The sequence below is a fragment of the Chroicocephalus ridibundus genome, unplaced genomic scaffold (assembly GCF_963924245.1).
Source record: "Chroicocephalus ridibundus unplaced genomic scaffold, bChrRid1.1 SCAFFOLD_26, whole genome shotgun sequence".
NCBI lineage: Eukaryota > Metazoa > Chordata > Aves > Charadriiformes > Laridae > Chroicocephalus > Chroicocephalus ridibundus.
In genome coordinates, this window is record NW_026961775.1 from 2,783,853 (window position 1) to 2,925,641 (window position 141,789).

Genomic DNA, 141,789 nt, shown 5'->3' on the forward strand with positions numbered 1-141,789 from the left:
ACATCTCTAATTAGTTCATCTTTGTTGGTAAGCAACAGGTCCGGTAATGCTTCTGCTCTGATGGGACTGTCTGTCATCTAGATCAAGAAATTATCTTCAACTCTCTTCAAGACTGCTTATATCTTCTGTGCTGCTTTTCCAGCAGATGTCAGGATGAGTGGAGTCCCCCAGCAGGATCAGAGCCTGCAAGTGTGATGCTTCCTGTAGTTGAAGAATGCTTCATCTACAGGTTTCTCCTAGTCAGGGGACCTGTAGTAAACACCAACCACGAGGTTTCCTTTGTTATCTTGGTCCCTAGTTTTTACCCAGAAGCTCTCAACCTGTTCCTCGTTCTTTTCTCTGGCAGCTCTGGGCAGTCAATCCATTTTTTACAAAGAGGGTAATGCCCCCAACCCACCCTATCTTGACTGTCACTTCTGAATAATTTGCAATGCTCCAGTCGTGTGATTCATCCCACCATGTTTCACTGATTAGATTGTAGCTTTTTAGATGCACGGTGGCTTCCAGATTCTCCTGCTTGTTATCCGGGCTGTGTGCAGGGTGCCTACAGAGGCACTTCCGCTGGCCTATTGACGATGACACCTTTTTAGAGGAACACACCCTAATTCCTTTGAGGCATTTCACAGGCGTTTCCCTGTTGGTTCCAAATACACCAGCAGTTCCTGGCTCTTCTCTGTTGCTCAAAGCCCCAACCCCTTATCCTTCTTGATTTTTTCATTTTTCTTGACATTTTCAAAACATTTCTGTTATAGTCAGGACTGCATCATTAAAAAAAAGAGCATTTTGCTTCTTGCAGAGACCTGTGCCCTAAAAACGCTCCCGTCCCAGCAGTGTGCATTCCACAACTCACTAAAGAGTGAGTCAGCCAGCTGGGTTCTTCACAGTATCTTTTACCTGATACTGGGAAGCAGGGCGACCAACTTCAGTGAAACATCATTTTTGTGTGGCCAGATTTGCACACTCCCGTTGGCTTAATGATATGGGACTCCATTTTTGGTGAAGAAAGGGAGGAGACAGGTCTCCTCAAACACCAGATACCTCAGTGCAGATATCCATCTCTAATCAACTAGTCTAGACTTTGCTTTAATGGAGAGAAGGAAGTTGTCTCCAATGAGGTGTTTGGAAATACTTTAACTGGTGACCAGCTAATGCTTCAGAAGAGCTCCCATAGGTGCTGGGTCAGGTTTCCAAGCAGCATACTGATACTTCAGCTACCCCAGGGCATCTTGGATGCTAACAGCTGCTGGATGTAGGCAAAGGAATCAAACAAATGGTTTTGCTCCATCAGCTTCCAAGGGGCTGAGATAAGGCTGACCAGCCTGTCATTCCACAGCTGCTCCTTCTTGCCCTTTTTGAAAATGGGTGCAATGTCTTGAACAGGGTCTTGATTTGAGAAGTACCTGCAGTAGGATGAAGAGCCAAGTATCTGTCCAAGTAGGCTACTTGGATCTGGAACCTACTGGTCTCCAACTAAGCTCCAGACCCTGTTCAAGCCCCTACTCAGCTCTCGCCCCTGCTGGGGCTCCAGCTTGTCTCTGGCCCCTGTTTAGGCATCCACAGCACTACTGCACCTGCTCTAAATACAAGAGATAGAGCAGGTAATTGTCTCTGCATCTTCCTTGGGGAGCTATTACCTCCTTAGCTCCAGTTCCTGCTTTGATGGCCATTCAGAGCTGGCATCTGTTGTGGCATCTACTTGTCTCTGGACATTTCACCAGCTTTGCTCCAGCCCCTAAACTCTGGTAACAATCTTGAATGAGTACTGTCTGAGACAGATCAAAGACCAGTGGCTGACCAAATAGGGGCTGAAGGTTGTAGCAGCCAGAGCAGAGGCTGGCACAGAGTTGGAGCCCAAGGACTACAGAGCTGAGTGCACAGCAAGGAGTGGCAGCAGCTTGTGGGAGCCCAAGGAGGGACTTCAGTTGAGTGGCATCATGAACCAGTAGAGATGTCGAAGCCCAAGAAGGGGCCAGAGCATGGGCTGGAGCTGAGTAAGAGCTTGAGCAGGGGCTGCATTTGAGTTGAAGGTTGAGCAGGGCCGATAGCCGAGTTGGTGTCTGAGCATGGGCCAGAGGAGAGTAAGAGCTTGAGGAGGGGCTGGAATTGAATTGGAGCCTGTCATACTTTAACTCTGGTAAGCAGCTAAGCACCATGCAGCCACACACTCACTCCCTCCCCAGTGGGATGGGGGAGAGAACTGGAAGGGTGAAAGAGGCTCAGCTTTGGGCTCTGCTTGGATCCTAACAGTGCTCCACTGACCCAAAGATCAGAGCTCCTTTCTTGACCCCAGAAGCCCCCTCCCCGTCCTGCCCTTGCCTTCTCCTCTCCACTCCTGGGCCCTTTTGTCCTGTCACCCTCATGCTCCCAGGTAGCCACTCACCTCGACCCCAGGCCCATGGGTAAGGGGAGGACAGACCCTTCCCTGTGGCCAAAGGGGCTCCTGGCTCCCTCTGCCACTACTCACAGATGCATGCAGAGCACCCCAACATCCAGTGATGCCCCCATGTTGGGGGCTTGCTCAGTTTTCACCCTCCTCCTTGGCGTTGAGGGCTTTATCTTCATGGTGGGTGCAGCCACGGACAATGGTGAGCGCTCCCAAAACCCTGTTCATGAGCACGGGGGTATCTCCTCTGGGTGCTGCTCCATTGGCTCTGAGGGGGAGCAGAATGAAGTGAGTCTCCAGCATGGGACCCCAGTCCCAGGATGCGGGGGCCACCCCTCCCTCAGCGCAGAGCCACCGCTGCCCTCCTGCCCACTGTGACACCACGGGGACACAGCCACCACTGCCCTCCTGCCTGCTGTGACACCACGGGGACAGAGCCACCACTGCCCACCTGCCTGCTGTGACACCACAGGGACACAGCCACCACTGCCCACCTGCCTGCTGCGACACCACGGGGACGCAAACATTGCTGCCCTCCTGCCTGCTGTGACACCATGGAGATGCAGCCACCTCTGCCCTCCTGCCTGCTGTGACATGAACAGGACACAACCACCACTGCCTTCCTGCCTGCTGCGACACCACGGGGACACAAGCCACTGGTGCCCTCCTGCTCACTGTGACACCATGGGGACACAGGCACAACTGCCCTCCTGCTCACTGTGACATGGCCATCACAGCACCGAGGCTATAAAACAAACTCACAGCATTTAACTTATGTGTTTGATTTCTCCCCAGATCCCGGTAATCGCGCTGCAAATATTGAGCAATACTTTTACATATTGCCTGGCTGCAGGTTAAATTTGCCTGTTTGTACCCTGTTTATCTACCTATTTATCAATAACATGATGGCGAGCAAGCTCTCAATAAACATTACTGTTCTTCCTTCATCATTAAAAAGCTGTAGTTCAGCAGCTTGACTTGTCTGTTGCCTAGAAAAGAGCAAAAGTCCCCAAGCCCTCAAACAGTGTAAAATCAAGTCTCTGCAGCTTCCAGGCCGTTGGGCAGGAGAGTGCTACGGAGCTGCCTGGCTGAAGCCCCTGCAGCTCCTCGCAGTGCCGATGTCGTCCCTCTGTGGAAGATGCTGAGAGTGCTCTACAAAGGGAGAAACCTTCTAACAGTTTGGTTACAAGTATATCATTGCGGGCACATTAGCAAGGGATCAGTCCCCCATCACATAATCATTATAGACAAGTAACGAAGTAATCTCGGGAATGCTCACGGCTGGACCAGATCCTGCCAACTGTGAAACTGTTAAGGGATGTCAGGAGTGGCCGCCTCCTGCCTGGCCACTGTAGCCTGGTCGTCCCAGTGCCAAGGGACCCAGGGTCTCTGCCCAGGATGAGGGACAGGGCTGCTGCTTTCCCCTTTGCTGCTTCAACCAGCAGCGAAGCTGAGCACGTCTCCCAGAGACACACACGGACACAGGACACAGAGAGGACACAGACATGGCTGGTCACACAGCCTGACACAGACAAGACACTGCCGCCAGCAGCACCCGCACACAGGACCCCCATCACACACCAGCACCTGCAGCCATGTCCCCTCCTCCTCCGGGGCCAACACCGGCAGACGGTCACTCCTGCAGGCACACGGGCACGCTCGGGACCCTGAGCACCAGCACGGCGCCTCTGCCACCCAGGACCCCTGCCCGGACCCCAGCCCTCTAACCCACCCCATGGGTCCCTGACCTACCCCATGGGTCCAGCTCGGTGCTGCTGCTCCACACAGGCAGCATTCGCACCCCCGTCCCACGGGCACCCAACACCCACGGGTCCCCCCAGCTACCAGCACCGACTCCTGCCCACCTGAGACCCCAGCCCGGACCCGAGGCCCCCCTGCTCCTGAAGTTTGCTAGTGAATACACACACACACCCCCAGCACATGTGGTTGGGGGGATACAGACCATTGGAACTGATTTCCCCAAACCACTTCCCTTTTTGCACTTTTTTACTGCTTCCTTGACAGAAGAGTTTTTTCTTCCTTCTTTTTCTTTATTTTCTTTTTTGTTGGTCTGAGCTTATCCAGGGTTGGCCAGATGGCTGCATACGTCTCTCAAGAAATATTTATGTGCCAGGCAAGTGACAATTGCCCTGCTAGGTCTGTGGGTTCGGGGTATTTGCCTTAACCCTTCACCCTCTGGTGTTTTGAGACCCGCCCCACACTGATGACGCAGTTGAGGGCGTGCACAAGTGCTGCGGATCAGAGGTTGCAGTGGATGAAGGTGGCTGTCCATGTGCTGGAAGGGAGACATGGTAGCTCACCTGAGGCAGAAGGAAGAAGAAGGTGAGGAAGCAGGAGGTTACTGACAGCTTTTCTTTCTTTTTCTCTGCCTGCTCCCTGGAAAAAGCATGAAGCTCACTCCTCCTCAAAAGGCTGAGAGCAGATTTCAAGTCCTAGGGCAAGGGGAGAAGGAGAGGCGGCCAGTGCTCTCCTTGCTGGGGGGAAAGCTGCAGGGCCCCCCTCCTGCCAATGCCACCCTTGCCCATTTTGGGGACTGCTGCCACGATTGCTCTGGGGCTCTATGTGCCCTCTTGATGAGGTGGGGTGGGTTGTGGCCCACAGCTCAGGTAATTTGTTCTGCTCTGGGACGGAAGAATGTCCCCCTGTGGGACCTGGGGCTCCCCGGGAGGAGAGGGGGCTCCTTCCCAATGTCAAGGCAGGTTGATTTGCAGAGGACAGGGAACGTTCACAGTGCTCGTGTGGCACTACCAGTAGCAGAACTCTGCCTTATCTGCTAGGATTTTGGGCAGGCTCATGAGGGATCCGCTGCCACTGAGTGTTGTCTCTGGGACTCTGCCACACCGCTATGGTAATACTCATGTTCATTTTGCAGTTTCAGCTCCCAGTCCCGGAACATCAGCTGACGGTATGTGACATTTCAGCAGAAGCTACTATGCTACACGCAGCTATCTCAGCCAGGAGATAACGGTGCAGAGCCATCTGTGCACGTAGGGAATACAAGGGACACATCAGATCCTCCTTTTCTGTCAGAGTTTGAAGAAGAGAGGTGATTCAGTGGGTGTTCTCTAAGCAACCGACAGTATCACCCGCTTATTGCAGTGGAGGTTGGCTGGAGCTCTGCTCTCCGAGTCTGATTTGGGCCAGGGGACACACCATTAACCATGTGTCTTCCATTTGAGAAACGAAGGTGTAAGTCCTCTCCTGCTTTGGTAGAGAAGCCAGGGTGCTTTACGGAAAGAGGAGCATGCTTAGCAACTGTTTTCCAAGTAAATACTCACCAGTCTTTCCCACGAATGTGTTCTTCCTCCATTGGGTTCCTTCTGCCCTACTTTGTTAAACTTAATGGAGCCGTGTGAGGAGGAGCTGGTTCCCCCCACCTTCCCTAAATAAGAGGTAGATAGAATTGCTCAGGTGGTTACTCAGTGCAAGCCATTGTAAAGGTCTTTGGAAATCTAAAACCGTCGTGTAGAACAAGTGCTGCATACTGGGAATGTGTTGTGGGAATAATTTTGAGAGGCTAATGCGAAGTTTGCCTTTATTAGAAGGTGGTGCTCATGTTTCTCATTGGTGTAGATTACAGGCAGAAGTACAGAGACCATGCAGCAAGAGAGTTCTGTACTTCTAGAGAGGTGAACACTCGCCAGGCTGGGAACATGTCTCTAAGCAGCAGATATGCCAAGCTGATGAAGGTTGCAAAGACTCAGAACAGAACTGAACAAGAACACAAGGTCCTGTGTTCTTGACATGAGACATGAGGAGGCCAGTAGGGAAGGTGCTGACCCTACCATCACTGTGGAAACTCTTTTTCAGCCTGATAAAAGAGGGCAAATACCACAGATCTTTGTGCTAGTGGGAGCTGCAGGGATTGGAAAGACGGTGACATCAAGAAAGATCATGTTAGACTGGGCAAACAGAGCCCTTTATGCGCAGTTTGACTATGCTTTCTACATAAGCTGTAGAGATCAACCTTTCCTAGCAGGAGGACATGCTGAGTCTGGGTGACTTGATGTCAGATTGCTGTCCTGATTGACAGGCACCACTTAGAGACATCCTGGCTAATCCCCAGAAGCTTCTGTTCATCGTTGATGGCTTTGATGAAATGAGGTTTTCCTTGGAACAACCAAAATGTAATTCATGCTCAAGTGCTGAGGAAAAGAAGCCCATGGAAATTATTCTGAGCAGCGTATTGGAGAAGACTCTCCTTTCAGAGTCCTCCTTACTCATCACCACAAGACCAACAGCTCTTCAAAGCCTGGAGCAGTGTTTAAAGACAGAGTGTTTTGCAGAGATACTGGGGTTTTAGGAAGCTGAGAGGGAGGAATATTTCCACAAGTTCTTCATGGATGAAGACAAAGCAAAGAAAGCCATTAGCTTTGTCAAAAGAAATGACATTCTTTTTACCATGTGCCTTGTACCCGTTGCGTGTTGGACCATCTGTGCTGTTCTTGAACAAGAACTTGATGAAGGGAAAGATCTTTCACAGGCTCCTACAACAATCACAGAGCTGTAGGTGTCCTACCTTTCCAGATTACTCAAGTGTGGGAAAGAAGATCTGAAGCAGGATCTGAAGAAGTTCCTGGGCAGACTTTGCTGCCTGGCTGCTGATTGAATCTGGAAGCAGGAGAGGCTCTTTGAGGAAAAGGAGATTGAGGAACATGTCTTAAATCACCCAGTTCTCTCCTCCCTTTTTATGAATGAGAGTGTTCTGAGAAAAGATTGGGAGTGCGTGACTGTCTACAGCTTCATTCATCTGAGTTTTCAAGAGTTTTTTGCAGTGTTGTTCTATGCACTGGGGGATGATGGGGATGCAAGGGGACACTCAAGGACTCCTGAGAAGACAATAAAGGTAGTGCTTGAAAATGAGAGTGAATGTAAAACACGTTTGATAGTGGTGTGATTCCTGTTTGGCCTGTTCAACAAGGAACTAAAGAAGAAGCTGAAGGAAATAACTGGATGTGAAACTTCACCTCAAATTGAGGAAGATTTGCTGAGGTGGATTCAGATAAGCCAAGGAGTAGCTTCAGGTTCTGATAGAGTGATTTATGACTTGATTATATTTCACTGTTTGTTCGAGAGTCAAGACGAAACATTTGTGAGCCGTGCATTGGAGCCTTTCACGGGGATTGCTCTGAGAGACATCAGCCTGACCCTGATCAAAGGGTTTTCTCCTTCTGTGTCAAACACTGGAAGGGACTGGACTCCCTTCATCTTGAATGGTACTTCCTTACATGGGAAGACCATGAAAATGAGGTTATTCCAGGACCCCCAGAGAGACCTTGTTTGTAAGTATTGTATTGTTTGACCACCACAGTGACAAAGTTCCTTGAGCCACTAAGTTGGTCTTCTCTCCCTTTTTAATAACTAAAAATGCTAGAAAAATGGTAGTTTGCTTTCCCGTCAAACTAATGCTATTATAGCGAAGGGACTCTTCTCACGTTCCTATTAACAAAACTCTTCCCCTGACCCCTTCCTCATTTTATTCCGGATTGACTAAGGCTGTTGTGGAGACCATGCTGATGGAGTTGAGACCTGCTTATGTGAGCAGCTCCATAAAGGACCTGCGGAGCTGTGTAGCCATCCACTGTCTCTACAAAGCCTCTTCTAGGTCCAGGAAAGGACCAAGCCAGAGTGGTTTTTCCTCTGCAGGAAATACAGGTGCTTATCTCCACCACATTGCCCTAGTAGAGGGAGGCACTGCAAAGATATTTTTAAAAGCCTTTTCATTTGCACTTCCTGAAAATGCAAACCTGTTTTTTTTTTTCACTACCCCTTTCCCTGTAGCCCTTGGTCTGAAAGGCTGGAAGGTTTGACTTGGATTCAGAGAGGGACCTAGCAGAGAAGCAGAGCAAAAAGCTTGGACCACCCTGTTTGAGTCTGGAAGGGGTTAAGCTGCAGGCTTCTCCCTTGATGCACTTGACTCTGTTGGCGTCGTGCAGGCTGGCAGTCTGTGGTGGAGATCTGCTCACAAGAGTGCTATGCTTGATTGGGAAAAGGGCTCTCGTACCCAGCTAGGAGAGATCTGTTCACCTCTCAGCAGTATGGCAAGGCAAGTGCCCACGAGTCCTGAGTGAGCTGGAAGAGATGCTCAGCACAGCAGAAAACGAGCCCAGACTCCTGAGACGGGGCAAGAGATGTCTCATGTTGCAGAAGGCTTTTCAGGAGTTTGGTACTGGAAAAACCATAACCCCTGTAAAAGCATGTTTTTTGCCTCTATCCCCTCTCCTCTGTGGGGTGCAACCTCCTCATTGTGGTGAGGCTTTCTTGTGGCATTGGGCACTATCAAAGCACAGTCTTCTTTCACGGCACTGTAGGTGCACTTCCAAGGTCAGCAGTGGGACTGGCGAGGAGTTTGAGGAGGTGTGGTAGTATTGGGCACTACCCTGCACCTGTTTCCCCATCAGTGTCAGGAAGAGAGATCCCAGAGTTCCCTCCCCAACACCGAGGAAGTGTGGTGAAGAATGCCTCAACAGCACAAGCAAGTCAGATGCAAGCGCAGTGCGAGAAAACAGGTCTGTTGTCCTGCTCCACGTTGCAGTGATCGTGTGTGGGGCTGGTGAATGGGTACGCCCAAACAGCATGCCCACCTGGATTCTGGGCCAGCTGGGGCTCTGAGTGTCCACAGACCTGGTCAGATACAGCCCCTCATGGGCTGTATCCCATAGCCAGCCTTCCTGAGGTAGCTTCTTGCCCTTGTACTGGGGCTATTGCTCATGGCACCAGCTGTCAATACCAGGCTGGACTCGACCCCTGTGGTTTTTCCCTGTGAGAGGTGTGTCTGTTCCAGCAGCTCTGATAACCCCCGTCCCCTCTTTGGTGCGTCTCCCTGCAGCCTGTGGCAGTGCCAGCTCACCAGCCTCGCGTGCAGGGACCTGGATGCAGCACTGAGCACCAGCTGGAGCCTGAAGAAGCTGGACGTGCAAGACAGGCAGATGGGAGACACTGGGCTGCGGCTGCTGTGCGAGGGGCTGAAGCATCCCTCCTGCTGCCTGGAGACACTGTGGTGGGAGACCCGGAGCTCCTCAGGGTATTTCCCTGGGCAGCACTCTGTGGGGCTGGGGCTGGGCAGCTGCTTCTGCCAGCTGGGATGTGGAGATGGAAGCGGTGTCTCCCAAATGGTGCTCATCAGAGAGGTGCGCTGAGAGAGGATATAACACCTAAGAGGGAAGGCAGCTCTTCCGCGATGATGGGGTGGGTGAAAGTGCTGCTGAGCTTGAGGTCCCCACTGTTGTACTGGGACATGGGACATGGCTGAAGCTAGGGTGGTCGCATGGAGCTAATGTGGGAGGAAATGGATCCCAAAACACAGGCAGGTGGGCTGGACAACTAAAATGGTCTTGCTTGCCCTCTCTTCCATGCAGGAAAAGAACAGCTGGGCAGAAGAAGGATGTCCTGGAGAGGCCAGTGGAGGTCTTTACATCAGCCTTTGCATGGCGGGATTTTGCAACCCTGCCATGAATGAGCAAGCCCAGCAGTAAGGGTTGGGTTGGCAAAGGGGGAGTTAGTGTTGTCACGTTTTCGGTTGAAGGAGTGCATCCTTACGTGTATGTCCTGAAGGCAGGCAGGGTCTGAAGGATTGTAGGAATAGGCCTGTTTTCCAGACTCTCCACAGCTCCAGCCATTTGCAGAAGGGCAGTTAACCAGCAGGGTCTTGTCCAGATCCAGAATCATAAAGTACTTTAGGTAGGAGGGTCCTCCAGAGGTCATGTAGGACTTCTTCACATTCAAAGCTGGGCTGCCATAATGAGTTGTTCAGGGTCCTGTCCACTGGGTTAGGAACGTTTCCAAGGATGAGGATCCCACAGTCCCTCCGGGGTCTTGTTCCATTGTTTGACCACACTTATGGTGGAGGGACGGGGGGCAGAGAGATCTGAAGTCTAATGAGTTTCCTGTGTTGCGACTCGTGGCTGTTGCCTCTTATCCTTCCATTAGGCAGCACTGAGAAGAGCCCTTTGTTCCCTTCTGGAAAGAAATGGGTTCAGAGGAGGCCAAGGGCTGGGCTTGGAGCAGGCGGTGGCTCCAGCGCCGAGCCCTTGGCCAAGCACTGGATCCCATGAGTGTGGGCGGGGTTTCTGGCCGTGGTGTGTGGGCATAGGCCCTTTGAGAGGCACGTGGGTGGTTACATCTCTCCGGGTGGCTGTGATGGTCTTGTGGCTCCTTTTCCTGCATCTCCCTTGCAGCCTGCGACATTGCCAGCTGACCAGCGCCGGCTGCGGGGACCTGGCTGCCATGCTCAGCACCAGCCCACGTCTGCGGGAGCTGCACCTGGGTGATAATTATTTTGGAGATGCTGGGGTGCGGCTGCCGTGAGAGGGGCTGAAGCAACCCACCTGCCGGCTGGAGATCATGGGGTGAGGGACCCAGGGCCCCCTGGGGCATTTCCCGGGCATTTCCCTTGATGGGGTCTGGGATGGCACTGGAGCTGGGACGCAGGGATGGGGAGAGGCTGCCATGGAGGTGAGCCTGCAGCGCTGGCTCCCTGCTCATCCCATGCTCCCCACCTGCCTGCACAGGGAACGAGAGGAGTGTGTGAAAGTGGTGCCCTTCCAGGTGCCTGTTTCCCCAGACCTGGTGTCTGCTGAGCCCGGGGTGTTCAGTCCCACGTGAGCAGGCACCAGAGGAGGGCAGAGGACACATCCTTGTGAGAAGTCCCTCTTCTGCCATGGGCAAGTCATCCTGGGCTGGGCCACAAGGCTCCCTCCCCGTCCTTGCCTTTACTCCCATCTCTACATTGGCTGCTGTGTTGAGCGTTGGGGCTCTTGTGCAGGCCCTGTGCCATCTCTGCCACCTCTGCCTGGGTGTTTGAGCCATTTTGGGCATCTCCTGTGGCTCTAGAGTGCTCTGCCGAGCCATGGGAATGAGCGGCACAATTACTGCTTCCCTGGTGGGATCTTAGTGGGTGCCCACTGAGAGGACTTTGTGAACAAAACAAAGTGCCCAGAAATTCTAAATTTGTTTTGTCTGTAGCCTTGGGGAGAGCCCAGTGACTGGGGAAGCTCAGGGTCGCGGACTAGTGGGACTGAACTGGGAAGGCTGGTAGGTGGGTGGGTATGGCTTGTCTCCTGGTGGCTGTGACAGTCCCACAGCTCCTGTGTCCCTCCCCTGCAGACTGCAGTGGTGCCAGATCACCAGCTTGGCTGCCGTGCTCAGCGCCAGCCTGAGTCTGTGGGAGACACTGGGGGGCAGTTGCTGTGCGAGGGGCTGAAGCATCCCTCCTGCTGGCTGGAGAGGCTGTAGTGAGGGACTCAGGGCTCCCTAGGGATTTTCACATGCTGTTAACACTCCCTCTCCCATCAGTCCTTTTTCCTCACAGCCTTCTTGGCCCTGGGGCTGCCATCACAAATTTCAGGGCTCAAGTACAGGCCTTGTATCATGATGGGCCCAAAGTAGTGGGAAGGATGGTTGGGGATAAGAACCAGCAGGAATTATTGAGAAGATGGGTCTGATGAAAGGTTGCATCCAAATTTGCAAGAAGAGAAGAGCTGGGACATTGGATACATGGGGAGTGTCGTGGTTTAGCCTCAGATGGCAACAAAGAACCACGTGCCGCTCGCACGTGCCTTCCTAATACAGGAATGTATTAGTTTGGGGAGGAATAATGAGGAGAAATAACTGGACTCCAGACGATCCAATGTGAATCAACAGAAGCCGTTTATTAAGCACAGATCATCATCTTTTATACCCTGTGTTGTAGCTGTACATGCTACTTGCTTATTTCTGATTAGCTAGTTACACCGTCCACGCGCTGTCCATGAAGTTCATTCACAGATCAGATTGGTTACAAGAATTCACATAGTAAATTGCTTAGTCATTAGCACAAGATGTTTTCTACCTTCTCAGTTCTCATTTTTCCCATATACTAATTCCATCTTCTACCACCTGTTTTGCTCTTAATCTAATCTCTCATAGTAGGGAGGCTGGCTCACATGACCATTTTCTCTCAGACACATTCCTACAGAATAACCCCATGCATCATGTTAGGGGCTGACCTGCTGGAGAGCAGCTCTGTGGAAAGAGACCTGGGACTCCCGGTGGACAACAGGATGACCATGAGCCAGCAATGGGACCTTGTGGCCAAAAAGACCAATGGCATCCTGGGGTGCATCAAGAAGAGTGTGGCCAGCAGGTGGAGGGAGGTCATCCTCCCTCTCTACTCTGCCCTGGTGAGGCCGCACCTGGAGTGCTGTGTCCAGTTCTGGGCTCCCCGGTTCAAGAAGGACAGGGAACTGCTGGAGAGGGGACAGCAAAGGGCTACCAAGATGCTGAAGGGACTGGAACATCTCTATTATGAAGAAAGGCTGAGGAACTTCTGTCTTTTCAGTCTGGAAAAAAGATGGCTGAGAGGGGATCTTATCAACACTTACAAATACTTAAAGGATGGGTGTTAGGAGGATGGGGCCAGGCTCTTTTCAGTGGTGCCCAGCAACAGGACAGGAGGTAACAGGCACAAACTTGAGCATAGGAAGTTCCATCTCAACATGAGGAGGAACTTCTTTCCTGTGAGGGTGGCAGAGCCCTGGCACAGGCTGCCCAGAGAGGTGGTGGAGTGTCCGTCTCTGAAGACATTCCAAACCCGCCTGGACGCATTCCTGTGCAGCCTGCTCTGGGTGACCCTGCTCTGGCAGGGGGTTTGGACTAGATGATCTCCAGAGGTCCCTTCCACGCCCTATCATTCTGTGATTTTGTGAACAAAACTGCTGATGTAGAGGGCCTGATGTTCACTCTTGGGATGTTTTGGGTTGCTTTCCTTTCGGCTTACCTTTGGGCTTGTGCTATGGACTGGAAGCCTACAGACAGCCGGAGCGCATTAGTTGTGCTCCCAGAGTAGAACTTCTGGGGCCAGCTCATCACAGAGGCACCCAGTTCCCACCCTCTGAGGCTGCTCCACAGGGTGAAACGAAGCACAACAACTGGGCCAATCCACAGGTGTATCTCAAAAACATGCCACTGACAGGAGTGAAAAGACTCATGGAAATGCTCAAAGAGAAAGTGCCCCTGCCATTTCCTTCCACTACTACCACAGTCCTCTGTCGGCTGATCTGTGTGACTCCTGGCTACCTGGGCATGGCTACAGTTATCGATCTCCAAACACATGCCTCAGTGTTTCCAGGCAGTTCCTCTTGCTGGGCTGTGCGCTCTCAGCCATGCTTCTCTGTCACAGTCACTGCTGGTGGGGACACTCTCTTGGGATACCTTTGCCCAAGGAAGCTTTAAAACCCAACCCAGAAGAAAAGGTTCTCTGAACGAGGTGCCCACCTGCCCGTCTCTGTTCCCCATAGGCTCTGCTGTGGGCAGCACAGACCCCATCGGTGCAGTTGTACCTGCGAGCCAAGGCCTGGGCTGTCAGCCACTCCTCTACTTTTGTGTCACCTCCAAACTTGCTGAGGGTGCACTTGGTCCTTGTGTCTAATGAAGATGTTGAACAGTATCAGCCCCAGTGTTGATCGCTGGGGTATCCCACTGGTGACTGGCCTCCAGGTGGACCCAGTGCCACAAACCTTGAGTCAAGCCGTTCCGCCGGTTTAAAATGTTTTAAATCCATCTCATGTCTGCTTTCCTAGCCTTTCCTAGCCACTAGTGTGTCTAAGTGGGTGTTGCAGAAGACAGTGTCAAAATCCCTTCTGAAGTTCAGATAAATGACATCCAGTACTCTCTCCTCATCCACCAAGCCACTCATTTTAGCAAAGACAGCTGTCAGGTTGGTCAGACGTGGTTTGCCCTTTGCAAATCCATGCAGTCCTTCCAGTCACCTTCCCGTCCTTCCTGTGATCAGAATTGGTTCCCGGGATTATTTGCTCCATCACCTTTCCTGGGATGGAGGTGACTGACCAGCCTAGAGTATTGTCCCAAAGTGGGGTCATTTACCTGGTGTGCGACGCCAATATACGCACAGAGTAGCGGTATGAGCTATTTATTTAATGTCTGCAGAGATGAGTGCTGGGTGGTGATCCACAAAGCTAGCACACTGGCCTACAAACCCCTCCGAATATTTATATGGTCCAAAACACAGAAATACATGCCCTTAATTATAATAATTGGTTAGTACCTTATCATAACAATTTCTATTGGTTAGTACAGTCTCTCGCTTTCATTTGGAGTAACAAGGTCCTTTCATTGCTATGTGCATGCTCCAGCACCTTGGGGTCCAATCCAGTCTCCACTTGAGTTGGTGGTCGCGATCTCCCACTGCCACATTTACCTCTCCCCCCAGTTACTGCAAATTTTTGTTGACTTTATGCCTTATCCAGCAGCTGTCTGCTTTTCAGACGGTTTCGGCATCCCCTGTGATGGGATGTTCCTTATTATCAGCCTTCTGTTCTTCTTCAAAGGTATATACATTAGGAAGGCATTTATTGTTGATACCAAGCGTCTGGTTTCACAGGGCCTTTTTACAGCTCTTTATTCTTACTTACTTAATGAGAGATTCTACCTTCTAAAATATATTTTACCTTTTTAAAAGTACATTCTACCTTCTTAAAGTACATCAGTGGTTCCCTGGATCCTCTTTCTTGTCTCTCTTGAAGACAGGGGCAATATTTGCATTCTCCAGACCTCAGGAACCTGCCCTGACCATCATGACCTTCCAGACATTATCAAGAGTGACCTCGCAGTGACACCAGTCAGCTCCCATGGCCCTCGTGGCTGCATCCCACCAGGTCCACGGACTTACCTGTGTCCCATTTGTTTAAACACCAAGGATAAGCCTGCCTTACCGTGGACTCTCCCATTGCTCTCAGGGACCTGGAATTGCTGAAGGCCAGTCTTACCAGTGAAGACTGAGGTGAAGAAGGCATTCAGTACTTTGGCCTTCTGCATGTCCTTTGTGACCAGGCCCCTGCTCCCGTTCAGCAGCAGGCCCACATCTTCTGTATTATTCATTCTGCTGGGGATGTACCTAGAGAAGCCTTTCTTGTCGCCCTTCACATCCCTCACCACATTCAACTCCAGTTGGGCTTTGGCTTTCCTAACCTGATCCCTGCCCTCGGACAGCATCTCTGTATTCTTCCCAAGACACCTTCCTGTGCTTCTACCTCCTGTATGCTTCCTTTTCGTGTTTGATGGATGGTCTGGTTGTTGAGCCTGGAGGAGGTGATCCTTGATTGTCAACTAGCTCTCCTTGACCCTTCTTCCCTGGAGGACAGTCTCTCATCAGATTCTTCCATGCAGGTCTTTGAAGAGGCCAGGGTCGGCTCCCCTGAAGTCCAGGGCTGTGATCTGCTGCTCTCTCATGTAAAGGGCAAGTCCCCCACCCTTCTTTCCCAGCATGTCCATCCAAAAAAAGCCTGTATCCACTCGTTTTGAGCTACCCCAGTATGACTCTGTGACCCCGATGAGCTACTAAAGCCCTGAGACTGCACGCAGACCTCCAGTTCCTCTTGTTTCTTCCCTGTCCTGCGTGGATCTGTGTAACAGCACTTCACAGAGGTGCCCAGCTGGGCCGACTTCCCAGGAAGGGGGGGGAGCTCTCCTCATGGCTGTGTCCAATGGGCACTTCCTCTTGTATGTGGATATTCTTGGGCTGCGCTGGGAGCAGGGGTTGTCTCCAGCGCTGGTCCCTCACTGGCCAAGGGACGTGCATTTTGGGGTTATAGGTGGGATTTGTGGCCATTCCTTTTGGGCAACGGCCTAGTGAGGTGTGTGCACGTCTGTCATCCCACCTGTGACGAGACCCGTTGTATTCCCCCGGGGAATACAACCCCGGGGGGGGCTGACGGCACCCCTGGCTCCTCTTTGGGGCATCTCTCCGCAGGCTGCGGTGCTGCCAGATCACTGGCACCGGCTGCAGGAACCTGGCCGAGGCGCTGGGCACCAACCGGAGCCTGTGGGAGCTGGACATCGGTTTCGATGAGCTGGGAGATGCTGGGGCGCTGCTGCTGTGAGAGGGGCTGAAGGATTCCACCTGGCAGCAGCAGAGCGTGGGGTGAGGGACCTGGGGCTTCCCAGGGCATTTCCCTGGCTGCCCCACAGGCAGCGCTCGATGGGGCTGGGGCTGGGCCGCAGGGATGGGGAGAGGCTGCCATGGAGATGAGCCTGCAGCAATGGCTCCCTGCTCATCCCATGCTCCCCGCCTGCCTGCCCCGGGGACAAGAGGAGTGTGTGAAAGTCTTCCTCCAGGCATCTTCTTCCCTTGCCCTGGGTCCTACACCCTTGGGGTGGCTTCCAGGTGTACCTTGTGTGGAGGAGTGGATGGATTTTCACTTAATGCCCACTGGTAGCTCTAATTTTGCTATTGCTTTGGTCCAGCCGCATCCAGTCAGTTCCTGGCCATGTTAGCCTCCTACCTGGAGAGTCATATCCCATTTCTAGAATTGCCATTCAGATATTTACCTCTTTCTTAAGGTTGTTGAGAGGTTGAACTATATTGCTGTTTCATGGTGTAAGATCTGAGGTTGGATTTAGATGGTTGTCCTATCCCCAGCCAGCACGGAGCAAAGACTCCACGTCTCCAGCACTGGGAGATCTTTGCATTGCGAGCATGGGGAGGTTGTGTCTCTTCTCAGTCAAAGAAGGGTTCTGCTATGAAGGTCCTTATTCTGAAGGAAGGCCAGGGTCTGTTCAGAACAGGCTCATTCGTGGGGCTGCTGACGGAGTTTTTCCAAGACCACAAGGTCTTGTGCTGTGCTGTTTTGGCTGGAGGATCAATTAAGAGGGGCACCCTGCTGCACGAAAGGCGTGCTGATTGTGGTTTGCACGCTTTGAACAAAGAGGAATTGCCTTGGTGAAGGGTCTTCAGGGGAACAGAAATCCTCAGACCAGCTCAGCCTTTTAAGCTCCCCGCACCCCTCCCCATGACAGCTCCTGGGCAGGGGGAGCAGCAGTTGGGGAATGGGGATGACAGCAAGAGGGGGCTCTGGAAGGCACTTGGAGCAGGATGGGGTGAAGCAGAGGTCTTGCTGGTCCCTGCAGTGCACTGGGGTGTCAGGCAGTGGTCACTATTGGGCAGATTTAACAGTTGTTCTTCTCTGCTTCCCTCCAAAGGTTGATCAGATCTGGATTAAATGAAAGAACACAGCAGAATCTGGCTCCCTGAAAGAGGAAAAGCCCAGGTGGAATAAATGTCGCACTTCTTGAGCAGGCTGGTCCGCAGGCAAGGTCTCTGGCCTCATGATGCTCTCACAGAGACGGGCTAAAAGTTAAAAGTGATTTGGGAATGAGGGGATGTTCCCTGCATTTATGGATATTTCCTTTAAAGCCAAAAGGGGGTAACCAATGTGTATGGTTGGGATGTCGCTGCAGTCTTGGCTGGCCGTCATAAGGAGGGTGGGAGATGCTGGCCTCTGCTCAGGCATAACAGCAGCTTTTTGGGTCCTGCCTGGATCTCCGTTAGGTTGGGAGGGGAGCAGAGGGCAGAGGGAGTGAGGGTAGGGATGTAGAGAACAGCACTGAGGGATTGAGTAGGCCCTCCTTGAAGTCTCTGAGAGCTTTGCATGTGAGGATGGATGTTTAGCCTGTTCCCAGGAATTTTTGATTTTGATCGTTCTGATTTGACAGCTTCCAAGGAGGTTGCTACTCTCTCTTTTGTTTATGTATGCTTTTATCCAGGAGAATTTTTTCTGATTTTTGCATAAAGGGCCTGACTCGGGGATCTCCTCAGGTTGTGCCATTTTCCTCCCTTCCTGTAGTTGGTGGCAGTCTCTGGGCTCTCCTAGTTCCAGACAATCCCTAGGGATAGCACCCAGGAAATCTTTCCAGGGTCTGGTTTTCAGTCCACGACAAACAACATCGCAGTGGCAAAGTAGGAACTCCCTGAGCCGCAGAGACGTCCTCTTCTTTTCTCCAGTAAATCCCTGTAAATACGTGTCCAGGTACTTCCTCCTCCTGCCTTGCTGTTCTTCTGTGTGTGTAGTGACAGGATTAAGGATCGCTTGTGTCGCACGGGGACTTTGGCGTGAACAAGCAGCAGTTTGTACCTGTAACCATGTAGAGAAGCCAGGTGTGCCCGAAGGAGCCAGGGGGAGGATTCACAGAAGCACCAAATCACAGAACAGCTGCGCTGGGAAGGAACCAAACCCCTCGCGTCAGCTCGGGCAGGCTGCCTAGGTCACGTCCCATCAGGTTTTGAATACCTCCAAGTGCTACCTGAAATGAAAGCCCTCGAAACCAAAAGTAGTTCAGAGAGGAGATATTGCTTTATTCGCTGTCGGGTGCTAGGGGGAAAAACCCACAAACCTAGCACCCCTTACCGGGGATATTCACCCATTATTTATACACAAAATATTCTCATTATTCCGCCTACCTAATACATAACTCCACCTAAGCTTACATATTCATTAGGATGACTGAATAGTCTTTTTGTACACACATACCAAATTTTGCTACGTCAGCAAAACACTTCTGCGCAAGCATGAGTGTCTCGGTGGTCGTTTGGGTAAGGAGACCCTTCCTCACGTTATCCTTTTAAGGCATTGAGTCATCTCAGGACAGTAAAAGTTTGCTGTAAGTTTGCCAACTTCTTGAAGATAATAAGGATGTTCTTTCAAGTAGCTGTAACTCTATCCTAATTGGTACAGGCGTACATACTTGATGTACAGAAGAACCTTGAGGTGATTAACTACTTCTTGTGATCACACCCTTGGTGATGAGCTACTTCTGGCTGTCTCCTCATTATCGCTATCTGTAACATCAGCTCAGTGAATAACTGGTTTTTTGTATACAGTAAGAAGGTCAGTAATTAGCTACTTTCTCACACAATAAGAAGGTTAGTAAGAAACGATCATTTTAGAAACAAAGCAGAGGCCTGTCTTTGGTAACACAAGGACTGAGAATCCACAACTCCTCTGGGCAGCTAGCGTAGCTCACAGGAAAGAAAGTATTTTCTTATGTTTGCAAAGTCCCGAAGTGCAAAGTCCAGCACCTGGGGAGGTGTGACCCCCTGCACCAGCACATCCTGGGGGCAGGCCATTCGGAAAGCAGCATTAGATGGCTCCTGCGAGGCTGCAGGCTGGGATGGGGGAAGAGGGGGCTGTGTCTCAGCTGGGGACTGCTCCTGGCACAGGGCTGCACCACAGAGCGCAGCCCCTCCAGGCTCTCTGCCACCGCGGGGGGGGTCAATGCAGAGGAGCACATCCCTCCTCCTGCACCGCCTCTGCCACCCCCGTGTGTGTCACATCTGTCCCCGACGGCAGCAGCGGGAGCAGGGAAGGGGACAGGCAAGTGCCCTCCCTTGCGTGAGGGCTCCGATGGCCGGGGGAGCTGTGGCGGGGACACGGGATGGGAAAGAGGGGCTCCAGGTGAGTACAACCCCCCCCAGCACACACAGCTGGGGAGATACAGACCCTCACCTCCCCCAGGCACAGGGGCTGTGACCCACGGTTCCGCTCCAGGGGCCGGCGCGGAGCCCCTCACTCATTCCACACCCGCCCAGTGTCTGGTTTTGGGGACACAGACCCGCCCTGCTGCAGTGGCTGGAGATTAAAGACTCCCATTTGCCCCCGCAGCTGCGCTGGGAGCCCACTGCTCCAGTACCTGCGCTGGGAGCCCACTGGCTCCGGTAGCTGACACCACAGCTCAGGGACACTCCACCCTTGGTCTGCCACCAGCAGCTGGCACCAAATTCCACTCACACACACAGGGGTGTCACCAGCAGCCGGCACTTGGTCCTTGCAGCACAGAATCACAGAATCATACAATGTGTTGGGTTGGAAGGGACCTCTAAAGGCCATCTAGTCCAACCCCCTGCAGTCAGCAGGGACATGTTCAACTAGATCAAGTTGCTCAGAGCCTCATCAAGCCTGGCCTTGGATGTCTCCAGGGATGGGGCATCTACCACCTCTCTGGGCAACCTGGGCCGGTGTCTCACCACCCTCATTGTAAAGAACTTCTTCCTAATGTCTAATCTAATCTAAACCCACCCTGCTCTAGTTTAAAACTGTATGTCTTTTAACAATTAACTCCTCTATGTTTCACGCAGGTGAAATACAAACTTAGATGGTTTCCTAAGTCCTTGTTCCTTAACGCAGTTAGTCCTGAAAAGCCCTACACCAAACTTCATCATATTTTGGAAAAGGTCAGGACCTTTCCTCCAGGGGACGAGGCAGAAGCTTTGTTCTGAGCCTTGCTCTGACCGTCCTTGTCTTCACAAAGCCAGACAAGCCAACATTACTACCAGACGCAACCAAATGGTATGTCCAACCCTTCTTTTTCTTCATAGTTCATGTTAGATCGTCATAGAAATGTAACCCCGTACCTTCTTATGACATTAAAAAAAAAAATTCCATGTGTTTACATGCAGTAGTCAAATTAAAAGCCTCCAAGGCTAGGAGGAGATATGGATTTGTAATTAAAAATAAAAGACTGACAATGTGAAATGAAGTAATGTTTGTGATACTCAGGAATCGAACAAGCTAAAAACATACCTGAAAATATTTTAATTATATTTTAAAATGTTCTTTCATGGCAGTAGCTTCAGTAAATTGCACTACATCAGTCCCTGCATACCATTCAAATTGCGTTCCATTTCTAGAATAATGGTTCACTAGCAAATGACAGAATACAGTTTGTTCCTAATAATTTAAAAAAAAAACAACAACAACAAACAAACTGTAAAACATTTATAACTACTACTAAAAAAATAACACTTCAGCCTAGATTAGAATTGCTAGCTTTAAGGAATGAAATATATTTTGTGGTGTAATATTTTTACTATGTTTTCTTGCTAATTTATACATCTCAGCAACAAGCGTGAGGTATCCTGGTGGTTGGTATAAAAGAGGATTCCAGTCTAACAATGCACGGGACTGCGGAGGTTGTCATTTACACTGCAGTAAAAGTAAATGGCAGAGTAATAAGGAATATTAGAGTTCTTACAAAAGAGTTCAAGAAATAAAAAGGAAAGAGAGAGGCTGTTATTTCCTTCTTCTGTAAGAAAGGCTACAAACACTAGATGTGCCTAACAGAAACGTCTAGTGTCATTTCTTCACTAAACAACTCGGGAAGTCAAGGTTCGAGCGGTTCAGGCTCTGGCAGATATCCCTTTCTTCCCAAATACTTAGCAGCGTTGGGGATTTTTTTAATGTACCCCTTGAGGTGAGTTGAACATATCTGGGCTTAAATATATATTAAAAAAAAATAAAATAATGAGCAACGCTTGGGGCAGAGTCCTACCACCACAAGCAGTTCTGTGAGGGGTCTGCAGAGAGGGGGCAGGAGCCGATTCCTTGTGGGCCCTGGGACCCTGCACCCACCCTGTGAGCATGGGGCCGGGGGTCCATCCCCAGCCCAGCGCTGCTGCCCGCAGGTGGTCCCTGGGCTGCCTCGTGCTCCACGGTGGCTGCAAGACCAGGCTGCTCCTTCCCTCACCACCAAGGGAAACCTCACCCGGGCATTCCTGCCTCCAGCCAGTTCAACCCCTGCCGCGGCTGGACCTTCTCGCCCTCTGTACCCCAAATTAAAGGAGCTTCTTTACTTGCCAAAGGGTTATGGATCCCAAGCTTGAAGACGCTTAGAAATAACAGTTCCAATCCCGGCTGTATCTAAATCCCTTCCAGCAACTAGTAAAGGTCCTTAGCCTATGGCATTCTTATAGGTGTCCCTGCAGTGCTGCCTCCAGCTCTGGGGCCACCAACAGCAGAAGGACATGGAGCTGTTGGAGCAGGACCAGAGGAGGCCACGGAGATTCTGGGAGGGCTGGAGCCCCTCTGCTGCGAGGACAGGCTGAGAGAGCTGGGGGGGTTCACCCTGGAGAAGGCTCCGGGGAGACCTTCCAGACCCTTCCAGTCCCTAAAGGGGCTCCAGGAAAGCTGGGGAGGGACTCTGGATCAGAGAGGGGCGCCATGGGACTTGGGGGAAGGGTTTTACACTGAAAGAGGGGAGACTGAGATGAGATCTCAGGCAGAAATTCATTCTGAGGGCGGTGAGCCCCTGGCCCAGGTTGCCTGGAGAAGCTGTGGCTGCCCCATCCCTGGAGGGGTTCAAGGCCAGGTTGGACGGGGCTTGGAGCAACCCAGTCGGGTGGGAGGTGTCCCTGCCCAGGGCAGGGGGTGGCACTGGGTGATCTTTAAGGTCCCTTCCAACCCAAACCATTCTGTGATTTTGTGATACTGACCCGCCTACCTGTCTCTAGAATTGCGTTGTGGGTGGAATCCTCGTTAGCGTACTCACAGTAAAAGCTGCACTGCTCATTAAAAAAAAACCAAAACTGTTAAAACCTTTATTGGTAAAATGGGATGAATATATTTCTCTACATCACAGGGCTGTTGTGATGTTAAATGAACTGAGGAATACTGAGATATGAGGTATGCAACTATACAAATAAGAGATAAATAATACATGAATAAAAAGTGGTCTGCTCAGGAGTACCACACCATAGTCAGAAGAACGACCTATGGAGAACCACCATGTAAGATGCCACACAGAACGCAGGCTTGAGAGATGATATTTAAAAGCCCCAAAGCCACACAATTCCGTGTCCTTGAGACTCCATTTAAAGCTAGAAGAACACACAAAAATCTTCATGAAATATTTTAATAACAAAGTTACAAATCCCCTTTTACTCAACTGCTCTCAAAGTACAGGGAGAAAAAAAATCCACTGGTAATGGAGTGAAAAATCAGTACTTACTACAGTCAGTAAATGCCCGGAGTCACGTCAGTACAAAGCCTGTACGAGATTACCATCAGCTTCTTTTTAATCTCCTGATAAGTGTGCCAAAAAATAACTCTTACATGGCCAGCTTCCTCCTAACGCCTTTCTGCTGCGGTAGGTACAAAATCAACAGTTACAGCCGTCGGCAACAAACCCAGCAACCCAGAACCCAACACACCCAGGCAACAACGCAACTAAAAATACTTGGCACACCTTACCTGGAACCGTCATGCAAAATTAAAACGCTGCCCCAAAACCCAGCTTTCAGAGAAAGGGGCTTCACGTCTCAGTAATTCGGTTAAAAATCTCGTACCAAAGGAGGTTGCTCATAGAGAAATCAAATTTCTCTCCAAAGCGTATTTTAATAAAGCTTGAAGTAACACCGCTTTAATCCACTTAATTTTAATAATACAAAAAAAAAAAAAAAAAGGGCTGATAATTTGCAAGATTGATGATTTTGGGTGCAGCCGGAGCCGGGAGCGTTTTACAGCCCCGTCTCCCCCCCCCCGCACACCTCCCGGCGGTGCCTCAGACCGCCATGAAACCTCACGTTTTAAAACAAAAAAAAATAAAAATAAAGATGTTACCAGCGTCAGCGGCTGCGGGCGGGGAAATGGAGGGCGCAAAGGCCCCTCGGGCCCGCGGGGTCCGGACCCGCCCGGGCCGGGGCGGGCAGGCCCGGCCCCCCTCGGCCCCGCCTCCGCGGCCCGGCACTGCCGCGAGCCCTCCCCAAGATGTCCGCGTTTGCAGCCAGCCGGGTGAGCGGCCCGAGGGAGGGGGGAACGGGGAACGCTGGAGGGTGAAGAGCCGGGGGGGGAGCCGGGCGGGCGCTGCCAGCCCCCATCGGCCCCGCGGGCTCCCAGTCCGCCATCGGCCTCGCGGGCACCCTGCCTCCCCTCACGGCCTCCGAGGCGGACTCGGCTGCGCCGCCGGTGGCATGCTTTGATACGCCGTCCGTGAAAGCTGTTTGCTGAAGTACTAACCCTCCCCCTAGGAATTAAGAGCGTTCCTGCCGTAAGAAGTTGTGGGTGACCTCCCCGCCCCGGGCAGCAGGGCGGCTCACGGCTCGGGCAGCCCCCGCTGCGCGCCCGCCCGCCCCCGGCTCCCCGCCCGGCTCCTGAACTGGGGGAAGGGTGAAGGGCGCTGGGACGGGGCGGCTGGGCAGCCGTCCCTCCTTCCCCCAGACAGCCGCGTCTGTCTCTCCTTCCCCGGGGCAGCCGTTTGCTCCCCTCAGACAGCCATGTCCCTCCTTTCCCCGGGCAGCCGTTTGCTCCCCTCAGACAGCCGTGTCCGTCCCTCCTTCCCTCAGACAGCCATGTCCCTCCTTCCTTCCTTCAGGCAGCCATGTCCCTCCTTCCTTCCTTCAGGCAGCCGTGTCTGTCCCTCCGTCCCCCGGGTAGCCGTGTCCCTCCTTCCCTCTGGCAGATGCGTCCATCCTTCCCTCAGACAGCCATGTCCCTCCTTTCCCCGGGCAGCAGCTGTGTCCATCCTTCTCTCAAGCAGCCATTTTCTTCCCTCGGGCAGACATGTCCTTCCCTCAGGCAACCGTGTCCCTCCATCCCTCAGACAGCCATGTCCCTCCTTCCTTCAGACAGCCGTGTCCTTCCCTTGGGCAACCGTGTCCATCCTTCCCTCAGACAGCCATGTCCCTCCTTCCTTCTTTCAACATGGTCTCCCAAAGCATCCTCACAGGGAAGCTTAGAAAGTGTGGGTTAGGTGACTGGACACTGGGGTGGATTGAAAACTGGTTGAAAGACAGAGCTCAGAGGGTTGTGATTAGGGGCGCAGAGTCCAGTCGGAGGTCAGTGACGAGTGGTGTTCCCCAGGGGTCAGTTCAATACATTCATCAATGACCTGGATGAATGGACAGACTCAGCAAGTTTGCCAATGACACAAAGCTGGGAGGGGTGGCTGACACACCGGAAGGCTGTGCCGCCATCCAGAGAGACCTGGACAGGCTGGAGAGTTGGGCAGAGAGGAACCTTATGAAATTCAACCAGGGCAAGTGTAGGGTGCTGCACCTGGGGAGGAATAACCCCATGCACCAGGACAGGTTGGGGGCTGACCTGCTGGAGAGCAGCTTGGTGGAAAGAGACCTGGGAGTCCTGGTGGACAACAGGATGACCATGAGCCAGCAATGGGACCTTGTGGCCAAAAAGACCAATGGCATCCTGGGGTGCATCAAGAAGAGTGTGGCCAGCAGGTGGAGGGAGGTCATCCTCCCCCTCTACTCTGCCTTGGTGAGGCCGCACCTGGAGCACTGTGTCCAGTTCTGGGCTCCCCGGTTCAAGAAGGACAGGGAACTGCTGGAGAGGGGACAGCAAAGGGCTACCAAGATGCTGAGGGGACTGGAACACCTCTCTTATGAAGAAAGGCTGAGGGATTTGGGTCTCTTCGGTCTGGAAAAAAGACGGCTGAGGGGGGATCTTATCAACGCTTATAAATACTGAAAGGGTGGGTGTGAGGAGGATGGGGCCAGGCTCTTTTCAGTGGTGCCCAGGGACAGGCACAAACTTAAGCATAGGAAGTTCCACCTAAACATGAGGAGGAACTTCTTTACTTTGAGGGTGGCAGAGCCCTGGCACAGGCTGCCCAGGGAGGTGGTGGAGTGTCTGTCTCTGGAGGCATTCCAAACCCGCCTGGACGCATTCCTGTGCGACCTGCTCTAAGGTGACCCTACTCTAGCATGGGGGTTGGACTAGATGATCTCCAGAGGGCCCTTCCAGCCCCTACAATTCTGTGATTCTGTGATTCCCTCAGACAGCCGTGTCCCTCCTTCCCTCACGCAGCTGTGTCCTTCCCTTGGGAAACTGTGTCCATCCTTCCCCCGGGCAACCATGTCCATCCTTCCCTTGGGCAGTTGCGTCCTTCCCTTGGGCAGCCGTGTCCATCCTTCCCTCAGGCAGCCATGTCCTTCCCTTGGGCAGCAGCTGTGTCCTTCAACGCGGCCAAGCGCTGGGTCCTGCACTTGGGTCACATCGACCCCATGATTGCCTCAGGCCGGGGGCAGAGTGGCTGGAGAGCTGCCCGGCAGAAAAGGACCTGGGGGTGTTGGTCGACAGCTGGCTGAGTATGAGCCAGCAGCGTGGCCAGGTGGCCAAGGCGGCCAGCAGCATCCTGGCCTGTGTCAGCAATAGTGTGGCCAGCAGGACTGGGGCAGTGATGGTCCCCTTGTACTAGGCACTGGTGAGGCCCCACCTCGAGGGCTGTGTCCAGTTTTGGCCCCTCACGACTAGAGAGACATTGAGGTGCTGGAGCGTGTCCAGAGAAGGGCAACGGAGCTGGTGAGGGATCTGGAGCACAAGTCTGGTGAGGAGTGGCTGAGGGAGCTGGGGGTGTTCAGCCTGGAGAAAAGGAGGCTGAGGGGAGACATTCTCGCTCTCTACAGCTCCCTGAAAGGAGGGGGCAGCCAGGGGGGTCAGTCTCTTCTCCCAAGGAACAGGCCATGGGACAAGAGGAAACAGCCTCAAGTTGCACCAGGGGAGGTTTAGGATGGATATTGGGGAAAATTTCTCCACTGAAAGGATTATCAAGCATTGGAACAGGCTGCCCAGGGCAGTGGTGGAGTCGCCATCCCTGGAGGGATTTAAAAGCCGGGCAGACATGGTGGTGAGGGACATGGGTTAGTGGTGGTTTTGGCAGTGTTGGATTAATGGTTGGACTCAATGATCTTAAAGGTCCCTTCGAACGGAGACAATGCTATGATTCTAAGATTCCTTCCCTCGGGCAGCCTTGCCATGTCCCCCGGTGGGACGCAGATGCTTCCCAAAGCGTCACAGTGATGCTGGAGGTCAGAGAAGGCAGCTCCACCTGACGGCAGCCGGTCCCTCACAGACCAGGGGTGATGCTTTGGGCATCAGTGGTTGGAGTTCAGCCCCCACCAACCATCGTGCCGCGGCCGCATTTCCAAGGGTGGCAGAGCTGGTGTAATGCGCGAGGAGTTGGCTTTGAGCATGGCCCCCGGCGACATTGGCCACTGGGGACTTGTCGCTGAATCCACCCAACGACAGGGAGGTTGGCAGAGCGGGCAGGTCGTTGCCCAAATCCCTACATGTTGTGAACTGTGGTCCTTTGTCACCCCTTTGTGCCACCTCCAGGTATGAACCCCCCTCTCCAATCCGTATTTCTATTTGTTGGGGGCAGTGTTGGGTGTTTTCAGAGTAACCGTCAGTGTTGCCCACCACTCAGGTACGAAAACCATGATCGACTTGGGTTTTCTAGCATGAATTTGGCAGCTTCTTTCTTTTAGGGTGTCACCTTTAGCATTATATTGAATTTAGGACTTTTGCTAGTTTAGACAAAACTTTTTGGTGACAAAGTTATATGGGACTGGGTCATCCTTAATTAAAAAAAAAAGTCATTACAATTACCTGGCTTTTCCTCAACCTTATCTTCTTGTCTGTTTCCAGGTAAAATAAGGTATGAAAAGTTGGGAGGACTGAGGTCTCTCTAGGTGTTTGTGGGTATTGTTTGATTGGTTTGTTTTTTTCTATGTAGTGGTGGTAACAGTTAGCTAAGAAAGCTGAGGCAAGAAGGTAAAACTGAGGTGAGAAAGCAACGTACCGTTTTGTAATGGCTGTGGCTTGGGAAAACTCCAGATGAGTAATACATTGCCTACTGGAAAATACAATCCTGAACCATTAATACACTCACTTACCTCTTCAGTATTCAGAGCTTCTACGCCTAGCAGTGGTCTTCCTGCATTTCTTCACCTTTTAGCTTTATAGATGTTTTCGGTATTTTCTGAAAATACTTCTTTTTCGCTGTGTTGATACTTGTCATTGCCCGTGTTCTTCATGCTTCGTTCTGCAGTTGTGCTGCAGCCGGGCTAGTGGCTTTAGGAGACTTGAGCTGCAAAGATCTTACACCTCATCTTCTCTTTCTCTTTAGCAGATGCTCCGAACCATTGCAGGCCACGGATGGAGAGCACGTTCTAGTAAACCTGCTCAAAACGTACACATAAGCAAACCTGGAGCTGGCTTTAGCTTTGGTAAGTACTGCAGTTTTTACAAGAAGTACAATGCTTAAGGACAAATTGCAGTGTTAGGAAAAAACCAAACCAACTGTATTGCCGTTTGGCATGAATTTACAATGAAGGTGTTTATTCTGAATAGATTTCTATTCTTTTTTTTAAAAGTGTTCGCAAACCAAAATTATGTTTTTCTCCAGGTATGCGTGTGATATTTATGAGATTTTCTTCCTTTTTAAACTAACATCTGTCTTGAGCTTTTTTCATTGCCAAAGTTGCCTTAGCTTTGCATAATTATCTCATGCTGGCTTTTAAAACGTTAAAATAACTGTATGTAGCCTTAGTTGAACTTGATTGTAAAGAATTCATCCTCATCTTGGTGTATTATGTATGTAAAAGTGAATTTAGTGGGTCAGCAGGTAGATGTTTGGAACTGGGTAGCCAGAACTGTCAAAGAAGGAACATTTATCTGCCTCCGTCTCCTTCATTCAATTAGCACAGCCAGCTTCTCATTTCTGTTGGTACTGCATTTTATGGTACATGGTACGTCCTTCTGCATTTTCAGTATTTTGTGAATAATTGCGTCAGAAGTAATTAAGTGCACTGTACATGTTCGTTAGAGATGAGTGGAGGTTTTCTCCAGATGAAGGAGGAAGCTGAGCTTCTCTGGTTTCTGGAGAGGCCCAGGACGGTGGGTCCTCACAGTTTGAATTGTCCTGGAAGGACCTGAGACTTGTGGTTTTTTTTCTTTTCTCACAGTCTGACAACTGGCAGAGAGTACAGAATTTGTGACTTTATTTTTTACTTTTCTTTTTTTAATAGAACTTACTGATGAACAGAAAGAGTTCCAAGCTACTGCTCGTAAATTTGCTTTGGAGGAAATTATTCCTGTTGCTGCACAGTATGACAAAACTGGAGAGGTAAATTTACCATAGAATAGAGGAAAAATAGATTTTTATCTTAACCTGTGTAAAATTTAAAACATCAACTGTGATGAATCAGGCAGTGACATTCCCTCTCTATTTCAGTATCCTCTTCCGCTCATAAAACGGGCCTGGGAACTCGGTCTTATAAATTCACACATACCAGAAAGCTGTGGTAAGTAAACATTCTTTTTAATCTGTAAAATGAAACAAAGAAAAGGCCTTGGAGGATTTTTATATGTGTAATTATGCGTTCTGTATAAAATGAAGAGTTGCATGCTTGAGCACTGTAAATTTAATCAGTAGGCGGGTTGACACATACAAATGTTATTAGGGGAGGATGTAATCCGGCAACAAATTAGACAGATCACGATTTAGTAACTTACAACCAGTTTTTCTACCACAATTACAACTGACTGATGTTCCCCTGGTGCACCGCCTCAGCTGCGGAGGCAGAGAAATTGGAAAGTCGTATTTTGATCTAGTCTCTGACGCAGGCTGCAGCAATTTAAGAGTTTTTTCCAGAAGGACAGTTTTCCAGTTTCGGTGACATGAGGTACAGCTGTGCTTTGGCAGTGCTTGGGTATGTGACTGACCAGGGTAAAAAATGTTAAAATTTTTAGATTTTCTTTATTGCATCTGTATTGTGTGAAAAAGAATTTGTGGAAATGTCCATAGCAGACCCTATTTTTTTTTTTGAAGACTCATCAGAGTGTATAACTTGTATCAAAAATGTAATTAATGAGGCTAAGGCACAAAGAGACGAAAGGAGCAATTGTGATGATGACATTTACTCCATCACAAATTCTAGGGAAACTCACGGCTGAAATAGCTGGATTATTGCAATGTGTAATCGCTCCATTATTAAATTAAAACTTAAAAGTGACAAATTGGACACCATTTACAGGCTCTCCCGAGGGAGAGCTGGGAAAATACCAATGAGCCTGATACGCCGTGTAAATAACGAACACATAAGGTGAAGTACAGCTAGAGTGGACATACACAAACGAAGGGTTTTTGTAAAAGGAAGTCATGGCACAAAAAATAATTAGGGTTCTCTGAAGTAGCTAATAAGTGTGTGAACAGGAGCTGCCTGCTTGGTATAAAAATGCTGGAACTTCCAAAATGAATTTGAAAAATCATCAGGTTTCACAGCAGAAAAATCAGCGGCATGGTCTTGTTGGTGCTTGTGCTATTTGGAATATCTAGAAATAATCTGGAAAAGGACATCAATAGTGAGGCCACAGAGTTTACTGATGATCCTAAATTATTCAGTATAGGAAAGGTGAGGCTGGTGCAAAGAGCTGTAGAGAAGGTTGTGAAACCAGGTGACTGTTAAAACGGCAGATGGAAATTCAAAATAGGAAAAATGATGCACACAAGGAAGGAAAGAAGCAATCCAAACTTCCTAAATAAAACAGTGTCTTCTGAACAAGTTACTACCTCTAAAAAAAAAAACCAAAAAAGAAAGAAGATATTTTTGGGGTTATAATATATAGTTTGTTGAAGATGTCAGCATGATGCCCAGAAGTGGTCAAAACCGTAACTGTAAGATCAGAAATTAAGGAGGGAATGACAAAAAAAAAGCAGAAGCCATAATTCTGCTGCTGCTTGAATCCAGACTGCTCTTGCCTCTTTAATGTGTTGATCCTTCCACCCCAAAAGGGTGTTGTGGGAGTGGAGAAGGTTCCTAAACGGATGACAAAGATGATAAAAGACAGAGAACAGCTTCTGTGTGAGAAACACCTGAAATGCCAGTGTCATGGAGTGCGTGAAGAGGGATCCATGGCTCGTTGTCCCCTTCACACAACCAGAAGGCAACAAACGAAGGCAGCAGGCTCAGGATAAACGAAAGGAGATGGTTTTACGCTCAGTGCAGGGTTAATTTGGGAAACTCATTACCCCTGGATGATACCGATGCTAAAATTGTACACAGGTTCAAAAAGAGACCGGGCAAATTCACAGAAGTGTCTATCAGGGGTTAGCTGACAAAGACACCGAAGATCCTTTTGGCTGAGGAAGTCACCTGAAGGCTGGGGAAAATATTTTGAGGGAGTATTGCTGTAGTGTTACTGTATTTTTATGCACTTCCCAAAGTGTTGGCTTGTGTCAGAAACAGACCACTGGGTTGGTTTTCTGACCAATACAGATGCTTTGGGTTTTTATTTCTAAGCGCTGTGGTAGCCCCTGTGGCCCTTTCTCTACTTCATAAGAACTCTTAAAAAAATTCTCAGATGTAAAGTAGTCAAAAGATTCCAGTGGTACATTCTTGCCGTTCAGTGCAACATGGCCCACAGCAAGAAGGCAAGCAGCCTGGCACGGCGAGCTGTCCTTCCAAAGTCACCTGTTAACTAATCTGACGAAACTTCATTTAGAAAGCTTGGATGGGAAGGCCTAATCGAACACCGTGCTCAATTAAATGGACGTGGGGGAATGTGTTTTTGATAAGTAAATTTTGTAAATCACTGATACCATAATGGTATCAGTGGGTTGGGGTGGGTTGAGAATGGTTTGGGTCGGAAGGGACCTTAAAGACCATCTAGTGCCACCCCCTGCCCTGGGCAGGGACACCTCCCACCAGACCAGGTTGCTCCAAGCCCTGTCCAACCTGGCCTTGAACCCCTCCAGGGATGGGGCAGCCACAGCTTCTCTGGGCAGCCTGAGCCAGGGGCCCAAGTTCCACTTTTAACTAATTTTAGTCAAATATTTCAACTGTAGGTGGCCTTGGCCTCGGCAGTTTTGAAGCTTGCCTTATTACGGAAGAGTTAGCCTATGGATGTACGGGCGTCCAAACGGCCATCGAGGCGAACTCCCTCGGGGTGAGTTCTGTCTTTTCTTACCTCCTCTAAACTAGAAGCAGTGCCCTTTGAAAAGGTGAATTAATGGTCCATTTTCTTGCAGCAAATGCCAGTAATCATTGCGGGAAATGAGCAGCAGCAGAAGAAATACTTAGGAAGAATGACAGAGGAGCCAATGATGTGTGTAAGTATAGCTTAGGAACACTGTGGAATGTTCCTAAATCATATTAATCAGGTTGGTTGGTTTGTTTGTTTAAAATACTGATACCTACTCACAACTTAGCCTGTTTTAGTTTGTAAATTAACAGTGGTATTTACTGAAAGACAAGGAATATTGAACTAGATATATTCAATAAGCAAATGGAAGATGTTACCTGGAAAACTATCCTAAGTCACTTACTGAAAATTAATACCTTTCATTTCCCTTTCAAGAGAAGGTGTAGGAGTTTAAGAAAAATGCAAGGCTTATATGAGCACACACTCAACTCAGATGGGCGTTAAACTGCAGTTACGAACCTTAAATATTACCTAAGCAGTACTTGTTACACGGGAAGGAGTAAAGATTCACGTGCAATGGGTTAAAATCTGAACAACTAAGCCTCATAAAATGGAGCGCACAGTAACCGTAGAATGTTACCCTGTGCTCTTATTTTCAGATTTTAGAGATCCTTAGCTTTTCTATCAGAGTTTGCGAAGCATGAGGAAGTGATGACTTGTTAAAAAGTACAGAATGGTCCTGTATATCATTAAAGTAAAAGACAATTTTAAGTATTATTATGGATTTATAAGGAAAATTAACCTTAGCGTGTTTGGATTCTTGCTCAGACAGCTGTTGGGGTTGTTTGCTGTCATATTTTGGTGTTCTCCGTGCAGTTAATTTAAAACCTTTCCCCAGATTTTGTGTTTTGTTTTCTTTTAGGCTTACTGTGTAACAGAGCCCGGAGCAGGCTCTGATGTGGCTGGGATAAAAACAAAGGCTGAGAAGAAAGGAGATGAATACGTTATTAATGGCCAGAAGATGTGGATCACAAATGGTGGGAAAGCAAACTGGTGTGTTGACTTTTGACTCACCTTCCACTTTCTGTTATTCTGTTCTATACTGACATGTGTCATTCCCCCCCCACAACCCAAGGTAGATGCTGGTGTTTCTTTAAAGATCTGCTATAAATCCGAACGCTCATTATGTTTCATCGCACTGCGCTTTAATCAGTGACCACTTTGTCAGGACAAGGTATGAGAAAGCAGTCCCAAGTGCTGTGCAGTGCCTAAAAAGGAAACTGAGCGATGACAAGACTCCCTTCAAAAATGCCTCTCAAATTTTGCTGCTATCAAACAAAATCAATTCCGCTTTCTCTTCAGGGAAGGGCAGCAGCAGTATGAGTTAACTCGCAAAGTGCTCGAGAGGCTCATGTTACCAGCGACCTTGCTTTGTGAGTGTGCTGACCCAGACCAGTTGCTTCTGATTCTACTGGAAACATCTCTCACTTTTAGTGAAGATAGGCAACACCACAGTCCGGGAGTTTGTCTTTCATTTTCTTAAGGAAAGATATTTTCCAAGTGTCAAAGAATCCAGATTTTGCTGTGGTGCCTATGGATCGTGCTTTACAATATCGACCTCTTTCATCATGTCTCACATAAGATCGTGCTCATCCCCAACACATAAATTCTTTCGAATTCAAGAGGAAAAACTTTATACATTTATGGATAAAGCTGAATTTTCTCGTTATTTATTTCCTGGTTTAAGGCAGAACCATCAAAGAGAATCTACCAGCTATCTTTTCATCTTACTGAACACCATAAATGTGATTTACAACTGTTTAACTTCTAACAGAAAAAAACTTACTTAAAGCTTATACTGAGAAGAATAAAATTATGATGTTTGAAATCAAGAGGATAACATAACATTCTGTAAGCAATACTGTATTTCCTAAATAACAATTTTCACGTCTGTGCTGTGAATGCGTTTCTTTTGTACTATTTGTGAAGCTGATCGTATTATTAAGACTTGGATTACATGGAAAAGGTGCAGAACCTTTGCACGTTGATCTGAAGTAATTTTTTTAAATCTTGACTTTTGTGGTAAGAGGTGCACTGCCACTTCCTCTCCCTCACTCCCTTTCGCTTTATTTTTGGAAGGTCCAAGAAAGAAGGGTTGTTAACTTACTGATAGATGTATTATATGGTACAAACGCACATAAAAATATTTAACATACGAGCTAAAAAAGTATCTGCTTGTTAATTGTGAGGATAAACTGACTCCCTTCTTCTTTGTTTTCCACTAGGTATTTTTTGCTAGCTCGTACCGATCCAGACCCAAAAGCTCCTGCAAGCAAAGCCTTTACTGGATTCATTGTGGAAGCAAATACCCCTGGAATCCAAATTGGAAGAAAGGTGAGCAGCGATCTCTGATTTGACAAGCCAGGAATTACTATTCACTTCCAAATCCGTAATGCATCAAATTGCCATCAAAGAAAAAAGCCTGTTAAGCCACCGAATGTTTTCATGTGCTCAATGATCTTTCCATTTCCACAGCACACAGAAACTATTCATGAGACGTACTTAGTAATTACATTAGTTCAGATAAGGAATTACTCAGAGTGGTCTCAAGTAAGATGACTTTGCAGAGCTGCAAAAGAATCTTTGCCACCCACTTAATTGACAAGTGCCAATTAAAATGAAGTAGCAAGCCTTGAAAGTGTAAGCAGTAAGGTGGACAACTAACCGTAAACATGGCGTGCTTTAATGTTAGCTTCTCCTGCTCAGGGAACGGGCCTCTGAGACACTGGGCGAGTTCTTGTTTGAGGGGGGAAAGAAAGGAAAGAAAGGAAAGAAAGGAAAGAAAGGAAAGAAAGGAAGAAAGGAAGAAAGAAAGAAAGGAAGAAAGGAAGAAAGGAAGAAAGGAAGAAAGAAAGAAAGAAAGAAAGAAAGAAAGAAAGAAAGAAAGAAAGAAAGAAAGAAAGAAAGAAAGAAAAGAAAGAAAGAAAGGAAGGAAGAAAGAAAAGAAGGAGAAAGAAAGAAGAAAGTACTATTTTTGGTAGCAGGGAAAATTGGACATTGAACATTAGGAAAGGAGTCGGAAATCTTGAACATCTCATTTATTTATTTGTGTGTTTGTAGTACAGCTGCATTTTACTACTGCCTGCGTTTTAGGTTCTTTACTTTTTCCTCTCTCATCTCAAAAGGATATAATTGAACTAGAAAAACACGAACGAGTGATTACAGCTACAGAATTAATTTCACAAACGAAGAAAGTAAACTGCCCAGCTTTGAGAAATAAAGGGCATGCGGATCAGTAAATGCAGAACTAGTATTTGGTGTGTATGTGGTGATTTTTAGATAAAAATGTAGTGTTTGACGGGGGCGGGGAGGGGGGAGCTTTCTTTATGCTTTGAGGAAACTAAGGAATGAAAACGTGTTGTACCTTGGAAGAATGTAATTTAGTTGCCCGTCTGTAAACTTCCCTTTTCAGGAAATGAACATGGGTCAGCGCTGCTCTGATACAAGGGGTATTGTCTTTGAAGACGTAAGAGTGCCAAAAGAAAACGTGTTAATAGCTGAAGGAGCTGGCTTCAAGATCGCAATGGGAGCTTTTGATAAGACCAGACCACCTGTAAGTATCAGAAATAAGTTACTTCATAAATATGATAGGAATTTCTGATTTTCACTCTGTACTGTGTTTAATTCAGGTAGCAGCTGGTGCTGTTGGGTTGGCAAAAAGAGCGCTCGATGAAGCTACTAAATATGCTTTGGAGAGAAAAACCTTTGGGAAACCAATTGTTGAAGTAAGTTAAATATATGAAAATGAATATATCGAAAAGCTCTGTTTTCATACCAGATGCACTACTAGTGAATTTTCAAGGTCATTCCTTGATATTTAGTATGTGTGATTTATTATCTCTGCCATTGCTTGTTTTCAAGTGCATAGGTCAGTGCTATATAAGTAAATGTAGCTTTGCAGTAACTCCTGGGATTCTTCAATAATTTATTAATGACAATAGTAAAATCACAAAGCAAACTCTGCCCCAAACCCTGAAACTCGTGGACTGTCAGGCCATACTTAAGTTCTTCAACGCTAATGCACAGGGAAGTTCAGGGAAGGAAAAAACCTCCTTGAGGTACGTGAAACAAGACTCAACGGTATTAAGACTAATAGAATGCATCGCTGGTCACGCTGCTTACCAGGCCGAAAGAAATACCAATAAACATCAAACTAAATACAGATCTCATAAAAAGTAAAGCACAACTTCATAATTCAGTACTTGATCTCTGTGACTACATGAATTTTAGAATTAAAAGTCTAATTCAACATACAGTTATGAGAGCCTGATCCAAATTCGGTACAACTCCTCAAGTCGAATCTCCCCAGCGTGTTAAATTTGCAAACTAAGAAATTGAGAAGACTGTATTCTTCTCGGATGCCGTGGAATTTTCAGCGGGCGGTGTTAACCCAGTGCATTCCATCACCCGCAGCACCAAGCAGTGTCTTTCATGCTTGCTGAAATGGCCATGAAGGTGGAGCTGGCTCGCATGGCTTACCAGCGAGCTGCCTGGGAGGTGGACGCTGGTCGCAGGAACACCTACTACGCCTCCATTGCAAAGGCCTTCGCTGGAGACGTCGCCAACCAAGTGGCTACAGACGCAGTGCAGATTTTTGGAGGGAACGGATTTAATACCGAATATCCTGTAGAAAAACTAATGAGAGATGCTAAAATCTACCAGGTAAGTAAACAAGAGAACGTCATCTTTATAGTAATGCATCCATGTTATATAAAACAAACTAATGGCTGCTTACTTGCAATCATGATATACGTATATAAAAAAAGTTTCATGGATGAGAGCAATAATCCATTTAAAGAAAGGGCGTTCAAGTCAGGCAAATTCTTTCATGCAAAACTCTTTGCGTTAGATCAATAACTTGACCCACGCAAGATAAATAAAGTTTGTGGTGTGGGTTTGTTTTTCTGATGTGGTAACTCTCGGACTCGAGAATTCTTGCACTTGATTCAAATTCTTGCACTCTTTGTTCCAAAGCTTTTGGACCCTTAGGAAACAACACTGCAGAGAACACTGATGAAAACAGCAATGCGTGCTGGGGGGTTCTGTAAGTGCAGGTGGTTTATGTACGTTCTCGTCATCGCTTCTTGCTGTGCTTTAACACTTCTGTCTGAAACTCTGGTGTCATAAACCGGGCAGATTACTTCAGTGAAGATATCACCAGCGCTGTGTGTCATGGATTAATTATCTTGCACGTATTAGCAGAGGTGTGACACAGCCCAGAGCGCTGCGCCTTTTTTTTTAAAAAAAAAACAAAACAAACAACAAAACTCAACAGCAAAATGTGCTCATATTTACTGATGTTTAGCCCGTAGTCACCCATAATCCCCAAATCTTTTTCTGCAGTTTTATTACCAGGAAATTATTCGATGTCGTAATTCTGCTCTTAGCAAATACTAAGCTACAGTGCTTTATTCAGCAAACGCGATTTAATTATGTTCAGGAAACCCGGTAATTTTGTATCTTTTCACCTCTTTCTGACATTACTAGTGACCGGATAAAACATATAAAAATAGACGATATCAAGAAATGCATGTGGCCTGTGCTCTGTAATGTTGGTTGTAACCGCTGCCATCCGTGAGATTCTGGGTGGTTGAAGTTTCTCTTACAGCTGACTTTAAAATGAAAAGTATTCTCACTGGCCACGAATTTTTCTGTTCTAGGATAGAAAACTGCTGTTTTGGAATCAAAAGGTTCTTAGCCCTAATTGCGCTCCTGCAAGTGAGGAAATGAATGAGCAACTGAACTTTGTTATGATCGGGCTTTTTTTCCTGGGGGGTTCCATATGTTTCTAGAGAAAGAGGGTGGGAGGGTTAGAAGTTTTATTTGAAAGCTGAAACTCATTTTACAGGATCCCAGTTACTTAGAGTTTCCATTACACTGATCTGTCATGAATGCCTGGCTAGATAGACTTTTTTGGTTTTGATTTAGTATTACTTTTTTTTTTGGTGTTTTTCTGCTCCCCTTCATTCCCAAAAGAATACAGGAAAGGCTTTTGTCTTTACAATTATTTCATCCGTGTCTCTTGATTGCGCATCACTATATTTCTGCCCAGTTCCAGACGGTAAATGCTTTTGGCCGTATGTTTCCTGTAAAGAAACTTTGTTTTCCACCTGTTCTTTTCTGCCGTATATTTGGTATTTCTCAGGGTGACACAGTTGTGCTGCGGCGCTTACTGGTAACACTCTTACATGTCCAGGCTGTGCTCTGGGCGTCTGTCTGGCCGCAGATCCAGGCTGCTGGGACAGGCCCTCGTGACTTAACTTCTCCAATTCAGAAAACTTCCCGTCTTTAATTGGCAGGGATTCTTGCAGCTACTCCCATCGCCTTACGAACCAAACCCCTTTGTAAAGCCTAAATTAGGTATTTTCTTCCCCGGATAAGACATTTTCCCCATTGTTCTTCACCCACTGTGTCCGTTAATTTCCTGAGAGCCTTCCTGAGCTTTGATGGGAGCGTGTGAGAGAGCAAGACTGTCCATGTCTCCTCTGGGATTAGCCCACTGTTGTTACTCAAGTCACGCTGGATTTTTTTTTTGGTTTTCTCTGTCTTTCTGCACACACTGATCGACCCTGGATTAGTGCTACAAAGGCTTACAAGCGTAGGAAGACCCGTTAAAATATTTTTTTTTAAAAATGTTCAGCTAACATTACTTTAATTCCACTTTGCAGATTTATGAGGGAACCGCTCAGATCCAAAGGATGATCATTGCTCGTGAACACGTTGGCAAATACAAGGCTTAAAGAGGTGTTTCAAGTACGGCTGGCGCCGCTGTAGTCCTGTGTTCTCATGGAAGAAGACTTTTGTGCAGTCCAATTAGAAAGGCCTGGAAAAACGCCTTTTCCTTCGAAATCTTTCTGTTGCGTATGCAATTAAGCAGCACTTCTGTACTCCCCGCCCCTTCCCTCACTTCGTGCCTCCTGACTAGCAAACTTGGTGTTTTCTAAACGTTTCTGAATTCCAAAGTGATTGGTGGTCGTCTTTCCCCACTCACTCTCTTTCACTCAGATCTTTGGCTTTTGGTGGGAGAAGAGGTAAACACCTTCCCTGGAAAATTTATACGATCAAAAAAGTGCACAAAATTCAGATTTTTTTTTAATTTCTCTTTTTTTGGTCTGTGAAGGAATTGGATTTTAGGTGTTTCTGTATTGTTTATAATGATACAGTTTTGCTCCCCCTCCTTTAGCCCTGGAGTTTGGGCGGATTTCAAATTAATAAATCTCAGGGAAATCTAAAAAAGCGGTTCTGCTTCCTCGGGAATGCCATGCTGCAGCACATGGTCTCTACATCACCACTTGCTAAAATAAATATGCTTACAGTGGGGGTTTGTGGCCTTTAGCAACTTGCGTCTTTTAAAAAAATTGGAAGTGACTATATACTGACTTATGGACCTTTCAGAAACGTACAGTCTCATAAATTACAACACAGATTGGTGTTATTTTTCTCAAACAGTGGTGTTATTACTACTTGCAGATTATCTGTATTTTTACCTGCGTCCAGAAACTAGTTTTTGTTTTCAAAACATACAGTATAATAGGGCTGCTTTTCTGTGACTCAGCCATCTCAGTCCTCTGAATCCGGCAGACAGAAATTGTCCTTTAACGCATTTATCTCTGTGCCTCCAAGAAGGCCGTAGCGTTTATGAAGAAAACATCCGTTTGCTTATGCCTTAAGCAAGATTTCTTCTTCGTGGATGAACGTTAAGGACAGCTCTTGAGAAATTCAGGTACGTGTTTTTATCAACGTAGGAAAAAAGAAGTATGATCGTTCAATTTTAAGTGTGTTTTCATTTTAACTGGTCCCATGTGGGAGAACCTGTAGGAAACTGCCTTATGTTCAGTTATAACGGCACTGTTCTAAGCTCGGGTATTACCCCAGATACAATAAGCGGCAAGAAATGAGAACCTCGCAACGCAGTGCTTTTCCACTGTAAAATTAGATGATCAAAATGTTGTTTCCAACAGGCATCGCTGCATTCTAATAAAAAAAAAAAACCACAACTACTTTTAAGCAGAGAGGTGCGGTTGCTTTTATTCGCTTTGCTTGCCCCATCGTTTAAATTGTATTTCAGGCGAGTTGTGCAGTGTCCGAGGCGCGTTCCGGCCCTGCTGCTCTCCGCCACAGCCCTCCCAGCTCAGCGCCCCGAAGCCCTGCGCTGCCGCCTCTCTCCTCAAGGATTTAGATGCTGCCCAGTAAGAGAATACCGGCTTCCCGGAGCGCGGCCCCTCTCACCACCTCGCTTCCTGAGCAAGGCAGTGCTCTGTCAGGGTGAGGCAAGTGGAAGTGCGTAGCTTTTCCTCAGGCATCGCGTTTATTTCAAATCCAGTATATTTAAACCTATTATTCCTTTCCATTAGTACATGATTATAGTTTGAGAAACCCACAATTTAGACAATATATTTAGACAATTATTCTGTCACACGGTGACCCCTCCCCACCCAGGAAGGAGAACTGGGGAAAAAACAAGGAAACCCGAGGGCTGAAATATAAACAGATTTAATAGGCTAAGACTAGATAACTGACACTAAAGAACAGTATTGATCCTGATACCAACATAAAACACACAAGGTTTGTACCCAGCCTGTTCCATCATCAGGAAGCCGTGCACTCCCCGCAGGGGACAGCAAATATTGGACACTGCCAGCGCTGCGGCTTTGGGAGGAAGGGAAGGGCTCTGGGCTCTGGCACTGGGGCGAGGAGTTCTCAGGATTGCAGCCATCAAGGAAAAGAGAACTCCTCAGCAAATTTCCTAATTTTTATTGAATGTGACATTCACGGCATGAAATAACCCTGTTGGCAGCTTGGGTCAAGTGCCCAGGTCTCACTCCTCCTCATCCCTGCACCTAGTGAGCTCGAAAACACTGAGACCTTGAAACCTGCCCACCAGAGCTAGCTCTAAAGTAAATATTTTCAAAATTCAGACACTAGAGTCTTGTAAAAGTGCAGCTTTCCCAAGCGTTAGAAGAGAAATTAGACCTGTGTCCCTCAAACCAGGACAATGTATTTAACGACATCTGCAGCAAGAACAGCTGGGAAGGAGGAATTTTTCTGAGATTTTTTACCATGGATGGCCCTTCTTTCAGCGCTGGCAGAACGCACCTTCCCCAGACCTCCTGGAAATGGCTGGCTGCTGGTGAGTGCAGTGTCCGGCGCTGGGATCCCCGTGTCCAAGGCCTGGATGTACTGGAGAGAGTCCGTGGTGACGGCAGAGGGTCTGGAGCACGAGGCTGAGATCTGGGACGGTTCAGGCCATGGAGGCTCGGGGGGATCCTGTCAATGCGCATCAACACCTGAGGGGATGGAAGGAAGCGGAGGGAGCCCACTCACAGCGCAAGAGGCAACAGGCATGAATTAAAACATGCAAAATCCCACTAGAAACACAAGGAAACATGCTTTTTTTTTTTTTTTTTTTTTTTTACTGCCAGGGTGGGTCAAAACCTGGCACAGGTTGCCCAGATGGGCTGTGGAGTCTACATCGTTGGAGACAGTCAGAGCCCACCTGGACATGGTCTGCTGGAGTAGGTGGCCTCCAGAGGTGCCTCCCCACCTGAACCCCTCTGTGATTTCCTCTGCAGCTGCTCACCAAAACGCCCTTGCTCCACCATGGTCCCTGTCACCCCCACTCTGGGCAGTAGACATCCTGTCACAGCTTGCGTTCCGCTTGCCTTACTGAACCACAGAATCATAGCACTGTCTCGGTTCGAAGGGACCTTTAAGATCATTGAGTCCAACCATTAACCCAACACTGCCAAAACCACCACTAACCCATGTCCCTCACCACCATGTCTGCCCGGCTTTTAAATCCCTCCAGGGATGGCGACTCCACCACTGCCCTGGGCAGCCTGTTCCAATGCTTGATAACACTTTTAGTGAAGAAAATTTTCCTAATATCCATCCTAAACCTCCCCTGGTGCAACTTGAGGCCGTTTCCTCTTGTCCCATGGCCTGTTCCTTGGGAGAAGAGACCGACCCCCCTGGCTGCCCCCTCCTTTCAGGGAGCTGTAGAGAGCGAGAAGGTCTCCCCTCAGCCTCCTTTTCTCCAGGCTGAACACCCCCAGCTCCCTCAGCCACTCCTCACCAGACTTGTGCTCCAGACCCCTCACCAGCTCCGTTGCCCTTCTCTGGACACGCTCCAGCACCTCAATGTCTCTCTAGTCGTGAGGGGCCAAAACTGGACACAGCCCTCGAGGTGGGGCCTCACCAGTGCCTAGTACAAGGGGACCATCACTGCCCCAGTCCTGCTGGCCACACTATTGCTGACACAGGCCAGGATGCTGCTGGCCGCCTTGGCCACCTGGCCACGCTGCTGGCTCATACTCAGCCAGCTGTCAACCAACACCCCCAGGTCCTTTTCTGCCGGGCAGCTCTCCAGCCACTCTGCCCCCGGCCTGAGGCAATCATGGGGTCGATGTGACCCAAGTGCAGGACCCGGTGCTTGGCTGTGTTGGCCCTCACACCATTGGCGTGGGCCCATCCATCCAGCCTGGCCCGATCCTTCTGTGGAGCCTTCCTGCCCTCCATCAGACCCACACGCCCGCACAACTCCGTGTCCTCTGCAGATGTACTGAAGGCCAAGCGCTTAATGGCTGTAACCTGCCACCTCCTTTACCTGCGGGACGATCAACACTGTGACAGGCTGGACAAGTATTTGCTCTAATTAAAAAAAAAAATAACACACACACACCCCCCCCCCCCCCCCCCCCAAAAAAAAACAACCCCACCACCACTCCATAACCCCTCACATCCATAACCCAGACCCCCCCAAAAAAACACCCACCCCGAACAAAACAAAACAAGAGACCTCATTTTCAACTGCTCTATGCCAGCCAGCATTACAGATATATAGACTATATATTACACATACATATATATATATACACATAAATATTATATATTTATAGATTTCTTGTATAGTCTCAAAATGGCGTTGCCGCCCGGCAAGGATCACGGCTGCCGGTGCCCCACGTTGGTAATTAACAGCGCAATCAGAGTAATCGCCTTTAATGAGGGACGAAAAGGGTCTGTTTCCCAGGGGAAGCTCCCGGGGCTGAGCTCCGCCACCGGCTCCCCCACAGGCCGCGGGGCGTCCTCCCGGAACGCCTGCTCCCGCCCGCCCGCGGCGCCGCCTCAGCCGGCCGGCGCCAGTCAGGCGAACGGCGCGGACAGCTATGACGGGGTCCTGCCGGGCAGGTACCCATAGCCCCGCCCCGGGACGGGACACTCTTTTCGGCGCGGGCGGCGAAAGGGGCGGATGTTGTGCACCGCGTGGTGCGGACGGGCCTGGGACTGGTGGGGGCTCCAGGCCCTGGTGGCTCTAGGTCCAGCGGTGCGATGGGCCCGCCCGGGCCGGGCCTGGCGGCGAGGGGCGTCCGCTGGGGTGAGGAGTGGGGGAGCCCGTAAGAGGGGCACGGCCTCGGAGGGTTGGGGGGGTGGGTAGCGGGGTAGCCGGGGGTGGGGGGGTGGCTCCGGAGGGGGAGCCCGTAAGGTGGGGGAGGGGTCTTTGGGGGAGGGCGTCTGTAAAAGGAAGGGGGACTATTCAGCGGGGGGGGGGGGGGGGATTGTCCATAATGGGGGAAGGAACGGCCTTGGCGGGGGGGGAGGTACGGTTCTCAGGGTGGTGGCGGGGGGGAGCCTCCGTGAGGCGGGGTAGACGGTCCCGGAGGTGAAGAAGGGGGGCGTCCGTAAGGAGGGGGGACACAGCTCCCGGGGTGGCGGTGGTGGGGCCTCCGTAAACGTGGGGGGTCGGCCCCGGAGGTGGGGGGAATAGGCGTCTATGTGGAGGGGGGGGCGGTCTCCCACTGGTAGGGCCTGCCGGCGGCGAGCTGGTGGTTCGCCTCGGCTCCTCGGGGGGGTTTCCAGCGCGAGCTCTTCCCGGGGAGGGTCCGGCCAGGCGGGGATGTGCCCGCGGCCAGCGCTGATTGGCGGCATTTGACCTCGTTTGTGTTTCAGCCTCACTCTTGAGATCATCACCAACTTCTCCTGAGCCCCACATTGGACTGAGACTTATCAACGGGTGGCCTGACAGAGGCAGGCAGGTAAGTAAATACCGACTGATCTCAGCGCAGCTGTGCTATTATGAAGAGTAACAAACCTCACTCAACTTGTTGAGAGTTAGGGGTTCTTTTTTCCTGACAATTGCACTGGTCTGTTCAGTGACTATTTATTTAGTATGTCCTGTTCCCCACAAAAAAAAAGACTTAATCTCAGTCTTATTTGTTTACTGTAGCTATTTCCATTGTAAGCTAAATTTCTTACCATCATGGTGAAAAACAATACCCGAAAGGCTCTAATGCTTCCAGCCAGTGGCTTGATGGCCTGTGTAATGTATCGCTTGTCCCATCTCAAGAAGAAAGAAATATATTGGTGGTGTTACAAATAAAGCAGGTAGCGTCCTGTTTTAGGAAGAAAGTGTGTTGTGTTGGAAACCCTTGGGTAGAGCAGAAGGAGGTGTCCTGCCTGGGTCAGTGATGAGTGTTGGCATGTATTATCTGATCTAAAGTTGATGTCCATCACCACTTTAGCTCTAGAATTACTCTGAGACCCAGACAACTCCAGTTTTATGTAAAATCTCTGTAAGGAGAAGGGGGCACAAGTTTGAGTTCTCTCTCCTGGATGTGTTAGCAAGGTGTGGCTCTGGCTGTCACTCAGAGATGCTTCTGCGTGACCTGAGAGCAGCTCAGGATAGCCGGAGCTGAGCAGTGCCAGCAGATGCTGAGGGAGAGATTTGGGGGTAAGCTCAACCTGCCTGTTTCAGCGAGTGTGTTGTTGAGTTGCACCATTTCGTGCCACCTGCAGGATGCTTAAAGGGTGCTGTCCCATCTTCCTTTGGTCACAATGAGCAGTCAGCTGTTTGGAGTTGCTTTTTAAAGAGAAAAAGCAATGATGATATTGTGTTTTCTGTTGGGGCTGTATGTTGCATTTTGCAGTTCTGTAAGACATAAATTTTAGCTAGCTGGCGATTAGAAGATTCCAGCTCTCTCCAGGCATGGAAAGCTAAAGTTGCTGAGGGTAGCCCCAGGAGTCTTCCTTAGTTTCATCTGTTCCTTCTATTATGCTTTGTATCATAAATTCTTAATTACTGTCTTTGCTCCCAACTTGTGTAATGTGTAAAGACACAAAGGCAGCTGGGGCTGAGGAGCAGCGCTGTTGTATTCACAGGACGTTTTGTCACAGGGATGTACTGGCTCCAGTCAGTGCTAGCTCAGAAATCTTTGTATTCCCTGCTCAGACCTTTCTTTTTCCTCCAGAATATATTTCCTGTGCGGTTTGTGTCTGACCACATTGTTCGTGGGGTTTTGTTTTTGTGAAGTTTTTAGGCAGCAATAGATGAACTGCAGTTGAACAAGTTTTACTTTAACAGATCTTACCAAAGAGTATTCACAATCCATTTAATGAAGTCTTGTACAAATCTAGGGGTTTGATTTTCCTTTTTTAAATAACTAAATGTTAACACCCTTGCCCCTCTGTGATTTTTTGCTGTGTTTTTTTTTTCCCCCCAAGTTCCTTTCTGATGTCTCCGTGATGTAAATGAAATTGTTGAATCTATAAAGAAGTTAACCAAAGAAGGTGAGTTGCTTGCTGACCACAAATGGGTTACATTTAGATGTTTAAAACACAGTGACGAGGCTGAGGTGTGTAAGCCTATGAACTGAAGTTTGCTTGGGTGATCTCTTTGCTTACATATTATCTGTGAACGCTTGTTCTTTTGCAAAGGACAGAGTTGGGTCTCTCATTCCTTTCTGAAAGATTCTAAACTTCATGTCTCTTGCATGAAAAATAAATCGTCCTGCTCCTAAGGAAGGAATCCTTTGGGCACTTGCGAGTGCTGGCTGATGTACCAGTTATGCCAGTCCCTAGGGAATGTTTTGTGTTTGGTTATTAATGGCCATCAGTTGTGACTGTTGGCTGTGAAGGACACTGGTCTTGCTGTATGGGAATGAGAAAGAGAAGAACTTCCTGTGCTCGTCAAGTGTGGTTGCTGGTAATTTAGTTTGTGCCCATGACGAACTTCTGTGTGACCACAGGCAGTGTTTATCAGCTGTAGCATGAATATTTAGCAACTCGGTCTTTCCGTGGGGATAGGGTTTCTTCCAAATCTACTGTATTTCCCTCATGTTACTGTTCTAGCAGAATTCATCAGTCAAGACTCTGACAGTGGATGTTTGCGGCACTAAAGCTGGCTGTTTTGATGCTGAGTGTTGAAATGACTCATTATTCGCAGCACCCTTTTTGTTAGCGCACTGAAACTGATGTGCCGAGCGCACAGTGGCTTTGTGTTGTTTCTGAAAAGCGATAAAAGCTCAACTGAAGGAGGGTGATACCTGATACCGCAGAGAAGAGTGTGTGTTTTGTTGCTTTCAGTTTGTGGATTTCTTAAGGAGAAAGGCCTTGCATCAGTTTTGCCCCAAAATTGCATTGGTTCAAAGTTCGTCTCTGGGTTGAAGTCGAAATGCTGACTTGAAAATTAATTGCTGCCAGTGTGTGTCACGAGAGCTCCGTTGGTGCGGGCGTGCTGAGCAGTGGTTCGTCTGCGTGTGTGGTGTTTTGGGTTTAGCTTCCAGGTGTGAGGATGCCGAAGAAAACTTGCAACTGGAGTCAGTCTTGCTCTAAAACCAGGGATGGTTTCCACTTGTGCCCGGGCGTCTGAGGGAGCTGTGGCCATTTCAGGTGGGCCAAGAGTTGTGCCCCAGAGTTTCCCTGGGAGTCCCCAGCTCTGCAGTTAGCCAGTGGAGGCTAAAATGGCATAGCTGTTAGCAGCTTACGCTCGTTGAGTTGTGGGGAATGTGGGGGATGCGTGTCTGACTGTATCCCCAGCTGAATGGAATTGTTTGCTTTTATGTGCCCTAAACCCTCAGGTCACTTGTGTGTATGTGTCAGTTCTTGAGGAAGCTCTCTGGGGGCTGGAAAAGGAAATGGTGCAGGGAAACTGTTTATTTAGTTTTTGCGTTCAGTGTAAAACCTGGAGTTTAGCTTTTTGTCCCTTATTTTCAATGCTGATCTAAATGTCTTTTTATTGTTATTAAATAGTATGTATTTCATTCCCTCCTCTCTTATGTTTTAGGAGAAATAGCTACAAGGTTCTCCCTCTGCGCTGCAAGACAATGCTGCGAAAGGACCTGATAAGACAGCCTGCTGCCCCGAGCATGTTTCTTTGGGGAAGCACGTGCCCTGTGTAGCTTTGTGAGGGAGAAGGAAAGGTGACTACATGAGTATTGACTTGTTTCAGCCCAGCCATGCTTTTCTCTAGAGGAATAAGCCTCAGGCCCTTGTTGGGAGTTGGGGGCTGGGTGTGGGTCCCCAGCTGCTCCTCTCTTGCCCTGCTGTCCCCTGTGACACACAAATGGGAGCTGCTGTGTTCGTTCCCCCGGGTCTGTGATGGCTGTTGGCATGTATTACCTGAGCAGACAGCTGAGGATGATCGGTTGGATCTAGAATGACTCTGAGACCTGGGGAGCAAGCTTCTTGGTGCTCCTTTACCTGCCAGGAGACTGCAGCTGTATTTCCTCCTGGCTCTTTTGGTAGGAGAAAGCTCTGAGTGTGGCCGCAGCGCTGCTCTGTGCTTGCTGGAGTTGAAAACCGCTGCCACTAGTGTTGGCTTTGAAGGTGTGGGGTACCAGATGTAACCACAACAACTGGATTGCAGTTCCGGGAGGCGGGAAGGGTGGATAGCTGCTTATGTCTGGGGGAGAGAAAGCTGCAGTTGTTTTTGGTGTCCCAGAAGAACTGGAGGCACTCTTGCTTATGGTTGTTGTTGCTGTGCTGAAAACATGCAGGTTTTAAGTACTGACTCAAGAAAGAATGCTTGTGGGTAGTTGTGGTGGTTTAATCCTATCCAGCAGCCAGGACCACACAGCCCCGCCCTCTTCCTGCAGAAGGGCAGGGAGAAAAGGAGGGGAAAGGAAAAGGGAAAAAACGGCTTGTGTGTTGAGACAAGGAGAGTTCAATAGAACAAAAACAGAAAAGGAAGTAGCACTAAGGATAATGATGTACTCGCCACCTGGTGAATTGGTCCCTTCCTGAGCAGTGATTGTGGGTTACAGCCCCCGGCCAGCCCCCATCTGGATACGAGCACGATGCCTATGGAAGGGAATATTCCATTGTGCTGTCTGTGCTGCTTCTCAGCTTCTGTGGGAAGCTGAAAAGTGTCCTTGAAAAGTACATAAACATCTGCCTACCACCAATTAAAGCAACATGCATTCTTGACATTCCTTTCACAGCAATCACTGCAAAGAAAATTAACTCTTTCCCAGTTCAAACTGGGACAGTGTGTAGGTAGACAACAGGAGAGAGAGAGATCAGTGTATGAGTATTCCCTTCCTCGTGCCCCCTCCGACGGTGGGAGCAACCAGAGGGGAGGAAGGAAATGCGGTAGCGCGGGTGTCTGCATGCACATGTGTGTGTATGTTTGTGTGCGTGCTGCAGGTCGTGTGTGAGTGCTCAGCACATCTGAGCTGTTGACGTGTTGGAAAATGTTGGAGGCACCGTGAACTTCATAAATGTTGAGGAAGGGCTTTCCTTGTCTCTGTTTCACTGCTGTGCTTCTCTGATTCAGAGCTGAAGCCAAGCCCTGCTCAGGGGCACAGTGTGTGGCGGTATTTGAGGAGGAGCTGTGTTTCCTGGGGGCAGGCAGCAATGGATCTCCTGGGACAGCTGCAGGGAAGGGAGACGGATGGAATTCTGGCCTTCATCCAATCCTGTCAGCACAAACGTGGTGCAGGAAGTGACAGCACAGGTCATGGCGCTCCTCCTGTGTCGACCCTCGTCATGCCCAGGTAAATGTAATGGGGTAACTGTAGAAATGACCGCTTTTGGTTAACGATCCTGATGATTGCAGAATAATGAACTGGGTGCTGTTGGACACCGATGGCCAAAACTCTGTCAGGACCTTATTGGAAAAAAGGAATCATGCAATGTGCAAAACTTTAAGATTCATCTAAAAAACATTGTCAGATTTGGGAACGCTGTGCTTTCAGTGTTGCTTTACTGGCAATTTTGTCTGCATTCTTCATGAATTTTGTAGTGGTCTTCCTGAAATACTTGTTAGCTACAGGTGTTTATATAAACAATTTGTTTATGCAGTACCTATAAATTGTGTGTGTTGTGTATTTATGCTTTAGTACTATACAAAAGTGTTGTGGTAGTCAGCTCTTAGGTTGTCTTCCTCAAATCTGCTTTTTTCCTGTAACTTAAGAATTATACCAGGCTTTTGTGCACTTGATTTATTTGGTGTGCTCTTCCCCTGGGGGGAAAAAAGCCATGAACAACGAAACCAAACGAAGAAAAGGACTAAGTCTGAGCTTTATTGTTTTCACCAAAGCTGTCTCCATCTAGTCTGTCTTCAGTTTTCTTTCTCATGCAAACCATGGTGAAAAACAATACCCGAAAGGCTCCAGTGCTTCCAACCAGTGGCTTGATGGCCTGTGTAATGTATCTCTTGTCCCATCTCAAGAAGAAAGAAATATATTGATGGTGTTACAAATAAAGCAGGTAGCGTCCTGTTTTAGGAAGAAAGTGTGTTGTGTTGGAAACCCTTGGGTAGGGCAGAAGGGAGGTGTCCTGCCTGGGTCAGTGATGAGTGTTGGCATGTATTATCTGATCTAAAGTTGATGTCCATCACCACTTTAGCTCTAGAATTACTCTGAGACACAGGCAACTCTAGTCAGCTTTTCAGATTTGATTTTTAGGGGGGGAAAAAAGCAATGATGATACTGTATTTTCTGTTGGGGTTGTACATTCCTTTTTGTGTTCGCAGTTGGTGTTTCCTGGAAGGGTTACATTTGTTGGGCATGTTCACATACCTCTTAGAATACTGTAAATGACAACTGCTTTGCCTGCACAGGAGTTCAAAAATGTGGGAATATTACATGTTCTTGCAGTGTTCTTGGATATGCACATCCCTGTTGGCGGTTGCTTTGGGTTTTGGGTTTTGCTTGGGTTTTTGGAGGGTGTTTTCTTATCAGGGGATTGTGAGCAGCCTTTGGTCAATACTGTGGTTTCCTGCAATTTGTGTTTTCTTAGTGACTGCCTGAAATGTGGCCAGAAGCACCACAAAGGTTGTCTCCCAGGGAAGATGGAGGGGTTTGTCGATGCCTAGGTATTATGTGACATGTTGTAAATGAGCCTGGTGGTTGATCTATGTGGGATTGCCAGGAATCAGAACATAGGAATCTAGAACATAGGAACATAGGAAGTTCCGTTCAAATACACGGAAAAAACTTCTTTACAGTGAGGGTGACAGAGCACTGGAACAGGCTGCCCAGGGAGGCTGTGGAGTCCCCTTCTCTGGAGATTTTCAAGACCCGCCTGGATGCAGCCCTGAGGGATGTGCTTTAGGCAATCCTGCTCTAGCAGGGGAGTTGGACTAGATGATCTCTAGAGGTCCCTTCCAACTCTGAAGATTCCGTGAATGTTAACAATTGGGGTTAACCTGTTTCTGCCAGAGAGCCCATTTGGCCTTCAGCTTGCCCTCCTCCGTAAGCCTTAGGGTCAGAGGAATGGACAGGATTAAACCACAGGCTGGATGCAGAATCGTCTTAAGGCTGTATCCAGCCTCCAGGAAGCAGTTTAGTACTGCTGTGGGGATTTTTGAAGAAGAGAGTAGTGCTCTGCTTATCTTTTAGGATCTTTTTTCCAAACTTTCTACTAATGTAATATATTAGTTAAACATTACCATTCTATAATTGCATTGTGTAACTGGAACTTCCATACAAAAGCAACATTAATCCAGTGGAAAAGTAAAACTAATTTGAAACTAAAAGGTGAGATGTGTGCTTGTTTTGCATCATGTGTGCAGGACTGCTTCTAGATCTTCCTGCATTTACTCTGCTAAATATACTTATTTTTTCAGTACAAGCTTACTTCTGTAATTTTGGATCTGGATAATAAGTGCAACATCCCACACTGGAGTCAGGTGCTGTTCCTTGTATAATTCTGGTTCCCAAAACACAAACCATGAAAATGGCTTCTCATGAGGCCACTTAAAAGATCTCTGTAAAAAATATTATTTTTAAAAAAAAACCCAACAATTTGTAAGCTACTAGAGACCATGGTGGGTTAATTAGTCTTCAGCTCTTGGTGCTTTTGCCTGATCTAAATGAGTCAGAAATTGCTGTTAAGAATCCCTATGCCCCAGGGTCGGCTCCATGCCAGCCCACCTAGTGCAGAAATCCTCTCACTGCCATTTGTCTTGATGAAGGAGGAAGAAGATTTTGGGGTGACATGATGAAAAGGAAGTGGAAGTCATTGAGATGGTCCAAGTAAAGTGGCGGATTAAGATCACGTCTTTCAAGGGTGCTGGCCAGATAAAAGTGTTATGAGATCTCAGTGGCACTTCTATAGAACGCTTGGCGGTTTATTTGTCAAAGGTTGGGGGGAAATTGTAGCTGGTTTTATTACAGCTGTCCATGTCTTGTCCTTTCTCCACGTGAGTGTAAACAACTGATGCAGTTTTCTCTTCCTTTGTAAGCTGATACATTCCTCGCGCTGGTGGGGCAGGGGGTGTCTGTTCTGCACTGTCACTTCGGAAGGGTTTGGGGGGAGTTAAAAAATTGTGGGTTGTTTTTTTTTTTTAAATTTCTGAGGACTCATTAAAAAAAAAAACCCAAACCCAACAAACATTTTCTCTTCAGAATGCCCTAAGAAAAGCTTAACATCTGAAGTCCTGATGCTTTTCTGGTCTTGGCATTAAACTTGAGCTCTTTCTGTCTTGCTGGAAGACCAAGTTGGCTGAGTTCTTCCGTACCTAATGCAGGCACCTTTGGGGGCTTTTGCATATTATATTTAGCAGGCGTTTTGTGCTATTTTTACTTGTCATATCTATTGTGGAAGTGGGCGCAGCCATAGAAACATCGGTGCTTACAGGTCTTCCCTTTCTTCCTGCACTAACCCATTCCTAACAGATCCTGTTAGGTTTTTGCTTGCTTTATTTTTTTTTTTTAGATTAGTTTTCGATCGTAGTCTTTTGACTTGACAATTGTGGTTGTATTTCAGGTTTTGAACCATTCGACTGTTAAGATTTCTGTCTTTTAAGTAGCTTGGAACCTAGTGTAGTAGTTGTGCCTATTAGCAGGTTTTTCCTTTTGTATTTGCTTTTAAACAAGAATTGCAGAGAGGAGCGGGACGTGATGCGGCTGTAGATGCATCTTCTCGGCATTCATGCTTCCCTGAAAACACATACAGCTCACCAGAGCCTGAGTCTGCAATTAGTAACTTCATTTGCCCACTTGCCAGTGGGGAACATGCCCCTCTCTGAGCATCCCATCTGTACCAGGGAAGCTTGTCTTCTTGTTCCGGAAGTGTACTGACTTTAATTATTATGTTTTTATACTTCTCCTCTATAGCTACGTATTGGTTCTGGGAAGGAACAAGTAAACATACACACCGTACCTGTGTTTGCCAGACCCCTGTGGGGCAGGACTTGTTGTGCCAGTGTAGTTTTAACCCTCTGTGATGAATGGTGGGGGCTCCTGTCTGGTTGTAACACGGTAATTCCCCTCGGCTTGCTGCGATGTACAGCCTTTGCGATGAGATCCAGCAGTTCCACTTGCACACGCAGGACGCACCCTGCAACCCGACCCCGTGGGGGATTTTGGAGAGGATTTTGTAGAATGACTGATGAACCCCACTGACGGGATGCTCAGCTCGTGAGCCTTTCAGTAGCCTCGTGCAGTTGTGTGGTGACAGTTGCTTCTGGGGAAGGTTCATGTGGTGAAGGAACACTGGGATGCCAGATAACTGCTGCCTCTTTGGGGTTGTTTTTTTTGTTCCTTGTATTTTTTTCCTTCCAGTTCTATAGCACAGTAGGCTGCTGCTCCCCTCGGGGGTTTCCAGGAAAGCTCTAGTCGGAGACCATCAAAGAACATTATGCTGTTGCTGAAGAGAAAACGGGGAATTTGGGGAAGAGGCACTTGGAGGTGATCAAATTTACCTTTTCAGCCTTGGTTATCTTTGCTTCTGCTGCTGATGCCATCAGGTGTGATTGGGGACACATCAGTGCTTCCTGCTGAAGGCAGAGTTGGAAGCTGTCTTACAGCAAATGATCTACAGGTGTCTCTGAGTATATCATAGGGCTGTAAATGCCACAGAAATTGCTCTGATGGGTGTTGACAGGCAAGACAAATAAAAGTTTATTCAGTTGCAGCAGCATCTTCAGCCATGGAGGTTTGTGTTTCTCTTGCTGACAAAAGCTCCATCCTGTACAAATGACAGCTGGACGGCTTTTTGGAGATGAACCAAACTTTCTTTTCCCAGGTGGTTCCATTTCACAACCTGTTGGGAATTGCTGGACCATCTCTTTTCAGAAGAACAAATGAAGGCTGTCAGTCCTGTCTTTCGTATGCCAGAAGATGCCCTGCAAGAACAAAGGCACAGCGTGAGCTGTCTCACAGAGAGAAAAGGTGTCTGCCCTCTTGCCGTGGTTTGACTGCTAGAAGGTCATCTCCGAAACCATTACCGTATTCTCTTTTTAAATGTGTTTATGTTACTGTAGTAGAGCAAAACTTTGGCCTGGGCTTTGTCACTTTGGAAATTGTGTAGAACAGGCTTGTTCTAATCATCGGAGCGTAACGTGTTGTTTCGTTGTATACGAGGTTTAGAAACCTTTCTAATCTGTATCCAGATGTGGGGCTTTGGATGTTTTTCTGAATATTCAAGTCAAAGCAAGAGTGTGATTGGCTTAATTTTTGTATCCCTGTGATACCAACTGTATTAACCATCATCTGTCTTTATACGAAGGTGCTTTGATGATGGATTAGAGTGTACTTCAAAAGAATCTGAAAAAAGCCCTACCTAAGCTCTGCGTTAATGCCACACGCTTGCGTATTCTTCCCATTCATGCTTGACATGGCTTTTACACGCTGAGACACAAGCTGTTTCTTCTGATGGTGTGAAACCAGTGAAAACAAAAATTATGGTTTCAATAAGTGTAGATAAATGTCTTCATTGATTGAAGTCCCTCAGACAAGATTTCCCTGATATTTTGAATAAAGCATACTTGAGTGTGCGTGTATGTAGTGAAACTAGCTAATGTTTAGCACTCCAGAGAAAGTGTCTATAGGAGAGTGGCTTGTTATATAGTGTTGATCCTAAATTTGCTGGGTTAAAATTCTGCTGTCATGGCATTTAAGACAACATCTAATAACATGTTGGCAATTAAGAATAAAACTAGCCATGGAAAACACTTGCTTTCTGAAGGTTGGAGTCCTCTTTGTCTTCAGGAGCCTTAAAATTGCCTCTTACTTTACATCTTGCACGTTGTTTTTTGAGACTGGGTGGTATTCCAGATGAAATATAAGGTAAAGATAACTGCAAAGGGGAAGGAGTTGCTAATAATCTCTATACATCTACTCGCACCCCCTGCCCTGGGCAGGGACACCTCCCACCAGCCCAGGTTGCTCCAAGCCCCGTCCAGCCTGGCCTTGAACCCCTCCAGGGATGGGGCAGCCACAGCTTCTCTGGGCAACCTGCGCCAGGGGCTCACCACCCTCACAGCAAAGAATTTCTTCCTAATATCTCATCTAAATCAAGGCTTAAATAAAAAAAGTTACAGTAGGCTTTGTGTGCATGGAATGAGAGCACTGGCCAGGTGTTCCCTAGACTTTAAACAGAAACTTTAATTTATTTTTTTTTTTTTTTTGTAACTCCAAGTTACCTTTGCAAGTGCTGCTCCTCACAGTGCATAAGAATTTGCCAGATTTTTTTCCATGTGTAGGAATAAAAAATCCTCTTCTGAGCCTCTGGTATAGAAGGAGAGACTGTGGGAATTAATATGTGGGTAATGCTACATGACAATGTAGACCATGGTAGGTTGAAATCCCATTAATATTACTGGAGGTTTTCTCTGGAGCGGGTCTGGTTAACTTCATTTCCTAAGTCAGCTGTGATTTTTTTTAAAGGCCTCTGTATAAGATCTACAGGTTAAAGGAGAGTAAGTATGTGTACGAACAGAAAACTTAAGAATATTCATGCATTTTTTTACATCAGATCTTTAAAGAATACTGAATTTGTAAAGGGTCGTCACACCTTAAGTGAACAAAATCACTTTTTTTTTTTTTTTTTTTAAAATGAACTGAGAAATAGTTGCCCAACGTGTGTGTGTGTCAGCCGCCACAGGCAGGGCGCAGGAACAACTACAAAACCAGGGATGAAATGCGAAGAGTAAATATAATCCTGATGCCTTGCAAACTGGGGGATCTTGGAAGCAGCCCCCAGGCGGAGGCATGCGAGCGGGAACACAGGCACTGTGGTGCTCGGTCCTTGTTAGAGAGTGATGGAATCTGCTGTTCTCCCCTGTATTTCAGGGACAGAAGCAGGCCCAGTTTTCCACTGTGCTTTGATCTTTCCCGCAGCAGGGCAGGAACCTCAGGCAGGTTCGATGAGGTGCCTCAGAGTCCTTCGCAGGCCGATGGTACCCAAGCACAGATGTTCTACTTGGCGAGCGCACAAGGCTAAATGATCATTAGTGTGAGGTATGGGGTTTTTCGACACCTCAGCTGCAAGTCACTCGAGCATGTTAACACTCCTCCGCGCCGATCTCCCGCTGTTTTCCCACCGTGTGTTAAAACATTTGTGTCATTGTGGTGCAGAACACATTGCTATTGCCTGCCTCTACTATTTTGTTAAATGTATTTCTTGATATTTCTGAGCTTTCATATGTAGAAACCTTGCAGTAATTAATCTGCTGTTCTCAGTCTTCGGTTGTGTTTGAGAAGCGGAGAAGGTCTACTGCCAGCTTCAGGAGCCTGACTGCAGCTGGGAGTGTCGGTGTGGGACTCGGCAGGGGACCAGCACTGCTGTCTCCCATCCCGTGCTCCGCGGTGACACTGAAGTTCCCGATGCTGGAATTTTTAAAGCCGGGTCTGTCTGACCCGAGAGTCGGTTCCTCCGTGGGGGCTGGGAGGGAGCAGCACTGCTCAGGGCTCTGCTGAGGAGCTGCCACCCGTTGTCATCTCTGTAGGGCTTGTGTGGCGAAGCCAAGGAGGTGTCAACCCACCACTGCCCACAAGGTGCTGTGTCCTGGTAAAGGCTGGCGGCAGCTTGGGGTGGCTTTTAATGCAGGGCTGCTAAGTTCAAGAGGCAAAACGTCTGGTTGAAATGTTTTGTTTCTTAATTGAAAGAGTTTTAGTGGTGGTAATATGTGCTAATACACGGAGCAGTGCACTCTAAAGCGTGGGTAGAAGCACATTGTGGTGGGCTGACCTTTGCTGGCTGCCAGCTGCCCTCAACATCGAGAGGTCAGACAGAGCACTGGCAGTTACCGACGTGGGCAAAACAGACTCCATGGGTGGGGAAGGCAGAGGGAACTAATTTAATTTATTGCTAATTAATTGTAGCAGTAGGATAGTGAGAAATAAGAGCAAGTCTTAAAACACCTTCCCCTCTTCTTCCCCTTCCCTTCTTCCCAGGCTCAACTTCACTCCCCATTTCTCCACCTCCTCCTCAATGGGGAATGGGGGTTGCGGTCAGTGCGTCACACGTTCTTTCTGCTGCTCCTTCCTCCTCACGCTCTTTCCCTGCTCCAGCGAGGGGTCCCTCCCATGGGAGACCTTCCTCCATGACCTTCTCCAGTGTGAGACCTTCCCATGGGCTGCAGGTCTTCATGACCTGCTCCAGCGTGGGTCTTTTCCATGGGGTACAGTCCTTCAGGAACAGACTGCTCCAGCGTGGCTCCCCCCATGGGGTCACAAGTCCTGCCATCAAACCTGCTCCATGGTGGACTCCTCCCTCTCCATGGGTCCACCAGTCCTGCCAGGAGCCTGCTCCAGCGTGGGCTTCCCATGGGGTCACAGCCCTCTTGGAGCGCATCTACCTGCTCTGGCGTGGGATCCTCCATGGGCTGCAGGTGGATATCTGCTCCACCACGGACCTCCATGGCCTGCAGGTGGATTTCTGCTCTACCACGGACCTCCATGGGCTGCAGGGTGACAACCTGCCTCTCCATGGTCTTCACCATGGGCTGCAGGGGAACCTCTGCTCTGTGACCTCCTCCTCCTCATTCTTCACGGACCTTGGTGCCTTTTTAGTTGTTTCTCTCACACATTCTCACTCCTCCCAGCTCCTGGGCAGCAGTTTTTACCCCTTCTTAAATACATTACCATGGAGGTGCCACCAGCTCGCTGATGGGCTCAGCCTTGGCCAGCAGCGGGTCCCCCTTGGAGCTGGCTGGAACTGTCTCTGTAGGACACGGGAGAGGCTTCTGGTGTCTTCTCACAGAAGCCACCCCTGCGCCCCCCACCCCCTACCTGCCACCAAAACCTTGCCATGTAAACCAAATGCACACATTTATTTCAGACAGCGTCTAGATCTTAACAAGCACCGTGCGTTTTACTGGGAGCTTTCGGTATCTACACTCACAAGGAGGGAGAGGGAGACAGTGTGTGACGTCCTGGCTAAAATAGTCCCTGCCTGCCGTGTCAGGTGAAGAAAAAAATGTGGCACAAGCCACATGTAAATGCTCCACTGGTGTTCTGAAGAGCAGCAGCGTTGCCTTCTCTTTCTGGGTCTTTTTTCCCCTCTTTTTTCATCCTCCTGCCCTCTCCGCTGGGGCCGGGCTTCGAGAGTCCTGCTGTAAGCGGTGCTTGGGCTGAGCAGCGGCATCTCTACATCTCTTTTTTCCTTCCACCCCCTCAAAAAGAATGGAGGCGTCCTTCACTTGTCTTTAAATAAAACCTTATTATTTTCTTTGCCTAAACCTTTTTGATTGCACTGCCTCAGTTCCCTGCTGGGGTCAATAAACTGGTTTGATTTGCAACACGATGTTTGCATTAACCGCCTGGATACAAGCTGGTTTTCAAAGCAGACTTATTTTCTATTTAATTTCGTACTTGGGCTACTTCAGGGAGCTTTTACAGAATGGTGGTGAAGTTTATTGCTTGGTTATCTCTACTCCTAGTACGAAAAATGAACTTTTCTGAGGCGTATTTTTACGTATTGCTTTCTGAATAAAAAAGCACTTATTTTTCCCCCCCCAGTTAGTGATCTACAATTTAATGCATCTCTTCTGAAAGATTGATTCCCCCAGCCCCTCAGAACCGTATTTTGGGGACAGGCGTTGTTGTGTAGGCAATGCTGGCACCGCACGTGGAACTCCCCACGTTCTGCTGCCCGTGTCCCAGAGAGCAGGAGTACAGGGAAAATGCCGCTCTCCCCCAGGGGATCCGATTGCAGGAGCCATACCCCTCTTATTTGGGTAAAACTGGCAGTTCTTGCAGTAAATAGTCCAGCTTAGCATCCATTAATTTACCAAGCATCTTATTTTTTACCATGATGCAGTGAGATACTGAAATATAATCAAAACGCGCGTACCACTGAGGATGCCTGCCAACCAAAGATGCATCTGTAAGGGAAGATGCTGTTTTACGCGTAGATGTTTTGGCGTTGCAATCTCCTGTTACGTATTTTGTATTCATAAAATATTCATACAGCTAGAATTCAGATTTTTTTTTCTTTTTTTTTTCCCAAATTGTCCAACACTGTATCAGATTTGTGAATGTCTTGGTTTCTGCGGTGACTGAAGAGCCCAAGTCATATGCATGCACAACTTTTCTCGTCAGGGTCTCTTTTGATGCCCGTGACGCATCATACCACACGTATCATGATGTAACACTCACGGGTTTTTTGACCCAAGTTCTGTGCGTTTTTGTGTTGGCATCTTCAGAGGTGCCGAGCACGGGGGTCTGTAGAGGAGCACTCTATCAGACACAATTGGACAGGATTCAAAGTTGGTCTTTTCACGGTCTGACTTGGCATTTTCAGTTCAGTCTTTTGTGATCTTTAAGGTACTTATCATTAGTTCTCTAACCAATTAAACTTTAAAAAACATTCCCGATAAGACTACAGATTGTCTCTCCACTTGCTACTGAATTGAATGAATTTGTTGCAAAATTTATGTAGCATGAAGCTTCTCATTTCCTACAGCCATTTGTGATCCTGTTTTCTTTGCGACTGCTCCAGGAACTGGAGATCGGAGCGGCTGCGACACTGAGAGCCGCAGGGCTGGCTTCTCAAGCCTTTACACAGCTCAACAACGAAACAAAACCACAGCAGCTGTCTCCTTCGATTTCATTAGTGTGTGCGTGTGTACGTACGCTCATGTGTGTGCGTCTGTGTGCTCGTTCACACCTGCTGCATCACGTGGGACATCCTTGGGTCACCTTTCCATGGATCTGTGTTGGAGACGGCACATCCAGATCATCGCATTTGGAAGAACGGTGCTTGGTCACGGCATTTTTTTTTTCCTGTGTGGCACGAACGGAAAAACCGTCTTCAGGATAAAATTACCGTACCGAATTTAAAATACTTCAAGGAAAGCACAGAAGGACTGTTCTTCCTTCTGCTGGCCTCTCCCTGCCTCCAGCAGCTGGAGGTTTTGGGGCTTGTGGCCTGAAGGCGGGTGTGTGTCATGGTGCTGAGGGGCCGGTGAACCTCTTGGATGCCAGTTTGGTTTACCCTCCTTGATCCCATTCGCACACTGACCACCGCCCAACACTCAGAGGAGCAGCAGGGTTGTGTGAAGGAGGACTCGAGGGCACATGGCGGCACCAAGCCTTGTGGGACTTTGCTCATCGCCATTCCTCCTAGATGGTGGTTTCACCTCTCCAGAAGTGCCCCCAGTTGCTGCTGGCCTTGCTGGGAAGGGTTCCACTGAACCCGTGTCTTCACAGAATCACAGAATTATCGCAGAGTCATACAATCCCAGGTTGGAAGGCACTTCAAGGATCATCTGGTCCAACCTTTCTTGGCAAAAGCACGGTCTAGACAAGATGGTCCATCTGAATCTTAGAGGCATCCAATGATGGGGAATCCCCCGCTTCCCTGGGGAGATTATTCCAGTGAATGATTGTTCTCACAGTGAAAAATTTTCCTCTTGCGTCCAGTTGGAATCTCCCCAGGAGTAACTTGTACCCGTTACCCCTTGTCTTTTCCACGTGACTCCTTGTAAAAAGGGAGCCTCCATCTTCTCTGTGGCGACCCTTTAAATACTGGAACATGGTGGTAAGGTCTCCCCTGAGCCTCCTTTTCTCAAAGCTGAACAAACCCGGTTCTCTCAGCCTTTCTTCACATGCCAGGCTTCCCAGTCCTTGGATTATCTTGGTGGCCCTTCTCTGGACCCTCTCCAGCCTGTCCACATCCGTTTTGTATAGCGGGGACCAAAACTGAACACAGTGTTCCAGGTGAGGTCTGACAAGTGATGAGTAGAGTGGGACCAGGACCCCCAAGTCCCTGTCCACAGAGCTTCTCGCCAGCCAGGTAGATCCCAGCCTGTGCTGCACTCCTGGATTATGTTTTCCCTGGTGCAAGACCTTACACTTGTCCGTGTTGAACTTCATAAGGTTCTTGTTAACCCACTCTTCTCGGCCAATCCAGGGCTTCCTGCTGGGTGGCTCTCCCTTCCCAAGTGGCCACTTCCCCACTCTGGTATCATCAGCAAACTTCATCAGGGTACACCTGATCCCATCTTCCAGCTCACTTATGAAGATATTAAACAGCGTTGGCCCCAGTATCGATCCCTGGGGGACCTCACTTGTGACAGATTGCCAGTTCGAGAAGGAACTATTGACCACCACCATAAGCATCAGTTTCTCTGGGAGGAGGCTGCAGGGAACCGTGTTGAAAGCCTTGGAGAAATCCAGGCAGACAATGTCCACCGCTCACGCCACATCAACCGAGCAGGTCACTTTGTTGTGGAAGGTGATCGGGTTTGTCAAGCACGATTTGCCCTTGGTGAATCTGTGGTGGCTTTTCCCAATCACGTGCTTCATTTGACTTGTGGTCACCCCCAGGAGCATTCATTCCATAACTTTCTGAGGGACTGAAGTAAGACTGATGGTCTATAACTTCCTGGATCCTCCTTTAAGCCCTTCCTGTAGAAGACATTAGCCTTCATCCAGTCTTCTGGGATGTCCCCCAGTCTCCACAACTTCTCAAGGATTATGGAGAGCGGCCTCACAGCGACATCAGCCAGCTCTCTTCACACCCTTGGATGGATGTTGTCAGGGCCCATCCATTGGCAGGGGTCAAGCTCCTGTAACAGTTCACCCACCAACTCTTCCTTCACTGGCGGTGGGTTTGGGTTTGCATCAACCCGAATTGTTGTTCCCAAGGCCCAAGTTCACACCAAGGTGAAAGTGCTGAGAACCTCTGCCTTTCCAGTGTTGGTGACTAATTCACCTCTGCTGTTTAACAGCGGGACAATATTTTCCTTCCATTTCAGCTTGTTGTTCGTGTACCCGAAGAACCCTTTCTTGTAGTTTTTGACATCTCTGGCCACTTTCAATTTGAGCTGAGCTTTTTGCTTTTCTAACTGCATCTCTGCACGCCCTGGCAACACCCTTGTAGTTCTCAATGGGCATTTGTCCACTTTTCCATCTCTGGAACGCTTCTCTTTTGGTTTTGAGCAGACTCAGAAGCTCACAGTTAAGCCAAGGGGGTGTCTTGCTCCTCCTACTTCCCTTACCTTTAAAGGGGACATTCTTGTGCTTGCAGGAGTGTGTTCTTGCTCTTGATGGGAGCGTCTTCACTGTGAAGGTCTTCAGGAGCTATTTCATGGCTGTTGGCATAGGGCTCGTTAGCCCTGAGCCAAGCCCCAGGAGTTCTGAAACCTCTTGGGAGATGGCTGGGCAGGGCTGGTGGCTGCAGCAAGAGCCTGCATGGGGGCGGGGGTCCCATGTGGCTCGGGGGCAATGGGGTAGCCGGGATTCCTGGGTCTCCTGGCTCTGTGCCTGGCTGTGGGTCCTGGTGGGGGGTTTGTTTTGGAGCCATCTGGAACCGGCTCCACCTGATGTGTGGGCAGCCCCTGGTCTCTTCTGTCCGGGGCCACCCCTGCAGCGCCCCCCATCCAGACCTCCCCAGGTGAACCCCATACAACACGTCTAAGCCTCACTGCTGGATGGACATTGAGGCTGTGAAGCTGTGGCAGCCTTGCCTGTCCCAGGCTGCCATATTCGTATTGTCCTGGCCTCTTGAAGGACTCACAGTGTCTCTTCAGAGCTCTGCCTCAAAGAGTGCCCTTTATGGTCTGCTGATTCTTTACCTATTTGAATAGTTATTGCATCTATTTAGATAGACGGGCATATGCAATCATGGGCACTGAGGAGACTGACCGATAGTCCAGTTTACACCTAGGTGCTGTAGACAACCCTGGTGACGCACATGCCGACCCCAAGCGCGATGCAGCCATGCCCACCTGCATCTCTTGCAGGTCAGGGCTGGCTGCCTGGAGGACGCCACACGTCGTCTTGTGGCAGGTGATACCAGGCTGAATGGCACAGGTGATTTGCCAGAGGGGCGGGATGCCGTTCAGAGGGACCTGGACACACTCAAGAAGTCAGTGTGAACCTCATGAGGCTCAACCAGGCCAAGTGCAGGGTCCTGTCCTGCACCCGGGTCAGGGCAAGCTGCAGTCTCAGCACAGGCTGGGGAGGGAGAGATGGAGAGCAGCCCTGAGGAGAAGGGCTTGGGGGTGCTGGGGGGTGAAAAGCTGGCCATGTGCTGGCACTGTGCGCTGGTATCCTGGAAAGCCCCCCGCATCCTGGGCTGCATCCAGAGCAGCGTGAGCAGCAGGGCGAGGGGGGGGATTCTGCCCCTCTGCTCTGCTCGGGGGAGACCCCACTGCAGGACACCAGCATCAGAAGGACATGGAGCTGTTGGAGCGGGGCCAGATGAGGCGCCGGAGATGCTGGGAGGGCTGGAGCCCCTCTGCTGCGAGGACAGGCTGAGAGAGCTGGGGGGGTTCAGTCTGGTGAAGAGAAGGCTCCGGGGAGACCTTCCAGCCTCTTCCTGTCCCTAAAGGGGCTCCAGGAAAGCTGGGGAGGGACTCTGGATCAGAGAGGGGCACCATGGGACGAGGGGGAAGGGTTTTAAACTGAAAGAGGGGAGATTTAGATGAGATCTCAGGCAGAAATTCTTTGCTGTGAGGGCGGTGAGCCCCTGGCCCAGGTTGCCCAGAGAAGCTGTGGCCGCCCCATCCCTGGAGGGGTTCAAGGCCAGGTTGGACGGGGCTTGGAGCAGCCTGGTCTGGTGGGAGGTGTACCTGGGAGGAGAGAGGCTGGAAGTTACACCTGGAAGTTGCGGGGGGGTGTCAGCTGGTGTGATAAAACCTCTGCACACCCTCAACGGAGAACGGCAGGTGGAGGACCCTTCCCTTCCCCAAAAACTACCCCACGGCATCTTTGTGTCCCACCACAGGACTCATGGGCCCACGCATCTTCACAAGCCCAGAGGAGGGCAGAGGCAAGGGCACAGCAGCAGGAACCCAAAGGAAGGTGCAGCCCACCCAGGCTCCTGTCCTGGGAAGGGCCTCAGCCCCACGGTGCAGGTAGAAACCTGTCATGGTGAGTTAGGGCCAGCACACCCATGGGACACCTCGAGGGATGCTGGGGATAAACGTCTTGGCATCACGCAAGATGTTTCGCAGAGGATCCAAAGGAAGAATCCAGAGGATTTGGGGAAGAACAAGTAGTGGAAAAATGGACCAAAAGGGCCCACCACGCCTGCTGGTTGGTCACGCCGTGCCCTAGGTGTCACCAGCGCTGTCCGTCCCACCTGCTTGTTGAACCCCTTCCTAACAAGCGCAGCACCTGCAGCCAGCCCATGGGGTCGTGGGGGGTCCGTGGGGCAGTGACTGGGGAGAGCAGAGCAAGGACTGGGGAGAGCGGAGCAAGGGAAACCACGTCGGAGAGGAGCCAGAGGCTCACGTGGGCTCCCGGATCCGGCCTGACGCCTCTGTGGCAGCCCCCACCCCCGTCATGGGCAAGTGTCCATCTTTGGACACTTGTCCCAGTTGCCATGATTGATCAAAGATTATCGAGTGTCCTCTTAATGACATCAGCCAGCTCCTTCAGCACTTGTAGTTACATCCCATTAGGGCTCATGGACCTATACATTTGTTTAGGTGTAGATGTACCAAGGGTACATCTTCTTTGCTCCAGACTCTCCCCCTGGTCTCTGGAGCCTGGGATCCCCAGTGTGACTTGTACTGAAGCCAAGGATATACCATGACACAAGAGTCCCTGCACCGTCACTTGCTTTCCAGGGCCCTACACGACCAACTCTATACCCAGCACCACTCTGCAACATGCCAAAAACACGTGAAGGACATGGGTCACATGCCAAGGACGCACCAGTCCCCACACCGTCAGCTGCTCCCTGGGGCTCAGCACCGCCCGTGCTGGGCCCAGCATCAGCCGGCCACAGACATGCCAAAGACACTGGTCACATGCCAAGGACACACCATGGCACAGGGGTCACAGCAACATCACCTGCACCTGGGTGCCCAGCACCCTCCTCGGTGTCCCCTCCATCCCCACGTCCTCCTCCCACGCCCCCCGTACATCCACTACATCCTCCATGCCCTGCCAACGTCCCTCCTCCCCCGCACCCAGAACCACAGGTGCTCACTGTACCCGCCGCTCCCGGTAGTCGTAGACCTGCATGGCAGCATTGTGGGGCACCTGGTAGGTGATGGCGCGGGTGCAGTCACGTTGGGGGACCCCAGCATCCGGGCTGGAGGAAGACTGGACCCCAATGTCCGTGCCGCGGATGTCTCCATGGGCTGCGGCCAGCAGCGCCTCCACCCCAGGGGGCAGCTCCTTCTCCCACAGCTCCTCGGACTCCGTCAGCATGTAGGTCTGGCCCATCACCACCCGCACCCGCAGCCAGAGCCACCTCAGGGTGCTGCCAGGCTCTGACAGCCGCTGGAGGGCTTGGGGGCACTGGAAGGGGGTGTCTGGGTGGCTTGGGGGGCAACAGGAGCACTTGGATGGGGTTCAGGAGTACCGGGAAGGGGTGTGGGGGATACTGGGAGGGGTTATGGAGGGTGTGCGGAGGCACTGGGAGAGGGTGTAAGGGATACCAGGAGCACTGGGATGTGGTGGTGGGGTACTGGGGGCACATTGGGATGGGGTTTGGAGGCACTGGGAGCAGGTATATGGGGTACTGGGAAGACTGGGATGAAGTGGGGGGGTGCATCTGGGGGCACTGAGAAGGAGGCTGGGAGACTGGAACTGTGTTTGGGGGCACTGGGATGGCATACATGGAATACTGGGAGTGGTGGGAGGCAGCGAGTGGATACCGGGATGGGGTATACAGTTACTGAGAGCACCGGGAGTGGTCTGGGAGCACTGGGACGGGGTGTGGGGAGCACTGGCAGGGATGTGGAATGCTGGCATGGGAACTGGGGGCATGGGGAAGGGTATGGGGGGCTAAGGGGGGTTGCATGGTTATGGTGGGCTGTAGGGGTTATGGGGACTTATGGGGCACCATGGGGAGCTATGTGGCTTACGGGAAGCTACAAGGGGCTACAGTGGGATTCGGCAGCTCTAGGGGTTAGGGGGGAGCTCCCGGGGTCTATGGGGGGCTGTGGAGGAGCTGTAGGGGGGCTATGGAGGATGATGGGGGTCTACGAGGTGCTATAGGGGGTCTATAGAGAGCTGCAGAGGACCATGGGGAGCTCCACGAGTCTCTGGGGAGCTCTAGGGAGCTGCAGGGAGCAGGAACAGGGCTACGGGGAGCCACCGAGGTGGCTGTAAAGGAGCTACAGGAAGCCACAAAGGCCAGGGGGGCGCTATCGGGGGCTACGAGGAGCTGCAGGGGACCAACAGGGAGCCAGAGCGGGCACCTTGCCAGTGCGGATGTCACGCACGTAGATGCCCTTGTTGTCAGCAAGGGCCACAGCCCAGCGGCGCTCCAGCACGGTCACCTCAGCCGGTGGCACGTACTCGAGGGGCCCCCAGGCCAGCCAGCGGTCACCTGCCTGCTGTGTCACCTCCTTCCCCTCCTAAGAACGCAGGGATAGCATCAGTGACCAGCCTGGGGATGCAGAGACCCCGCCACCCCCTGGATGGGGACACGGGGACATAGACATTCCCCCATGGCCCTCTGCCACCAGCTGGCCTGAAGACATGGTGACAGGGACACCCTCCCTGTGTGGGAGGGACTCCCCCCGTGGCCCTCTGCTACCCACCTGGCTTGGGGACACAGGGATGAGGACAGGAGTCCCCACAGGTGTCCTCTGGGGCCTCCATAATCCTCCAGGAGTCCTTCATGTACCCTAACTGTCCCCAGGTGCCCTAACTGTCCCCAATGACCCCCAATCACTCCTGGGTCCCATCCCCCTCCTGTCGTCCCCGTTGTCCCCCAACCACTTCTGGTTGCCCCAGTCATCCCAGGCTCACTGGGCCTCCCCCCCTAGTTTCTCCCAGGGGATCCTGAAACCCCAGGTGTCCCCTGGGCCACCTCACTGGTGTCCTTGATGGTCTGCAGCGCTTGGAGCAGCAGCCCCTCATCCTCAGAGAGCACGTAGACATCCTGGATGCCGGCCTGGAGCCATTCGCCCGGCTGCAGAAAGAAGGACTTCTCCCCCTGGGGACACAGGGACATGTCACCAGCAGGACAGAGATGTGGCAAACCTGTGGGGACATGGGGACACAGTGGAACATGAAGTAAGAGCACAGGCACACGGTGGCACAGGGGAGAAGGACATCAGGTCATGGCAGCACACAGGGCAGGGACATGAGTGCATTACAGTCCCTCAGGGATGTCTTAGGGTCCCTGTGGGCCACCTTCAAGACCTTTGGGGGTATGTCAGGGCCAGCTTCTTCTGGTTCCCGGTGTCCACCCATGGGTTCCTATGGAAGCTTAGGGTCCCTCAGCAAGACATCAGGGCTCACATAGGTGTTTTAGGGTACCTTAAGACCACCTTTGCGACCTTTGGGGATGCATTTGGGTACATCAGGGCCACCTGTGGTCACTGGGGCCCTCAAGGGTACGTTAGGATCCCTCAGGGATGCCCTAAGAACTTTTAGGGACACCTCAGGGGTACATTGGAGTCCCTTGGAGCCACCTTTGAGACTTTTGAGGACACCTAGGCATAGAGAAGGTTCCATCAGAGCCATCCAGGTGTCCCTTAGAGCCACTCTCAGGTCCTGGGAGCCACATTTGGGTACCTCGGGGCACCTTAGGGTTCCCCGGTGACACAGTAGTGGTACATCGTATATCTTAAGCCCCTCAGGACCACCTTTGATACCTATGGGACCCTACATTAGGTCCCTTGGGACCAGCTGCAGGTCCCCAGGGGCCACCCTTGTGTGCCCACCTTGACAACAAGCTGCTGGCCCAGCTGGGGCTGCCCATTGGGCCCCACGGGGTCGAGCACCATGCAGTACTGCTGGGGGCCCAGCGTTGTCACCGCCACCTCCGCCACCACCTCCTCAAACACCTCTGGGATGTAGGCCTTGCTCTCCACCTGGGTCACCAGCCACTCCTCCCCCGTGCGCCGCACCCGACCTTCTTCATCCTCAAAGGTCCACGTTGCCCGCAGGTGCAGGGCTTTCTGCAGGGAGGGAACACAGGGGGAGATGGTGAGTGATGGGACACCCAAAGGTGGCCCCAACTGGCCTTGTCACCAGGGTGCAGGGAGACGGGGTGATGGGACCCCCAAACCTAATCCTGAGGGACCTCATCGCCTGTGCATGCAGGGGGACAGGGATGGGGTGGGTGGAGAGAGCACAACCCCCTGGAGGGTCCTTGTCACCCATGAGTGCAGCAGAACTCATATGCCCATCCTGGGCATCCTTATCCCCCGGCGGGTGGAGGGGGCACAGGACCCCCAAACCTATCCCAGGGGGTCTTCATCACCCATGGGTGCAGCAGCAAAGGGGTCATGGTGGGCTGCAGGAGGGCTGGAGGCTTTTCATCATCCACTGAGGCAGGAGGAACAGGGACACCATGGGTGAAGGGGATGGGACCTCCTGGAGAATCCTCATCACTGGGCACAGGGGCCACGGGAACACAGTGGCTTGGAGGGATCCCCAGGTCCCACTGGAGGGTCCTTGTCACCCATGGGTGCAAGGGGTCAGGGTCATGGTGGATCAGGGGGTGATGGGACCCTTCACCCATCCTGGAGGGCTCCTGTCACCCATGGGTGCACAGGACCCCCAAACCCAGCCCAGAGGGGCCTCATCACCCGTGGGCACCCAGGAGGCGAGGGTTAGGATGCCCGGTACCTTGTCGGGTAAGGATGTAGGCGTCCACAACATCCACTACCTCCTCATAGACACCGGGCAGGTAGGCACCCACCTGCTTCACCAGCCACTCCTCACCTGGGAGCAGGGTGATGGGTGCTGGGGGAGCTGAGGACACTGGGGGGCTTGGGGAGGCAGGGGACCGGGAATCCCAGGGGTGCTGGGGTGGGATGTGGGTCATGAGGGTGCTGGGGAACAGGCAGCACGGGGTGCCACGGAGGTCCTAGGGGTGCTGAGGGTCCTATGGATCTCAAGTGTCCTTAGGGGCGCTGGGGGCAAGGGGTCCTACAGGTGGGATGGCAGCCCTGAGGGTGCTGGGGGGTCCGAAGGGTGGGATGGGAGGATGCTAAGGGTGCTGGGACCTGGAGGTTCTGGCGGTTCTGAGAGTCCTGTGGGTGCTGGGGGATAAGATGGGGTCCCAGGGGCGCTGCAGGGCTGGATGGCATTTATGGGGGATGAGATGGGTGAGCTGGGGATCCCAGGGATGTGTGTGGGGGGGTCCCATAGGGATCCTGGGGGTGCTGTGGGGTGGGATGGAGGTTTATGGGGGGGTGGGATGGGGGCACTAGGGATCCCAGGGATGCTGTGGGGTGGGAGCAGGTTTATGGGGGGTGGGTTGGGAATATTGGGGATCCCAGGAGCACTGAGGGATGGGACAGGGCTCCGGGGAATGCTGTGGGGTAGGAAGGGGGTGCTGGGGGTGCCAGGAGATGGGATGGGGGTGCTGGAAGCCCCAGGGGTGCTGCTAGATGATGTCGAGCTCCCATGGGTGCTGGAGGGTGACAGAGGGGTACGAGAGGTGTTGGAGGGTGAGAAAAGGGTCCCAGGGGTATGGGGTGGGGGTGTCCCAGGGTACGCCAGGGGTGCCTTCAGGCAACAGAGGGGTGCCATGGGTGCCCAGGGGTAGCACCAATGGTACAGGGTGATATCATGCCAGCTGACACCAAGGCCACTGAGCAAGGGCTGAACCCAGGAGGCCACCGGGCTGTCACCAGGTGCTACCTGTGATGTGGCGGGTGCCGTTGCGGTCGAGGCACTCCTTGCGTGCTCGCAGGTGGATGGCCTGGTTGTGCCCAATGACAGTGGCCTGCAGAGTCTCGGCCACCTCTACCTCCTTACGGGGGATGTAGGTGTCTGTGGGAAGGTGGCACCATCAGCCCATGGGTCCCCCAGGTGTCCCCAAAAGGGAATATCCCCCCTGTGCTCACTGGGACCCTCGAAGAGCCACTCGTCTCCTGCCAAGAACTTCTTCCCGTCCTCGTCCGTGAAGTCAAGCAGGGCCCGCAGGCGCAGGGCAGTGTCAGCCAGCACCATCTGCAGTGGGGTGATGTCCTGGGGACACACAGACACGGGGTTGAGGGAGAATCCCCTGGGGACACAGGTGTCACAGCAGAGGTATGGCAGACATGGGGACAAAGGTGCGTGGGGCACTTTGGAAGATGCCCTGGGGACACTCTGAGGACACAGGTGGCACGGTAGGAGACATGGGGGCCATGGGGGAGTCACAGCAGGGGACGTGGGGATGCATCTGGGGGGTCACCATGGGGGATGTGGGGACATGGGGGTCATGACAGGGTTGCGAGGGTAAGGGGGCACAGGGGTGACAGTGGGGGACATGGGGGGTGAAACCCTGGGGACTGGGAGACAGGTTTTTCGCTGCGGGGGATGTGGGGGACAGCCTGGGGATGGAGAAACAGAGAACGCTCCAGGGACAACCTGGGGAGAGGTACATGGGTTCAGAGCAGGGAGAGGGATGAGATGCTGGGGGCTATAGGGGGCCATGGGGGGAGGTTACAGGAGCAATGGGGGGGCAATGAGGAAACTATAGGAGCTATGGGGAGGGCATCAGGAGGTATATGGGCTATAGGAGCTCTGAAAGACGACAGACAGATCAGAGGAGCTACACGGGCTATGGGGGGCCATGGAAGGCTACGGCGGTGTTACAGCGAGGTTATGGAGCCTATAGGGGACCATGGAGGGGCTACAGAAGCTGTGGGGAGCCCTGGGGCTGCTATAGGGGCTACAGGTACCTGTTTGATCTCCTCGCCAGGGTATAGGGGGAAGGGCTCCTGGGCCAGGTGGATATCGAGGTCAGCATGCCACAGACAGGCCTGTCCCGCTCCATTGATCACCACGGCCCCAGTGGGGCCCCGCGCCATGGGATTGAGCACCACGCAGTAGTGCCAGCGGAGCACCATCACCATGCACCTGGGCACGAACACCACCCTGCTGGCAGCCCCCCGTTGGTCCCCTCAGCCCTATAGAGCCCCCAGGGCCCTACAGAGCCCACCAGCCCCTCGATCCTCCAAAGCCCTATAAAGCTCTATAGAGCCCAAGTCCCCCAGTCCTATAGGACTATAGCCCCCCTATGGCCCTCTACAGCATGATGGATTCCCCATGACCCTATAGAGCCCCTATGGCCCTACGGAGCCCCCAAACACTGCCCACAGCCCTATACAACCCCAATGCTCCCCAGGGACCATAGAGTCCCCATAGTCCTAAAGAGCCCCCCAGCATCCCCCACAGCCCTAAAGGGCACCAACAGTCCTACGGATCCCCTCAAGCCCCTCATGACCCTACAGAGCCCCCCAAACATCCCCCACAGCCCTACAGAGACCCCACACACCTATAAGTCTAGACTGCCCCATAGCCATGGAAATCCACCCCCTGCCCCGTAGCACCCACATCTTGTAGTCCTACCAGACACAGGGGTAGGACCCATCATCCCACAGATCCCCACCTGGCCCATAGCATCCACTCTTTGTGGTCCTGCCAGAGGTGGGAACCGGACCCCCCCAACTCATAGGTGCCCCCCTGCCCCATAGCACCCACCTCTCGTGATCCTGCCTGATGTAGGTGTGGGGCCCAACCTCCACACGGGTGACATTGCTGTTGAGGTCCAGCACATGGACATAGTGGTAGGGGGGTATGCGGATCACAGGGTCCTCCATGGGGCAGCAGACTTCACTGTGGGGCAGGAAACCTTCCCGGGGTGTAGATGAGTTTGCTGTGGGACAGAACAGCTTGTTATGGCTCACAGACTTTGCCACAGGGTGGAAAAGCGTGCCGTGGGGCTGACGGAAGTTGCCATGGGGTGGATGAGCTCATCAGGCGGGGGAGGACGAAGGACAGAAGACATCACCATGGGGCTTATGGTGGGATGGGAGACCTCGCCACAGGGTGGAAAAGCTTTCTGTGGGGCAGACCAGGTCGCTGTGGGGCAGAAGACCTCGCTGTGGGGCTCATGGTGGGGTGGGAGACCTCGCCACAAGATGGAGAAGCTTGCCGTGGGGCAGATGAGGCTGCTGCGGGGCAGATGGGGACGCTCGGGCAGGGCAGGAGACCTCACCATAGGGCTCACGGTGGGGCAGGAGGCTTTGGCACGGGGTGGGAAAAGCTTGCCATGGGGGTGAGACTTTGCCATGCGGCAGAGGAGCCCCCCCCGCAGGGTGGGATGCCCAGGGTCCCTGCCGTGGGGTGGGGAAGCTTGCTGTGGGGCAGGCGAGCTCGCCATGGGGCTGGGGGGAAATGGAGGCGGGGCGGGGGGGAAGGAGACCTCGCCGCGGGGCAGAACACCTCTCTGTGGGGCAGGACACCTCCCCGCGGGCGAGGAGAGCACGCAAAAGCCTTCGCCCTCGCCCAGCCCCGCCCGGCCCATCGGGGCCCGCCCCACAGGCCCGGATTCACACCCCACACGGCTCCCCCGGGCAAGATCTACCCTCCCCGGGAGGATCTACCCCACCCAGGGCACAACCTGTCCCCCCGCCACCCCCCAGGGCTGTATTTGCCCCCGCCCGGGCTGCATTCAACCCTCCCGAGGGCACGGTTCGCCCCTGCTCGGCGCCGGGATTTTCCCAGCGGGGCCGGGCGAAGCGGGAGCGGCCACAGGGTGCGGCGGGGGCGGGCGCGGACAGAGGGGTCAGCGCCGCTCCCGGCCCCGGCCCCGGCCCCGACCTCGGTGCCGGTCCCAGTCCCGGCTCCAACGAGGACCCGCCGGGCGCAGGCCCGAATCCACCGACCCGGCGCCTCCATCGGCAACCGGCAACCGGCGCCTCCATCTTGCCCGCCCGCAGTACGCGTGCGCCGCTTCCCTCCCGCCCCCGCGGGGGAGAGGCCCGGGGAGGAGGGTGTGAGGGCACCGGGAGGAGTGTTGGGGGGCAGAGGCCCGGGGAGGGGGGTTTGAGGGGACGGGAGGAGGGTTGGGGGGGAGAGGCCCGGGGGAGGGGGGTTTGAGGGGACGGGAGGAGGGTTGGGGGAGACACGCCCGGGGGGGGGGGTCTGAGGGGACAAGAGGAGGGTCGGGGGGAGACAGGCCCGGGGAGGGGGGTCTGAGGGGACAAGAGGAGGGTCGGGGGGGGACAGGCCCGGGGAGGGGGGTCTGAGGGGACAAGAGGAGGGTCGGGGGGGGACAGGCCCGGGGAGGGGGGTCTGAGGGGACAAGAGGAGGGTCGGGGGGAGACAGGCCCGGGGAGGGGGGTCTGAGGGAATGGGGGGATGAAGGGGGTGAGCTCTGGGGGGACAGGCCTTGGGAAAAAGGGGACACAAGTCCCCCAGGATGAATCCACGCGGGGGTGTGTTCCCGGCCCCCCCGGGTGACCTCTAATCCCGGCACCCCTCTCGCCCGCAGGTCCTGCCCAGCGCCTCGGTGGCACAGCCTGCAGCACCCGGGGCCACCGCCATCGCCCCTGGCCGCGGCTTCATGTGTCTGTTGTGCGCCTCGGTGCGCCCCCCGCTGCCGCGTCTCCTGGGGGGCTTGGGGAAGGGGACACAGTGGGGATGATTAAAGGGGATGGGACCAGGGGGAGCAGCTGGGGGACATTAGGCGACGGGTAAGGGGGGGTGGGGAGCCCCTGGGACAAGGGAGGGGACATGGAGAGCTGTGGTGGGCATGTAGGGACCAGGAGGGGACAAGGTGAAGGTGGTGGTATGGGGATGTGAGTGGCCCCGGGGTGATGTGGGGCAGAGCAGGAGATGTGGGCACGGGCATGTGATTTGGGGTCTGGGGGAGATGGGGCACTGGGAATGCTGGGGGGGGGGTTAGGGAAGACTGCTGGGGGACACTGGGGGTGATGATGGGGAGGGGTGAGGGGATGTGGGGTGCCCTGGGCACAAGGGAAGTGGCATGAAGATTGGCTGGGGGGAGATGGAAACTGGTGAAGGACGGAGGGGGCGTGACACGGGGATATGGGATGAGGATGGTGGGACCCAGGATCAGGGGGGAATGTGGCGGGACAGTAGGGGATGAGATGGGGACCCGGGGGGTATTTTAGAGCTCCTCTCTGACACAGCACCCCACCCTCCATGTTACACTGCCACCAGTGCTACCCTGGAGCCTGGGCAGGGTCCGATAGGTGTGGGGGGTAGCAGGGGCCCCTGGCGTGTCCTCTGGGTGACAGATCCCCACCCCACCACCCCCAAGAAGGGGGATGTCCCAGTGTTCAGGGTGTTTCCAGGTAAAAGATGCCACCCTCCTCTCTACAGGCTAACCTGCCCAGCACCCTAGGGACACTGCTGTCACCTCCCGCCCCCTCCCAGGCCCAAGGCTGCCTGTCACTGGTGGCACCAACCTTCTGTTCCTGCCTGAACATCTGTGTCCTTGGCACAGGGGGAAGCAGGGCACCCCCATGCAACTGGGACCCTTGGAGGCCTGGGTCCTCCAGATGTGGGCAGAGGGGCTTGCAGGGATGGGTTCCCTGGACTCCTAGGTCCCCCAGACAGAAGCTGAGAGGGTTTGGAGGGCAGGGGGCAGCTGGACACCTGGGTCCTTCAGAAACTGAGGGGTTCATGTGGGAGGTGGAGCGTGGGTGGCTGGGTCCCTCAGTCACCTGGGTAAATTGGACGTGAGGCACAGGATCGTTTAGGTTGGAAAGGATTTCTTGAGATCATGTGGTCCCACCTCCTGCTCAAGCAGGGCCACCTAGAGCTGGTTGCCCGGAACCGTGTCTAGGTGGCTTTTGATCATCTCCATGGATAGGGACTCCTCAGCTTCCCTGGGCAACCTGTGCTGGTGCTTACAGTGAAAGTGCTTCCTGATGTTCAGAGGGAACCTCTAGTTTGTGCCCGTTGCCTCCGGTCCTGTCACTGTCCTCTCTGCACCCAACCGTCAGGTATTTATATACATTGATAAGATCCCCCGGAGCCTTCTCTTCTCCAGGCTGAGCAGTCCCAGCTCTCTCAGCCTTTCCTTGTAGAAGAGATGCTCCAGTCCCTTCACCATCTTTGCGAGCTTTCCTTGGTGTGTCCGTGTCTGTCTTGTACTGGGGAGCCCAGCACTGGACACAGCACTCCAGGTCGGGCCTCACCAGTGCTGAGGGGAAGGACCACCTCCCCCAGCCAACACTCCTGATGCAGCCCAGGCCATCCTTTGCCACCAGGGCATGCTGCCGGCTCGTGGTCCGCTTTGGTGTCCAGCAGGATGCCCAGGGCACATACAAACACACGTACACATAACGCCCACACGTGTGACCACAGAGCACAGACGCTCTCCCCACACTACGTGTCCTTCCTATAGAATCATAGAATCATAGAATCATAGAATCATAGGGTTGGAAGGGACCTCTGGAGATCATCTAGTCCAACCCCCCTGCCAGAGCAGGGTCACCTAGAGCAGGTTACACAGGAACACGTCCAGGTGGGTTTTGAATGTCTCCAGAGATGGAGACTCCACCACCTCTCTGGGCAGCCTGTTCCAGTGCTCTGCCACCCTCAGGGTAAAGAAGTTCCTCCTCATGTTTAGGTGGAACTTCCTATGTTCCAGTTTGTGCCCATTGCCTCTTGTCCTGTCCCCGGGCACCACTGAAAAGAGCCTCGCCCCATCGTCCTGACACCCACCCTTTAAGTATTTATAAGCGTTGATAAGGTCACCCCTCAGACGTCTTTTTTCCAGACTGAAGAGACCCAAATCCCTCAGCCTTTCCTCATAAGAGAGGTGTTCCAGTCCCCTAATCATCCTCGTAGCCCTCCGCTGCACCCTTTCCAGCAGTTCCCTGTCCCTCTTGAACCGGGGAGCCCAGAACTGGACACAGTACTCCAGGTGCGGTCTCACCAAGGCAGAGTAGAGGGGGAGGATGACCTCCCTTGACCTGCTGGCCACGCTCCTCTTGATGCACCCCAGGATGCCATTGGCCTTCTTGGCCACAAGGGCACATTGCTGACTCATGGTCATCCTGTTGTCCACCAGGACTCCCAGGTCTCTTTCCACAGAGCTGCTCTCCAGCAGGTCAGCACCCAACCTGTACTGGTGCATGGGGTTGTTCCTCCCCAGGTGCAGCACCCTACACTTGCCCTTGTTGAACTTCATAAGGTTTCTCTCTGCCCAGATCTCCAACCTGTCCAGGTCTCTCTGTATGGCGGCACAGCCTTCCGGTGTGTCAGCCACCCCACCCAGCTTGGTGTCATCAGCAAACTTGCTGAGGGTGCACTCTATCCCCTCATCCAGGTCATTGATGAATATGTTGAACAGGACTGGACCCAGTACTGACCCCTGGGGAACACCACTCGTCACTGGTCTCCAACTAGACTCTGTGCCCCTAATCACAACCCTCTGAGCTCTATCTTTCAACCAGTTTTCTATCCACCCCACTGTCCATTCATCTAACCCACACTTCCTAAGCTTCCCTATGAGGATGCTGTGGGAGACCGTGTCAAACGCCTTGCTTAAGTCAAGGTAGACCACATCTACCGCCCTCCCCTCATCTATCCATCTAGTCACGCCATCGTAGAAGGCTATCAGGTTAGTCAGACATGATTTCCCCCTGGTGAATCCATGCTGAGTACTTCTGATAGCTTTCCTTTCCTCCACGCGCCTTGAGATGACACCCAGAACGAGCTGTTCCATCATCTTTCCAGGGATGGAGGTGAGGCTGACCGGCCTGTAGTTCCCCGGCTCCTCCTTCTTGCCTTTCTTGAAGACTGGAGTGACATTGGCTTTCCTCCAGTCCGCAGGCACCTCGCCTGTTCTCCAGGACTTTTCAAAGATGATGGAGAGCGGCCCAGCAATGACTTCCGCCAGCTCCCTCAGCACTCTCGGGTGCATCCCATCAGGGCCCATGGACTTGTGAATATCTAGATGATCTAATTGGTCCCTCACTCGCTCCTCCTGTAGCATGAGTACAGCCATGCGCTTTTCATGCCCATGGGACCCTGACCCAGTGTTGATGCCACATGTTCACTTTCTGCTGGGCTGAAAAGATAGCAGCCTTTACGAGATTTGTGGAGAAAAGAGATGATGGTCATCAGCTGAAACAAGCGCAGGTCAGACAGGATGTGAAGGACAGAAGTCAGTAAGGATTATGAAGCATTTGAACGGCTCTGGAGAGGTTATGGTCTCTGTTCTTCAAGGGTTTTAGGACTCTATTGGACAAAGCCCTGAGAAACTTGGGGTGGCTTCTGTGTTGATCCTCATGTGTGCACACGGTTGGGCTGGAGACCACCCAAGGTCCCTTCCCACCCTGATGGTTGAGTGATTCTGTCACCTCTGATGATCCCTGAGTTCTTCCTCTGCATGTGGGTTAGCACCAGGTATCCCCAGAGCTACATCATCTTGGTGGTGGGTTCTTCCCTTTTGGGCCCGAAACATTTTAAGTTCACAGTTTAATTACGCGTGACTACTTGCTCAGAACCATCCCTCCTCACAGCCTGCACCACCAGTGCATGTGGTGACAAACCAGAGCGATATCATGACAGGAGAATGACTACGTTTTAACGCAGGAGAGATGGAGGAGGAGATGAGGAGATGGAAGATGATCTCCAATGGCAATATGGAGGCTTTGGGTTAGAATCAGCTTTCTCAGAGGAAAGACAGGCTGACGAGGAAGCTTTTGCCCCTCCCAGCACTGGAGGTCTTCCCTCAGCTTCCTAATGCAGCCCTCCAGGATCTGGCACATTCTGCTGCTTCTGCTTTGGGAAAGGATGGATGTTCACAGTAACTCCGAAGTGTCCTCGTGTCCCCAGTTGTTAACACAAGGTGCAAAGGAAATGTGGTGCCGTTCCTTCAGACTGGTTTTTTTTTTCCCTCTTTCTGTGTGCAAGTTTGAGATGGCAGCTGGAAAGCCATTTGGGAGGCCTGTAGGACCTGTGAAGTCCACCCGGGAAGAGGAGCGGGGAAAAGATGGTGCCTGGGCAAGATAGGTAGCGGAAGAGCTGATGGCAGGCAGGGGTGTGTGCCTCCTTCTCCTCCTGTCCTCCTCGGCAGGGGACTGGAGCCAAGGCTGCGAGACACGAGATGTGACGCTGCTTCCCTCTGATGGGAAGTCCCCAGTGACTCTTGGTGGTAAGAAAGTCTCAGGGTGGTCCAACGCTCCCAGCTGCAGCTGGTGTTCCCGAATTCCATGTGCACTGCGAATGGCTCTTCGGCGGGAGGAGTTGCTCGGAAGGGAGTCGAGCTTGAGGACAGTCCCTCCCCTCCTTTGTGATGCCTTTGTGAGGCTGAGGGCTGTGCTGAAGTGGCTCTGCTGGTTCTCCAGCATCCCTGCCAGCGGTACCTGAGGCCACACCAGACGGAAGGGGCTGGTGGCAGCACAGCATCTTTAGGCACTGGCTGCCCTAGTGGTCCACGTTCAGGGAGCTTGGAAGCAGGGCTAAAATATGTCGAATTGCCGTGCAGGTTCAGTGAAGTACTGAAACCCAACCGCTTGCATTGGTCACTCATTTCTAGCCCCAGCTGGGAAAGAAAAGACTGCTGAGAAGTTGCGTGAGGAAACGCCAACTGCTCAGGGGGTCCTTGAGTGCCACCAGGCATCAGATGAGGACTGTGACTGTGGAAGTTAAAACTTCCTTTGCACAAATGAGGAGGAGAAAAGAGCAACTGAGAGGATGGGGACATGGCAGACTGGTCCCACCAGACTCGGTCTCAGGCTGCCATGGGACCCTGTCTGGACACGGGCCTATGTCCGATCACGGCAAGCATGGAAGGGCCACTGGAGGCACATCCAAAAATGTGTGGCCTGAAGTAGTCCGCAGTATTTCTCCACCTTTCTCCCCATGCCCTGCACTTTACATCTTTCTTCTTGCCCCTTAGCTGTGGGGAGAAGAGCCGAGTGAGGGGCTGGAAGGAGAGGCACAGGTGACTGCCAGCCAGGACGGCGCCCACTGAGCTGCGTTCGGTTGAATTACACCAATCACTGGTGCAGCTCATTCCTTGGCATGCTGGAAATGCTGGAGGGGCTTGAAGATTACAGCTCAGGAGCTGGGGGTTTGGTGCTGGTCCCTGCATCCAGGGCATCTCTCCTCCGGTGTAAGGGCTCTGCCAGGACGAGTGTCCTTGCCCTGGGGGCCTCTTGGGAGAGGAGGGAAGAGCTGGTTGAGACCTGCCAGGGCAGAGAAAGTCTGAGTCTGGGCCTTGCTTCTTGGGGATGATCCTGGCTGCACGACATGAGGTGACCCTCTGCTCTCATGGGTGGTTTTGGTGCTGGGGTTTTGGGGAAAAATGTGGATCCCAATGGCAAGAACGGGAATCTCATAACCAGGAGAATAGGGGCAAAGGCATTCAGTGTCTGCCTTGATTGTAGGAAACATGAAATAGTGGAGTTCAGTGGAGCACAGAAGGAGAGCAGCAGAGTAGAAACCCTGGATATCAGCCTGATTATGATAAGATTATCATATCTTCTTCAAGATCACTCAGTTCCTTCCAGAGTTGGTTTCAGAGTTGTGTGAAAGGAGATTTTGGATAAGGATTCTGAGTAGAGGCTGAGTTGAGTTGCACTCTTTCATGGCCTCGGTTTCTTTGACAACATGGTTTTGATGAAGGAGTGGTTTCCTCTGACGAGACCTCAGATTTATTCCTTGAAGGAATATCAAAATGCGGGGTTTGTGAGGTTTCCCGCCCTCGTACTGAAGTGGAGGGAGGGCCATGATCATAATAAATTATAGTCTGAATGGGTTCAGAGGAGTTTCTCCCTTGCAACTGATCTGGTCTGCTGCTGGTCCCAGCGTCCCGCAGCAGTGCAGCCACTCTGTGCAAACTGGTGGGAAATTCCTCCCGGCTGCTCTCGGGGGGGTGTCAAAAAGTCCTGAGCCTAACTTTGAGGAACTCAGTCCTCCGTGAACAGAAGCCACAAATTCATTTCTATTAGATGTCGCAGCACAGAGAGGAACTTTACCAGAGCAGATGCCTAAAAGCTTCTTTCTGGCTACGTAAGGTTCAGGATTTTCATTTGGCCTTTGAGTTCCCTAAACAGAGCGTTAAGACTCTTCCCCAGGAAAAACAGGGTTAAACCTCTTGCAGTCTCCTGTTGAAGTTTGTTGTCTGGGTTGGCTACATGGGTTGGCTACAATTCTTAAATCTTCCCCAAACGTCTGCAGGTCTGTATCAGAGGGACTTGCGTGAGCCAGCTGGGTTCAGTGTTCTCAGTTGAAGCGTGGGCGTGTGCTTCATGCTCAAGTGCCCCAGCCCGCTCAAGCGCACCAGTCCATCACAGCACTTCTATTTAAGGGACCTAACTGGTCTGCGATGGCCTCAGCCTCATGGGGTTCCCACCGAGAGGTGCCCTTACTGTTCTGAACACTTGCTGCTCCTGTCTCCACTGCCCTTTTGACCACTCAGGTTACTGTTGGGTCAACGGCGTGGAGTCCCTCCCATTAAAGATGGAAAGGAAACAGTGGTGGTGTGGCTTTGCAAGTTTCGGAACAACTTCTTGTGTGAGAAGGTTCAAGGTTTAGGAAAACATTAGGAATTTCCTCTGCCTTCACAGCAGCTGTTAACCCTTCAAGCAAGTTAAGTTTTTATATCTGCAATGATTGCACTCCCTCGACCCTGACTTATCTTGGTGGCTTTGTGTTGCTGTTCTGCTTTGAGGTGGGGGAGGGCATCTGGCGTCTCGTCATAGGCCAGTCCGGCCTAAACCACGACAGTTGCTCTGCCAGTAGCTCTTTCTAAAATCGTCTGTTTCTAAATCTCGTACTTTCCCACTACACCAGTTGTGCAATTTGTCAGTTTGTAAACTGAGGCTCTGCCTGTGGTCCCCCAGATCTCCTCTCGTCTGACTGAAGTGGTGGTTTGTTCTCCTAATTTGGGGATTTCCTCCTCCTTTAGCCTCTGGGTTTCTTTTTGCCCCTTCTTTCCCTCCCCACCTTCCTCTGTTGGCAGACCCAGTGAGGCACAGCCCAAAGGGCACCAGCTGCCTTTTTACTGCCTTTCGATTTCGCCCCTTGGCAGTGAGTGGCAGAAGCCTCCCAGCCCGCAGAGGTGGGATCTGCTCCTTTAGAGTGGATCCTGCGGGGTCTTTTCCCTTGTTTAATCACCCACTTGTGGTGTTTAGTAACACCCTGCTGGCGAGGGCGGCCTGGGCTCTTTGGCCTTGTGCACTTCACACGCTGCCTTGATGCACACACACACAATCAGGAATTTTCTTGCTCCAACAGACCGACTTCAAAGGAGTTTTAAAGGTTTTTTTTTTGGTAAGAACTAGTTCCAGATTTCCTTTCTTTCCGGGCTCAGTTGCTTCTGAGCCCCGCAGAGCCAGAGGGCTGGATGCTTTTCTGGTCCTCACGGTGACCGCCCTCCCTCACAAGCTCCCGCTTTTGCTGCAGGGCCTGTCCCCCAGCTTTGGGGCAGCAGAATGAGCTGGGTCAATGTGCCCCACAGCGCCTGCGGAGGAGCTGGGGCTGCCCTCAGCCCGACACGGCGGTGCTGGTGCGGGTCCTGCTGGTGCTGGACAGGGGAGTCCGCACCACGGAGTTACTGCGGTCAGCCCAGGCGCCAAAAGCAGCCGCCGAGCCAGCACTGGGACAGCCCGTCATAGAGGAGTACGGAATATCGGTGGTGCTGTTTTAAATAAGAGGAATGGCTTCGTCACTTGGTGTTGGGCTGCGTTGGCGTCCTGCTCACGGAGAGCTCAGGTGGCAGAAGTAGCTGACGTTGCCTTTGGGCCGCAGGCTGCGAACTTTCACCGAGATAAGTTGAACTTGTTTTGAACTTCTGCTTAGTTCCATGGAGGAAGGCCCGGAGACCGGTACAGCCCGGGAGATAAGGAAGCTGCTGCTGTCAGCAGAGGCTGCAAACCGACCAGAACGGAACATGTCAGGGCCCTCCTGGCGACAGAGGGAGAATCCAGTGAGGAATAAGAAGACCCCAGACCATAAATTACCGTTGGACCAAGGGGCCTATGCAAGGGGCCTGAAGAGCCCATGAAGGGCAGGAGCACAGATTGGGAGGGTGTAATTGCCCAGGAATTTCCTTGTTCTGGGTCCCCCTCCAGGGGCACCCAGCTTCAGCTGTCCTTGCTGCTGTACCACTTGAATCAATAGGTATTTTTCGGGGGGAGTGTTGCCTGAGACTGCTGCGGGAAACCTAGGATGAAGAAGCTTCTTTAAGACCCGCTGGCAGATGCCCCCAGGGCAGTGTGGGGCGGGTCTTAAAGACACCAGAGGGTGAAGGGTTAAGGCAAATACCCCGAACCCACAGACCTAGCGGGGCAATTGTCACTTTGCCTGCCACATAAATATTTCTTGAGAGATGTATCCATCCATCTGGCCAACCCTGGATAAGCTCAGACCAACACAAAATAAAAAAAAAAAAAAAAAAAAGAAGGAAGAAAAATCTCTTCTGTCAAGGAAGGAGTAAAAAAGTGCAAAAAGGGAAGTGGTTTGGGGAAATCAGTTCCAATGGTGTGCACGCATTTGGGCTTGCAGCGTGCAGGCTAAGGGCCAAGTTCCCAACAAGATGCACGCGCAGGTTGGGATGTTCATAAATTCAGAGCCTTATTTGACGGAAATAAAACGCAGGAGCGTGAGTGTACAAGCATAGGCATTTTGTTATAGGGTGCCTCAGAACCACCTGCTGGTGAAACGGGATTCCTACTGCAGACAAGGAATCCTGCCTTCGGTCAGTCTTTGCAAATCCGGCAACTCTCGGTCTCACCCAACAGGGTCCATCTCCCCAGGAACCACCAGAAACGGACCCCCCGGCATCTGGAAGATTTCCCAGTTACAGCCCGGGAGACCTTCCAGTGCGGATGAGCGGCTGAGGACAGGGAGCAGCTTTCTGGTGCCAGCAAAGGGACAATGAAACCTTCAGTCTGGGGTGAGCAGTGTCTGGGTTTCCGGTGCCACTTCGCTGGCTCACTTTGCTTTTCTTGCCCACCTGCTTTCTCCATTTATCCTTCCCTTTTTCCTTTTATTATTATTGATTCTTCCCTTGATTCTCCTTTATCCTTCCCTTTACTCTTCTTGGCTGCGAGTCGCTCCTGCATGACTCCCCCTTAGGTGCAGCTGGGGCAGCTCTTCGACCCTCGCAGCTTGGGATCTGGCCAGCGTGTGTGCGAGCTGGTGGGCTGGGGGCAAGCTGGGACCTCTGCGCTGCTTGCCCCCATGTCCCAGCTTCTCCCGCCATGTCACCCCCATGTCCCAGCTCCTGCCCCGGCTCCCAGCACCGCTGGAGCTACGGGGATGCTGAATCCTCCTGGCGCCCCCGAGCCAGGGGCAGCTCCAGCAGCCTCGGAGGGCAGCGCAAAGCCCCCCAGGAGCGGGCTGAGGTCTGGTGGTGAGGTGGGCTCGTGGCATGGCCAGCGTGGCGGGGGCGTGCAGGGAGAGGCCACCTCCCCTCTGCCTGGGCTGGGAACAGCTTGTCCCCAGGACACTCCCTGAGCAGCGTGCCTCCTGCCTGCCAGCCCGTGGCCGGCGCTGATGCCCCTGGAGAACAACTGCGGCCACTGAGTCCTTTCACTGACTCCCGCTGCCCTCGCTCCGGAGACCGTCACAGGGACGGTGCCCAGGTGTGGTCTCAGGGAGGCTGAAGAGGCCCTTCCCTGGCCCTGCGGCTCCTGCAGCCCAGGATGCTCTTGCCTGTCCCGGGCGGACTGAGGAATCCAGTTCAGGCCCTCGCTCGCAGGGACCCCAGGTCCTTTTCTGCAAAGCTGCTTCTGCAGCACAGTCGCCCTCTGCCTGTCCCGTGCCATGGGCTGTTCTGGCTCAGCTGATGTGTCCCCATGGGCCTGGCTCCTCCTCACCTCTCTCCAGGGGCTGCGCTTTCCAGGTTCCTGCAGCTCTGCCTGAGTGGAAGGAGCCTTCCTTCTGTGCCGGGAGCCACCGATGTCCATCCACTCCCGCTGTGGGGGGGTTTGTCTTGGGTCCAGCGCTCCTCCAGGGGTGGTCTCTAGCTGTACCTGCCATCCTGCGGCGCAGGGGAGGTCCCCGCAGAGACCCTTCTGTCGCTCTCGTCTTTGTCCTCCCTGGTGGAGCGTGCAGGGGCACGGGCAAGGAGAGAGCATCTGCTCCTCTCAGGGTGTCTGAGCCTCTTTCAGTGCAAAAGGACGTGGTAAGAGGAGGAGGAAGTCGTAAACAGGAAAGTGCAGAGACGCTGACCCGACCAGCAAGCGATAAGGGAGGCAGCCAGGAGGCCACAGCGCGGCGGTGGCACTGACTGATGGGCTGGCAAGGCCAGGGGCTGTCGTGGCAACCCATCAGGATGCCAAACCGTAGAGTCCGGCATGGAGGAGGAGTTCTGGGGTGTGTTCAGGGGGCGTGTGTCTCTGTTCAGGGGGGTGTGTTTGTGTTCAGGGGGTGTGTGTCTGTTGACAGGATTAAGCGCCAGCTGTTGCCGAGAGGTACTGGCATGAATGGATTTGGGGCCACAACAGGAGTCAGACCAGGGTCCATGGCGGTCTGGGCCTCCAAGCAGTGGGGCGGAAATGGTGTGTGTCCCCAAACCCAGCTGCCGGGGGGTTGACCGCTGCCGGGAGTTTTTCTTGCACCCTTTGAGGTGAACTGAGCACGTGTTTGTGCTGCAGCAGAGAGACACAATGGGCCACGCATGGGGCAGAGTCCCACCTCCACGAGGGCTTCTGCAGGGGTTTGCTGCGGTGGGGCAGGAGCTGGTTCTTTCCCCATGCTGGGGCCAGCACCGTCCCGTGAGCACGCCGAGTGCAGCCCCCTGGGCTCGCTCTGTCCCGGCTCCTGCCAGATCAGCCCCCGCCTGCCCTCCCTGCCAGGTCACTCCTCGGTCACCAGGTGCCATTGCTGGGCCAATTTGGGTTTCCCCTTCACAGGGTGAGTGAGGGGCTCCGCGCCGGCCCCTGGAGCAGGACCGTGGGTCACAGCCCCTGTGCCTGGGGGGGGTGAGGGTCTGTATCCCCCCAGCCATGTATGCTGGGGGGGGTGTACTCACCTGCAGCCCCTCTTTCCCATCCCGTGTCCCTGCCACCGCCGGGACAACCGTGTACGTTCTTGTCCTAGTTACAAGTACAGTGAGGTAGGACGATTAGGCACTCCCTAACCATACCTGGAACTCCTGTTGCCTGGATCGTAGCCCAGTCTGGAAGGTACCAGAATTACCTGACAAGACTTGTGGCCAAAAATGGAAAAATTCTGACCAAAGTCAATCATCTTGGGATGCTATAAATAGCGATTCTAAGTGAGACCCTCTGAGCTCTCTGGGATTGCAGCAGGCTGTGACCCCGCCGTGTCTCCCCCTGCACTGGGACGCCTCTCAGGGTAGATTTTGCAAGGATTTCAAAGAGGAGATTTCATGAGGATTTCAGAGATGGTCTGCTGAAAAACGCCGACAAAGGAAAAGAGAGTAATTCTCTATTATTGGATTTCTCAAGGTTTCAAAGATCGTTTGATACCAATAATTTACTACTTTTTGCAAAATGAGAAACATCTTAATTGTACAGGTTAACCTCTATCTCTGTTTGCGTGTGTGTGATTTGATTTAGTAAAGTGTTGTAAATCCCATGTGAACCTGCTGTTTTCAAATCTTTAACTAAATTACTGTGTCGATCATAGCAAATTTTGTTAAATCACTTTGACAATTGATGAAGTATTGTTAAAAATCATACCACTTAATCCTGTGTTAATAAGTCTTAAATTCCTGCGACCTCAAAGTTGTGCAGGATCCTAAAATTTTCGGTCACAGCAGACTACAGTCAATCCGCTTTGCCAAATCCTAGAGCGGCAGTGCGGTTACCACAGTTGCTTCTGTGTCGTGAACGTGTGGCGTGTTGTAGATCAGTGGGAAGGGTATTATTTGATAAGTTGTTTGGTGTAAGCATCACAAGTGACGCTACTTATATGCCATTTCACCTACGGAATCAGTGGATTGTATACGTTTTACATGTTGGATTGACATAATTTGTTTCTTCTTTCACCAAACTTTGATATGCAGAATGGTTATAAGCAGTAAACATAACAAGGTCGAAACTAACAAAACTACAACTGGATGCAGCACCAAATTCAAAATTCCAGTTGCTGTTGGTGACCATCCAAGAAGAGTTTCCCGCCAGTGATGTCCTCCGTCTTTCCTCACTCTTTCTAGGGCACGGTGTGTCCTCTCTGCATCATGATGGGCAGTAATCAGGGTTCTTTGTTGTTCTAAATTCATTTTAGGAATTGACTCAGGTCACCATGGTGCAACAGTTTTCTTACCAGTGTGAGATTCTTTCCAATGGGGGTAGGCAATAAATCTTGAAACGATGTATCGTTAGATTGTAGCAATTCATGAGATGTGACAGGAGCTGAATAGTTAAAGTTGCATCCCATAACTTTGGTAATATTACAAATACAAATATTTGAGTGATTGTATGTCTCTAGGGTGGTGCTGTCTATAAATACAGCATCACAAAGGGTTCTCGTACGAGCACATCCACTTCCAACATACACAGGGCTTTCATCAGGATGTATTTCAAAATGACAAACATTTTGTTCAGTGTCACAACCAGTGTCTTGGGCCTTGATGGTATTACTTTCACAAATAAATCCCCGTTGTTCCCATACAACACATGCATCATCTATAGTTTGCCATTTGTTCCCATTTTGTTGGGCCCATACTGTGTGCTCTAACGGATAGAGCATGGTTCCGCTGTGATTTAATCGCGGTGCAATGAATGGGTACACGGTGTATTCCGAAGCATTGCGTATTGTCAAAACAAAAGTTGTGGCTTTACCGTCAGTGGGGTCATAAGTCAAATTAATTAGATGCCACCAAGATTGGAAATCCCTTTTGAACTGAATCGCATCATCTCAAATGACCTTCCGAAACTCAGTGAGCAAGGTGCTCTCATTGCCTTCCCTTATAATTGTTGTTACAGTAGGTTGCACCCAACTGAGAAACTTGTAGGATGCAGAATGTAATAAAGGTACGGTATTGATTAGCATAAATAAAAGAAGTGAAGGTCTCCAACCTGTGGGTCAGGTTTGTCAACATCTGGACCATATTTGGCTCATGGTGACGATAATCGGCTTGAGAGCAGCCTTGAGGAGAAGGACTTGGGCATGCTGGTGGATGAGAAGCTCAACATGAGCCAGCAAAGTGTGCTGGCAGCCCAGAAGGCCCCCGCATCCTGGGCTGCATCAAATGGCGCGTGGCCAGCAGAGCAAGACAGGGGATTCTGCCCCTCTGCTCCGCTCTGGTGAGACCCCCACCAGGAGCACTGCGTCCAGCTCTGGAGTCCTCAGCACAAGAAGGACATGGAGCTGTTGGAACAGGGCCAGAGGAGGGCCATGAAGATGATCAGAGGGCTGGAGCCCCTCTGCTATGAAGACAGTCTGAGAGAGTTGGGGTTGTTCAGCCTGGAGAAGAGAAGGCTCTGGGGAGGTCTTATAGCGGCCTTCCAGTCCCTAAAGGGTGTCTACAGGAAGGATGGGGAAGGACTCTTTATCCAGGAATGGAGTGATAGGATGAGGGGTAACGGTTTTAAACTGAAAGAGGGGAGATTTACATTAGATATTAGGAATACATTCTTTATACTGACGGTGGTGAGCCCGTCCCAGGTTGCCCAGAGAAGCTGTGGCTGCCCCATCCCTGAAGGGGTTCAAGGCCAGTCTGGACGGGGCTTGGAGCAACCTGGTCTGGTGGGAGGTGTCCCTGCCCAGGGCAGGGGGTGGCACTGGATGATCTTTAAGGTCCCTTCGAACCCGAACCATTCTATGATCTTATGATTCTGTAATTACTCCTGTGAGGAGGATAAGTGATCCTCCGTTGGTTAACCCAACCTCCAGGGAGGTGTGCTGCTATTGTTCCTGGAAAGGAAAAGCAACACAAGTCTCAGCAGGGTTTTTCTGGAGGGGTGACCCCTTAGTGGCCCAACTGCTCGGACTGAAGAAAAAAGTCCTTTTGCCACTCACAATATATTTGTCCTGTCTGTTTAAATGTGGTTGAGCTAAAGGTTAAAGGACTTTTTAGCCTTTTTGGTCTGGTTTGGAATAGACTGCAACAAGTACCATGTTCTGCAAAACCCCATTCTGCTATAATAGAGCCACAGAGGTGTGCTGGCCCCAGTGACTGATGTGTCTTTAATTCCTGTATTAGAATTTTGCCCACCTCTTCGTGTTCTGGTTTCCATTTCCATGGTTTTCCCTTTCGTAAGAGTGAGTACAGTGGGCGAGTAATGATAAAAAATCCAGGTACATGTTTCCTCCAGTACTTAAAGTACCCATAAGCTGCTGTAATTCTTTCCCAGAATGGGGCATCTGCAATTATCATAGAATCATAGAATGGTTCGGGTTGGAAGAGACCGTAAAGATCACCTAGTTCCAACCCCACTGCCATTGTTTTATTTTGCTTAGGGTGTCCAGTGGAATTGCTGCACTACCTGCAATCCACTAAGTACCTAAAGATTTTACTTCTCTACTTGGTCCCTGACATTTTTCAGGTGGAATCTCAACTTCTGCTTTATATAGTGCTTGCTGCACTGCTGCTGCCACTCCCCACACCTTTTCAAGGGAAGTGCCTCCAATTAGAATATCTTCTATACATTGGTACAGTTCACATCCTGAGGAAGTGAGACTGTCTGTAAAAGTTCATCAAGTGCATCATGAGCAATTGTGTGTGAATATTTATACCCCTGTGGGAGTCTGTTAGAGTCCCAGTCTGGACTGGGTCCAGTCCTGTTCAACATACCCATCAATGACCTGGATGAAGGGATAGGGTACACCCTCAGCAAGTTTGCAGATGACACAAAGCTGGGAGGGGTGGCTGACACACCGGAAGGCTGTGCCACCATCCAGACCTGGACAGGCTGGAGAGTTGGGCAGAGAGGAACCTTATGAAATTCAACCAGGGCAAGTGCAGGGTGCTGCACCTGGGGAGGAACAACCCCATGCACCAGGACAGGTTGGGGGCTGACCTGCTGGAGAGCAGCTCTGTGGAAAGAGACCTGGGAGGTCTCACCGTTGAGTCACCGTTAGCGACGACATGGTGGTTGGTGTTATCGACCTTACAAGATATGAAGGCGGAGTGAGCCACGGCAGCCGGGGCTTTTGCAGCATTACAACCCACAGGAGGGGGATCGAACAGGCCAGGTCCGAAGGTCTGGGACGATCCCCTGCTGAGCCCCTCTGCTCCACCTGAGGCCGATGGAGGAGGCAGAATGTCAGCAGAGACGGACAGAGCCGGAGCTGTTTGCTCCTGCCATTGCCCGCCTCGCCGCCTCCCCTCCCCAGTCGTCTCCCTGAGATAGAAGTGCTGTTTTTGTATGTCTGCTGTGTAAGTGTGTGTGGGCACCAGCTTATACCTGCTGATCAGCATGTGTGCTACTGTTTGCTTTTTGTTGTGTGCCGTGTCGTTAGGTGACTCCCCTCGAGCAGGTGTTCTGCCCGGGGTGGTACTGTTCTCATATGCAACTAGGGCTGACACTCCATCAAGTGAAGAAGTTTGTGTATACACAATGTTTAGACGTAAGGCGAGCGCGCCCCAGGCAGATACACCAGGATGGGCTGTAGAACCGATGGAAGTCCTGAAATATTGGGGGAGTTTTCATGAGCTGACACGTTTACAGTCTCGGGAACGGCTCACCCGTGCAGGGCGTATCGCTGGTTGTTTGTTGTTTGTCTATAAGATCATGGTTGATTGGGAAAAGGAGTTGAGACAAAGTCTATAGGATGCTCTGTAGGAAAATGAGAAATTTAAGGAAAAATGAGAAACTGAGCTCTTGTTGCAAAGGCAGACTTTTATGTCAGTCGTAAGTGATGGAAAAAAAAAAGAAAAAAGAAAAAAAAAAGAAGAAGAAAAAGAAAAAAAAAAAGAAAAAAAAGAGAGAAAAAGAAAAAAAAAAAAAGAAAAGAAACCAAACAGGAACAATTAGATGGGAAATGTGCCATGTTAGTACAAAAGTGTGCCATACGCATTACGAGAAAGCATCAGAAAAAGAGAAATAGGACACCTGATTCAAAGCAGTACCACAGAGATATCGTTTTGGTTTTTTCCTCTATGTGTCTATGTTATTGCATGCCTTAGTAGATTGCTCTGTGTTATACCCTGCGAGACTAAAATGAACCCCAGCAGAAGCAGTCTCTTGAGCAAGGGGGTGGAATATGGGAAAGCAACGGAAGATCGGCAAGGAGGACTGTAAATACACACAAGGGACTCACACCTGGGTGCTGGAAAACACATATATCACACCAATTGTTATTCAGCCTCAGGTGCTGGCAAGAAAAACATTTGGATGACATAAGCCTGTGATGGACTCACAGACACCTTATCCAGCTGCTTGAGAATCTTGGCCTGTTGTGGAAGAAGATCAAAGCACAGTACCAGCAAGAACAGGGAGTCTGCATGCGCTCTAGCTAACAAGGACTCTTTTGCTGCCAAGGATTCGTGATAACAAGGACTCTCTTGCTGCCAAGGATAAGTTTAACAATGCTACTGGTACCGCTATTTCTGAGTTATTGCTAGATGTAGATAGTATTCGATATGCGATGTTGCAAAACAGAACTGCTACTGATTTTTTGCTTTCAGCTCACAGACATGGTTGTCAAGATTTTAAAGGACTGTATTGTATGAATCTAAGTGACCACTCCAAATCCATCCATGCCCAGCTGCAGGAACTGCACCAACCGAACCAGCAACTTGTGGAGACCACTGGGTGAAATCTCTTTGCTGGATGGACTTGGGGGTGGGGTTGGTTGAGGCAAATTATACTCATTGCCTGTGTGGAAGGAATTTGTCTGTTATGTTTAGTATGCTGTTTGCCGTGTTTAATAAGCATTATATGATCAGCTGTTAAATGCCGCTTTGCATCGTACCCTTGTACGAGTTGTAGAATATGTTGCTCTAAAAACTATGTGTGTATCCATGAGAACCTGACCTTCACAGAAGAAGATAACAAAAAGGGATTAGAATGTAGTCACGTATCAGACAGCTGCTGTTAGCAAAGCTGGATCATGAGTTTGGTGAGACTCACTGCATACAATGGCCACGCGTGCAGCGACTCTACCTTGTACTTTTCTACTCGATCCAGTGCAGGAGAGTCTGGTGGGACTCGCTGCGTGCACTGGCCATGCATGCAGCGACTCTAGCCTGTACTTCTCCACTCAATCCAGTGCAGGATATAAGGGGGCTGTCTCGGGTCAGAGAAGGGGAGAGAGACATGAGCACACTTTGAAGGTACAGGGGATGCCCTGAAGCACTGTGTCTGCCCCCGCCCCCCCCCCCATAAGTTTTATGTTCATTAACTCAAACAGCTCAGAAGGCATCACAGCATGTTGAAAGATAAGATATAGTCTACTACTGCTGCAAGACGCATTGAACACCTTCCTACAAGAATTTCAACTTTATGCCCTGATAGGACAGTGGGATGATGCACTCGCAAAGAGCCTGACTGCATTAGAGTGGGTATTTTTGCCACATACCTTTTCAAAACCAGTAACTATGATGATCGAAATGTTACCACGATTGTTTTTCCAGGGTCGCTTGTACTGTCAGCAACCGCAATGTATTTGAAATATTACAAAAGGATTTCTCGTGGGTAAATCCAAAGAAATTGGCTTTCTGGGCTAAATTTAGGAATCTGGGTATTTATTGCCTTAGCAGGGTTCTTTTTGATTCTGTTTTTAATTGTGTTTAGTATATAACCGGCTAAGAGCGTCACGACGAGTAGAAGCACAAGCCGTGGCGACCTTGTTAATAAATGGTCTGGTGTTAAACAAAAAAGGGGGAGATGTGGCAGGTCTACGAGCAGAGGCCTGCGTACGGCCAAAGATACAGTGAGCAGAGCACACAGGAAACACAGAGCCAAGAGAACAGTTCATATCTGCACTCCATCCTGTGACGACCATATAACATTTTCGAATCTCAGACAAAGAATAGGGCTAAGTATTCTTCCTTCGCTAGGAACAGCGACAGCATTAAATATGCTGAATAAGATAGGGTGTTGGGCAAGTAAACAGATAAACCTAAAACTGAAATCCTATCTAGCTTGCTTACTGATGCTGATAGCATTCGGCATGCTATGTTGCAAAATCGAGCGGCTATTGACTTTTTGCTGTTAGCTCAGGGTCATGGGTGTGAAGATTTTGAAGGTATGTGTTGTATGAACCTTTCCGACCACTCATCATCCATTCATAAGCAGTTACGGGATCTGAAGGATAACATGTCCAAATTAAAAGCGGTTAAAAATGGTTTCGATGATTGGTTAAGCTCATGGGGTATAATGGGATGGTTATCAGACTTCCTAAAACGAGGGTTCATGCTACTGTTGGTTATATTATTATTGATTATGGTAGCCTCATGTGTTCTCCGCAAAGTGACTGACATGATAGAAAATGCCATGCATAAGGTCTAGCTGGCTCAAGAAGAAAAAGGGGGTATTGTAGGAATGTGTCTGAGAGAAAATGGTCACATGAGCCAGCCTCCCTACTATGAGAGATTAGATTAAGAGCAAAACAGGTGGCAGAAGATGGAATTAGTACATGGGAAAAACAGGAACTGAGAAGGTAGAAAACATGTTGTGCTAATGACTAAGCAATTTACTATGTGAATTCTTGTAACCAACCTGATCTGTGAATGAACTGCATGGACAGCGCGTGAACAGAGACTGTAAGCCAATCATATAGCTGCTGCTAGCGTGTGCTCTTATTGCCTGTCTATATATACTCTGTGAAAACTTGAATAAAGGGAGAACGATCATACTCATATTGAGATTCCATCGTTACTCCGGGTCTGTCTCCCACTCCGACAGTTGCCCTTTATTAAAGTTCTAGATCCCTTCTGTCTAGATGAAAAAAAGTTATTTCATATTTCTTAGTATCAGTGATTTACTATGTGGTTAAACAACAACGAAGCAAGGTCCCCTCCTGATATGAGCAACAGAAAGAAAGTCAGTGCCACGGGCTCCATTTACATCTGGATCCAACTCCTACAGTTAATACCATATACATGGTCCGAATTTATAAATACCACTGAAAGGCCCTTGTACCATGACTAATCCAACACCTACAGAGGGTGGAAGTTTTGGAGGTGACAGCTGCTCTTCTGTACAAGAACAAATCCAGAGTACAGTAGTGTCCTGGTTTGGGGTGAAGCAGAACCAACTTTCTGTTCAGTGAGAGGCTCTTGCTTACACTTATTGCTGTGGCAACCAGGGTCAGCTGACTTGGTTGCTTACCCTGTGGAAGGGCTACACCTGTGGACAGGTCAGGTGATCCAAACTGACCAATAGGGTATTCCATCCCATCTGACATGCTCAGTATAAAATCTGAGGGATCAAAGGGATCAGGTTGGCTCCTTTCCTAGGATTCTTTTCCAAGGGCTTGTCTTCTTTGGATCTTCTCTAGTGGGCTCTTTCTTCGATGGCTCTCTTTCTTCGATGGCTCTCTTTCTTCAATGACTGATGTCTGAGGCGGACCCTGTCAGCTCATCTGCCTTTTCATCCCAGTCAGTGTGTTCCAGTTCCCATTTATCACTGAGTCCAGTCTGGAACCTTCCCGGTGCCTGCCAGTGACATCTTCCTGAGAACTTGATTTGGTTTTGTATTTATTTGTATTGTATCTATTTCATTATATCCTCTTTTTAATTTTTAATTATTTTTTCATTAGTTTAGTTTTTTCTAAACCCATAATTCTCTTTATCTCTCTTCTTCTTCTCCTTGGAGTGAGAGGTGGGGGAGAGCATCTGTCGTCTTGTCATTGGCCAACCCAGCCCTAACCATGACAAGTAGCCAATAGGAAATTTATTCTAGGACTGTGGAAACATAATAGAGCCTATTTTGCTCAAATGAATAGGGAGATTTTACACTTGTAATTCCCAGTAACAAGCACTACCCTAATAATTCTGCTGTCCCTTCTGAATGCATTATATGTTCCCACCTACTTCCCCATGAGTCCCTGATTAGTTTGGTTTCTTGGACTGTGAATTCAGACTGCCTCCCAGAAAGAGTAATCAGGCCATGCACTTACCTGGGGTCTATACACTTACCAGGGGTCTTGTATTAGAAATAGTGTGACCAGCAGAAGGAGGGAGGTGATTGTCCCCCTGTACTCAGCACTGGTGAGGCCACACCTTGAGTATTGTGTCCAGTTTTGGGCACCTCAATATGAGAGAGAGATCGAGGTGCTGGAGCGAGTGCAGAGGAGGGCAACGAAGCTGGTGAAGGGCCTGCAGAATAAATCTTATGAGGCGCGATTGAAGGAGCTGGAACTGTTTAGTTTGAGGAAGAGGAGGCTGAGGGGAGACCTCATCGCTCTCTACAACTACTTGAAAGGACATCGTAGAGAGGTTGGTGCTGGTCTCTTCTCACAGGTAATTAGCGATAGAACAAGAGGGAATGGCTTCAAGCTGCAACAGGGTAGGTTTAGGCTGGACATTAGGAAAAAATTCTTCCCAGAAAGAGTGGTCAGACATTGGAATAGGCTGCCCAGGGAGGTGGCGGAGTCACCATCCCTTAATGTGTTTAAAGAGTCATTTAGATGTAGTGTTGGGGGATATGGTGTAGGGCAGAACTTTGTAGAGTGGGGTTGATGGTTGGACTTGATGATCCCAAGTGTCTTTTCCAACCTGAATGATTCTATGATTCTATGCTAAAGTCTTGGACTTCAGAGAGCTGAGACAGGATTTCCTCCCAGATACTCAGAGACTGAAGATACACTCTAGGCAAATCCCAACTCCTAGTAACACCATGAAGACTAAAATCAACAAAAGCATCCAAGTGGTATAAAACATTACAGTTTGGTGCAGTTTGAAAGCTGTGGGTTATCAAACATTGGAACAGGCTTCCCAGGGAAGTGGTTGAATCACCATCCCTGGAGGTATTTAAAAGACGGGTAGACATGGTGCTTAGGGACATGGTTAGGGACCACCTGAAGAGCAGCATGAAGGAAATGCAGCCACTCCAGCCAGTGAGTCAGCGTCATCAGGCGCCCAGATGAAGTGCCTTTACACAAATGCACGTAGCATAGGAAACAAGCAAGAGGAGTTAGAGATGTGTGCACGCCTCCAGGGCTATGATCTTATTGGCATCACAGAGACGTGGTGGGATGGCTCTTATGATTGGAGTGTTGGAATGGAGGGATACAGACTCTTCAGGAAGGACAGGCTGGGAAGACGAAGAGGGGGTGTTCCCCTCTATGTCAATGACCAGCTGGAGTGCATGGAGCTCCACCTGGGGATGGATGAAGACCCAATGGAGAGCTTATGAGTCAAGATTAAAGGGAACGCAGGGGCAGGTGACATTACGGTAGGGGTCTGCTACAGGCCACCTGACCAGGACGATGGAGCGGATGAGGCCCTCCATAAACAGATAGGAGCAGCATCACGTTCACAGACCCTGGTCTTCATGGGAACTTCAACCACCCCGATATCTGTTGAAGGGACAACACCGCAGGGCACAAGAAATCCAGGAAGTTCTTGGAATGTGTCAATGACAACTTTCTTCTTCAAATGGTAGAGGAACCAACAAGGAGAGGAACTATGCTGGACCTTGTCCTTACCAACAAGGAGGGGCTGGTGGGGAATGTCAAGCTTAAGGGTAGCCTTGGTTGCAGTGATCATGAAATGGTAGAATTCAAGATCCTGCAGGCAGCAAGGAGGGTAAGCAGCAAGCTCGGTACCCTGGACTTCAGGAGAGCAGACTTTGGCCTCTTGAGGGACCTGCTTGGCAGGGTAACATGGGAAAAAGCACTGGAGGGGAGAGGGGCCCAAGAGAGCTGGTTAGTATTCAAGGATCACCTCCTCCAAGCTCAGGAGCGGTGCATCCCAAGAAAGAAGTCAGGCAAAAATGCCAGGAGGCCTGCATGGGTGAACAAGGAGCTCCTGGACAAGCTCAAAAGCAAAAAGGAGCCCTACAGAGGGTGGAAGCAAGGACAGGTTGACTGGGTGGAATACAGAGAAACTGTCCGGGTGGCCAGGAACCAGATTAGGCAAGCTAAAGCCCAGATAGAATTAAATCTGGCCAGGGACATCAAGGATAACAAGAAAAACTTCTAGAAGTACGTCAGGGGTAAAGGCAAGACTAGGGAAGATGTGGGCCCTCCCCAGAAGGAAACAGCAGACCTGGTCACCCACGATATGGAGAAGGCTGAGGTACTGAATGATTTTTTCGCCTCAGTCTTCACCGGCAAGGGCTCTAACCACACCGCCCAAGTTGCAGAAGGCAAAGGCAGGGACTGGGAGAATGGAGAACCACCAAATGTAGGAGAAGATCAGGTTCAAGAACATCTGAGGAACCTGAAGGTACATAAGTCCATGGGACCAGATGAAATCCATCCATGGGTCCTGAGGGAACTGGCGGATGAAGTCGCTAAGCCGCTTTCCATTATATTTCAAAAGTTGTGGCAGTCTGGTGAAGTTCCCGCTGACCGGAAAAGGGGAAACATAACCCCCATTTTCAAAAAGGGAAAAAAGGAAGACCCGGGGAACTGCAGGCCAGTCAGTCTCACCTCTGTGCCTGCCAAGATCATGGAGCGGATCCACTGGAAACTCTGCTAAGGGACATGGAAAATAAGGAGGTGATGGGTGACAGCCAACATGGCTTCACCAAAGGCAAATCGTGCCTGACGAAATTGGTGGCCTTCTACGGTGTTGCCACAGCATTGGTAGATAAGGGGAGAGCAACTGATGTCATCTACCTGGGCTTATGCAAAGCGTTTGACACTGTCCCGCATGACATCCTTGTCTCTAAATTGGAAAGGCATGGATTCGATGGATGGACCACTTGGTGGATAAGGAACTAGCTAGATGGTCGCACTCAAAGAATTGTGGTCAACGGCTCAATGTCCAAGTGGAAACCAGTGACGAGTGGCATTCCTCAGGGATCAGTACTGGGACCAGTGCTGTTTAACATCATTGTCGGGGACATGGACAGTGGGATTGAGTGCACCCTCAGCAAGGATGCTGATGACACCAAGCTGTGTGGCACAGTCGACACGCTGGAGGGAAGGGATGCCACCCAGAGGGACCTGGACAGGCTGGAGAGGTGGCCCCGTGCCAACCTCATGAAGTTCAACCAGGCCAAGTGCAAGGTCCTGCACCTGGGTCATGGCAATCCCAGGCACAAATACAGGTTGGGCGGAGAACGCATTGAGAGCAGCCCTGAGGAGAAGGACTTGGGGGTGCTGGTAGATAAGTTCAACATGAGCCGGCAATGCGCGCTTGCAGCCCAGAAAGCCAACCACATCCTGGGCTGCATCAAAAGAAGTATGGCCAGCAGGTCAAGGGAGGTGATTCTGTCCCTCTACTCCGCTCTTTTGAGACCCTGCCTGGAGTACTGTGTGCAGCTCTAGAGTCCTCAGCACAAGAAGGACATGGACCTGTTGGAACGGGTCCAGCGGAGGGCCACAAAGATGATCAGAGGGCTGGAGCACCTATGCTACGAGGACAGGCTGAGAGAGTTGGGGTTGTTCAGCCTGGAGAAGAGGAGGCTCTGGGAAGACCTTATAGCAGCCTTCCAGTACCTAAAGGGGGCCTATAGGAAAGATGGCAAGGGACTCTTTATGAGGGAGTGTAGCGATAGGACAAGGGGCAACGGTTTTAACCTGGAAGAGGGGAGATTTAGATTAGATATTAGGAAGAAATTCTTTCCTGTGTTGGTGGTGAGGCACCGGAACAGGTTGCCCAGGGAAGTTGTGGATGCCCCATCCCTGGAAGTGTTGAAGGCCAGGCTGGATGAGGCTTTGAGCAGCCTGGTCTAGTGGGAGGTGTCCCTGCCCATGGCAGGGGCGTTGGAACTGGATGGTCTTTAAGGTCCTGCAGGCTTTAATAAGATTTATCATTTTGTTAACTGTTTGGGAGAACTACTCTCCCCATTTCCTTGTATCCAAAGCATGTTTCCATTTTCTGCTGCTTGGATTTTTCAGGCCTCTGAATGAAAGTAAGCAAGGGACCAGAGAGGACAGCAAACTGGAGGAGAACACAGAAAAGACTGTTAATACACTGACAGGAGAAGAAAAAGAAAGCACTGAGAAAATGGTGGTGGACATATCTCACAACAGTGAAACCACCGTCAGTGTCATAGCTGCTGACAAACCTGTCCAAGAGACCTCAGAGGCCAAAAATGAATAAAAATTTGATGTGATTTTAATTGACTTACTTGAACAGTGGTAAATGGGAAGGGATGGGCAGGTGGGGTGGGCAGAAGGACGAAACAAAGCTGCTTTTAGGAATGAATGATCTATTTTCAAAGCACTGGTACCTATGTGAATGTGTGTCCCTTCTAACCTGAACCATTCTATGACTCTGTGTCTGTTTCTCCCTGCAAATTTAACTCTCCAGCCTAGAAGGTGGTATTCTTAAATTTTCATAATAAGTGTTAAGTATCTCCAGTATCCTGAAGACAATTTAAATGATGATCTTAATTTTATTATTTTTATCCCATGGTAGTTTATAGGGATTTATGAGGTTCAGCTGATAGTACTTTCTTTTTTTCTGTCTGGATACCATGGTTTCCAGGGTCATTTCAGCACCTGTGCTTGTCTGTAGTGCTGATGTAATCCTCACAGACAGCATGATTCTTCTTCCCTTTCTAGCTGCTGGTCTACAGAAAACATTAATGTCTGTTACAGCTGCAAGTTAGGGAAAGATAGTTCTTCAGTCAAAGAATTAGACTCATTTTTTCAGCTCTGAAGCTCTTAGGGTCACACCCCCCACTGAACAGACACTTGAACAAACTTCCACATGAGGGTGCAGAGTTAATAATGTCAAACTTTGGAACACGTGTGAAACCAACATCCCTCCCACTCCTCTCCTGATTTCTTTTAGGGCTGCTAACAAAGTTCTCATGGAGGATGTTTTTCAGTAAAAGTTGTTTCCTATCTAACTCACTCTCTTCCTCATTAAATAAAGATATCGCCAGTCACACTCAAAGTGACATGGTAATGACCCCTTCATGTTCTGTAAACTGCTTGTGAATCTAGCAATCTTAACTTTTACAGATTTGAAAATACCCAGGGAGACATGTTTTCTTTTGTGAAAAACTCTTGAATGAACTTGAAATGAGTTTTCAATTGAAAACTGAAATTTCAGAAGGAAAAAGGTAAACATAGAAACTTGGCAGCCTGCAGTCAGCATCAGGAGGTTGGATGACCCCTGGAACCTGATGATTAGGCATGACAAGGCTCACTGCAGTTATTAGTTCAAATCAAGCTCCTTTTACTGTTGAACAAGAATTGCAAACATATTGCATTTGATTGATGAAGTCATGCACTATAGAGCAGATCGTGAAAATACATGGAATATTCCAGTCAGTACCAGATATTTGCACTAAAATTATTTTAATATTAAAGGCCAAAAACCCCAAACAAACACAAAAGCACACAATCCCCCCTCACAGTCCAATTCACCAAGAACTACCTTTCTTTATCCCTACTCAGCTAACCATCTGAACAATAAACACATGAATAAGACTTACTGAACTCAGTGGGATTATTCATAGATGTTAATTTAGGCACAAAGTATACAGTTAGAATGGTGACTTGGAGGTAAGGAATGGAATTCCCCTGGCTTCAGAGTTGACGACCAAAGTGATGGCAAAAGGGTCAACTCTCACATAGAAGAGGGAAGGAATGCATTGTAAGCATGGGGCAGACAGTGGGCAGACAACAGCCCCAAAATAAGCTTGGCCACTGAACTATATCCCTCACTGGTATAATGTGGAGCAGCAAAGCTGAACATGGGTTACCAACACAGAATAATCTGACATCCCACTAAAATAGAATCACAGAATCACAGAATGGTAGGGGTTGGAAGGAACCTCTGGAGATCATCTAGTCCAACCCCCCTGCCAGAGCAGGGTCACCTTAGAGCAGGTTACACAGGAATGCATCCAGGCAGGTTCTGAATGTCTCCAGAGACGGAGACTCCACCACCTCTCTGGGCAGCCTGTTCCAGTGCTCTGGTACCCTCAAAGTAAAGAAGTTCCTCCTCATGTTGAGATGGAACTTCCTATGATTCTTGAAGAGGTCGATGTTAGCCCTCCTGAAGTCCAAGGTTGCAATCCTACTTGCTGTTTTGTGCTTACTACCCAGGATCCTGAATTCTATCTTCTCGTGATCACTACAGCCAAGGCTGCCCCCAACCTTAATGTCCTCCACCAGTCCCTCTTTGTTTGTCAGTACCAGGTCCAGTAGTACACCTCTCCTTGTTGGCTCCTCCACTACCTGAGTCAAAAACTTATTATCAGTACCCTAGAGGTCCTCCTGGACTGTGCATGCCTGGCTGTGTAGCCTTCCCAGCAGATATCGGGGTGATTGAAGTCCCCCATGAGAACCAAAGCCTGTGATTATGAAGCTACTTTCAGCGGTCTGTAGAAGGCCTCATCAGCTTCCCCATCCTGATCAGGTGGCCTGTAATAAACACCCACAACAGCGTCTCCCATATTTGCCTGCCCCTTAATCCTTACCCACAAGCTCTCAACCCTCTCTTCATCCGCCCCCAGGGAGAGCTGGATACATTCCAGATGCTCTCTCACATAAAGAGCAACTCCACCACCTCACCTCGCTGGCCTGTCTTTCCTGAAAAGGACATAGCCATCCATGACAGCATTCCAGCCATGTGAGCTGTCCCACCATGTCTCAGTAATTGCAATGAGATCATGGCCCTGCAACCGCACACAGATCTCCAGTTCTTCCTGTTTATTCCCCATGCTGCGTGCATTGGTGTATAAGCATTTCAGAGAGGGAGTTGAGCATGTAGTTTTCACCCTTGAGGGGTGGTAGGCCTTCTGGTTCTCAAAAATACTATCACGCTGCCCTACAAGTGCTGAGCTACTACGCCTTGGCACCTCTCTAGCAAGCCCAGTTACATCCCCATCCCCCTATGAATCTAGTTTAAAGCTCTCTCAGTGAGCCCTGATAACTCTTGTCCTAGAACCCTTTTCCCCCCGCAAGATAAGCTATTCCCGCCCATTACCAGCAGGCCTGGCATTTTGTAAATCAAGCTGTGGTCAAAGAACCCAAAGTCCTGACAGTAGCATCAGGCTCAGAGCCAGACATTGATCTGCTGGCTCTTCCTCATTACTCCCTCATCATTCCCTGCAACTGGGGGAAAGGAGGAGAACACAACTTGTGCTCCCGATCCCTTGACCAGTTGTCCCAAGGTCCTGAAATCTCTCTTCATTGCCCTCGGACTTCTTCTCACTACTTCGTCACTGCCTACCTGAAAGATCAAAAGGGGGTAATAATCTGAGGGCCGTACTAGGGAAGGAAGCTGCTTTTTCACATGCTTAACCTGGGCCCCAGGGAGACAGCAGACCTCCCTATGTAGTGGGTCCGGTCTGCATGTCGGGCCTTCCGCTCCCTGCAGTAGCAAGTCGCCTATGACAATGACCCATCTTTTGTTCTTTACCACAGAGGTTCTGATGCAGGGGGTGGTCCGACTAGACCTCGATGACACCTCCAAGCTGGAAGAACTATCATGCTCATTGTTGTCCAGTTCCCCTTGCAGAGCACTGTACCTGTTATGCAATGGCATCTGGGAAGGTGGGGTAGTTGCTGGGCAGATGCGACTGCAGCGCTTGTTGCGCTGGGCAGGAACTTCTTGCCATTGTCCCCTGTCCTCCAAGTCACCACATTCAGTCGGACAGAGTGAGGACAGGGAGTTCTCTGTGGCAGGGGCTCTGTCTGCCTGCTGGGTTTTTATCATGGGAGGCAGGGTGCGACTCCATGCATCTCTCTCTCTCTTGTTCTCTGATGGCCCTCAACCTACTTACCTCCTCCCTGAGCTCCATCACGAAGCAGAGGAGCTCCTCTATCTGGGCACACCTCCCACTGGCATGCCCACCACTGCCATCTGACACTGGCATAAGAGCAGGGCACACCCTGCAGCCCAATGTCTGGGCGGCAGCATGTTCCCACGAGAGCTCCATCTGGGAAGCTGCATCAGAACTGGTGGGTGCAGAGCTCACGGATGCCATAGTCTTCTTCCGAGTGGATACCATTGTTTCCTGGCAGAGTCGGCAGCCTTTCAGTGCTCTCCCATGCAAACTGCTGCACCCTGACTGTTGTGCTGCACCCGGTTTGCCCGGTCTGTTCGCCCACCCAGGGAGCCCGCCCTTGCCGTGGTGCTCCCAGGTGACACCCTGGGTGACACCCACTCGCTGCTTGCTTGCTCAGTGCGCAGCAACCTGGTTGCTGCACTCCTGAAGGGCTTCTTTCATGAGGTGGGTAGTGGTCTTGGCGAGTACGCCTTCTTTAGATCAGCTGCCCGGTGGTGCTGGCTCCACCCATGCTGCCTCAGCAGCCCGCTTATGGGGGCTTACTCCACTTATGTATTTTTCTAAGCCCTCATAGATGTTATCTGCACAGTCACAGATGTTATCAGTATTCTCTCACAACATATTTATTTTTGGAGCATGATTTGGTTTTCTTAAACGGAAATCTTGTCATAAGCATTAGAAACACAAAATTCCTCCAGGAAGTGTCTTGACAAAAGCTCCATTTTGCCTGTACTGACAAGCTTCCACAACTTAAGGAATCTGTTGTTGAGTCAACAGTTGATCTTGCTTGATGGGACTGGCAGGGTCCATTACAGTATCCAGCATAAAAGAAAAAGCAACTATACTGACCTCTCTCTTCAGTCTTGTGGCTTAACTCTTTTTCTTCCTCATCGCTGCTGGAGCTCTCTGTTTTTCCCTTCATTTGTTCCAGCTGATCCAAGTTAACCCGTCCAACCAGCTCAAAATTACGACTCACCTTAAAAGAAATGGTTTTGTCAACAATAAACACCATCATCAGCTATTGAAAAAAACAACCCACCAACAAAGCTATAGGCTGAAATGGGAAATTTATCAAGTACCTAGTCAAATAAATACTCGTTTCCCTTCAAACACAATTATATTCACTATTAATGATTCTTCTTTCCTTTTTTATACTAAATTTCTCCATTTTGCTTCTCAAAATGATCCTATTATTTGAGAAGCTTCCCTCATTTTGAGATATTGAAAGTAAAAAATCCAAGAAATGCTAAGCACTCTGTTGTATCTCCCCTTTCATGGGCATGTAAAACTGATAGGATAGAGCATCGCTATTGCACACCATCACTGCAGAAAAACCCTTTGTGACTGCTTTATTCAGCTTCATGTGTGAAAAGATGGGACCTGAGTGACCACTTTGACAGACAGAGCCCAAGTCATTGACTGTTCTTATGGAGATTTGGGAGTGGGGGGACATGGAATGGGGGAATAGTTGCCCTGGTGTGGGTTCTCTGTTGTTTCCCCCGATACCTTCCTCCCTGCAGCCCCCCCCCCATACAAAAACCTTGCCACGTCCACCCAATACAAGCATATAACTTAAGACAGTACATATTGTAAGAAGAGATCAGGAGCTGCCCTGTGCCAGACAGAGCTAATTCTAGCAAGCTCCAAAATGGACCCACAGCTGGCTAAAGTTGAGCCAGTCAGTGAAGCCAGTGGTGCCTCTATGATAAGATATTTAAGAAAGGGTAAAGCACTGCACGGCAGTGTCAGGAGCGAGGAAAAAAAAGTGTGAGAAACAACCCTGCAGACACCAAGGCCATAGAAGAAGGAGGGGTAGGAGGTGCTCCAGGCACCAGAGCAGAGATTCCCCTGCAGCCCATAGAGAGGACCACACCGGAGCAGGTGGATATTCCCTGAAGGAACTGTGGCCCATGGAGAGCCCATGCAGAAGCAGGTTCTCCAAACAGGAACTGCAACCTGTGGAGAGGACCCGTGCTGGAGCAGTTTGTGAAGGACTGTGTGCCCTGTGGGAGGGACCCTATGCTGGAGCTGAGGAAAAACGTGAGGAGGAAGGAGTGGCAGAGAGGAACTGCTATGAAATGACTGCAAGCCCTATTCCCCATATGCCCTGCACCACTCGGGGTGGCCTGATGCACTCAGAAGGGTGGGGAATAGTGCTTGTTGGATCTCCTAGGACCCTTGCTGTGGTCACTGGGAGATGTGCAACATCTCAGATACCAGTTAAACTGTAGAAAGATTCTCAAGTAGCAAAAAGAAGCAATAAAGGGAGACAAGCATACCAAGCCAATATAAGTTCACAGTGTTCATTTTTAAAATGCAGTCAGTTTTGATAGTACCTTTGACACTCATTTTGTCAATTTGGGGGTGTGTGTGAAATGCTGTTCAGTCAACAAAGCGTGAACAAGTTTTTAGTGAGAATCAGGCAGCTCAGCTCCTGATAGTTGGATGCAATGAGTTCCCTCCCCACAAACTCACAAAAAATATACTCTGTAAACATGCCTCAGTTCTAGAATTTTGCTACTCTCACAGCAACACAGCTGAGAACTACAGAAATCCAAAGCAGACGGAAGTCTGTGGAAAGCTTTCTAGTGACTTCTCCATGTATGGATCAGGTCTACACTCAGAAGGTTCCACGCAAACACCAAAGCAGCCTTAACTTAAGCAGTAAGTATAACAAACTTCTGTCTTTCCCCTGTTAAATGTAAACTGGAATGTACTGACTTGTGTTAAAATATGCATGGCATGTCACTTTGCCCAAGTTGCTGGAGCAATCTTACACTTTGGAAGACCCTGTGTCTTAAGAGTGTCTGAATCACACAGCTTTAACATTGTTTCATAAGTTAAAAAAAAAACCCACAACATATACAAATGCTTTTTTCAGATAATCATATTCTACATTCAATAGTCACTGAATTCTGGTCAATCTCAACAGCTTTAGAAACCCACAATCTTGAATTTCTGAAAAAATATAGACCTTGAGAAAAATTGAAGTCCAGCACAGAAGCCTCCTCCAAATTTTGGAAAAAAAATGTGGGTCGGCTATTTAGAATGGACATGCAAATAAACTAGATATAGCATTTGCAAGAAGTAGATTGTTACAAATTAAATCCCTTTGGATGTTACCTTGTGCTCATCTCGAAGATGAGCGTCCAGCTCTTCTGTGTGTTTGGTCTCATAGTAGCAGAGTTGACATTTGTAAGGTTTAAGTTCATTGTGCTTCTCTATGTGTTGCTGCAAACTCTCATCACTGGAGCAGGTAAAGGTACACTTATCACAGCGGAAAACAATTCCCTGCAAGTATTTTGACAGTTTGGAACGGCAAACTTCAATGGGAACAATACGCTCTTCTGTGGGGAGAGGGGAATGTTTATTAAGTTTTAAGAAATAAAAACCATCAGGCAATGTGTCAACAGCTTGTAACATACCACCCACACAAGAAACAGGATCTGCTATTTGTGTATGCAATCCATCTACCAAGCTAAATCTGGACCAATAAAGAAATAAAAGAAAATTCCCTTTCCATACAGACAGAGTTAATCCTACATGATTACAAATGCAGGTGTCCTTGCAAATGTAACCACTCATTAGGTGAACAGGATGGGAAGAAGAAATTTGGGGCAGAGTGTTGGGGCAGATTTGTGAGAGAGAGTAGCAGAGCCTAAGAATATAAAAGCAGACATAAATCAGTCAGACCAAGCTCCATTCTGGTTCAATACATGACAGAAGCCAGTAAAAGGTGCTAGAACTGTAATAAACAGGGAGCATGTAGGGTGATTCCCAATACATCACCCTACCAGCTTCTGATGATCAGAGCTGGTGTTCTCACCATGACATTTAATGCTACTCACTGTGGGAGTGAGAGGTTGTGTGCAGCAGTATCTTCTCCTGAAGGTGGTTGTGCAGAGATCAGCCGGAGGCAGAAACTTTAATACACCCTCAGCTTTTTAATAGTTAAGATTCAAAATCCACACATACTTAATTTCACGCTTTCCACAATTCTGATTATGCATGTATTGAAAATGCTCTCACTGAGTTATTAAACCCTCTATTTCCTTCCTCTCAAGCAAAACACACACTTTTAATAGGGTAGCACAATTAATTTCAGTCTTTCTATAGAGCCAGAATCCTGATGTGTGCAACATTCATTCACTGTGGTTCTCTGAGCTGTGCACGCAGGGGAAATCCCAAATTTGACCTTTCAGCAGGGGGTCACCAGATCTTCAATACAGCTTTTGTTACTCAACTGTCCTTTTGAAGTAGAACACTGAAATGTAATACTATTATTCCTTGTGGACTGCAGATTAAAGGAAGAGTTTTATCCTCCTCATGCAGATTGTCATTAATGATATCTTTAAACAAACAAACAAAATTAATCCCAGGTCTGATTCCTAGAGGGTAAACATGAAGGGTAGGGGACTTGAGTGCATTGACACATCTCTTATAATTTCTATAGGGAGGCAAGAACTACAGAATTTATCCATTTGTCTTTGGCCAATGCATAACCCTCACTGCTCATGAGCCTAATTTTTCACAGCCCATCTAAATATTCCACCCTCCTCAGTTTGTTCTCCTCCCCGTCCTCCCCTTATTTTGAACATGGAAGTTTTCCTACCTCAAAACTTTCTCTGTGCACTTTAACATGTGGAAGTTCCCCCCAAAGCTGTATCTGAGCGAGACCCTGAAAACTTGTTGCAAAATAAGTTGCTGCAAAAAAATATTGTGTCCATTCAGGGTCAAGTTGGAAAAGAGACAGGGGTGCACATGCTCTAAGAGATAACAGGAGTTAAAGCTGTGATTTTGAATGCATAACAAGAATATTTTAAAAGGTATTTACAGCTCTGAGCAATTGAATTCACTGAAATAAGGTAACTTGTTTTTAAAAGTAAAAAAAGTTCCAGCAAAAAGTTTTTTAAAAATAAACACTATTTAAAGCATTTGAAAATTAGATTTTTCTCTAGCACAGGACACATTTTAAAAAACACTAAAGCAGGGGATGGTATGGTAAGCATATGGTAAGGTATGGATGGTAAGCAGGGCACTTTGGAGCAATGCACCATCCTAATTCATATCAGTAAACCCCATTATCTCACTAACAATCACCCCCCCTACACCTGCCAAATCACTGTCAACACAACGTAGACTGACTTCCCAGACTTATCACCATGGTCCTGCTTGGCAATCACTGGATCTGGTTCTGACCTGTGGTTTAACTTCCTGGCTTGACCTTGGATCTGTATCATTGCTGCAAATTTGCCTGATAATCTGGACTCTTGGTAGAACCTGGACATTATCTCTGGGTCTGCCCTGCTTACCTTGCTCAGGTACTGTGGGGCTGGGCCCTGGCCAGCAAGGCTCCACCCCTACTGTCCATGTTATCCTCCTCTTCTCCCTGGACCTTGGGGAACAGCTGGGCCTTGCTGCTCCATGACAGTAATGACTTAAAATTTAAATGTGCATGTATTCATGTCAGTGAGCTTTATCCAAACAACTTAAAAATTGCAAAATGATTTGGATTTAAAACATCATATTTAGCAAGGTGATGCTCTAATAATCTCTGACCACTTTAATAGCTGTCTCTCATCACACACCCACCCCATACTCTATATTTGGCTACTCATTTATACACTTGTATCTGAGCAACTGGCAAAATTGCAACAAATGGTGAATCCTATCCAGAAATTGTGAACTTAGCTTTGGCTTCTGTACACAAACTACATTAAAGTTCAGCAGTGCCCACAAAGGCTACTATGTATGCACCATAAAAAGATGACATGCTGTGGAACAGTTTAGCAAAAGGACTAAGGGGACCTCTGCCCCCCCCCATCATCTCTGAATAAATTTAATCACTGCTTTAGACTGAAACATTTGGGCTATTTGTAATACAGATCTGAGATTAAATAGAAAAGCAATTAATGCACTAAATATTTATAGTATGCAAAGTCAAAGCAGGCATATGTTTTGCTCACAACATGGAAAATAAAAAGGTTAACACTCTAAAGCCCTTATATATGAAAGTTTACTATTCCAGAGAAACAGATGAAAATTCAATGAAATGGAAGGACAAAACAATTATTTATATAAAGAAAAAAAAAGTAAAATAATTACTAAAAAACAAATGCCTTGAGGATTATAAACAAGGAGCCCTACTATTGATCTTGGTGGGTTGCGTTCAGTGCTGGAAAAATATCAAGGCATTTCACGATGGGAAAATTTGCTGGAAAGGATAATAAAAACTAATTGCACTGCCTGGACTAAATGAAAGGCCAACAGCTCTGCTGGGCATGGAGCAGGAGTTCAGTCTCCATCATGGAACTTTGAAGAGCTCACGAGATTTGCCTGTTATGAAAGCCAAGAGGAATTCAAGAGCCAAATCTCTTCTCATTGCCTGTAAAGTAGCTACTGACTTCGTAATTTCCATATTCACTCCCTACTTCAGCCCACAAAGAATATATTGTGCTTGACCAACTGGACTGCCTTCTATGATGAAATAACTTGCTCAGTGGATGAGAGGAGAACTGTGGACATCGTCTACCTTGATTTTTAGCATGGTCTTTGACATGGTCTCCAACAACACCCTTGTTGACAAGCTGGCAAGATTTGGACTGGAAAGATGGACCACAGGATGAGTAGAAAACTGGCTAAACTGAGACATTGACTACCACCTTTTGAGGTAAGAAAAGTCACACTGGCAGCTAGTCGCGAGTGGAGTTCCTCAGAGGTTGATTCTGGATCTGGTACTATTCAATATCTTTATAAATGATCTGTATGACAGTACTGAATACACCCTCACCAAGCTTGCAGATGACACCAAACTGGGGGGAAGAGATGTGTGGTGACAGGACAAGAGGCAATGGGCACAAGTTGCTTCAGGGGCAATTCCATCTGGATATAAGAAAATCCTTCACCATGAAAACAATTAAACATTGGAATAGGTTATCCAGAGAAGTGGTGGAACCTCCCTTGCTGGAAATATTCAAGACTTGGCTTGACGGGGCCCTGGATAACCTAATCTAAGGTCCTGCTTCCAACAGATGGTTGGACCAGATGATCTCCAGAAGTCCTTTCTATGATTCTATGTATCAAAGTTAAATCATTCCGAGGAACTGATTGAGCAGAGTAGGTGACACATGATAAAAGTCTCTCAGTGGCAAACTGGCAACATCCTACTGGCCATAACACTTAATAATGTTGTAGCTCGGTAAGAATCAACTTCTGTAGCTATTCACCAAGAGGCAAATAGTCTTAATTTCAACTGCATGCTGCCAAATCAGGGACTTGGGATGCCACCATTTTGAAAGCTGTAATGTAAGTTAAAGCTCTATAACTGTTTTCTCACTTTGCTGGAGGGTAGGAGCGAAGAAAATACAGAAAATGGATGAAAACCTTCAATCTTCTGACTTTATAACAATGTACTGCTTCCTCTACCTGGAGAACAAATGTGCTTAGATCACAGCTTGATACTGTCCTTGTTTTATCAGTCCAAATGGCTACAAGTAAGGAAGGCTATCTGAGACTGTGCAACATCCCTCAGTCCTGTCTGCACAGCAGCACCTTCTTTCTGTGCACATTAAACCCCATCAAAATCCTCTGCTTTACCTGGCACAATTAGGCACAATAGGTTTTAATCTGGATATATACACCAGAAAGAAAAAATTTAAGAAAGGACCTTAATTCCTTTAGTTGGGGTGCTGCATGCCTGAGAAAAATCCTTGCCCTTCCCTCAGGGGCCTATAAAACTCTTTAATGAGTGTTTATGATAGCAAGCACTTTAGAAACACGTTGGAGACAACCTTGTCCTAGGTCCGAGTTGTAAATTAGTCTAACTCTTGCTAAAAAGGTACTTGATGACTGTTGACCTCTCTAGAAGAAAAGCTTAAAAAGAATTTTAAGTCTGTCCCACTTCTACATTGGTAAATTTTATATTTCACAGAAAAGAAGTAATATGTACTTAGTCCTGATCTATTCAACATATCTGAGCTCACATACAGAGAAAAAACTTAATGGATCAATCTGAAAGAGTAGTGTTCTGTTCAGCATTCTCTTTGTCAGATATCAGATATCTATATACAGGGACATCTTTACCTCTGTGCAGAACTATATGATCAATCATGTTACATTTGTATTTGGTGTGATATAGGCAAAGAGGACAATGAAGGTCTTTGGGTCCTTCCTCAGGAACTGCCGAATGTCCAGCTTCCACGTGCATAGTAAAAGCAGATCTGTGAAATGGGAGGGAGACATGGAAGCAGTCAGAAGAGGTGTGTATGGAACACTGAAGTGTCACAGCTCTATTACAGAAGCGTTGTATAAAATGGTACAGATATCATTCAGCCTTCTCTTCGCAAAGCCACATGGCATTTCAGCAGGATTGCTCAAATGGATATCACATGAGCATAGGTATTTGCAGGCTCATATCCCTATGTAAATGAATACACATTCTGCACAAGATATTCTTTTGCAGTGATTGCTCTATAGTCACATTGCTATAGTTAAGATAGCAGAAGTATTTCCAACTTTTGTGCTCGTTATTTGCTTGTCTTTGGCAGAGAGACATTTTAGCAAGTTGAGTAAAATCCTTTCAACTGTCCTAGACTTTGAAGGGTGAAAAAAACTTATTTCTGATGTAAAAAAAATAAAAATCCTCAACAACTCTTTTTGTAGGACTAGCCCCACAACAGCTGAAATGTTCAGTCAAGATATGAAATAGTCTTGCATCTAACAGTAAATTTGACACCAAGTTGATAAGTTTGAAAGCCTCAATTATGAGGACCTGAAAATGCAAGACTCCACAAATGAACAGTACTTTTGCACAACAAATCTCATACCATTAGCTGCAAACTTAAAAAATACAAGAGACATACATGCAGAGGAAATTAACTATGCATCTATCAAGCCACAAGGTCAAGTAATAAAATGAGAGGTGTTTGTAAACTTAGGGGAATTAGGCATTTTTTTTCCTGGGGTAGTGCTAAAACTTGCAAGACCAAAGCTGCTGGCTGCATTAAATTACAGAACTTAAAGGCCCTTTGAAAGTTCTCCAAGTCTGTTAGCTTGAATGCAAAACAACTTATAAACACAACTGGCTTTGAGCCTGATCCAATGGTCATTGAAGCCAATAGGTAAGTTTTTATCATCTTCAGTGGATGCTTTTGTGTGTTTATTTCTCTGTGGTGACTGGAAATGTTTTTTTTTAAAGAGAGCTCACGTGTGTACATTGTACATTTAAGGAGGAAAGACTTAATCCCAGAAAGTTTGAGACACCACAATAAAGAACACAACTCTCTTTATGTAACTATGAAAATATGTAATTACAGCTTGATTTAAGGCAATTTTGTTTAATCCTGGTAGGAGAAAAGGGCAATAGGAAAATGTGAAAAGATACATTAGACCTGTCAAGAGTTGGAAATGCTTAAAACAAATAATAATCTGGAGCAGCAATAGTAATAGTAATCTGGAATTAAACAGCAAGTTATGCCACATAACTGGCAAGGAGCTGAAGCAACAAAGCCTGATCTCTTATGGATGTATAACTTGAAGCTGCTCTTCTATGTGGTCTTTCATGTCTAATGTCCAGCATACAGCTAGACATGTATACAATACAATGGTGGAGTTCCCCAGGCCTCAATTTTAGAGCCAGTTCTCCTCAGTGTTTTTATAAATGACCTGGACACGGGAGTTGAGTGCACACTAAGTTAGTTTACCAGCAATACTAAATTAGGAGGAGCTGTTGATTCCCTTGAGGGTAGCGAGACCTCACAAAGAGATCTTGATAGATTAGAGTGCTGGGCAATCACCAACCATATGAAATTTAACAAGGACAAATGCCAGATTCTGCACCTGGGACAGTGTAATCCTGCATGTATGTATAGATTGGGAGATAAGAGGCTGGAGTGCAGCCCTGCAGAAAGGGATCTGGGGGTTTTGGTTGATAGTAAGCTCAATATGAGTCAACAAAGTGCCCTGGCAGCCACAAGGGACAACTGTATCCTGGGGTGCATTAAGCACAATACAGCTAACCAGTTGAAAGAAGTGATTGTCCCACTATACTCAGCATTGGTGCAGCCTCACCTCGAGTACTGTGTGTAGTTTTGGAGTCCACAATATAAGAATAATATAAAAATATTTAAATGTGTCCAAAGGAGGGCAACAAAGATGGTGAAAGGACTAGAGGGCATGACTTATGAGGAGAGGGTGAAGATACTAGATTTGTTCAGCTTAGAGAAGAGGAGACTGAAGGGTGACCTCATTGCTGTCTACAACTTCCTCATGAAGGGGAGCAGAGAGGGAGGTGCTGATTTCTTCTCGCTGGTGTCTGGTGATAGGATGCGAGGGCTTAAAGCTGAGTCAGGGGAAGTTCAGATTGGATATTAGGAAAAAGTTCTTCACTGAGAGGGTGGTCAAGCACTGGAACAAGCTGCCCAGGGAAGTGGCCATGGCCCCAAGCCCACCAGTGTTCAAGAAGCATTTGGACAACACTCTTAGATATATGGTTGAACTTTTAGGTTGCCCTGTGTGGAGTCAGGAGTTGGACTCGATGATCCTCGTGGATCCCTTCCGAATCAGGATATTCTATGATTCTGTGATTCTAATAGGAAAGGTTGAGCATAATTCTTCAACAGAACCTCTGTCCTTTACCCAACCACATGATCTATTTTCACAAAGCTCCTAAGGACATAATAGCTTTGAGACCTTGAATGTCAGCTAAGGGGGCTATGACTGAGGGTTCAAAATATCAGAAGGAAACTCAGAAACAGCACAACTGCATAAATCTTTTTCTCCTTAGGGAACATGGCTAAACACACGCACCTGAAACTTTAAATTTTGCAATGTTTAATTGGATTTGCTGAATTGTTTCTATATGCTATCAGATGCTTTGGAGTATGCTTTATATTTCAGCCAGATAAATTGGGGTGGGGGTATTGGTATTATGAGAGCTTTCTTCATAGAGGGAATAGAAATTCTGTAACCTACCTAGAACATTTGACTGCCCCATGCTTCATGCTAACTGTTCCAAAAATATGCCTTATACTCCTCATACTTGATGGTGAGGACCAGCATCTAATTACAAATTGTGAGGGGGGAAAACCCCCACTCCTTGTACTATTTACTGTAGTGAGTACCGCCTACTGCAAGTGCTTTTCTCTTCAACAGATGGTACAGGCTGTTGTAGGAATGAAGAAAAATAATTACATGGATGCTGCTGTGATCTGGTATGGCATTTCCTATGTTTTTCTCCCTGGTCACCGTTGGTCTTAGCTACAGCCAGTTCTCACAAAGATTTCAGAAGTCTTTTGAAGCACTAAAAAAAATCCCATTAGAAGTTCAGTTTATTTATTTTGCCCAATACTTACTTAAAGCCTGTATAAAAGGAACAATCTTTGCACTTGAACAGTTTCTTCCCTCCATGCTTGTCACGGTAATGACGTCGAATGCTCTGTATGTAACCCGAGGAGAATTCACAAAATTCACAGTTAAGGATAGTTTCTGTTTTTTCCACTCCCGCAGCACTCCCAGAAAGTGGGATTCGGCTGATGTTACTGTTCATGGCCAGAGCTGCAGACTGGTAGTGGTTCAACTGTTGCTGAACATCAGGAGGTTCTCAGTATGAAGAGTCTATAAAGAAAGAGAGAGAGAAGTTGTCATTCCAGGTGGATCAATGAAATTTAAAAAGATTTCAGTCCTGTTCCAGCAGGCAGCCTTCTGAAGAGATAAGAGGATTACCATTTCTTCATCTAACCCAATTTGTATTCTACAATGTAAAAGGTGGTCAGTTGAGATTAGGCTTTTTAAATCTGATCTGGGGAGGGATAAATATGTGAGTAACCTATTAAAGACAGAAAGAAAAAGGAAATGGATACAATATAACCCAACAGAAGGCTGTCACACCATTTTAATGATATTTAAAAAAACACAGACTGGATATGTTTCAGCACACACACTGAAAACTAGAATACTTTATTAAAAAAAATGGAGGGGAGTCTTGGAAGTTTCCCAATACATTGATTTGAATGTGGAAGTTAGGAATTCAGCTACTTTGTCCCATATAATCCACAACTCCCCATGAATGGTACAAATGAAAGCAGAAAAAGCACAGGTGAATTTCAGTGTGACATTACTGAAAAGATAACAAAAGGCTCTTTTCTTAAGCTTTTTGAAAAGGAAAACAAAAGATGATTTAAAAAAAAAAAAGTCAGAACACAAAGTGTATCAGCCACCTCCCATTTTAATGGGTGATTCATTTCCAAAGTATAATTCCCTGAGGCTGTAGATGTATGAATTCTCTAAAACACATACTTGTTGGAAATTAATACCATCCATTCTAACCAATTAGTAAAGAGAAACAAAAGGCAAATAGACTTGTACAGCACTCAGTGTGTGGACTTCATCTGTCTTCAAGAAAGTAAAATGGTTGCTTTCTTTTCACACTACCATAGAGATAAGTTATATATGCTTTAGAAATGAAACCCAAACCAACAGCAACAACAAAAAATACCAAACAAAAACAAAACATAGGGAGGAAAATGTCTCCAGGCTCCTCAGCTTCATCATCAGGTGTACAGCAGAGACATGAAAGCTTCTGGTAAACTGATTCAAATTTTTTTTTGTTTCTTCTCTCTGAGTTGCCTGAGCACAAACCGGATCACAATATATTTATCCTCTTTGTTCTCATTACTTCTACATCAGGTTTGCTCACCACAGACGGCTCACAATGATTTCTATCAGGTCAAATCTTAAGGCCCTGTGTCACTCACAGCTGCTTCCAGCTTGCCATGAGGCAAAGGAAAGCAACTGTGGGAAAGAAAAAAACACACTTCACACCAAAATTTTATCCAATAAAGAGGAACATGGCACTCCTGCTCAAACATATTTAAGAAATACACAGGCAGCCAGTGGTGGCTGGAGAGGCACTTTGTGTGTGTGGGTGGTACATACACCTCTGGAAGGGAATGCAGCCTGAGGGCAACCCATGCTGGAGCAGGCACAAAAGGCAGAAAGCATTACACATATCACCTCTACCTTCTACACCACCCATTTCCTTATTAGAGGAATTTTTGACAGACTGAGTGTCACTTGTGAAAATAAGGGAAGATGAGATTGGGGAGGGGAGAGGACAGGTGTTTATTTGTTTGTCTAATTGTCTTCTTTTTCTCTCAATGCCCAAATCAGCGATGGGAGGTTTGTGCTGATTGGCAATAAATTAATACAAGCAAAATTCCTCAACTTTAAACTGTTTTGTCCATGACAATAATTAGCAGAGAATGTGGGCGACACCAGGAACTGTCATGGGCTGGATCTGGAATCACAGAATCACGGGATCACAGAATGGTAGGGGTTGGAAGGAACCTCTGGAGATCATCTAGTCCAACCCCCCTGCCAGAGCAGGGTCACCTAGAGCAGGTTGCACAGGAATGCGTCCAGGAGGGTTTTGAATGTCTCCAGAGATGGAGACTCCACCACCTCTCTGGGCAGCCTGTGCCAGTGCTCTGCCACCCTCAAAGTAAAGAAGTTCCTCCTCATGTTTAGGTGGAACTTCCTATGCTCAAGTTTGTGCCCATTACCCCTTGTCCTGTCCCCATGCACACCTGAAAAGAGCCTGACCCCATCCTCCTGACACCCATCCTTTAAGTATAAGTGTAGACAAGATCCCCCCTCAGTTGTCTTTTTTCCAGACTGAAGAGACCCAAATCCCTCAGCCTTTCTTCATAAGAGAGGTGTTCCAGTCCCCTCAGCATCTTGGTAGCCCTTTGCTGCACCCTCTCCAGCAGTTCCCTGTCCTTCTTGAACCGGGGAGCTCAGAACTGGACACAGTACTCCAGTTGTGGCCTCACCAAGGCAGAGTAGAGGGGGAGGGTGACCTCCCTCCACCTGCTGGTCACACTCTTCTTGATGCAGCCCAGGATGCCATTGGCCTCCTTGGCCACGAGGGCACATTGCTGGCTCATGGTCAACTTGTTGTCCCCCAGGACTCCCAGGTGTCTTTCCACCGAGCTGCTCTCCAGCAGGTCAGCACCCAACCTGTACTGGTGCATGAGGTTATTCCTCCCCAGGTGCAGCACCCTACACTTGCCCTTGTTGAATTTCATAAGGTTCCTCTGCCCAACTCTCCAGCCTGTCCAGGTCTTTATGTATGGTGGCACAGCCTTCTGGTGTGTCAGCCACCCCTCCCAGTTTTGTGTCATCAGCGAACTTGCTGAGGGTGCACTCTATCCCTTCATCCAGGTCATTGATGAATATACTGAACAGGACTGGACCCTAAATGTTTCTCCTCAGTTCATTAAAAGGGTGTGATTGTCTCCCTTAATTAGCCAGTTTGGCACAGAGGGAGTGAATACAGGGCTCATCCCAACATAAAATATAAAAATTAAACAACTAGGAAAAGAATGTCGAAGAGAGCAACAGGCTTGAGCTGGCTTTAACCCACATATTCCTTCCTGGTAACTGGGGACATCCATTGTCATGATGGTGGTCGCATTATAGAGACCAGTAATGGGAATCACATTGGTATTGTGATTGAACTGTGTACTGCAATTGGTATATATTGCTAAGTGTAACTTATTTTTGTATTGTGTTTTCAGTTTTCAGAAGGAGGATCTGGGGAACTACAGGCCTGTCAGTCTGACCTCGGTGCTGGGGAAGGTCATGGAGCAGATCATCTTGAGTGTCATCACATGGCACATACAGGACACCCAGGTGATCGGGCCCAGTCAGCATGGGTTTATGAAAGGCAGGTCCTGCTTGACTAACCCGACCTCCTTCTATGACAAGGTCACGCCCTCAGTGGATGAAGGAAAAGCTGTGGATGTTGTTTACCTGGACTTTAGTAAAGCCTGTGACACAGTTTCCCACAGCATTCTCCTGGAGAAACTGGTTGCTCATGGCTTGGACGGGCGTACTCTTTGCTGGGTAAAAAACTGTCTGGGTGGCCAGGCCCAAAGAGTGATGGTGAGTGGAGTTAAATCCAGTTGGCAGCCAGTCACAAGTGGTGTTCCCCGGGGCTCAGTATTGGGGACAGTTCTGTTTAATATCTTTATTAGTGATCTGGATGAGGCAATCAAGTGCACCCTCAGTAAGTTTGCAGATGACATCAAGTTAGGTGGGAGTGTTGATCTGCTTGAGGGTAGAAAAGCTCTGGATGGATGGGCCTAGGCCAACTGTATGAGGTTCAACAAGACTAAGTTCCAGGTCCTGCACTTGGGTCATAACACCCCCATGCAACACTACAGGCTTGGGGAAGAGTGGCTGGAAAGCTGCACAGCGGAAAAGGACCCATGCTAAAGCAGTCCATTCCTGAAGGACTGTACCCTGTGGAAAGGACATATGCTGGAACAATTCATAAAGAACTGTAGCCTGTGGGAACGTCCCCATGCGGGAGCAGGGGAACATCATGACGAGGAAGGAGCAGCAGAGACAAAGCATTATGAATTGATGGCAACCCCCATTCCCCCTGCAACGTTCAGGGGTGGGGGGAGAAGGTAGAAGAGTCAGGAATGAAGGAGTGAAGTTGAGCCTAGGAAGAAGGGAAGGATGGGGGGAAGCTGTTTTTAGTTTTGTCTTTGTTTCTCACTATCCTACTCTATTTGTAATTGTCAATAAATTAAATCCATCTTCCCCAAATATATTTTGTTTTGCCCATGAGGGTAATTGGTGAAGGATCTCCCTTTCCTTATCACAACCTACGAGCTTTTTCATCATATTTTCTCCCCCTGCCTGTTGAGGAGGAGGAGTGAGAAAGCAGCTTTGTGGGCACCTGGTGGCCAGCCAAGGTTAACTCACCACAACCTGTCATAAGGAGGAAAAAATGGAATACTTGGTCCTGATTGCTAAAGAAAAGGAATACCACTGAGATCTGGTTTTATAAAGAATTTTACATAGAATGAATATGAGGAACTTAGTGGGCCATTTCAAAAATGTACAAGCTAATACCACGGCACAGTCTTAAGTAAAAGAAAGGGTACCCATAGCCATGCTAAGAGGCAAAATTAGCCATAAATGAAGCAGAAAAACACGGAATAGCATCAGGGAGGCTGCAAATCTCATTACTTAAATTTTAATTATAAAACTTACCTACATATTACCTGTACAGAAAGAGGAACAAGATTAGCAAGATGTTAAATTCCTGCCTGTGCTATGGACCTAAAAAACTTCAGCATCTGAATACAATAGTGTTCTCATACCCCAAAGGCTCTCTGAACAGAAAGCAATAGAACTGACTGTTCACATGTGCACCATTGCCCTTCCAGATGGGCAGACAGTGAGTTACAGCGAGGCAACAGCCAATTGTTAGGAACTGCAGGAATTTCAGCCAATTGGAATCAGGTATTCTCTACTCAATCCTATAACTGACATGGTGTGCAATTGCTCAGGGAGAGACCTGACAGAGACCCCACAAGAGGCCTTAGGAGCACCTGAGAGCAAACAGTGGGGACCCCCAGCCCTGCACCCAGACTGCATATTGTGCAGCTGGATCTGCTACACTGACCCATCCAACTGGTTCATGCAGGATCATGCTGTCTCCCCTGTGGAACAGGGAGGTCATGTTAGAAATCATTATGCTGATCCACCCAGCTTCTCTCCTGGACTATGTTGTCGCTCCCATGGAACAGGGAAGTCGTATCACTTGTTAACATTAATTATATCTGCAACTAAATGTCTTTTGGTATCTGAGCCCATTTAGTCTCCACACTGTCAATTCAGTCTCGAACTGCAACAATGAATTACAGCAGTTTGCTGGTATGCTTACTGGAAAGCCAAAGGAAGTCTTAGTGACTCAGTAAGGGGTGGAGAGAGTGAATATTTCCACAAGTGCCTAAAAAGCAATTTTGCCATTCTGAAAAATTTATCCAGCGTATAGGCACAATGACTCACACAAAATGTCTGCCAACTCTGCTGAAAGTCATCATCTCTTTCAAAAGAGCCTACATATGAAAGGAACTCATGGTCTCCACTACAATGGAACACACAAAATGTTGGTTTCATACACACCTGGATACCATAGGTTCATACACAGGGAAAAATTTATAAAGAGACCCCCCTGCTAAAGCAAAATGAACATTCAAGTTTTATATGCTACATAGAAACTATGAAATGTGTGTCAGAGTCTTAACAGTAGAGAGACCGTGATACTTCCATAAGGAAAAAATATTTAAAATTAAGGTTCTCATTCAGTTAGATAAAACTTATTTGGAAGTCAAATTATGCTCTAGCTATTTGTAGATACTTTAAGAGACATCATTGGACATGGACGCAACAGCTAAACGCTAAAAGCAACCCACCTAAAACAAGCAATAAGAACAAATCAGAACAATACATGTAAACGTTTAAGTATTAGAAACAGAGAAGTAGTTGAAAAATTAGAGGGGGGAAAAAAGTATTTAACACCCGCCCCCATAACTAGACAAATCTAATACAAGTATATAAATACTTGCAAAATCAGAGTTGGGGATGAAGGGAAAAAATTACTTTAAGAAAAGCAATAGACTTGCTGTTTTGAGTGCACTGAAAAGTAAGCATATTATATCTGCAAAGTACTAATGAAGAAATATCTCAATGACCACAGGGAGTGAGGCAGATAAATTTGAAAACATCACACTTTCCTGGTAAATCTGTACTAGAACATCAGAGTCAGATAGATCAGCATCTATATGACAAAATAAACTCATCAAGGAGACGTTTAACTCCTGACTTCAGAGCAAACATGGAGTGAGCACACAAAATCTCAATGAGTATTTAAAACCTCTTGGGGAAAAATGGGAATGTAATATCAAGTAGAAACCCAGGGCATTACAGCTCTGTCACAAGAAGTCCTAAAGAGACTGAAAGGAAAATATGTGGAATGCTACTTAATGTAGTATGCATGGATTCACATAAACAGATAATCACAAAAACGAATGTCAGAGAAATATAAAGAAAAAAAGCAGAAGACAAAAGGTTTCCTCTTTTGATAAAAATATGCTCATGAAGACAAATCAAGATGCAGGACCACACCAAAACACACGAAATATGTCCAAAAGCAAGTAGGACTGTACAAATAATAATAATTTTAAAAATAAATAAGATAATGCTAAGGGTGCAGAGATTTAATAGTAGTCTATGAGATTTAGGAGCATAGTCACTATTGAAATTCAATGGGACTCAAAATTACCTTCTCATACAGTGGTGGGGAACCATATAGTCATGAGTGGAAACAGCTTGGAGAGTGGGAAGGGGAAAAACTGGAGTGTCATACAAAGTCTGCCAAGACTATACACATTTGTTCATTTTATGTCACATATCACTGACCTAGAACATTCTAGCATTAAACTAAACGGGGAAAAGGGAGGATAGAGAACAGAACAAGATTCATAATGTGACATAACGTTGAAGAGCAAGCTTAGGGAACCATACTGTATAAAGAAGTTCTAATAGGTGCACATTTGAAACCAAATTTGAACCTAATTCTGATTTCTACTAAGGACACTTTATACTGCTAGGATGATGCAAAGAAGCTGTAATGGAAAAGAGTGTTATGTCCTGACTGTTTTTACACTCAAACAAAAAAAAGAGAGTAATCACAATAGAAAGAAAATAAGCCCCTTGAATACAATTCACATTTAAAAGATGAATTTAAAAGTCTTATTGAATATGCATTGTAAGAAGTCTTATCAAGGCTGTTTTGGAATGTTTTCATAGAATAATTTAGGTTGGAAAAGACCTTTAAGATCATTCAGTCCAACCATTAACCTAACACTGCCAGGTCCACCACTAAACCATGTCACTAAGTGCCATATCTACATGTCTTTTAAATACCTCCAGGAATGGTGACTCAACAACTTCCCTGGGCAGCCTGTTCCAATGCTTAATAACCCTTTCGGTGAAGAAATTTTTTCCTAATATCCAATCTAAACCTCCCCTGACGCAACTTGAGGCCATTTCCTCTTATCCTATAATTTCTATCAGGGAAGTACCTCCTTTCAGGTAGTTGTAGAGAGTGAGAAGGTCTCCCCTCAGCCTCCTTTTCTCCAGGCTGAACAATCATAGAATCATAGAATCATGGGGTTGGAAGGGACCTCTGGAAATCATCTAGTCCAACCCCCCCTGCCAGAGCAGGGTCACCTAGAGCAGGTTGCACAGGAACGTGTCCAGGAGGGTTTTTAATGTCTCCAGAGTTGGAGACTCCACCACCTCTCTGGGCAGCCTGTTCCAGGGCTCTGCCACCCTCAAAGTAAAGAAGTTCCTCCTCATGTTTAGGTGGAACTTCCTATGCTCAAGTTTGTGCCCATTACCCCTTGTCCTGTCCCCAGGCACACCTGAAAAGAGCCTGACCCCATCCTCCTGACACCCATCCTTTAAGTATAAGTGTAGACAAGATCCCCCCTCAGTCGTCTTTTTTCCAGACTGAAGAGACCCAAATCCCTCAGTCTTTCTTCATAAGAGAGGTGTTCCAATCCCCTAATCATCTTGGTAGCTCTCTGCTGCACCCTCTCCAGCAGTTCCCTGTCCTTCTTGAATCAATCCCAGCTCCTTCAGCTGCTCCTCATAAGACTTGTGCTCTAGACCCCTCACCAGCTTCATTGCTCTTCTTTGGACACGTTCCAGCACCTTACTGTCTTTTTTGTAGTGAGGGGCCCAAAACTGGACACAGTATTCGAGGTGGGGCCTCACCAGTGCCGAGTTCAGGGGGACAAACACATCCCTAGTCCTGCTGGCCGTGCTATTTCTGATACAAGCCAGGATGCTGTTGGCCGCCTTGGACACCTGGGCACACTACTGGCTCATATTCAGCCAGCTGTCAACTAACACCCCCAGGTCCTTTTCTGCCAGGCAGCTCTCCAGACACTCTTCCCCAAGCTTGTAGCGTTGTATGGCATTGTTGTGACCCAAGTGCAGGACCCAGCACTTGGCCTTGTTGAACCTCATACCATTGGCTTCGGCCCATTGACCCAGCCTATCCAGATCCCTCTGAAGAGCCTTCCTACCCTCAAGTAGATTGACACTCCAGCCTAACTTGGTGTCATCAGCAAACTTACTGAGGGTATACTTGATCCCCTTGTCCAGATCATTAAACAGAACTGTCCCCAGTACTGAGCCCTGGGGAACACCACTTGTGACTGGCTGCCAACTGGATTTAACTCCACTCACCATCACTCTTTGGGCCTGGCCACCCAGACAGTTTTTTACCCAGCAAAGAGTACGCCCGTCCAAGCCATGAGCAACCAGTTTCTCCAGGAGAATGCTGTGGGAAACTGTGTCACAGGCTTTACTAAAGTCCAGGTAAACAACATCCACAGCTTTTCCTTCATCCACTGAGGGCGTGACCTTGTCATAGAAGGAGGTCGGGTTAGTCAAGCAGGACCTGCCTTTCATAAACCCATGCTGACTGGGCCCGATCACCTGGGTGTCCTGTATGTGCCATGTGATGACACTCAAGATGATCTGCTCCATGACCTTCCCCGGCACCGAGGTCAGACTGACAGGCCTGTAGATCCCTGGATCCTCCTTGCGGCCCTTCTTGTAGATGGTCATCACATTTGCTAACATCCAGTAAACTGGGACCTCCCCAGTTAGCAAGGACTGCTGATAAATGATGGAAAGCGGCTTGGTGAGCAGTTCTGCCACCTCCCTCAGTACGCTTAGCTGGATCCCATCCAGCCCCATAGACTTGTGTGTGTCTAAGTGGTGTATCAGGTCACTAACCATTTCCCCTTGGATTATGGGGGCTTCATGCTGCTCCACATTCCTGTCTTCCAGTTCAGGGGGCTGGGTACCCCAAGAACAACTGGTCTTACTATTAAAGACTGAAGCAAAAAAGGCATTAAGTACCTCAGCCTTTTCCTCAACCTTTGTCGCTATGTTTCCCCCTACATCCAGTAAAGGATGGAGATTCTCCTTTACCCTCTTTTTGTTGCTCTTGTAGTTATAGAAACATTTTTTACTGTCTTTTACAGCAGTAGCCAGATTAAGTTCTAGTTGGGCTTTGGCCCATCTAATTTTCTCCCTGCATAACCTCATGACATCTTTGTAGTCCTCCTGAGTTCCTGAGTTGCCTGCCCCTTGTTCCAAAGGTCATAAACTCTCCTTTTTTTTCCTGAGTTCCAGCCAAAGCTATCTGTTCAGCCACGATGGTCTTCTTCCTGCCGGCTTGTCTTTCGGCACATGGGGATAGCCTGATCCTGTGCCTTTAAGGTTTACTTCTTGAAGAACGTCCAACCTTCCTGCACTACTTTGCCCTTCAGGACTGCTTCCCAAGGGACTCTGTCAACCATGTCCCTAAACAGGCCAAAGTCTGTCCTCTGGAAGTAGAAGATAACAGTTCTGCTAACTCCCCTCCTTACTTCTCTGACAATTGAAAACTCTATCATTTCATGATCGCGGTGGCCAAGACAGCCTCCAACCATCATATCACCCACAAGTCCTTCTCTGTTTGCAATCAACAGGTCCAGCAGGGTGCCTTCCGAGAATCATATAATTGCCTAGGTTGGAAGGGACCTTTCAGATAATCTAGTCCAACCATCAACCTAACTCTGACAAAAACCATCACTAAACCATATCTCTAAGCACTATGTCTACCTGTCTTTTAAATACCTCCAGGGATGGTGCCTCAATCACTTCCCTGGGCAGCCTGTTCCAATGCTTAATAACTCTTTCAGTGTAAAAGTTTTTCCTAATATCCAGTCTAAACTTCTCCTGGCGCAACTCGAGGCCGTTTCCTCTTGTCCTATTGCCTGTTACTTGGGAGAAGAGACCGATACCCACCTCACTACAACCTCCTTTCAGGGAGTTGTAGAGAGCGAGAAGGTCTCCCCTCAGCCTCCTTTTCTCCAGGCTAAACAACCCCAGCTCCCTCAGCCACTCCACATGACACTTGTTCTCCAGACCCCTCACCAGCTTTGTTGCCCTTCTCTGGACATGCTCCAGCACCTCAATGTCTTTCTTGTGGTGAGGGGCCCAAAACCGGACACAGTACTCGAGGTGGGGCCTCACCAGTGCCGAGTACAGGGGGACAATCACTTCCCTAGTCCTGCTCACCACACTATTCCTGATACAGGCCAGGATGCTGTTGGCCTTCTTGAACACCTGGGCACACTGCTGGCTCATATTTAGCCAGCTGTTGACCAACACCCCCAGGTCCTTTTCTGCCAGGCAGCTCTCCAGAGACTCTTCCCCAAGCTTGTAGCACTGCATGGGGTTGCTGTGACCCAAGTGCAGGACCCGGCACTTGGCTTTGTTGAACCTCATACCATTGGCTTCGCCCATCGATTCAGCCTGTCCAGATTCCTCTGCAAAGCCTTTCTACCCTCAAGCAGGTCGATGCTCCCACCTAACTTGGTGTCATCTGCAAACCTACTGAGGCTGCGCTCGAGCCCCTTGTCCAGATCATTGATAAAGATATTAAACAGAACTGTCCCCAATACCGAGCCCTGGGGAACACCACTTGTGACCGGCCGCCCTAGTTGGCTCACTCACCAGTTGTGCCAGGAAGTTATCTTCCACACACCCCAGGAACCTCCTAGACTGTTCCCTCTCAGCTGTATTGTATTTCCGGCAGACATCTGGTAAGTTGAAGTCCCCCATGAGGACAAGGGCTAGCGATTGTGAGACTTCTCCTGACTGCTTATAGAATATTTCATCTGCCTCTTCATCCTGGTTGGGTGGTCTGTAACAGACTTCCACCATGATAGCAGCCTTGTTGGCCTTTCCCCTGATTCTTACACATAAACACTTGACCCTTTCGTCACCATCGTCAACCTCTAGAGAGTCAAAACACTCCCTAACATACAGGTCTAACCCACCACCTCTCCTTCCTTGCCTAGCCCTTCTGAAGAGTTTATAGCCATCCATTGCAGCACTCCAGTCATGCGAGTCATCCCACCATGTTTCCGTGACGGCAACTATATCATAGTTTTACAGCTGCACAAAGGCTTCCAACTCCTCTTGTTTCTTGCCCATGCTGTGTGCATTGGTGTAGATGCACTTCAGTTGGCTTCCTTCAGGGCATACCCACCTGCTGTGGTGTGGTCTTATCCATGGGCTGCAGGTTGGATATCTGCTCCACCTTGGACCTCCATGGGCTGCAGGGGACAACCTGCTTCACCATGGTCTTCACCATGGGCTGCAGGGGAATCTCTGCTCTGGTGCCTGGAGCACCTCCTCCCCCTCCTTCTTCACTGACTTTGGTGTCTGCAGGGTTGTTTCTCTCATATTTTTCACACTTCTCTCTCTCACAGCTGCTGTGCAGTGTTTTTTACCCTTTCTTAAATATATTATCACAGAGGCACCACCAGCGTCGCTGATGGGCTCAGCTTTGGGTCCATTTTGGAGCCAGCTGAAACTGGCTCTGTCTGGCATAGGATCAGCCCCTGTTCTCTTCTCACAGAAGCCACCCTCTACTAAAACCTTGCCACGTAATCCCAATACATTTTCCTACAATTCTTCTGCAAATTTGCACCAAATATAGCTACTTTTATGCTGAGCACAAAACTATTTTTCAAAGCCACAGCTGTTCTGCTATTTGCTTCCTTTGTAACAGCAACTATCTTTGCTGAAAAGTATGGTCAGCTTGACTTATTCCAAAGGCCAACCATTGGCAGTATAAGTTGGTAAAGAATAAACTGTTGAGATTTGACTGCAGGTCAAGTACTAGAACACCACCTTTATTCTTGCTTTTCATGCAACTTTGGATTTTTCTTAATTGCTGCCTTAATTTTTGTTTTAAATAAAAACATTAAGTAGTATTTTAGACAATTAATTTCTTGCTCTGAGGCACCTCTTACCATTAGAGTCCTCCACCTCTTCAGCAGAAGTGTGTTTCTTGGAGGTGTGGTAGCCAAGTGAGGCTGAGAGGCTGACAACATGGGATCTTGGTAGTGTCAGTGCTTTCCCATGCACTCTCAATGAATGCTCTTTCAGCTGGCTGATTGTCATGGTGGAAAATGTGCAGGAAGAACATTTGTAGGCATGTTCACCTGGGTGAGCGAAATACAGGCAAGTCATCAGTTCACAAAAGAAACAAAATGTGATCCTCATTCTTTTCCTGCTGAACTCATCAGTAAAATTCCTATGGCCTCCTTCAGTGTGAGACTTACTCCAAAGAGAACAAACTATGTGCGTCTCTCTGTTGAAACAGTCTGAAGACTGCAGGTACAGATACCCACTTTGGGTCCAAAGTTTTGTTTTCTGGCAGCTCTAGATCCTTGTTAAATGACTGATGCCAGAAAACAAAGACCAGACTCTTAGCATACTTGTGTTGCATGGTATAAGAAGAAAACAGAACCTTGGATGAAAACAGCATTTCCAAATTTCTTTGGGAGGAAAGCAGGGGTGAAGTCCTCTGTGTTTTTCCATGCAACACATCCAGAATCATAACTAAAGAAAACAGGAGGAAACTATAAAATGTTAACTAAGGTTCTTAAAAAAAAAAACCAAACCCAAAATTAAAAAAAACCCTAAACAACAAACAAACTGCCCACTGCCTCCCCCTGCACTTAATTCGAGTAGGATCCCATTTTCCTTATATGAAACCTGCCTCCAGGCAGAAATGAGCTCCATAGAACTAGTAACCAAGTCAAGGTTGGTTTACTACAAGAAGTGGACATGGCAGTACCAAGAGCAGTATGTATTTATGGGGCTATGGGAAAGCATATTAAAAGAAGTGAAAGAAGAGAAATAATGAACAATAGTGAATTTGGTTCCAAATACATTCCAAGTCATAAAGACAGAATACAACAGGAAACAAATTCCCAAAACAAGATTTGTTCTGTGTTAAGCATGAAGGCACCTGAAATAAAAAGTGAAATGTCCAATGTAAGTGATGTGATATGCGTGGCAAGTAATTGCTCTGGAAGCGCTGCTTCCAGGTAAAAGGGCTACATTGACTACATGCAAGTTGTACATAAAATGACAAAACTAATACAAGAGTGAAACATTCACAAACACTAATGGAAGGATGAGAGCTCTGGTTATGAGAGAGGCAGAAAAATGTTTTCCATTTCTCAACAAATTTAACAAACAAGGTTCTAGAACAGAATTGTTTCAAACATCAAAAATAAGTGAACAAAAAGAGAACAAGAGAAAAAAAAGTATCACAGCCAGTCATAACAAGCACATAAAGAGATTAGCAGTCATTCTACATGAAAATACCCCCCCACACACACACACCCACCACAAAACTCCTATGTTAATCACAGGGACAAAATACAGACTCTTAGAAACCCACATTGGTGTATCTGAAAAGGATCAGAGTCTGAAATGGTGAAACAAAATGTCACACGGTTTCTTTTCAGATTGCATTCTGCATCTGAATATCATTGCCACAGAGGTATCATCAGTTTACAAAAATAAAGAAAATGATTTTCATAAAGCGTGTATGCTGGACTGATTAATGTGAAAGGATGAACTAGGAACAAAAAGATATAAACCCCCAAAATTTGGTGAATATAAGTGACTCCTGGCAGGCACCTGTTGACTTTTAACATAAAATCACAATAAGAAATTAAAGAAAATTGAAGACTACTATAAATTAAGAAATTAGAAGACAGCTAGTAAATATATTCCCTATTTATCAAGAATAGTTCAGGTGGACAGCACCTTGTGAAAATGCATTTGGTTTCAGAGGCAACGCTATAGTTTTCATTAGTGTGACTTCACAGAAAAGTTAAGAAATTTTCCACTGCTAGTTTTGCATCTTATTATTTTGAAATAATAAGTGTATCTTCAAAATTTTTCCATGGGACTATCTCAACAGCTGAGATGTAGCTAAAGCATCATGTCCCAGATGATTTAGACTCTGGGCAAAAACTCTAGGTTACAGTCTGATTCAGAGTGAAAACACAGAATCATAGAATGGTTTGGGTTGGAAGGGACCTTAAAGATCATCCAGTTCCAACCCCCCTGCCATGGACAGGGACACCTCCCACTAGACTAGGTTGCTCAAAGCCCCATCCAACCTGGCCTCGAACACTTCCAGGGATGAGGGATCCACAGCTTCCCTGGGCAATATGTTTCAGTGCCTCACCACCCTCACAGTAAAGAACTTCTTCCTAATATCTCATCTAAATCTCCCTTCTTCCAGTTTAAAACCATTACCCCTCGTCCTATCACTACATGCCCTTATAAAAAGTCCGTCTCCAGCTTTCCTATAAGTCCCCTTTAGGTACTGGAAGGCTGCTATAAGGTCTCCCCGGAGCCTTCTCTTCTCCAGGCTGAACAACCCCAACTCTCTCAGCCTGTCTTCATAGGAAAGGTGCTCCAGCCCTCTGATCATCTTTGTGGCCCTCCTCTGGACCTGCTCCAACAGGTCCATGTCCTTCTTATGTTGGGGGTCCCAGAGCTGGACTCAGTACTCCAGGTGGGGTCTCACCAGAGCAGAGTAGAGGGGTAGAATCACCTCCCTTGACCTGTTGGCCATACTTCTTTTGATGCAGCCCAGGATGCGGTTGGCTTTCTGGGCTGCGAGCGCGCATTGCCGGCTCATGTTGAGCTTCTTGTCCACCAGCACCCCCAAGTCCTTCTCCTCAGGGCTGTTCTCAATCCATTCTCTGCCCAGCCTGTATTTGTGTTTGGGATTGCCCCAATACACATGCAGCACCTTAACTTCCCAGCCACTGGGGCAGGAATAGTGTGTGTCTTGACAAGCAGCTACTGGGAGGGACTGGTATGAGTGAGGGGAGTGAGAGGCTCTGTGCCAGTGGCTGGAGCGGGACTGTGGATCACAGCCCATGTGCCTGGTGCCAGGCTTCCCCAAACTGAGTGTGCATGGGGGTGTGTGTGTGTATTCGCTAGCAAACTTCAAGTTGGACTAGCCACTAGTCCCAGTGGCCAGGCAGGACGAAGTTCTGGGCTGGAACTGTTGGAACAGGCAGCTGCTCCTAACATCCCTTAACAGTTCTAGCTATTATGCAAGAATGCATTTTATAATAAATGGAGTTTGACCACTCCCCAAAAGATAATGGGCATGAGGAAACTGAGTGAAAGACACCTGGATTTTTGCAACTGACAAGGCACTTTAAACAAATGTACAGGCATGATGCACATCTCTAAGTATAAATAAAATAACAGAATATCTACAAGAGAGAGAGAAAAAAAAACTTTTAACAAATGAAAGACACAGAAACACTGTATTACTGGAAGACTGATGAAAAAGATCCACAAGGTTATTATACAATAGGATATATTGTTAAAGAACTTACTGGAAACAAATGAGGAAAAGGGAGACCCAGAGAAAGAGAGAGCGCTACAAAGAGGGAGAGTGTTCTGAACTCAATGAGCGAGCAAGCATCTGACCAAGACACAGCTTGAACCCAATGCAGAGTTTATGTGTGAGACAGATAGAGAGCACGTGCTCTGAAAGAGTGTGCGTGACAAAGAAACAGTGAAAGAACATGTGACTGACTCAGAGACCACGCGTGACCCAAGAGAGAGACACTCAGAGAGGGAGAAAGAAAGAGCACGTGATCCCAAGAGGCAGAGAAAGCATGTGACCCAAAGAGAGAGAGTGCATGACACAGACAGAGAGTATGACACAGAGAAAGTGAGTGTGACCAAGAGAGACAGAGAGCAAGTGTGACTCAGAGAGAATGTAATCATGGCCCAGAGGGGGAGATAGCATGAACCAGATAGAGTGTAACCCAAAGAAAGATATAAAGTGAGCGTGACCCAGAGAGAGAGAGTGCGACCGAGAGAGAGACAGAGAGTGTGTGACCCAGAAAGACACAGCGCATGACCCAGAGAGAAAGTGACACAGAGATAGAGAATGTGACCAAGAGTGTCACCCACAGACACTGAGACAGAGTGAACATGGGGGGGGAGCGTGACCTAGAGGGGGGAGACAGCATAACTCAGCAGGGTGGAGGGGGTGGGGGACTGACCCAGAGAGAGAGTGTGTGTGACAGACAGAGAAAAAATGGCCCATAGAGAAAGAGTGTGTGAGTCAGGTGTGTGTGTGATTCAGAGAGCACTAGTGTGACTGAGAGAGCATGACCCGCAGAGAGAGAGACAGTGTAAACCAGAAAGGGAGAATGCACATGACTCGGTGAGAAAGAGAGCCTGACCCAGAGAGAGAGATGGTGAGGATGACCCAGCGAGAGAGAAAGCAATCCAGAGAGAGAAAAAAAGACCGCTGCCTGGAGTAGGTGACCACCCATACATAGGGGGCAACTCAAAGAGAATGAGTGTGCACGACCCAGAAAGAGTGAGAGAGGGGCAGCTCAACCCAGAAAAAGAGAGAGGGGGAGTTCCAGAGGAAGAGAGAGATTGTGGGACAGGGAGAGAGGTCTGTCAAGAGGAGAAGAGAGAAAGTGATGGGCATGAACCAAAGGGAGGGAGAGTGAGCACAACACAGGGGTGGTGGTGTGGCAACCCAGAGAGAGAAGAAGCAAGAGACCCACAGAGAGACAGGGTGGAGGAGAGGGGAGGAGAGAGAGGGAGGGGGAGGGAGAGAGAGAGATGTCAGCCCAGAAGTGTGTGTGGGGCAACCAAGAGAGAAAGACACACAGAGGTCAACCCAGAGAGAAAAAGACAGGGGCAGGTAGACCCAGAATGAGACCCAGAGAGAGAAAGAGGGTATCCGAGAGAGAGAGACACAAAGAGCACACCAGAGAGGTCGATCCAGAGAGAAAGAGTGAGAGGATGTCCCAAAGGAGAGGCATGGCAACCCATAGAGAGAGGGTAACCCACAGAGAGGGAGAGAAAGAGAGATAAAGTGAGAGCAAGAGGTCAGCCAAGCGGGATGAGGGGCATGGGGGATGGTGGGAGAGAGAAGGCAAGTCAAAAAGGGGATGGGGAACCAAAAGGAGAGAGAGATGGTGACCCAGAGGGAGAGAGAGTGGGTACAACAGAAGTCAACCCAGAAAGAGAGAAATGCCGAGAGGGGAGGAGGGGAGGGGCAACCTAGAGGTAAATACAGATAAAGGTCGATCTGAGGAGAAAAAGAGACAGAGAGGGATTAACCCAGAGAGGGTGTCAGAGAGGACAAGAATGAGAAAGAGGTTGGCCCAGAGATAAAGAGAAAGGCAGGCAACCATCTATCTTGAGCCAGAGATACAAATAGAACGCATAACCCAGAGAGAGAGAGAGAGCGCACATGTGTGACCCAGAGACAAAGTGCACACATGACCCAAAGAGCAAGAGATCGCACAGGTCCCAAAGAATGTGACCCAGAGAGCAAGAGTGTGTCCATGCAACCCAAAGCTTATGACACAGAAAGAGAGAGCATTTGACCCAGAGAGCAAGAGTGCACGCTCTCTCGAGGGAGAGCTCAAGCAAAATATATAATTATAATACAATATCAGGCTTGCCCATGACAAGCGGTGGGATGACACACCAAGTTTAGAGGGACAGGGTGCTAGCAAGGGCCCTCATCCTGTTGCTCTGAGATGTGCTGGCTACACTGCAGCACACTTGAAGTCTTACGGAGATGAACCAGGGGCTCCTGAGGTAATAGGAACCGACAGGAAAACACCAGTGAAATACCTCAAAGGAATTAAGGGGCATTCCTCTAAGAAGGTGATACGGTCAACAGCCTAGCTGAAGTGTCTCTACACCAATGCATGCAGCATAGGCAACAAACAGGAGGAGTTGGAAGCCACCGTGCTGCTGGAAAGTTACGACCTAGTTGTCATTACTGAAATTTGGTGGGACAAATCCCATGACTGGAGTGCGGCTATCGATGGCTACAGGCTGTTCAGAAGGGACAGGCAAGGAAGGAGGGGCAGAGGCGTTGCCCTCTACATCAAGAAATTATGAGTGTGAAGAGCTGTCTCAGAATAGCCACGAGCAGGTTGAAAGCTTATGGGTAAGACTTAGAGACCAAGGCAACAACAGGAACCTTGTGGTTGGTGTCTACTACAGGCCGCCTGATTAAGGGGAGCCATTGATGAAGACTTCTTACTCCAGCTCCAGAAGGCATCATGCTCGCAGGCTCTCATCCTGCTGGGGGACTTCAACCACCCTGACATCTGCTGGAAAAGTAGCATGGTACAGCCAGGCTGTAGGCAATCCAGGAGACTCCTGGAGTGCATTGAGGATAACTTCTTAAGCCAGGTAATAGACAGTCCTACCAGAGGGGATGCAATACTGGACCTGTTGGTCACCAACGCTAGTGAGCTAATCGGTGACGTCAAGACTGGAGGCAGCCTGGGCTGCAGTGATCATGCACTGGTGGAGCTCACAGTCCTGAGGAAAATGGATCAGGTGAAGAGTAAAGTCAGGACCCTGAATTTTAGGAAAGCAAACTTTCAGCTGTTCAAGAAGTTAGTCAATAGGACCCCCCTGGGAAACAGCCCTCAGGGACAAGGGAGCAGAACAGAGCTGGCAGATCTTTAAGGATGCTTTGCATAATGTGCAAGAGCTCTCAATCCCCAGGTGTAAGAAATCAGGAAAGGAAGGCAAGAGACCAGCATGGCTGAGTCGAGACCTGCTGGTCAAACTAAGGGTCAAGAAGGAAATGCACAGGCAGTGGAAGCAGGGACAGGTATCCTGGGAAGAGTATAGGGACGCTGCCCAGTTATGTAGGGATGGGGTCCGGAAGGCCAAGGTGCAGCTGGAGCTGAACTTCACAAGGGACACAAAGAATAATAAGAAGGGCTTCTACAGGTATGTCAGCCAGAAAAGGAAGGTCAAAGAAAGTGTATCCCCCCTGAGGAACAAAACTGGCAAACTGGTAACAATGGATGAGGAGAAGGCTGAGGTATTCAAAACCTTTTTGCCTCAGTCTTCACTGGCAACCTCTCTCCCCACACCTCTCAAGTGGATGGACTGAAAGGCAGGGACTGGGGGAGCAAAGTCCCTCCCATCGTAGGAGAAGCACCTGAAGAACCTGAATATACACAAGTCTATGGGACCTGATGAAATGCATCCCAGAGTCCCGAGGGAATTGGCTGATGTAGTTGGCAAGCCACTCTCCATGATATTTGAAAAGTCATGGCAGTCAGGTGAAGACCCTGGTGACTGGAAAAAGGGAAACATTGTACCCATTTTTAAAAAGGGGAGAAAGGAGGACCCTGAGAACTACCGCCCTGTCAGCCTCACCTCTGTGCCTGGGAAGATCATGGAACAGATCCTCCTAGAAGCTATGCTAAGGCACATGGAGGACAGGGAGTAGATTCGAGACAGCCAGCATGGCTTCACCAAGGGCAAGTCCCGCTTGACCAACCTAGTGGCTTTCTACAACGGAGTGACTACATCAGTGGACAAGGGGAGAGCTACGGCTATCATCTATCTGGACTTCTGTAAGGCCTTTGATACGGTCCCCACAACATCCTTCTCTGTAAATTAGAGAGATAAGTATTTGATGGATGAACTGTACGGTGGTTGAGGAATTGGCTGGATGGTCGCATCCAGAGAGTAGTGCTCAACAGCTCAATGTCCAGATGGAGATCAGTGACAAGTGGTGTCCCTCGGGGATCCGTATTGGGACCAGTACTGTTTAATATCTTCATCAATGACATAGACAGTGGGATTGAGAGCACCCTCAGCAAGTTTGCAGATGACACCAAGCTGAGTAGTGTGGTTAACACACCTGAGGGTGCCATTCAGAGGGACCTGGAAAAGCTCGAGAAGTGGGCCTGTGTAAACCTCATAAGGTTCAACAATGCCAACTGCGTCCTACACCTGGGTGGGGGCAACCCCTGGTATCAATATAGGCTGGGGGATGAAGGGATGGAGAGCAGCCCTGCTGAGAAGGACTTGGAGGTACTGGTGGATGAAAAGCTGGACATGAGCCAGCAATGCGCGCTTGCAGCCCAGAAGGCCAACCGTATCCTGGGCTGCATCAAAAGAAGCATGACCAGCAGGTTGAGGGAGGTGATTCTGCCCTTCTACTCCGCTCTGGTGAGACCCTATCTGGAGTACTGCGTCCAGCTCTGGAGTCCTCAGTACAGAAAAGACATGGACCTGTTGGAGCAGGTCCAGAGGAGGGCCACAAAAATGATCAGAGGGCTGGAGCACCTCTGCTATGAGGACAGGCTGAGAGAGTTGGGGTTGTTCAGCCTGGAGAAGAGAAGGCTCTGGGGAGACCTTATTGCAGCCTTTCAGTATTTAAAGGGGGCCTAACAGGAAAGATGGGGACAAACTTTTTAGCAGGGCCTGTTGAGATAGGACAAGTGCTAGTGGTTTTAAACTAAAAGAGAGTAGATTTAGACAATGAGGGTGGTGAAACACTGGAACAGGTTGCCCAGAGAGGTGGTAGATGCCCCATCCCCGGGAACATTCAAGGTCAGGTTGGATGGGGCTCTGAGCACCCTGATCTACTTGAAGATGTCCCATCTCATTGCGGGGGGGGGGGGGGGGTTGTGGGGGGGTGGTGGTGGTATGTGGACTAGATGACCTTTAAAGGTCCCTTCCAATCCAAACTATTCTATGATTCTGTGATGCTATGTGACCCAGAGAAAGGCAGAATGCATGCCCCAGAGAGTGAAAGAGGACGCATGCCCCAGAGCGTGACCCTGAGAAAAGCATGCATGACAAAATGAGCGTGTACATGATCCAGATAGACTATGCAGATGCCCACCACCCAGAGAGAGCGAGCATGAGCATGCACAGCCCAGAGCAAGAGAGAGATTGCAGTCTAGACCAAGAGCATGCAAGAGCGTGCATGCCTGACCAGGGGAGAGAGTGAGTATATGTGACCCAGAGTGAGAATGCACATGCACAACCAAAAGCAAGTGCATGTGCACATCCCAGAAAGAACTCAAATGGCCCAGAGAATAAGCACATACATAACCCAGAGAGATCATGCAAGAGTGCACACAAAACCCCAGGAGACAGAGTGCGTGCCCAAAGGGAGTAGGGCCCAAAGGAGTGCACAATGCAGAGATAGTGCTCAATCAAGAGTGTACCAAGAGACAGAGAGAGCATGTGCAACACAGATTGAGAGAGGATCACACAAGGCAGAGAGCACAAGACCCAGAGAGAGTGTGTGAGAGCATGCAACCCACAGAGCAAATGCACACTCCAGAGAGCATGAATTACCAAGAGAGCACAACCCAGAAAGAGAATGCAAGACCCAGAGGGAGAGCATGAGTGTGCAACCCGTGGAGCACAAAATGCAGTGAGAGAGGCACATGCAATGCAGGGAGAGAGCATACACATGTGCATGCCCCAGGGAGAGAGAGCACATGCACACGCACGTGTCCCAGGGCAGGGAGGGGAGAGAGAGAGAGCGCGCAAGGATGCAACTCACTGAGAGGGAGAGTGCGTGCATGCAAGAGTGCACAACCTAAAGAAAGAGCAAGAGTGCATATGACCCAGAGTGGGCAAGCATGAGAGCACGACACAGAAAGCACGACAGCACACACAAGACAGAATGAGCCAGTGCACACGGCAGAGTCCCAGACTGAGAGCAACAGGAAGAAAGACCAACACAGACTGAGACGCTGTGTTACAAAGAGAGAAAGAGCGCATGACCATGCCAGAGACATAGAATCTTCATAGAATCATAGAATCTTCATGGTTGGAAAGGACCTTTGAGATCATCAAGTCCAACCATACACACACACACAAAAAAACCAACCAAAAAAACCCCAACAACCTACAATCTCTGCCCTTCAGAGCATGCCCTGAAGTGCCAAATCTAGACGTTTCTTAAACATAGAGAGGAAGATGATATGACTGATAGAGAGCATGTGACAGAGAGCATGTGACTGCGAGAAACAGAGTGCATGACCAAGAAAGAGAGTGCAAGACCTTGACCAAGAGAGGAAGGGAAAGCTAGCAACAGCAAACACATGACCGCTGTAGGGAGCACGTGAGAGGGAGAAACCACAAGGAAGAGAAACCTAGCCAGACCTGGAGAAATGTAGAGCAGGTGACCAGGCGCAAGGGAGCGCAGGAGGGAGCAACAGAGAGGGAGAACAAGCATGTCCCCCGAGAGCGAGACAGAGAGAATGGAAGGGAGCATACACAACCACACATGAGATACAGGGAGAATGTGACCCAGAGAAGGAGAGCAAACATGACTGTGCACAAGGGAGAGCATACAATGGTCTGTGAGAGAGAGCACTCGTCTGTGAGAGAGGGAGCCACAGACATAAAGAATTTGTGACTGAGGGACAGCATGTGCCATTACACCCAAGAGAGGAAAAGCACGCACAACCTAGAGAGGGAGAGTGAGCACAACCATGCACAAGGCTGAGCACCAGGGAGCACATGACTATTAGAGTGAGAGGAAGCAAGCAAGCAGCAGCTCATGGGGAGTACAGCTGCATATGAAGAGGGAGAGCAAGCACAATCATGAGAGCAAGCAAGCAAGAGAGAAGGATAACACATGACAAACAGAGACCACACGTGAGAGAGGGACATCACAACCTAGATAGAGAGGAAGAGTGAGTATGACTGCATGTGAGGGAGAGAGGGAAAGCAGGAGAGCGAGAGCACAAGGTTGATTGAGAGGGGACACACAAAAGTGAGAGGGAGCACATGACCACACGTGAGGGAGGGAGAGTGTACAACCGCACAAGAAGAGCTTGTGACCACGCAAGAGAGTGCAGAGAGCACGTGTGACTGCCCACAAGGGAGGGAGAGAGAGAGAACAAGCATGGCTGCATGTGAGGCTGAGCAAGAGGGAGCACACAACAGCAGGTATGTGTGCCTGACAGCAAGAGAAAGAGATCAAGGGAGGACAAGGGAGAGCACGAGCAAGGAACTGATTGACTTACCAGCATGAGCTTTGAGTATATGGGTTTTCAAGCAGCTATTGTAAGAGGACTTGAATGGACAGAGCTTGCAACGGAATGGCTTATGGTGCCCATGATGAGTCTGCATATGGCGATCCAGACATCAAAAGACAGACAAAAAAAGGAAACAAAATAGTAAATCATTTTAGCTATTCCTTCAGATGCAAGCCAAAAACCTAGTAACAAAAATAAATTTTAAATAAGAGCAGGCCAGGCTCAGCTATCCTTCTCATGCTGGTTCTTTATATCCAACGGGTCTGCTTATAGAACAAGGCAGAGTCTAATCTGAGGAAGAATGAGATCTGTAACCAATTTTACCACACAGAATGCAAGCCACTTTAACTCAATAGGGCAAAATTACTATCAATTAAATTTTACCCGATCCAGACTAACAAGAGAGTTGCTTATAGGATAAAGGCTATTTGAGGAAAAAACAAAAACAAACAAGAAAAATCCCAAACAGAACAATAAAAATAGTACAGGATTTTTCTGTGAAGTGCTTTTGTGAAAATATGCCCCCTTTTCTCCTCCTAAGGAAAGGAAAATATTTATCTAGCTCTACCTTCATTTGGTTACAGCAGCAAAAGCAGATTAGATAGCCTACTCTGGGGGGAAGGTACCAGCAACCTGTCTATAGTCAATGATTTTAGGAGTAAAAAGTGGCAGAGTTTCAGATGTAATGGACTGTGAAACCCTGCATGAAGCTCAACAACAGAAGAAGACGTGGAAAAGACCAGATGCTATTTTACTGCAGGGGAAATCAGAGCAGCAAAAAGCCTGACATTGAAGGGGGGGAGAATTCATCACCCACGTCCATAGCTTCAGATCAGGATGGAGACGTTTCCAATACAGCCTCTTCTTTGGGAATATTAATGCTTTGTGATATAAGAGTAGTCTGAGCCTGTTTACGCGCAGCAGTGAAACAACAAGAAGGTATGGACAAGTTTGGAAAGGGTTGGTTTATTTATCATCCCCCCCAAACCACCATCCTAATAGTTCCAGGCATACTTTAGCTTTATTTCCTATTAATTGATCTAAATTATCCTGTTTTTTTCTACTGAATATCAAGATCTAGATCAAATGGAGCCTACTCCAGACCCTCACACTACAGAGGGTCTCACAGGATCTTTAGGCTCACGCTGACAGAGCCTGAGCCAAGAAAATCCCTGTTTACCAGTGCTAACACCAAAGTCTGTATATTCAAAGATCTAATGATAGCAAAACCAAAAACTAGACCATATATCCCATTTCAAGGCTACTTCATAGAAACATAATATTATCATAAATCTAACAGGGAGTTTGTGGTAAGATAATTTTTTCCCCATTTCTCCGGAGTACCAGTATGTCTCCTAAATAAGAGAGGCTAAACATTTGTGGTCAGTATTTCATTAAAAAAACCCCACATTTTAAATAGATGGTATAAAACTAAAACAGATTACCAAAGATGTATACAGTGCATATCTCAAACTCAGCACCAACTGTAACAACTACCCCTGGCACATCAGAAGCTTGTACTCAAAGAGCTCCTGAGGAAGGATGCAGCTTTCCATGTTGCAAGTTACTGCATGGAACTGTAAGAGGAACCCCTTCTTACCCTCTCAGCTACCTTTACAGAATAGGTATGAGTGTCTGGGTATGGTAGAGGAAGGACATGTTGAGATAGAAGAGGAGGAATCTGTGCAAATACTCTCATCAAGGTCAGATCAACCAATCCCCTCACATCAAGACCTGCATTAAGACCAGTGCTGAGAAAAAAACAACGGCGAGTTATGGTCATCGGTGACTCTCTCCTGAGTGGAATGGAGGCACCCATTTGCAGACTAGATCCTCTTCTGAGGGAAATTTGCTGCCTTCCTGGGGCCTGAATCAGGGATGTACCCAGATGACCGATGAGCTTAGTACAGCCTTCAGACTATTACTTACTCCTGCTCTTTCATGTGGGTACTAATGACACAGGAACAAGAAGGCCACGGTCAATCAAAAGAGATCTCAGGGCCCTGGGAAGAATACTAAAAGATTCAGCACAGCTAGTGTTTTCCTCAATCCTCCCAGTAATGGGGAGAGTCAATGGAAGAAACAGGCATGCCCAAGACATCAATATGTGGCTCCAGGAATGGTGCCTCCACCAGAACTTTGGTTTTTATAACCATGGAAGAGTCTGTGAGACACAAGGTACACTGGGGCCTGACGGGATCCACCTGTCCTGATGGGGGAAATACTTCGTTGCTCATAAGCTGGCAGGACCGATTGAGAGGATTTTAAACTAGAATTGATGGGGGAAGGGGATACCATCAAGAGAGCTGAAGGTAAGCCAAGGGTTGGCATGGTATCATCTGAGGGTGGCAATGCTAATAGGAACATTTACACTGCTCCAGGGAGTGCTGAGGGTTTAAGAGTACATCTGAAATGCTTGTACACCAATGCACGCAGTATGAGAAACAAACAGGATGAACTGGAAGCATTGGTCTGTTCCCAGACCTATGTCATTGATATTAGTGAGACTTGGCAGAATGAGTTCCATGACTGGAGTGCTGGAATGGAGGTCTACAGGCTGTCCAGGAGGGATAGGCAGGGCAGGCAAGATGGAGGTGTCGCACTATATGAGGGAGAGGTTTGGCTGTACAGACTGTACAGTTAGGGATGATGTGGTTGAGAGCCTCTGGGTGAGCATTAGGGGGATGGAAAACAAAAGAGATGATGTAGTGGGTGTCTAATACTGATCGCCCAGCCAGGATGTAAGCACTGATGAGTTATTCTATAGGCAATTAAGAGAAATCTCTGGATCAGTAACCCTGGTCCTTGTGGGAGATTTCAACTTCTCAGACATCAACTGGGAATGCCATACTGCTGTGATGAGCAAGTCTGGGAAATTCCTGAAGTTTGTGGAAGATACCTTCTTGTCACAAGTACTCAGTGAGCCAACTAGGAAAGATGCCCTCATAGACTTGTTAATTCTGAATAGAGAAGGACTCATAGGAGATGCGGATAGTAGGTCTTGGCCTAGTCTTGGCCACAGTGATCACAAAATGGTTGAGTTTAAAATTTTCAGTGTAATGAGAAAAAAGGTCAGCAGAGTTGCTACCCTGGATTTCAGGAGAGTAAACTTTAAGCTATTCAGGGAGCTACTTAGCAGTGTCCCCTGGGGGTCTGCTTTTGAGGGCTTAGGTGTCCATGAGAGTGGTCAGTTTTTAAGAACCACCTTTCAGAAGCACAGGAGCAGGCAATCCCATTGTGTCAAAAGTCAAGCAGGGCAGAAGACCAGCTTGGCTGAACAGGGAACTCCTCGTGGAACTATCCTGGTTTCAGGCTGGGAAAGTTAATTTTCTTTATAGTGATTGCTGTGAAAAGAATGTCAGTAATGCATATAGTTTTAGTTGTTGCCAAGCGATGTTTTATACTTTTCAAGGACTCTTTTCAGCTCTTGAGAAGGAACATAGATAGAACAATAGAATGGCCAACAGGAATATTCCATACTATAGACATCATGCTCGGTATATAAATGGGGGTTGGCTGGGGGGGGAGGAAATCCACAATCACTGTTCAGGATGGTGCCAGTTCACCAGGCGGTGAGAGTGACCTGTGTCATTATTATTAGTTATTGTTATTTTTGTTTTCTGTTATTGTTCTAACTCTTTATCTCAACATACGAGGTTTTTTTTTTCCTTCTCCTGGGGAGGTCCCCACTGGCTGGACCAATGTTACTCCAATTTCGAGAAGGGCATGAGGGAAAACCCAGGAAACTACAGATCTGTTCGTCTAACCTCAGTTCCTGGAAAAATTATGGAGAAGATTATACGGGGTACTATTGAAAGGCATTTAAAGGACAATGTATAAGGCACAGTCAACATGGGTTCACGAAGGGAAAGTCCTATCTAACTAATTTGATATCCTTCCATGATAAGGTCACCCGCCTAGTGGATGAAGGGAAGGCGATGGATGTAGTTTTTCTGGATTTTAGTAAGGCTTTTGATACTGTCCCTCACAGCATCCTTCTGGACAAGTTGTCCAACTGTGAGCAGGCACACGGTGCGCTGAGTAAAGAACTGGCTGAATGGCGGGGCTCAAAGGGTTTTAGTTAATGGGGTTACATCTGGCTGGTGACTGGTCGCCAGCAGCGTTCCTCAGGGCTCAGTTCTAGGGCCAGTTCTTTTCAATATTTTTATCAGTGATCTGGATGCAGGAGTTAAATGCACCATTAGCAAGTTTGCTGATGATACCAACCTGGGAGGTGTTGTTGACTCTCTCGAGAGATGAGAGGCCTTGCAGAGGGATCTGGGTAGATTGGAGCATTGGACAATCATCATCAACAGCATGAAATTTAACAAGTCAAAATGACAGATTCTGCACCGGGATGGAGTAATGCCGGACATAAGTATAAATTGGGAGAGGAGTGGCTGGAGAGCAGCCCTGCAGAAAGGGTTCTGGGGGTGCTGGTCGACAGTAGGCTCGAGTCAGCAGTGTGCCCTGGCAGCCAAGAGGGCAAACTGCATCCTGGGGTGCAACACAGCATAACCAGCCACTCAAAAGAGGTGATTAGCCCGCTGTATTCAGCATTGGTGCGGCCTCACCTTGAGTACTGTGTGCAGTTCTGGGCCCCACAATTTAAGTAGGATGTGAAGGTCCTTGAATGCATCCAGAGGAGAGCAACCAAGCTGGTGAAAGGGCTGGAAGGAATGTCCTATGAGGAGTGGCTAAGGACTCTGGGTTTGTCTAGTTTGGAGAAAAGGAGGCTGAGGGTTGATCTCATTGCTCTCTACAGCTTCCTGAGGAGGGAAAGTGGAGAGGGAGGTGTTGATCTCTTCTCCCTGGGATCCAGGGACAGGATGTGTGGGAATGGTTCAAAGCTGCATCAGGGGAGGTTCAGACTTGACATTAGGAAACATTTCTTTACTGAGAGAGCGGTCAAACACTGGAACAAGCTTCCTAGAGAGATGGCTGATGCACCATGCCTGTCAGTGTTTAAAAGGCATATGGGCAATGCCCTTAATAATATGCTTTAACTTTTGGTTATCCCTGAAGTGGTCAGGCAGTAGGATTAGATGATTGTTGTAGGTCCCTTCCAACGGAACTGAACTGAACTGAACTGAACTGAACTGAACTGAACTATTCTATTCTATTCTATTCTATTCTATTCTATTCTATTCTATTCTATTCTATTCTATTCTATTCTATTCTATTCTATTCTATCTGGGACTACAGGGAATGTCTGAGGCTTCTCACTGCGAATGGAACAGAGGAAAACTGTCTCCTTGCCTACAGGAGGTGTGCACTGGTTGAGGAGCTGTGTTACCAGGTTAAAGGAGCTGCAGAAGGTCAGACAACTGCACAACATCAGAGATAATGAGAAAAAGATTAACAGGATCTTCTCAGAGATCCTGCAGAGACAGGAGCCTAAACTCCCAATTCTACTGAAGGAGGGGCAGCCAACATCTGTGTTTACCAGGTTGGGAAATGGAGACTACCAAGATGTTAAAGGCTGGAAGTTTGTGATATCTGGCACTGGGAGGACAGCTCCTGCTTCACCAGAAGATCTGCAACTACAGAATAGGTTCCACAGTTCTGCATCTGGTTGCAGATGAGGGGATGGGAGCTTTGTCCAATGAAGCATCAGAGCTGGCTGCGCCTGAACCATGCAACAGTACCAGGGGGAAGTGGTGAGTGATAGTAGCGGGAGACTCCCTTCTGCAGGGGAGATGCCGACCTGACCTGCTGTACAGGGAGGTTTGGTGCTTGCCAGCAGCTCAGATCCAGGATGTTAATGCGACTGCCATGTCCTGCCCAGCCCTTGGACTATTATGCCCTGCTGCTCACCCACACAGGAACCATGCTGTGATATTGACAGAAATGCTGCTTTTCTAACACAAGGGTTTATAAATATTTCTTATATCATGCTTTCTTTCCCACATACTTTTAATTATAGAACAGTAACAACTTCACACAATTTAAGGGTGACAGTGCTATCAATGCCTATGTTAAACATGCACCTGGATCTCTCTTCTTTGGGGGGAAGGGGGATGGACACAGGATGGGGGAACGGGACAGTTCTCCCCCTCCCAGAAGCTACAGAAATATGGCAGTCTGGGATGTCAGTAAAAAAAAAAATCCAACAAACCTCATTTCTTTATGGCAAGCCATGAATAAATATGATTAAAAGAATTCTAAAGCTTCCTAGCTGTAGGCAAAGAAATAAGTCATGAGGAACGTGATTATTTATTATGACCATGTGTTTTTCATGGGTCACAGGAGGTAAGGGGTGATTTCCTCAACCCATTCCAAGTATACCACACGGATGTGAAGACTATGTTCATAGACTAAAATTGCACAACACAAATAAGAAAAAAGATCTAACTTTAAGATTGGTTTGTGATAACTGTTCAACACTAGAAATGAAATCTCTCTACTCTTTAAAAATAAGGTAGTTACATGAAAGGCTAGTGAAAAATACTTTTTCCTCTTTATGTTTTTTTTTAATTTCATGCATTTGACAGGACTGCATAAGTGGTGGGCATCTTTTGCTTGGTGTGTATTTGCCCTACACACAAC

General features: G+C 48.9%; 3 protein-coding genes, 1 long non-coding RNA gene, 3 other non-coding genes and 1 pseudogene across 9 annotated transcripts in view; 5 read left to right on the top strand and 3 right to left on the bottom strand.

Moving 5' to 3' along the window:
* The first annotated feature begins 4,692 nt into the window (after positions 1-4,692).
* On the top strand, positions 4,693-16,281 carry LOC134509681 (NACHT, LRR and PYD domains-containing protein 3-like; annotated as a pseudogene).
* Positions 16,282-22,536: 6,255 nt separating this feature from the next.
* On the bottom strand, positions 22,537-23,682 carry LOC134509649 (uncharacterized). The gene is made up of 2 exons (XR_010069368.1): positions 22,961-23,682; positions 22,537-22,829 (listed from the first exon to the last, which is right to left on the bottom strand). It is a non-coding gene; the product is annotated as an uncharacterized LOC134509649 (long non-coding RNA).
* A 6-nt stretch (positions 23,683-23,688) lies between these two features.
* Positions 23,689-39,051, top strand: LOC134509647 (medium-chain specific acyl-CoA dehydrogenase, mitochondrial-like). Of its 3 annotated transcripts, none has more exons than XM_063322229.1 (12): positions 23,689-23,742; positions 27,875-27,974; positions 28,776-28,873; positions 28,982-29,051; positions 31,595-31,695; positions 31,778-31,858; positions 32,594-32,724; positions 33,957-34,065; positions 35,144-35,284; positions 35,361-35,456; positions 36,145-36,393; positions 38,400-39,051. In XM_063322229.1, the coding sequence occupies exons 1-12, from the start codon at positions 23,719-23,721 to the stop codon at positions 38,469-38,471; spliced, it is 1,272 nt and encodes a 423-aa protein (XP_063178299.1). In that variant the 5' UTR covers positions 23,689-23,718; the 3' UTR covers positions 38,472-39,051. The 3 variants fall into 3 exon arrangements, with proteins under 3 accessions (XP_063178299.1, XP_063178300.1, XP_063178298.1); XM_063322230.1 differs by having other exon boundaries at positions 23,704-23,742; positions 27,878-27,974; XM_063322228.1 differs by lacking the exon at positions 23,689-23,742 and adding an exon at positions 26,758-27,081.
* A 5,136-nt stretch (positions 39,052-44,187) lies between these two features.
* LOC134509773 (small nucleolar RNA SNORD45) lies at positions 44,188-44,272 on the top strand. The gene has a single exon (XR_010069427.1). It is a non-coding gene; the product is annotated as a small nucleolar RNA SNORD45 (small nucleolar RNA).
* Positions 44,273-47,095: 2,823 nt separating this feature from the next.
* On the top strand, positions 47,096-47,177 carry LOC134509769 (small nucleolar RNA SNORD45). Its single transcript, XR_010069423.1, has one exon. It is a non-coding gene; the product is annotated as a small nucleolar RNA SNORD45 (small nucleolar RNA).
* Positions 47,178-49,291: 2,114 nt separating this feature from the next.
* On the top strand, positions 49,292-49,376 carry LOC134509763 (small nucleolar RNA SNORD45). The gene has a single exon (XR_010069418.1). It is a non-coding gene; the product is annotated as a small nucleolar RNA SNORD45 (small nucleolar RNA).
* A 5,422-nt stretch (positions 49,377-54,798) lies between these two features.
* LOC134509686 (major vault protein-like) lies at positions 54,799-71,831 on the bottom strand. Its single transcript, XM_063322267.1, has 11 exons — positions 71,765-71,831; positions 70,578-70,752; positions 69,776-69,971; positions 68,954-69,077; positions 68,748-68,879; positions 67,728-67,823; positions 66,818-67,050; positions 65,959-66,084; positions 65,342-65,500; positions 64,128-64,458; positions 54,799-63,367 (listed from the first exon to the last, which is right to left on the bottom strand). The coding sequence occupies exons 1-10, from the start codon at positions 71,775-71,777 to the stop codon at positions 64,201-64,203; spliced, it is 1,512 nt and encodes a 503-aa protein (XP_063178337.1). The 5' UTR covers positions 71,778-71,831; the 3' UTR covers positions 54,799-63,367; positions 64,128-64,200.
* Positions 71,832-99,899: 28,068 nt separating this feature from the next.
* Positions 99,900-141,789, bottom strand: part of LOC134509682 (zinc finger protein 462-like) — a 52,739-nt gene continuing 10,849 nt past the window's right edge. The window contains 10 exon segments of the mRNA XM_063322262.1: positions 99,900-99,923; positions 100,024-100,041; positions 100,231-100,509; positions 100,595-100,680; positions 101,450-101,576; positions 103,724-103,947; positions 108,683-108,819; positions 111,952-112,213; positions 124,351-124,542; positions 135,229-135,347. Coding sequence (XP_063178332.1) covers positions 99,900-99,923; positions 100,024-100,041; positions 100,231-100,509; positions 100,595-100,680; positions 101,450-101,576; positions 103,724-103,947; positions 108,683-108,819; positions 111,952-112,213; positions 124,351-124,542; positions 135,229-135,347 — 1,468 coding nt within the window.

Coding starts and splice junctions, on each gene's coding strand:
- LOC134509647 (XM_063322228.1), top strand. CDS start 26,914: ATGCGCGAGGAGTTGGCTTTGAGCATGGCCCCCGGCGACATTGGCCAC. Junction 27,975..28,775: donor TGGAGCTGGCTTTAGCTTTG/GTAAGTACTGCA, acceptor TTTTTTTAATAG/AACTTACTGATGAACAGAAA. Junction 29,052..31,594: donor ACACATACCAGAAAGCTGTG/GTAAGTAAACAT, acceptor TTTCAACTGTAG/GTGGCCTTGGCCTCGGCAGT.
- LOC134509686 (XM_063322267.1), bottom strand. Junction 69,972..70,577: donor ATCAGGCAGGATCACGAGAG/GTGGGTGCTATG, acceptor GGCTGCCAGCAG/GGTGGTGTTCGTGCCCAGGT. Junction 69,078..69,775: donor CTGGCGAGGAGATCAAACAG/GTACCTGTAGCC, acceptor GTGTGTCCCCAG/GACATCACCCCACTGCAGAT.